General features: G+C 44.2%; 5 protein-coding genes across 5 annotated transcripts; all 5 read left to right on the top strand.

Moving 5' to 3' along the window:
* Positions 1-10,409: 10,409 nt before the first annotated feature.
* Positions 10,410-17,465, top strand: slc1a3b (solute carrier family 1 member 3b; the record flags this gene model as incomplete). Its single annotated transcript, XM_080527941.1, has 9 exons — positions 10,410-10,590; positions 10,739-10,876; positions 13,212-13,416; positions 13,610-13,652; positions 14,919-15,190; positions 15,591-15,824; positions 16,009-16,203; positions 16,408-16,542; positions 17,255-17,465. The coding sequence occupies 9 exons, from the start codon at positions 10,410-10,412 to the stop codon at positions 17,463-17,465; spliced, it is 1,614 nt and encodes a 537-aa protein (XP_080384067.1).
* An 8,069-nt stretch (positions 17,466-25,534) lies between these two features.
* Positions 25,535-55,600, top strand: nipblb (NIPBL cohesin loading factor b). Its single transcript, XM_080528750.1, has 47 exons — positions 25,535-25,672; positions 28,716-28,863; positions 30,800-30,965; positions 31,467-31,567; positions 35,111-35,222; positions 35,363-35,514; positions 36,116-36,267; positions 36,368-36,458; positions 36,569-37,096; positions 37,459-38,751; positions 39,359-39,484; positions 40,366-40,554; positions 43,342-43,413; positions 43,521-43,610; positions 43,800-43,900; positions 44,012-44,098; positions 44,255-44,486; positions 44,809-44,960; positions 45,107-45,187; positions 45,337-45,437; positions 45,620-45,746; positions 45,835-45,917; positions 46,092-46,224; positions 46,395-46,538; positions 46,668-46,754; positions 46,920-47,140; positions 47,285-47,387; positions 47,489-47,587; positions 47,889-48,035; positions 48,606-48,740; positions 48,851-48,949; positions 49,076-49,129; positions 49,265-49,373; positions 49,499-49,635; positions 49,943-50,083; positions 50,234-50,327; positions 50,438-50,586; positions 50,718-50,808; positions 50,987-51,160; positions 51,365-51,555; positions 52,085-52,192; positions 52,310-52,534; positions 52,699-52,845; positions 53,343-53,680; positions 53,842-54,016; positions 54,186-54,368; positions 54,591-55,600. Exons 2-47 carry the CDS (start codon positions 28,800-28,802, stop codon positions 54,945-54,947), a joined length of 7,941 nt encoding a protein of 2,646 aa, XP_080384876.1. The 5' UTR covers positions 25,535-25,672; positions 28,716-28,799; the 3' UTR covers positions 54,948-55,600.
* A 966-nt stretch (positions 55,601-56,566) lies between these two features.
* nup155 (nucleoporin 155) lies at positions 56,567-70,266 on the top strand. The gene is made up of 35 exons (XM_080528243.1): positions 56,567-56,692; positions 57,337-57,503; positions 57,677-57,814; positions 57,959-58,055; positions 58,177-58,247; positions 58,359-58,451; positions 58,649-58,912; positions 59,002-59,075; positions 59,213-59,304; positions 59,474-59,571; positions 59,703-59,870; positions 59,994-60,094; positions 60,290-60,460; positions 61,307-61,417; positions 61,500-61,594; positions 61,749-61,834; positions 62,165-62,230; positions 62,344-62,494; positions 62,643-62,709; positions 62,848-62,963; positions 63,128-63,231; positions 63,466-63,599; positions 64,569-64,760; positions 64,873-65,011; positions 65,142-65,277; positions 65,689-65,842; positions 65,989-66,093; positions 66,197-66,351; positions 66,476-66,605; positions 66,755-66,868; positions 67,000-67,120; positions 67,259-67,369; positions 68,090-68,226; positions 68,498-68,604; positions 68,875-70,266. Exons 2-35 carry the CDS (start codon positions 57,362-57,364, stop codon positions 69,011-69,013), a joined length of 4,179 nt encoding a protein of 1,392 aa, XP_080384369.1. The 5' UTR covers positions 56,567-56,692; positions 57,337-57,361; the 3' UTR covers positions 69,014-70,266.
* Positions 70,267-72,540: 2,274 nt separating this feature from the next.
* zdhhc8a (zDHHC palmitoyltransferase 8a) lies at positions 72,541-84,154 on the top strand (the record flags this gene model as incomplete). Its single annotated transcript, XM_080529498.1, has 10 exons — positions 72,541-72,644; positions 79,629-79,750; positions 80,249-80,406; positions 80,943-81,115; positions 81,455-81,557; positions 81,732-81,823; positions 81,917-82,052; positions 82,263-82,377; positions 82,723-82,838; positions 82,973-84,154. The coding sequence occupies 10 exons, from the start codon at positions 72,541-72,543 to the stop codon at positions 84,152-84,154; spliced, it is 2,301 nt and encodes a 766-aa protein (XP_080385624.1).
* Positions 84,155-89,641: 5,487 nt separating this feature from the next.
* LOC308156141 (splicing regulator ARVCF-like) lies at positions 89,642-103,891 on the top strand (the record flags this gene model as incomplete). The annotated part of the gene is made up of 16 exons (XM_080529497.1): positions 89,642-89,662; positions 92,376-92,552; positions 93,739-94,340; positions 95,387-95,865; positions 96,019-96,202; positions 96,739-96,856; positions 97,187-97,355; positions 97,727-97,744; positions 97,956-98,027; positions 101,550-101,677; positions 101,973-102,123; positions 102,522-102,714; positions 102,962-103,073; positions 103,219-103,306; positions 103,471-103,547; positions 103,799-103,891. 16 exons carry the CDS (start codon positions 89,642-89,644, stop codon positions 103,889-103,891), a joined length of 2,682 nt encoding a protein of 893 aa, XP_080385623.1.
* Between the last annotated feature and the right edge of the window lie 24,502 nt (positions 103,892-128,393).

The following is a 128,393-nucleotide window of genomic DNA, read 5'->3' as shown; positions in this document are numbered from 1 at the left end:
CAGACAAAGGGCAATTTGACAGTCCAATTAGAGTCAAGTATGGTTGACTGGTTATATTCAGCTCTCACAAGTTTTGTGTGGCAGTTATGAGATTCTCCTGTTTTAGTCAAATGCTGTAGCGTCATAGTCTACTTGTGAAAATACTTTCGTTCAATTGTTACTGGATTCATGCCCTAAATCACGAGAGGGAAACAGGATGTGTGTGTGTGTGTGTGTGTGTGTGTGTGTGTGTGTGTGTGTGTGTGTGTGTGTGTGTGTGTGTGTGTGTGGGGTGAAGCCTTTGCCAATTGCGAGCAAAGGGTGTTGGACACCTCACTGAGTTGTGCAACTTTATCCTCTTCTCTTCCTACCTTCACTGCTTCATTGATAACACTATAGAACATTGATTCTTATGTTACAGTTGATTGGACATTTTCCCCCATCCTCTATTGCAGTGTTCTGCTTTTCTCTTGGTCCTAACTTGTTCTTGTCCTGTCATTGCAGAGTTTACCCAGTGACTGCAGTAAATCTGGACCAGGGCCTCCAGCTATTATTAACATGGAGGGAGATGACTCATTCTCACGTTCGGAGTGCGTGCTGCCTGCTGGCTCTATACTCTATTTTATTAACCAATATCAGCTATGAATCAGGGTGGGACAAAACATAGCTGTGTGTGTTTTTTTTTCCATTTTAAAATGTGATATTTATCAACAGTTTTATGAATAGCTGAACAAAGAAACAAACTTTCCTAAGGCTACTACCCATGCAGCCATGGATTACTGTGAATTGATACAGTGTGTATCAAATGCCAAGCAAGCAGCATTAGTACACAAAGAAGTCCCATACTGATAACCGGTCCCTTGAGTTCCCCCCAGCTGGTCATTGTGATGCATGACGATGCAGGGCCAGGCTCAGAGTGAAGGGTGCAGGACTGGAACAGGCTGGTTTTCTGCGCATGCTCAGTCAGAGCGGGAGGAATTTTCCACTGTGTCCACGGAGGGGGCCAAGGCTCTCGGCTCTGAGAGGTTGTGTGTGTGCATGTTACCAGGCTCAGGACCCACAGAGCCTATCCACGTTGAGTGTGCGTGCATGTGTGTGTGTACATGTAGAATAGAATAGAATAGAATAGACTTTATTGTCGTTGTACAGTTGCCTATACAAATACATTGTAGTGGCTCTTCCGAAGGTGCAAAAAACAGAAAGCATATGCCATATTCACATATTCACAAACATATACACATATAACATATCACAGATATTACACACTAGACAATTAAAAAGCGAAAATGCTATAAAACAAGCTAAGAGACAATGAGGTCTGTGGTGTCAAGTGCAAATAAAGACAACAATCTTAAGAAAATAAAAACAACTTTTTTATTTATATTTTTTACATGTGAGTGTGTATGTGCAAGTATGTGTGTACGTGTGAGAGTATGTGTGCGCAAAGTATTGCTCAGTATCTGCTATTATTGGTAGCCGCTCAATATGGAGAAGGCGGTGCTTCTTGTACCCATGAGCTGGATACTTTTACAGTATTGATACTGTATCTGTCAATCCACTGTTACCATTTGGTGTGAATAACACCACTATGTGTAGGCATAACTGGTTGTTGGCTCAGCACTACTGTAACTGACTGTTTTTATAATGTCAAATGCACTGATAGTATTTATGTCCTTTAGATATTGTACATTTATGTGGACATAAATAAAGCATTTAAAATGTGTGTGTTTGTTTGCGAGTGTTTCAGTAAGGGCTTCATGTGTGTTTTAATGTGTCATTATTATTTTGGATGTGGAAATGTGAATTTATGTATTTAAACAATCCTATTAGTACATGACTTTCGCCTCACATGAGGGGTTTATGTCATGCATGAGGATTTGTGTCTGTTTATTTTGTGGTTGTCTATATTATTTTGTGAATGTGCCTGCCCTTGCTGTGAACAATTCACAAACAAGGTTTGTTTTTAACTCTCAGGCTTCCCCTCCACTGCTTCTGGGCCAGAGGGTATGCCCACATTCTATTACACAATCCTATGCCCATGGTTATTCTCAGCTGATATGAGCCATGTAGCAGCCAGCTCTCTCTCACTCGCTCTGACCATGGCTTTATAGAGCCTGGAATACCCTGCTAGTGCATGCATCCGACTAAGGTCATTTCCAAAAGATAAGATGCCACCCAAAGGAAAGTTAAACATAAGTAAATATACGAAATATATACAGCAAGGATGTCATTGTAAAGATATATATGAATTTGCATGTCAATGAATCATAGTTGGAAGTTGGTTTCCCCTGAAGATCATTTTTCATTTTATCAGTGCTCAGGTAGTAGTAATAAAAAATGTCACTTAGTGACAACATTACATTTGGAATAAAGTTTTGTTGAATAGGTCCCTCAATACTCAGCAGCTATGGTCATTGTAGCAGTAGAATATATATTCCGAAATCATTCTATTACTCTTCTAGAACAACATCTGGGGTAATACACTGCCATCTATTGGTAGAAGTTACCTAGTGTTCTTGTCGTTTGATATATTTTCACCCTTTTTATTGTAATATCATGCATTTTTCAATTACACAACAATCATACATTTTCTTATGTAATTAAATGCTAACAATTACGCACATACTCAATTCCTACAGATGGAGGCTTTGTGTCCTAACCTTGTCTGGCAGAGAATTCTGGAGAATTTTTTGCAGAGATGCATGTCTGTGACAAACCAGAGGCATTTGTAGTTCACTGCCAAACTATCCATGGCCAAACCTGAAGAGCCAAGCTGGGAGATGGCTGAAATAAAGAGTAGAGACGAAAGACAGGAGTTTAAAGCAGTAGAAAATAAATTAGGATGTTAAGATGAACCAAAATAACCTTCCAGAAAACAAAACAGATAACTACATCTGTTATGACTGACATCATCTCTCTATCAAGAAGGAATCAAAACAGTGCTTTTTTAAAGTCATTTCTTCTGAGAGGGGCAGTACCACTCATATTTTTCATTTTAATGGACAGACACAGTGAAGACAGACAGGAAAGTAGGGAGAGAGGGCATGCTAGCAGGGCATGGGCCAGATTCAAACCCATGCCGACATGGGCATATGTCTGCATTGTAGACCACGGTGCTAGACCACTGGACCACCCCAGGCCACCCAAAACAGTGCTTTTACCAAATATCATCAAGTCTGTTTGAGCTAGCCCACAATGTTCAACACCTATATTCTTCTTGCTCATATTTTAATCTTCACCCAGTTTGCAAAGGTTCATGATAACTGATGTGACTGTGGGAATCTTGTGAGATGACTATGGTTTCATTTATAGATTCAAATTGTGTAACTCCCCCCTCTTACCACATGGTAGCACTGACGTCTTGTTTCAGAATCCAGGCCTACCCAGAGGCCTACAAAACACCCGCTTGCCATTATTTAGGTCATAAGTAGTAGGTAGATAGATAACATCTAAATGTGATTTTTTTTTCATGTTTCCAAAGACACTTGAAACAACAGAGGGATAAGCCCTGGTACAAACTCTAGCCACAAACATGTAAAGACTGGGCTAGGGTTACCCTACCATTGCTGTTGTTCTTGTATTACAGGTATCAACATGCATATCTCCATACAATCCCCTATGTATCTACTTCAACAAGACTCCAGGGAGAGGTCACTGCCCTGGACTACAGGTGTGGCCAGTAGATGAGGTTATCTTAGACAAAGGTCAGTTTCATTCACACTAAAGAGGGTAAACCAGGTCATGGAAAACCACCATGTTGGTGGGATTTTTCGTTCAGCCCTCAGCCAACTACTGATTAAGACCTGAGAAACAAGGAATGACTTTGCTCTAACTTGAACTAAATCACTGTCCTTTTTACCATTTCTTAAGTCTACAGGTGTTAAGACCTCATGAATGTGTTACCAAAAACACAATGCCAGCTATGTTATTTTGTTTAAGAACAGGTAAATTGATTAAATGATAGTTACAAAATGTCTTTCCAAGGGGCAACAGACAGCTCCGGAAGCACCCGTTCTGAACAGACAAGTTCTATCCATGTGAGAGTGAAATACGGGACAGCACCGTCCGAACTCTGGACCCCTGCCATTTATTCTTGGGATGGTGGGGATTTGATAAAACCCTTTCATCCAGCCTGGTGTATTAACTCGTGCTTGATTTGTTATTTCATGCATCAAGTGCCATCATGCACTTCAGAGGTAGGGGAGATGGAGGAATATTCAGTGAGGTGCTCCCCCTAAATGGACAGTATGCGAATCAGTGGAATACATCTCCCAATCATCTTTTTACTCTGTGATAAATGGAATGCATATGTTAACTACGTACGATCACTATAACCCATAATGCATTACCCCCTATGTGAATTGTGTAGTGCCAGTGGCATTGTGGCCACACCTGGCCCCTGACACACACATACACACTGAATCACCACAGGGGCAAGTGTTGAGAATGTTAGATCTTCTAACATGGAAATAGAGCATCACAAAGAGGATAATCCGTAGTGACTGGACTCCTGGACAGTGCTGACCTGCCCAGTTTGGAATCTCCTGCTAAGATGTCAAGAGTGACTAGCATACTAATGGTGCCACTCTTAATCCTTTGGCAGCACTAATTAGCATTTTTAACAACACAAGCATTCTGATCTGGACTTGAATTTGTCTGGATCTGAACAATAAATGGTAAAAGAAAGGCTCGCTCACCCACAGACAAACAGCACAGATTCACTAATAATTGGGGGGGGGGGGGGGGGGGGGGCCTTGAAGATTGGAGTGTGCCCCTTGAAATGTGCCCTCAAAAAATGTCGACTCATTCAGGAGTGGCCCCAGACATTGATGTTCATGTTGTGCAGTCCCCTAGACACATTTCGGAGTGACTACAGTGTCATAATTATCAGTCAGGAATCCATATTATTTTACATATTAATTTATATTTATAACCTATTAATAACATGTTTGTTTATTTGGTATTCATTGAACTAAGCACCACACATCATCACCACTTTGTTGTAAGGTAACACCACTGTAAGTGTAGATAAAGTTAATTATTTTAACAATTGATTATCTCTAGAAAAAGCTGGTGTCCTAGAATCCTCCTGGTCTAATTAAATACAGCCTCCAGCTGTGATTATCAATAGTATGTTGTGACTTTTAGATCACACGAGCTTCTGGAGATTCCTTCAATTAGGTCAAGGGTTTCTGGATCATTCTTATAGAATGACAAGACAATGATGGTGGTATGTTTTAGATAACACATGGATGGTTCCTGGTTTATATTTAGTTTGATCTGTGACTGTTTCAGACAATCATCTGATACACAACATACAGTTCAGCATTGTACAAAACAAATTTTAGAAATTTCACAGCTATTAGTCAGCTGGACAAGTTGTGACACCCCCCTAGAGTGACATTGTCCAACCACTGGACTTATTTGGATCGCTAGAAAAACATAACTCCCCATTGGAAGACATAATTCATTCATTAATCAGAGAGTTTGCTGCAAGTTTTATTTGTAAGAGGATACGTGGCCTGATTTCAGGGGTATTCTACTCTAATTATATTCTACTTCACAGGGGAATACATCTCCCATACAGTGAGGTCGCTCGTTACAGTACTAGTTATACTTTTCAATCAAATATAATTGACTTTCTTGTGTGTCACTTACCCTGTGGAATTACTTGAATCTATAATAGGTACACCAATGAACTGAACATCCACACATATAGACCACCTAATGTCTTTATACATACCTGTATCAGGGGTCTATTTGTTGTTGGTGTGTGTGTGCGTGTGTGTGTGTGTGTGTGTGTGTGTGCGTGCGTGTGCGTGCGTGTGTGCGTGTGCGTGTGTGTGTGTGTGTGTGTGTGTGTGTGTGCGTATGCGTGTGCGTGGGTGTGTGTGTATATGTGCGTGGGTGTGTGTCTCTTCAATACTGTCTTAATTCAGATGAGGGTGTCCCTGCAGGGAGTGGGGAATGGTTGTTCTCTGCTAATATGTTGAATAGTTGCTGGGGGACACAGCACTGACGCAGTAAGACCCACATCATTTACTTCATTGGGTTGCCACGTCTCCATTCAGGGGCCCCTAAAGTCCTCCCTGAATTAAGGAGCCCCAATGACCCTCACTGCATCCTCAGGGTAAGTCATGGCCAAAGAGAAAGAGACATTATCAAGATCTAATTTCTAATTTGATCTAATTTGCCATCCCAAAAGCCCACATTGTTTTCGGCCGCAACTCCTTCAGTTTTGCGGCAGCAAACGATTGGACCTCCTTACAGAACACATTCAAACTCACAGCACTCACATCACTTACCATTTTCAAAAATAAACTTCAGCAGGTCATAGTTGACTGTTGTTCCTGCTGATTGCCCCCCCCCCCCCCACATACATACACACACACACACACACACACACACACACTCCGCTCTCTTTTCACACACAGGTTAGTTGGCTTTGTTTCTATTTGTTTTTATTTATTTATCTTCACTGTATTTGCCGTTCTCATGTATTGTATGTATTGTTTTATGTTGACCCTTTCTGTTTATATGTTTCTTTTATTCTTGCTGGGGGCTCTTGGCCAGATCATCATTGAAAATGAGAATTAGTTCTCAACGGATTTTTTCTGGTTAAATAAAGGTCAAATAAATAAAACATTTCTTTAGGCAGGGATTTGCACAAACCAATTGTGACTGACAATTCTAATAGAACGTTTTACTTGACTGATGACTGTGATGTACAGTATAGTTGGTCCACTTACTTTAGACAAATGTAACTGTAACTTGTAAGTTATTCTGGATAGAGCATCTGCTAAATTACTCAAATAAATATATTATACCTGATGGTATATCCTAGGTTTGACTGGGCACAAACAAAAGAGGAGGCCAGGGAAGAGACCCTTGCCAAGAACACATCTAAGATGATTCACTGCTGCCGCAAATCATACTTCTTTCTGAAAAAAACACCACAGCCCAGTTGAGGGACTCTCTAGCTAGCCAACATCATTGCAGGTAGCGACGAAAGCTCCTGTTTGTCACAACTGTGGGAGAGGTTACATTGAAGCAGAGGGAGAGAACCCTGCCACCTAGGGTTAAAGCAAAACTTGCCGAGCGGGCTACACAACTCATCTGATGCAGTCCAGACAGGGATGAATAGATGGGCCAAGGCAGGGATGTGTGTGGGGAGAGGAGAGAGGGGAAAAAAAGAAAAAGAGGAGATCGTTAAAGAGAGGGGGAGGAAGAAGAGAAGCAGTGAAAGGTGAGTTGGGAGGAAGGACATGAGTCCTCAAAAAGTTTTCATGAGTAAGAAAAGAGGACGTTCTACAATAGTTGCTCAGTTCCTCTCTATTGCTCATCATTCTTTCATCTTCCTCACTCATTAGTTATGGTGCCCTGTGTAAGTAATGGGACATTGAAAAATGTTTTCTTCTTTTGGCTCTACACTCAAAGTTTGGATTACAAATCAAACAATTACAAATTCAAGTAAAGATTATCAGCTTGTGATCATTTTTATTTGATGGTATTTGTGTACATATTGGTTTCACCATTCAGAAATTACACTTTTTATGCATAGTCCCGCTGTTTCAGGGTAGTCAAAAGTGATGGGACAGATGTATCAAATGTCCAAATTAAGCACTCATGTTTAGTATTTGGTTGACAATCCTTTAAATGCAATAACTGCCTGAAGTCTGCAACCCATTGACCCCACCCGACGCTGGGAGTCTTCTCTGGTGACGCTCTGCCAGGCCTGCCACCTTCAGTTGGTAAAATGTTATCGTCAGGAAATTAAATGAATTCTGAAGATTGATTTGGCCAGTCAAGAACTTTACACATTTTGGCCCTTAGTTTCTATGACAGTATGTTTTGGGTCATTTTCTTATGAAGCGCAATGAATTTGGAAGCATTTGCTTGTACTTAAGCAGACAAGATGTATCTGTACACTTCAAAATACATTCTGCTGCTGCCATCAGCAGTTACATCATCAATTAAGACAAGTTAGCCAGTTCTAGTAGCAGCTATACATGCCCTAACATTAACAAGCCCTCCACCATGTTTCACAGATGAGGTGGTATGCTGCAAACTTGGGCAGATCCTTTTTTCTCCAAAATGTCGACTTGCAATCGCTCTGGTACATATATGACACATATCATATCATTGTATCTGTCTACAAGACCTTTTCCCAGACATCTGCAGGCTTTTTAGGTACTTCCTCTGTAGTTCGGTTGATGACGTATTCTGCGGATGGTGGTCTCTGACACATTCACACTTACCTCCTGGAGGGTGTTCCTGATTAGTGGGACAGTTGTTTTGTGGGTTTTCTTAATTACAGTATGGTGAGCATTCTCCAGTCATCCACTATAGAAGTCTGCGTTGGCCTTCCAGCCCATTTGGGATTGCAGATTTTTTTTTGCTTTCTTTTTAATGATGTTCCAAACTGTTGATTGTAGTAAGCCTAAGGTTTTAGCAATGTTTCTGATAAGTGTTTTCAGATTTTTCAGCCTAATAAAGATTTTCATTGACACTACACTTTGGTCCTCATGTTAACAGACACCAATAGCAGGCTCCAAAGGCAAAACGCAAAGCCTAGAATCAATATTCGACATTGACAGCTCGCTTACTCCTGCACAAATGATGTGATGGAACACACCTGACTTACCAGAAACACCTTTCAAGCCAATTGTCCCTTTACTTTTGGGTAATCACAGTAGGACTATGCATAAAAAGAGTTGTAATTTCTTAATTGTAAAACCACACATATCATCAAATAAAAGCTGAGCATCTCTACTTTAACCTCACAGTAATTGTTTGATTTTCCAAAATAAGAAAAATTGCATGTAATTTCCCATTACTTATGGACACTATATGTATCACCTATCATATCGTATTGACTCACTTTGCATAACTGAATTATATATTTCAACCTAAACAGTGTCAGAATATAATTGAGAACAAATCTCTCCACCATAAGAAGCCCCTGTTCTCTTCCTCCTCCACTCACTCTCTCTCTCTCTTCTAAAAGTCTCCACCCTCTTCTGAGAGGGAGTATGAGGGATTACCTCAATAGTCTTCACACACTTACCATACTCTGTATGCCTTGCTCTATCTGCTCCATCCTCCTGTCTCTCTCTCCTCCTCCTCTCTCTCTCCTACTGGATCCACTGCCAGACTCCACCACTGCCTGCCTGCCTGCCTGACCTGTCCTCAATCTGAGGAGAACTCTGAGCATCAACAAGAACAGGAGTTTGTGTAAAGTAGGAACATCTCCACTGGTGAAAGGTCAGTAATTTACAACTTGTGTATGGATTCCAATTTGATGTTGTGTAAGGAAATGCTGAACGTTTCATCTGTATGTCATGGATTCATACTATTGATGTGACATGCACGCATGAAAGGTCTAATCTTTTCCTTGCAATTTTCATTCCACACAGAAAAACATGTTTTACATTCATTGGATAGCTTGTATGAAATCAAAAAACTTTGTGAGTAAATCGCTGTTCTAAATTGTGTTCTGCAGCGTGTTGCTGAATTGGTATTTTCAATAAATGTTGACCTTCTGATAATATGATGCAGGGGGTGTTAGTGCTTATATACAGTATATGCGTATGCAGTGCAAAACGCTCCTCAACGGATAAGGGCAGTAACACATTTTCTTTTTCTGGGATAATCAAAGTAGAAATTAATTAATACATTCATTAGTGTGCCAAATGTTTGCTAATGAAAGTAGAATTGATTGTTTTTCTGCTCCATTATTCAGCTTTGAATGACGCTTTCAAAACAAGGGTTCCTATGAATTCACATTATGTCCGATTGATGAATAAAGTATTTTCTAGTCTAGGGTGATGACTGTCCAGGCAGGGAGTCAGGTGTGCACCTGTGGCATTGCATGTTTCATTTGTGTTCATGAGATTCCATGCCCATGGCAAAATGCATTTTTTTGTGTTTGACTGTTCGAAGTTACTAGCTGTCTATTCATTTGTTTATGATTGTGAGATGTATTATGTTATCACGAAAAGCTTAATGTTTGTCATTTAGCCTACATCTCTATTATTTTTGATGCATTGTAAGAGAAAGAAAGATGTATTGTGCACAATATGTGGTAATGAAAAATACAGTATATTCTTGAAATAATCATGCATAATAATATTTCGCAATACTCTATATTATATATATACTGTATATATATAGTATATATATACTCTATACTATATATATTGTGCACAATATAGCTATCCTTCTTTCTCTTATATCACTTACTTGCATTGCAATGTCAATGTGTACGGCTCTGGAGATCAACCTGCATGTCCTGTATCATGTCTTCTCCAGTAGCTATCACCAGAGTAAGGCTGACAGACACCGGTCTGACCCCGATCTGTGTCAACCCAGTGGTTCACATTCTCTGCTTGTCTAAGAGGTGCACAGCACCCCTAGTCCCATCTGCAACCATGACCAAAAGTAACGGGGATACCCCGGGTTCCCAAAGCAGGATGCAGCGGATCAGGGAGGGTATCCACATACGCACCATGAAGGCCAAGAGGAAGGTGGAGGACATCTCTAAAGAAGATATTCAAGCCTTCCTGAAGAAGAATGCCTTTGTGCTCTTTACTGTAGGTGCGGTCATCATAGGTGAGTATCCTACCTCATATCTCTTGGTAATAAATGTTGGTTATCGTAACTCAGGATTATGTATACACACACACACACACACATACAGAGTTTTCGCCTATGTTTTATGTTTCATGTTCAACACTAATCATCTTGTGTCTTTCTCCAGGTATAATACTAGGCTTTGCTATGCGTCCCTATAAGATGACATACAGAGAGATGAAATACTTCTCCTTCCCTGGAGAGCTGCTGATGAGAATGCTACAGATGTTAGTGCTGCCCCTGCTGGTCTCCAGTCTCATCACAGGTACGAGCTGCTAGATTACATTCAACTAATGACCTGCCCTAAAGCTCGTTTGGATATTTTGACACTTTGGCACACTTTGGGAAGACAACCGGGACCTGTCACATATTGTATCTGTGCCCTCACAAGATGACTTAATTTCTGCAGGATCACACATCAAGATATCAGAATGTTGGTAACTTTGGGTTAGAGTGATAGAACATGTGGATGGAAACATGTACACCCTCTAACCACACAGAAGTAGGATGGATTTAATACTGTTCGAGACAGGATGAGACTTTGGGGATACAGAGTTAAAAGGAATTTGTGGCTTGAAAGACAACTGAAAAGATAATGTAACTTGTGCTGTGTGAAATTTCTTGGCATTATTTTTCTCTGTTGTCCATCTCGTCTCTAGTTTCTGACATGAAGACAATAATTTAATTGGGGTCCTTTGGGGTTAAGTGCCTTACTCAAGGGCACACTAGTGGTAGTGTTCCCAGGTGGGATTTGCATTGAAGGAAGCATCACTACCCTCAATACCATAAGTGGTTGGAAGGATGGGATAAGGGGTCACAGACCAGAAAAGAGGCCCAAAGCCTGAGTACAAACGTCCAGCTAGAGTCCTCCAGCCCCCCCCCCACATCCATATGACCCAGCTTGGTATACTCTGTGTGAGTGTGTGTGTGTGTGTGTGTGTGTGTGTGTGTGTGTGTGTGTGTGTGTATGCCAAGTGGGATTTACTCTGACCTTGAAACTTGACCTGAAGCAAGATCCAGTTAATTCTGAGGAATTAAGTTGATTTTAATCAATTTTTTATTTTAAACTTGACCTAGCCTATTGTATCTCTATCCATACTTTTTGTCCAAGCTCACTGATTTCACCCCTAATAACCCAAACAATTAGAAGTGTGGAGAAAAAGGCAAAAACCGAGAAGTTGTGTGTAGGGTACAGTTTTGTTTCATCTTTCTAGTAATCCCCCACAAAGAACTCAAGTGAGCCATTTCTTTAGTCCTATGAAAATGGTCACACTGGCTTGTTTGCAGTTTCCATGGCGGTGTGGAGATCAACATCAACATCATTTTGGGCGCATGACAGATGGACAAGTTTCCCAGGCCTCTTGGAAGACAGAGAGAGAGCTAGAGAGAGGAGAGTGTAGAGAGAAGGAGAGAAAGAGAGAGGGGGGGTTACAGGGTGACTAGAAAAGGGGTGTAGTGGAGTGTGAGAGCTGCACAAAGTGAAAGGGAGGGTGAAAGGTGGTTGTCTAATGGCAGTGCCCCCAACATGATTAAAGAAGCACATAAGTCTCACTTACACAACTCTTTCACTCTTCCAACTCTATTAACCCACTGAATGGGGATAACGCATAAAGGGCATAACCTCGTAAAATGCTAAAGTAATTTTAGTAGCAGATGTGCCTGAGTGTTGTAGCTCATTAAGGCACATGCCACGTAATCGCAGGGTCCCTGGTTCGATTCCGGCCATCGACCTATCCTGCATGTCATCGCTCGTCTTTCTCACCATCCTTCCTGTCAATCCCTACTGTCTCTATGTCTATAAAGCAGAAATGCCCTAAAAAAAACTTCATGGCAATGCTCAGACAGGATGTGAACTTTTCTGAGGGAAAGTTCTTTTCCATGGCTTTTTGTATAACTGTCTCTGATTATTTTCTCTCTCTCTCTCTCTCTCTCTCTCTCTCTCTCTCTCTCTCTCTCTCTCTCTCCCTCTCTCTCTCTCTCTCTCTCTCTTATCAGTTGACTGCTAGACAGTTATGTTGATGCAAACATTTCATTTTACAATTACAGAGCAATAACATTGATCATTCATTATCCACCGGGATATTTTGTTTTCACGCCTGGTTTGAAATCGGAGTATGACTTCTGGTAATGACTGAACACCCACTGAGTCTGTGGTGTGCTGTATTCTCCAGCAGGTCAGCTAGTCTCTGGACTGACTCTAGACTCTAGAGGTATGGGAGATGATGAATATGGCTCCCTCCCTTACTGCTGAGGGAGAGGAGATCTCTAAGGATAAGACTGCCAGGACAGTAGACATGCAGGTTCAGACTGAGGTCATCTAACACAAATTCGCTCGTCTCTCATGGCTGCTCCTTAAAGTCCCTGTTCACTGAGTTCAAATTCACCTTCAGCCATTGACTGACGAGAAAGCTGAGAGTCCCACTGTTCCAATAACAGCCAACAATTGTCTAAGTCTCAGCAGGTGCTTCATCTGTACACTTGTGTGGCCCCTCATGTGGACAGTTCTCACAGGTTCTCTGTCTCTTTATAGATTATACACGGAAAACCATTATGGTGTTGCATAGTGTGATAACAGCATCTTCCCTGTGTCTCTCCACCAGGCATGGCAGCACTGGACAGTAAGGCTTCAGGAAATATGGGTTTTCGAGCAGTGGTGTATTACATGACCACCACCATCCTTGCGGTTTTCATTGGTATCGTCTGCGTCCTCATCATCCACCCCGGAAAAGGATCGAGGGATGAGTTCACCAAGCGCCAGAAGATAGAGCAAGTCAGTCCTGCCGATGCCTTCCTGGACCTCATCAGGTAGCCACTACCCGGCATACTGGGAGAAGGATCATGGTAGCTGGTGTTTGGTGGGGTTAAGAAGGTTCATCGGTGAAAGACTGTTGTAATATGCTATAATTTACTGTACATGGATGGATACAGTAAGTCAACAAGTGCATCGACATGTGTTCCTAGGTCTATTGATAGTGATGGTGATTCTCTTTCATTTCAGAAACATGTTTCCACCAAACATTGTCCAAGCCTGCACACAGCAGGTAAAGTATTACATTATATTTTTCACATCATACTCTCTGTAACATCATCCCCAGGCTATTGCACATAGCACATATATAAGACTGGAACAACAAAGACTCAAACCTGGCCTGAGTAAAGTATTTGTTATTATTTGATTTCAGTGAATCACACAGCTGAGGCATAGCTCTGAATCAGAAATGTGTGGTGTTCAAGCACTGGGGCTCTGGGAGACGATTGATACAAAGTAAAGCCAAATTGAAGGATTCTGTTTTCAACATTCTTTCTATCAGCTTAATGAAGGCCAAGTTTGACGCATTGGCTAATCAAGCATAGCCTAACCAATCGTGAATTGCCGCCTGTTTGTACTTCATAAATCCTGTCACAAAACATGGATCTATTGAAATAATAAATAAATCAGCATAATGGTTTTGAAAAACAAGGCTGTCCGGCAAAAATACTTTAAAGACAAATTTTGGGCACAATAAGTTTGATTTTGCTATTTCTAAGCAGGAACTGTCTGATTGACTGAGAGCTTCCAGAGATGGCAAAAAGAGAAATCATCATCACCCTAAGAGACAATGAGAAAACATCAAAACTAAAACAGTTTTGAACCCAGGACTGAGGGGGGGGACATTGACTCACACTGCAGATAATACTCTATCCAATAGCAAATTACCAAAATCTGACCTCTGATCTCATGTGTAAATACTAAATGACATGGAAGAAAGGACAGATTTCCATTATTCATCTGGATGTTTGGAGTTGCTGTGGAATGGCTTGATGGTCGGGGGTCAGGGCTGCAACGGAGGAACCTCGGCAGGGAAGCAATAGTAGCATGGTGGGGGCGGGATGGAAGGAAGGGCCCGGAAACTGAGATGGAGAGAGACTGCTGGGGCAAGAAAATACCAACGCATGGAGGAGCATGTCCACAGGGGCTAAACGCTTTGTGCTCCGGACACTCTCCCCAGGGCCACCACAGAGCCAGCTGGACCTGACATTATACTCACTAACACAGAGACGCATTGTTTGGGTCATGAGATTGAGATGAGTGCAGCAGACTGTTTTAACTTCTTGCACTTTATCAAAAGGGCACAAGTCTGCATACCATCCCATGACACCTTATCTCTCAGCTTTTCTTTGAATGAGCTTTACTGAATAGATGTACATCAACATCAGGTCTGGAAAACTGGATAACTAGAAAGACTGACTTTAATATTCACATTGTTGTATCAAAGGTCACCTGCTATAATATTTCCTCACTTTTGTAACTGTCTCTCTCCCTCCAGTTCAAAACAAAGTATGGGCTGCGAAAGGTGTATGTGACAGTGACGATGAACGACACCATCTTCAACATGACCAATAGCACCCAGGAGATCATGCTGGAGGAGGTGATTCCCATACCTGGCGAGGTGAACGGGGTGAATGCCCTGGGTCTGGTGGTCTTCTCCATGTGCTTCGGCCTCATCATAGGCAACATGAAGGAGCAGGGTCAGCCCCTCAAGGACTTCTTTGACAGCCTCAATGAGGCCATCATGAGGCTAGTGGCCATCATCATGTGGTAAGTATTGGTGTTCCTCATTTTGATGACATGTGTTTGTGTAATTGACACATTCACCATGTATCTATGTTGTATAGGCTTCGACATCTACATCTACTATATATTGTAACATAGCTGCATTACCTCCCAAAAGCCCAGCCTGAAGGCATCTAACATCCTGTTGCTAAGTAGTTGCACATAATGGATAACATAAAGTTCACTTAATTCAATAAAAATCAATCTTAGTCAAATATCTTACAATTCACCGTTTAATAAATAAGGATGAAGTCTTTTTAGACCTATTTCTTAATCTCAGATGGTAACATCCTGGCAACTTTTTCCGAAAGACATTCAGACCGAAAACTATTAACTATTTGCCCATATTCTTCCAAATAAGCCTCTTTTGCCCCTCTCTCTCCAGGTATGCTCCTGTGGGTATCTTGTTCCTGATTTCAGGAAAGATTGTGGAGATGGATGACATCACACAGATGGGAGGCCAGCTGGCCATGTACACCATCACAGTGATTGTTGGCCTGACGATCCATGCTGTCGTGGTCCTTCCCGGCCTGTACTTTGCCATAACGCGTCAGAACCCCTTCCTTTTCATCGGCGGGCTCCTTCAGGCCCTCATTACTGCAGTAGGCACATCCTCCAGGTGGGTCTCCCCCCCCCACACACACTGCTCTGACTCCTGGTCACTGCTCTGACTCCTGGTCTGGCCTAGCCAGCTTTTTAAGCCACCAACTTATGAACTTGGATACTCACAAATCTATTCAACAACACATCAAGCTCAAATACTCAATACTATCTGTTACTCCCACTACCTCTCTCTCTCTCAGCTCAGCAACCCTGCCCATTACTTTCAAATGTCTGGAAGAGAACAACAAAGTGGATAAGCGTGTAACACGGTTTGTGTTGCCGGTGGGGGCCACCATTAACATGGATGGAACAGCACTGTACGAGGCTTTGGCGGCCCTCTTCATAGCCCAGGTGAACAACATGGAAATGAACTTTGGTCAGATCCTCACAATAAGGTAAGAATAAATGGAAGCAATAGCCCACTGTATTAGATATGACTACGGTTTACATTCATAGTGGGCATTCGTTGCTGGCAATGAACCAGTGTTTCTATATGTTCCAAAGGTTTTTATATAGTAGATACACAGCTAAAACACATGAATGAGTGGCTAAGCTAGACCACCGTTTTTAATCCCATCAACGTGTGTGTTATTACACAGCATCACAGCCACTGCTGCCAGTATTGGAGCTGCTGGGATCCCACAGGCCGGGCTGGTCACCATGGTGATTGTGCTGACCTCTGTCGGACTTCCCACCGATGACATCACCCTCATCATTGCAGTTGATTGGTTCCTGTGAGTTATTTCTTATTCTTAATAAAGCGAGATGAGAGAATAAATGACTCATGATATTGTAACGAACAATTTATTATTTGCCTTGTTACTTGAACTGAAATGCAAATAATCATATAGACATTTATCTCTCTCGTTTTAAAGGTGGAACTGCCTCTATATCAACTACCACCCTAGTGACACACTTGTCTACTATCCCCAGGGTCTTGCTCTACTTGTTCTATCGAATTGCATATTTTTTTGCAATGAGTTTTAACATAGAAACATAATTAGGTTGCCCAAATTAATCATTTCAATTAGAATCCCCTTCCCAGAAAGTAGACAGCTAATTGGGTAATAAGAAAAAATCCCACTCTTCTTGAACTAGGATGGACCATAGCTTCATTTAATGAAAACAGGGATGTTTCTCTCAGTGATTAGAATATGTGATAACCTATAGGGAGGTCTGGTCAGCTCCAATGCTCTTACTACTCCATAGCAGTAGGTGGGAAATGTCCCTGAGTGTTGTGGCCTACTTCCCATCCTCATGCTCTTGACTATGAGAACCTCCAGATAAAAGGTGTACCTTACATCCAGGGCAGAAAATAGGTGAATTGTTAGAGTTGTTGATCCATTGTTGACCGTTCCATTTGACATGACCCAAAGTCCCAGATGCCCAAGTCTTTTCTGTTCAGGTTGCCTAACCTTTGTGTTCTTGACATTTTCTGTGTTATAGTGACCGCCTGCGTACCATGACCAATGTTTTGGGTGACTCCATTGGAGCAGGCATTGTGGAGTTCCTGTCTCGGCATGAGTTGCAGTCCAAGGACGTGGAGATGGGCAACTCTGTACTGGAGGAGAAAGAGAGAAAGAAGCCTTACAGGCTCATCTCACAGGAGAACGACTACGAGAACGAAAAACGTAAAGACAGTGAAAGCAAGATGTAGTTCAACCCTTAATACCACCCACCACATATCCGAATATTATGATGCCCCCCCAACACACACTGACACACACAATGACACACACACACACACACACACACACACACACTGACACACACACACACACACACACACACACACACACACACACACACACACACACACACACTCAGTGTGTTCTAGTGACTTACCAGGTACTTCTATTGCTTATTTTATTTTATTTAATAGGGACTCTATGGGTCTATATTGTCATGTCCCCCTGATATGACCCATTCAAGTGTACATTTTGCTCTTATAAACAATACAGTACTGTAGGTATGGTCTCAAATGAGTGCATCCACGACTAGCCACTTATCCCCTTTTCCAATAAGATAATATTCAGAATATTTTGCTTGTTGAAAATTAGTGCAGTTGTGGGGTGAATCCCTTCATTATGGCTGAAAGTAAATGGTATAGGGGGGAAGTTGATCATGAAGATAGTGTCAGAAAGGAATTTGGTTAAAAAAAAAGAGTTTTTAAAAAGATGGAAGGAAAACAGTATGTTCAGATGACTAGGCAAGCAATATCCCTCACAAATGCAACAGAGAACACATTTGATTGGACCCAACTGATTCCACTTGCAGTCATCAGAAAGGTGTCTTATTCACTAGTATAGATCAGTTGAAGATCATCTTCATCTGTTGTATATGACAACTGCAGTTCTCTTTAGTTTCAACTTTATTTTGATACATATTACAAGTTGCTATTAAAAGTAGCCTATTGTTATGACCACAATAGTGATGACATTTCCATGAGATTTATCAAACAATCCCAAAGTTATCCCTTTAATACATATTATATATTCTGATAGCATAGGAGATTGGATTGTAGATGTAGCATGGTTGTACTGTATGTAGACATACTTGTGTAAATGAACTGTAGAGACATAATAACTGTTTACTTGAAAATGTCTTCTTCTTTTATTTCAACACAGAAATATTTTCATTGATATGGTTGAACAGCCACTCCCGAGTTTATGTTAATTACAATAAGTGGGATCTAACTCAATTGGAAACTGTGAATTTGTTTTTGTCTGCATTTCTTTTAATGGTTTCAGATATTACGGTTCACTTTCTGTAAAGGCAACATTTGTGGTGAAAATGGATAATAAATAGAGTGGTAGATCTTGTTTGTGAATAAAGTTTTGAATAAAATGGAAAAAGGTATCCGGATGTGATTTTGGGGATATTACACAAACAGACAGTTACAATGTTACTAGTTCTACTACTATGATACTAGTTCTCAGTTACTATTAATCCATGAAAAAAGTAACCTATTACCGTACCTTGAGTACTGACAATATTTTTGCACACAATGAAAGGTACTTAAGATATTCCTTCAACATTACAAAAAATGCCTCAATTTGTCAATTTCTTCAAATGTGACAAATGTGATGCCTGAGTAACTAAGTAATGGGTTTTTACTCAGATCAGGTTTAGATCAGGTTGAGAGAACTGTTGCAGAGTGGTGAAGACTATGAGCAGTGTCATAATTCATTAGTATTAGGGTTAGGGTGCACTGGTACAGTCAGGAATATAATTATTTTTTAATTCTCATTGAAAAAGTAATAGAGCAACAATCCACCACAATTACAGCGTCTAAAATCTGATTTTGTTAGAGAACATTAACACAGATCTGATAATATCTAGAAGTCAATTTGTTGAAAATAAATTAATGATTTAAAATACTGAATAAGATTAAATCATTGTTAATGTGTGTTAATTTGTGTAAACAAAGAGGATAATAAAATGTAGGTCTCCATTGAAAAATAGATAATCTCCCCCTCAGCCCGTTCTGCCTGGGGTCATTCATTGCACACGAGTCATCCGATTCGTAGGCCTTTGCTGCCATCTAGTGGTAACCTCAACAAGCTTTCAACAGGTATGTATTGTATTAATCCTGGCTTTTCTTGTCTTTCTGGTACGTAAACTTAAATTGGATAGGCCTCGGGCCACATGCTTAAAAAACCCGACATCAACAAACTAGGAACTCTGCATCAATTTGCTGTAGTGTGGTTAAAACATGGGGTTATTGGACCATTAGTTGAGCGTCATCACAAAACGTCCAACACACTTATTTTACTTAAGAACGCTAGTTTGTCAGGCCCTTACTCTAAATCCACCTCCTTAGTGATGAGTGCCAAGCAGAGAGTGGAGGGTCCAGTAGAGAGGCATCGGGTCCCATTTTTTTGTGTGTGTGACTAGGCCAGAGGGATTAATAACAATATTAATATTAATAACAAGATTAATTGAAATTACCGATCTCGGCACACACACACACACTCACACTCACACACACACACACACACACACACACACACACACACACACACACACACACACACACACACACACACACACACACACACACACACACACACACACACACACTCACTCACTCAAAAGTGTGTTAGTTTGAATGTTTAATCTCATATCTGTAATTAGCCTATTGTAGGTACATATACTATGCACATGTTGGTCAGGTAATGAATTCCCACCCATACAAAATCAATGGCCCTTCCCAGGTGTGTGTTGGGTGTTGGCCAACATTTATGAAAAACTCATTAATACTACGCGCGCTCGTCGCTCTGACTCTAACAGCCGTTAACTGAGGGTTTCGGTTGAGCTTGCTCCATAAACTGGATAAGGCAAGGATTCATTGTAATTGTAATTGTTAACTAAATAACAGCACAGACATAATTATATCATATTTGATAACAGCTACCAAATCCCAAGTATGTGCTACTATTTAAGTTGTACATTTTGATGAAAAGTTGTGATGAAATTGACCAGTTAACTTAAAGTAAAGTTAGCGCTAATGCTAACGGTCACACAGGATGCTAACTACCTAGTAGCTACGCTACTTCATTTTTTTTTTGGTCATACCTATTTGTCATACCTTTAGTTTTATTTTCATTTTAATTGCATTACAAGGACATTATACAGAACAATATACAGACAAAAGCCGGGAAAAAAGCTACACACCTGATACACTCCCACATCTTGATCTGGACATAGGAGAGGGTCGGGGGGAAAAGGTAAAACCGAGTTAATTGTCTCAGTTGTGGCTGCTGCAGGGACAATCCATGTGAGTTCATTAAAAACACATGTTGAAGCTGCACTGAGCTCATTAGGCATGCATCCATGTTTACGTTTCAATATACTAAATAGGTATCATTCGCATTTCGCAGGGATTACCACCAGTGGCGAAGCTACCACGGTGGCAAAGGGTGGCAGCTGCCACCCTTGAAAAAGGCCACCCTACTTGCCACCCCAGTTACACAGACCAACTGATATCCCTCTATGGCACCTTGTTGCCTCTAGGCAACATAGCCATTCTTGGCCTTTTACATTCACACAATGCATCCCCAGTTATGATGCAATACTTAGAAAAAGAGGCAGGGCCATAAGGAACCAAAGGCAGTGTTTGAATGTGTCACATGTCTCTCTGGAGGCCATGCTAAATCCCTTTTTGCAGGCTGTCCCACAAGGATCAGCTTAGCCATTTCTCTCCACAAACATCGTCTGAAAACATATTTTCCTGGCCTTTTTCAATCTGGAAAAAAATATATTCATAATAATAGCTGAGTAAAGCTTACCTTCTAATAGTTTAATTTACTTTATTTGCTAATTAAGTAATGGAAACTTGTTAAAATGCAAATGTTGCCTTGAGGCTACACCGTACCATGTTGCCTTGAGGCAACACTGTGCCACTATGGATTCACCATGACACTAAGTCAGATTACTGTGGTAATACTGTCATTCATAAATGGACAGCCTACATTAAGGCAAAGTATTCCTTATTCAAAATGCTTACGGTTGGCCTGGGCATTTCATTCGTTCCTAGAGCGTTTTCTTTTTAGAATAGAATAGAATAGAATAGATAGAATAGACTTTATTGTCCTTGTACAGTTGCCTATACAATGAAATTGTAGTGGTTCTTCTGAAGGTGCAAAAACAGAAAACATATTCACATATTCACAAACATATACACATAACATATCACAAATATTACACACTAGACCAGTGTGTGCACTTCTAAGTGCGACCCTTGGGATGACCCTTAACCCTTCACCATAACCCTAACCTCTTTAAATATCAAACTTCAGTTAGCATCCACCACTCTTAATCCAGAAACTAGGATTGGACGGCCACGCAAGCTCCAACTTACGTTGGTGATGATTCTGTGCAGGGAGTTGACCAGGACAAAGTGGAAGGTGGGAGGGGAGGATGACGCCAGGCAGACCTGGGGAGGAAGAGGAGGAGGGGAGAGAAAGAGAGAGAGAGAGAGAGATGTCAAGAGAGATGTCAAGATGATGTCAACAAGATGTCACTCAAGCCATACACAGGTACACTAAACACTTACCTACAACAACTAATCTCTCTCTCAAGCCATATGAGGGGATGATGAGGGGATGATGAGAAGATGAGACGTTGACTGACTGGCGTGTCTCTCAGTAGCGTGTTGTTGACTGACCGGCGTGTCTCCTGTCTTCAGTGTTCAACGACACCTGCGACCACAACGAGTTCCAGTGCCAGAACAGACAGTGCATCCCCAAGCACTTTGTCTGCGACCACGACAACGACTGCAGTGACGGCTCCGACGAGTCCCCGGAGTGTGGTGAGTGTGTGACCCCCTGACCCCTGACCCCCCACCCCCCACCCCACCGCACCCGCTTTGAACTTTGAACCCCCTTTTTTTTAGACAGGTTAGACAATTACTTTCACCATGACACTGGTCAGGCGCACCTGTCAGGGGGCAGGCGCGCCTCTCTTGGGGCACCTCTCGGGCGCCTCTCGGGGGCACTCTCCATGCCATTACTGACCATTACTTACATTTACGTACTTTAGCCACTTTACTCTATTATACTGAGCCAATTACCACTATTGCACTATTGCACTATTGTTTATTGTATTCCACCCCTGTACATTGTACCGCACATTTAAACTCTTTTATCTAGTATTTTTTGTATATTATAGTTATGTCTAATCTTGTCGTATTATACTGTTATTTATTGTTTTTGTTTACTATGCACCGTGCATGAGAGGGAAACGCAATTTCAGCCCTCTGTATGTCTGTACATATATTAGATTAACAATAAAGCTGACTTTGACTTTGACTTTGACTGACCATTATGGCACAGTGTTGCCTCAAGGCAGGGCTGGACTGGGACACAAATTAGGCCCTGCCATGTGGCTCAGACCGGCCCAACACAATCGGTCCGACACCGCCGATCAACATGCTGGGAGTCTGTTGAATATACCATTTGTAAACGGAGTAAGTGACATGGACAGGAAGTATACCAATGCAAGTGTGAACCAGTGTACTCACTCACTGTTGACGTACTCCACGGTGATGAGACATGGCTGCTGTATCTGTAGTAGGCCTAGCCCCCAGCATGTGATTGGGCCAGCCCATGTGTTAGTATAAACGGGGGCCGCCGCTTGATTCAGCGCTAGTTGATGCCGTGCTATTTTGGGCCGCGCTAGTTTGGGGTCGGCCGCGCTAGTTTTATATATATATATATTTATTTATTTTTAATTTAAAAACAATTTGGTGGGGGGGGGGGGGCAGCCCGACCGGCCCGACCGGCCCAAAACTAGCGCGGCCCACCTGCCAGTGGGCAGGTAGATTGTATGGCCAGTCCAGCGGTGCCTCAAGGCAACGCATCCCAAAAAGTACCCCCAAAAAAATATTTATTTAAAATTTCTTTAGATTATGTTTATTTGGTCTATTCTAAGACAAAAAAACACTCCAAACATTTTTTTCCCAACTGGATTCATAATGTGTGCCATAGAGGGATATCATTTGTTGTATTATTATTATTATTGGATCTTTATTTTTTTTATTATTTTTATTTATTTGTTTATTTCTCAAATTCTCAAGTTTGAAAAATAAACTCAGTGTTCCACCCCTCCGTCCCGAATGGTTGCACCCTGGGTCACGTGACAGATTTGAGTTTGCCCGCTGAGCTGTCAGTCTCGTGGAGCCTGTTCAGGTAATGTTAAATGTGGTTTTAACTCATTACGTTATTACGTTTAGAATTCATAACCTAATGGATATGTTTAGTAAATGAATGAATGTTTTGTTCATCAATGTGACGTTATTTGTCGAGTTATGAAGCGAAGACGTTTTTGCAGTTCAGCTGTTTACCACTTAACTAAGTTCGCTAGCTATTTAGCTAGCTAGCTATCGTTAGCTACACAGATACAGCGTTTACTTACTGTTTAGCTAACGTTAGAGTTAGTATAATTAACTTATGTCATTGTAACAAGATTTTAAATACAATAATCAAGTCTACTCTAAAAAAATGCATGGATGAATTCAAGGGCTTGCTTGGACATGAAACCTCTCATTCTTATTATGTTTGTTCTGACGATCAAGTTCAGCACACGTTTATTCATGTTCCTTGTTTATTGTCTCCGAATGAAAGAGATAATAAAATGTGGGTTAGGGTTAAACAAATAATAATCTCCTACAAACCTATGTCTTTGTAATAATTTACTGGATAAGAGAGAAACCTGTACACATACACACTGGTGTGCACACTAGTTCTATATGCAGAACAGGCAATAAGGGATGATAAATATACATAAATATTAATCACATATATTAAGATGGCCACAAATTATGGCCACGCTAAAATATCTGCTTGCCACCCCATGTATACATCTCTAGAATCGCCAATTTACCACTGAACAGCGAGAAATCTTACACAGCCTCAGGTGTCGGAGCTGGTTTACTTGCTCTTGACCAAAGCCACACTGTACAGTCAACAGCGTCAGTTCACTTTTCTCCACTAGATGGAGATCGAGAGCTGCCAGTGTGAACATCATCATACTGACTCAGTAATCGTACTGTATTTTGCGAACACAGCACTTCAGCCATTCAACTATGTCTGTGAAGTTTGTACTGGCATTCAATTCATTTAGGCACATGCATGGCTCAATTAAACAAAAGATTGTAAAGAAGGCCAGAAATTCCAAACAAATCCATACATTAGAACTTGATGAAACCTGCCCAGCATGGGGGACTACACTAATTGAAAGAGTAGCCGAGGCCTGTAATTGAATTGAATATGCATGTTTTCAATTGAAAGAAAGTGTATTTTTTCTGAATAGTCAGGAAGTCCTGGTTTTGTATTGTTGTCTTTCAAAATCAATACTGAAACTGTATCAATATTGTTGTTGCCAATTTTCCATTCAATTCAATTACTGTTCCCATCTGAACCCTGATAAACGGGAACTGGTTGCAATTATAAGCCATTAATGTAGCTTTGCTCATTGTTGTTGAGTTAAACTGCCTGATACAATTGTCAAAGGTGTGTTTGTCTGACACTGACATCTTTGTCTTTTCTTCCTGTGATGATGTGTGCAGCTGGATACATCACATTTAGGTAAGATTATATCTAGTTGTGTGCCTGATACAACATTCTCCAACGTGTGTGCTGGTTGATGGCTGTTGGTAACTGGACGATGGTGGCTTTTGATTTACTCTCACAGCACTGAGAAGTTGATGCGCCCGTGCACGACTTGTAACAAAGGTTTGGAGTAGTTAACTAGAGTAAACTAGATGGAAATACATTGGATCTGGTTGCATAGATGCATTGACGACGTGCTCGACTCATCCAAAACATCCAACACATTAGCCAGGCCACTGTAGTATATTATTGATAGTATATGGATGGAGTCTGTGTACGGTACACAGCGAGGCAGCGATGCTGAAAGCGGCGGAAGTAACCGGGTCGCTGCTAGTTGCTTTGGCGCCGGTGGAGGGAGTCATTCCTGCAGCACTTCTTCCGGTCGGCATTTTGTTCTGCGAGAAGGGGGAGAGTCTGAGTGGATCCCTTTTATCACCGCGTCAATAGGCTTTCTGTTTTTCCACATTTGATTGTTTTCCGAGACCAGTCGGATTCGGGAATTTACATCCATCCTCCGCTGGCGTCGGGAAGAAAGCGACGCAAGTCAAGGACCCGGTTATGGGAACGTTTGCCCCCTCCGAGCAGCATACATGTTTGCAGTGAGAAGGAAGAAGAACGAACCCTCCCGAGCAGGATTATTGTTGTTATATTATTCCTCGGAGGAGCTGTTAGGGCGATAGGACGGAGAGGGAGCTAGAGACACATCCAACCCCCCCCCTGCAACCATTTCTTTTTATCAACACATCCTGAGGTAAATATGATCATGCAAAGCAGAATTAAAAGCACCATATCTGAACAAGTCCGATCGACTACACGGTGTGGTTCGGCTGGATGTACATGCTATCGGCTAGTCGCTGTGGAATGCTCTGCTATCACTCCTCTCCTGCTGGCTGTCGCCTCGTATCCGCTCCAGAGGCGTCAGGTCGGGGTTACGTTTCCTCAAGCAAGTCCGAGGTCCAGTTCGCTAAGCTAATAGGCCGACGTAGGCCGACTGAAACTGGGAGAAAAACCCTTATCCACACGATCAATTCTGATCACAAAACAAACGATGGCGTTGCCGTGGCTAAATGTGTTATTCTGTGTGGGCGAGTCAAAGCAAACATTGGTTTGGTTGCAGTCTTGGGTAGCTAAGCTACGATAGCTAACTTGTCTAGTTAGGGGTTAGCTACTGGTTGGTTACCTGGCTAGAATAATAGTGGTGCGTAACATAGCTAGCTAAGTGGCTAATTTGGTAGCTAATTTAGTAAGACAAATAACTACAATATTAGCTAGCCTGGTAGCTGACAGTTTTGTAGTTGAGCCAAAATTAATGTGCTGGGGGAAAATAGCTAGTTAGCTGAACGTTTCAGTATCTTTCTCACTAGTTGGGTTTAGCCGTCAACTAAAGTAGTGTAACAAACAGTAATGATTAGCTATCAGTGGATGGTTGAATCGCTAACTATGCAAGTAGTCAGTGTGTCTAGCTCGCTCGATCATGTGACAAAATTGTTGACATTCAGCATCACTAAGTTAGCTAAGTGCATGTAACGATAGCAAGCTAGCTTTAGCTACCCAGTATATCACATCGATGATCACAACACGGCTTGTTATGATGGGACCATAACCTGAGATCACTGACTTTCGTGAGCCTACCCGCTTGGTCACTTCAAACATTGCTAACTTGAAACCTATATTTCCCTTACAATCTGCCATTTGTTTATATGGAAATCGGCTATCCATTTATGAATACTTTTTTTTTTTCTTCTTCTTATGTATCCTAGCCAGGCTAGCTGTGGACAGACTGACCTTGTGCTTCGCATAGCTAAATCAAGATTCAAGTTTATGAAAATGTTGGACATTAAATACTTGGGAAGTCAATTTATTTGAAAAGTTGATGAAACAATGTACCGTTAACAACCTGGATCTCAAACTAACAAGCCGTGTGTTGCACATTGTAGGACTGGATTATGGCGGTAGAATATTATTAGATATTTAGTAGGGATCTAACTAATCAGTACCAGGTCACGATCGACGTGAAGCAGAGCAGAGCCGTAATTATGTGCAGCGTTTATTGTCATCCAGGGGTAGCAGAGACCGTTTTCATGAAGCCGTTGATGTGAAACATTATCTCAAACAAACCAAACTTACCTCTCCAATCAGGATGGTCATCCCTTCATAGTTACACATGCTAACGTTGGCTATGTCAGTCAGTGTAGAGTTCTAGTGTTGGCTGGTTAAACAGATTGCTGGCTTGCGATGCTTAGGCCCTCTAGATAGCCTATGTCTTATCTCAGTTAGGCGATCTGTCTGGCTAACCTTAATTGTCATGATACCAGCTAGAGTAGCATGCTAAACATAATGTACTCTACCAGATAGCTCTGCAGCTAATTATCCCGTGCACACAACAGTTAAACAAACGGACTAATAAACGCCTATTATTAGTTTATGCACCCTGTGTTTATTTATTCGGTCGCACATTCAAATGATCGGAACGATCGCCACTGTGCCGCGACCGCCGACTATTATGAAGCGAGTTTTCCAGGGGAAAAGGACTTGCGAGCGAATAATGGCAACAACGTAATTAGCATCTAGCTTGACTAACGTTAGCCAGTGTTAATAGACAGATGTGTCCTGTTATCGCATGTAACGCAGAGTACACACCAACGTATGGGACATGCCTTGCAAATTACTGTTTCAATACCAGACATTCTATATACTGTAGATTAGTTTATCACAAAGTCTATTATATTCTGTATGCTGATTTTTTTTGGTACTGTATATGGCTCCAGTTTATAGCCTATGCTCTGCAAGTGATGGAGACATCTCGATCCGGGGCGTACTTGTGACTGCCTTGTACTCCTTTACTTGTAAATAAGAGCCCCAAGCTAAAGCTGCAGTTAGCGAGCATAGGTGTAAGTGTTCTCTCGAATCAGGAGTATCCTGCTGCGCTAAAGGAATTGCCTTTCTCCCCTCCGCCAGTGAAATGAATCCTTTGTGCCGCGCGCCCACCCACCCCTCTACCCGATCAGCCTGGCCTTTCGAGACCATGTGCATTCTGGGTTGCAATGGGGTGCCTGTTTTCATGTAAACACAACATTAGGTACTCGGATACCAGTACTCGGATATGCCGACGTGAGGCATGTGTGTATCTGGCTATATGCCGTTGCTGTTGCTGGGCTCTTCACTGTCTCCTGTGGACCATGCCAGAATGTTCACTGTGGTTGCAATAGAGTTTTTTCCCCCATACATTGATCTTCCACTACCCCCTGTTAGTGTAACCTTTATGGTTGGTATGGAGAAATATTTCGTGATGAGGTGTATTTCAAGGACTATTTCAACAATCCACATACTGCCATCCACATTTTAGATTTAAAGTTACAGATGAGGCAGCACCAGTCTGCCCCCCAACGGTATCCCTATCTGACTCTGCATAATGCCTAGTAGTGTGTGCTGCATATGACCACATTTCACTGACATGTATTTGCTGACTAGCCTGACTACTTAATTATTTAGGACTTGTTTTTTTTAATTCATCACACACCCTTGTGGAGCTGAGTGAACTTTGTAGCCCCTTTATGACCAGTTGAACCCGCTGTATTGCTACTGTATGCTGTTGCACTAGTACTCTCTAAACTGTGTCAATCCCCTCAATTGTATGAATTATAGCGCTTAATTTCCGTCAAACCACTTGTTCAGCTCTGTCTACTAATGATGATTCTTTCATCATTGAGGCTTTTGATGTGAAATCCCCAGACTGAAACGCGTATGACTATGACATTGTACTGTTCTAATGAAGCTCTTTCCCTCTTATGCAGAGTTTGGGAGATGTGAAGAACAGTTGGAAGGCCACGACATTGAGAACCTGTGCATAGCCACGACCCCCCACCCCCACCTTCAGCATGAATGGGGATATGCCTCATGTTCCCATCACTACTCTTGCTGGGATCGCTAGCCTCACAGACTGTAAGTACAATATATACAATAATAATAATACTTTCACTCAGCAGTAACAGGAAAAAAGATGTGTTGGAAGAGCCAGAGTAGTGTCTCCAAAAGATTGATTGTGCAAGATTTAAATCAATTCGTGGTCTATTTTGTTACTGTTATAGTGACATTTCAAATCAAATCACATTTTATTTGTCATCGCATACAGCCGTAATTGACATAGTGAAATGCATTGGGATCTTACTCCCCGCTTAACAACAACAGTCAGCAATGGTAAAGGAATAAAACATGTTTTTATCATAGCAGGCTTTGTTGTATTGAATCCACAATACTTTGCAAAAGTGACTGTGCCCTGATCCACTGATCTTATTGTGTTGCAATCGGGCCTGAAACTTCGATGATTTTTGTTGTCTAGATTTTCCTGATCTGTATACAATTTTCATTGAGTAAGAAAACTGTGATCTAAAGTGGCTGTCTATGCCAATAGACAATAGTGTTTAAGTTGTTTGTGTTGCTCAATGAAAAAGGGAAGGGAAATGGTCAGGCCTTTACTGCTAACCTTCTTGGATACAGTTTTGATTGCTCAATTGTTTCCTCCTGTCTGATAAAACATTTATGCTCCCTGCATGAATATTGCAGTTTTGATATTTAAAACATACCACCAACAACAACTGATTATCATTGTTGCAATTTAATTAACTTTTATAACCCTTTATAGCTTTCTATATGCATGTCTTGTGCAGTGTTGTGCCCAGTTATTTGGCTGACTAAAATGGTGAGCGCACAATTATCACCCATCCCTCACCTGGCATTCAGCTTAGTAGGTCCTGATTTTTTATTGTTGTATTGGCAATTGGAATCTGCTGCTTAATAAAGTGATTATAAAATGTGATTTACAACACCGTTTCAACCTTAGGCCATCTCTTCACAGTTATATATTGTCAGTGGATATGGCTTGATTGTAGTTTGGAGTAGGACAGACTAACCTTGGTTTGAATTTGCATCTTTGTTTTGAAAGAGGAGGAGAATAACGTGATATGGATGCAGTAAAACCTGTTGTTTTGTCTTGTAAAACCTGACCAACTAGTCCCGTGATGAGTTTCTTTTGTTAGATCACTTATTTTAGTTGTTTTTTGTTTGTTTATGTATTAGCTATTTTACCCAGTCAATTGTGTGCTGAAATTAATTTGCAGAACAATGCAGATGAATCATTTAGAAACCTCTGCCCTATGCTTCAGAATTTCATGTACTTCCAAAGCTTTTTAGGCTTTTAAGCAGTTTTTTCTATCTGGATGAAGTGTACATTTAACATGTAATGATTCGTTTTTGTTTTGTTTATACTAATGTCCTTTCATTCACTTTCCCAGTCATATGCGTTGCATATTCTGGGATTCATGACATTCCATTTAGGCTGTATGCTATTTATGAACAATAGGTATTTGGGACTATTAGTTTTTCTCTGTCCTTTATCTGGCTCCATCTTTCCAGTGGTCGAGTCACACAGAAACAGAAAAAAAAGTATGATGCATTGTGAACGCTCCACTTTGATTGGTGTCTCAGAAATGCATTTTTACAAAGGCCACTGTTCAAGAGTCTCAGTGTTTTAGCAATAACAACATTATGTTCCGACACCCCAGCGTAACACACATTTTAACCAGAGTATATGGTGATATTGAGAGAAACATGTTCCTGCATCCGCAACATGCGAATTGCTGCAAACTGAGGTGAAACGTTTGTCACACAAATTTACAATCACTTGATAAATGTCTGTTTTGTTTAGTTAGGACACAGGTGAAATCTAGCAACGCAGATATTTTTTTTTATTGTTTATTGTTTTGAAAATGCAGACCCTTGAAGGGTAATTCGACCCCTGCTTTCTCTTTCCTTTTTCTCCCACCTTCTGACTCACTCATTCATTCACTCACTCTAACCTGTCTCTTCCTCCTCTCTTCAGTGTTAAACCAACTGCCCCTGCCCTCCCCTCTCCCCGCCACCACCACTAAGAGTCTGCTGTACAATGGGAGGATTGCGGAGGAGGTCAACTGTCTGCTGGCCTGTCGGGATGAGAACCTGGTGTCCCAGCTGGCTCACAGCCTCAACCAGGTCTCCACCGAGCACATGTGGGTACCTTGCACCCCTAGTCCCCTACCCACGTCACTCTGGTGGTTATACCAGCTCAGGAGAGCGAAGCATCATCAACAGCGCCCTCTTATTGCAAGCCACAGTTGCCGTAGGCTTGTTATTAGGCAGTGTCAGGCCTTGGGCTTTTGTGATGTACTGTATTACTTCATTGTGAGAACATTACCTGAAGGTGAACTGGAAAAGGAAATTCTCCCTGGATGTAATAAACTAGGATATAATTATTCAAATAACTTTGCCTTGAGTTGAACTCATTTAGTTTTAAGAAATTCCATCAGTTTGACAAGTTCTCCCCTGGCAAAGGAGCATGTGCTTAAGTCAGAAAAATGAACATTCGTGGTGATTAGTTTTTTAGTCTGTGAATAGAAGGTCATAGCACATAATGGAGAGTACTTAGAGATTATTGATATGTTTAAGTGTGTACAGTATCAGTGTTACAGTGCTGACTTCTAACCTTTTGCTCCCCTCTCCTCCCACTGCAGAGAGCTGAAGGACAACCTGGGCAGCGATGACCCAGAGGGTGACGTGCCTGTGCTGCTGCAGACCGTACTGTCCAGGAACCCCAACATCTTCAGGGAGAAAAGTAAGCCCACCCGAGACAGGGTTCAGGTTGGGAAGGAGGAGACATGGAGACATTGCCTGCCGCAGCTAGGGATGGGACGATTGTCGTTTTTATCGTTAATCGTGATAAAAACACCCGCGATAACTTAATCGTGGAGAATTTTAATTATTTGAATAATCGTCATAATCGTATGTTATGAATAAACTGTGTTTAACAAATGTCTGGCGCTATTTTTCAGCCTAGGCTACATTACTTTTGCAGTCAAGTTAGCGACTGTTACTGTAATATAATTGCAATTCCTCACATGAGCCGCGCGCGAATATCCTCACAGAACTTGTCTCGCGCTATTGTTCAGCCTGCATGGGTAACGTTACTGTCAAGTCAGCCTTGTCAGTCAGTCACTAGGTAACGTATGCTAGCCTACTCACCATGGCTGGTGAAAAACTTTAGACGGGATACTGTCATTGGCCTTCCTTGTTATTACTCACACGCCTCCCGCCCAACCTGGATCCATACCAGTTCGCCTACAGAGCCCACAGGTCCACAGAGGACGCCATAGCGACGACTCTCCACGCCACTCTATCCCACCTGGAGAGGGGAAACAGCTACGCGAGACTGCTCTTCGTGGACTTCAGCTCCGCCTTTAACACCATCCTTCCAGACAGGCTAGTGACCAAACTACTAGACCTGGGTCTATCACACTCTATATGTGCGTGGATCAAGGACTTCCTGACCGACCGCCCCCAGAGGGTGCGGGTGGGCCCCCACACCTCCACAGCCCTCAGCCTCAGCACTGGGTCACCCCAGGGCTGCGTGCTAAGCCCCATCCTCTACAACCTCTACACCCACGACTTCACCCCCATCCACCCCAGCAACTACATCGTAAAGTTTGCAGACGACACCACCGTGGTGGGATGTATCTCGGGGGGGGACGAGGCGGCGTACAGGGATGAGGTAGAGCAATTGAGCAAGCTGTGCAAGGTAAACAACCTGCTGCTAAACAAGTCAAAGACCCAGGAATTCATCGTAGACTTCAGGAGGAAAAAGTCCGAGATCCTGCCCCTGCTCATCGACGGAGAGAGCGTGGAGATAGTCTCAAACCTCCGATTCCTGGGACACAACATGCGGGATGACCTGGCCTGGAAGGACAACACTAAAGGCACCATCAAGAGCACACAACAGCGGCTATACACCCTGAGATGCCTCAAGAAACAACACAGCAAGCAGGAGATGCTGGTGGCCTTCTACCACGGCGCAGTGGAGAGTATCCTCACCTTCGGCATCTCCAACTGGTACCACAGCTGCACGGCAGCGGAGAGAAGCGATCTACAGAGAGTCGTGAGAACAGCACAGAGGATCACCGGCGCCACCCTCCCCTCTCTGGAGGAGCTGTACAAAACACGCTGTCTCAGGAGGGCCTCCAAGATCTCCAAGGACCCGACCCACCCTGGGCACGAACACTTTGTCAAGCTGCCCTCGAACAGGAGGTACAGGACCCCGGCCGCTAAGACAAACAGACTGAAGGACAGCTTCTAACAGAAAAGGCCTAAGTTCTGGGCCCAGGACAGTCCGGACGGATTGTATGGCAGCTAGTGCTGAGGCACAAACATGTACATTTTCAAGCCTGCAAACTGTGACACTTTAAAAAAATGTGAAAAAATACTTTCTTGTGAAATATGACAACCCTAGTTGACTATCTGTGCAGTATAGTACAGTGGATTGTGTACATAGCCTCTATTGATGTAAACCAGCTCCTTACCTTCTTGTGATTTTATGCATCTATGCTTTTTCCAAAATGTGTTTCTTTTTCCTTTCCTAAACACCAGGGGAGCCTCCCCTCCTAAATTTCGTTGTTTGGTACCTGTACTGTAACAATGACAAATAAAGTCTATCTATCTATCTATCTATCTTATTACCAGGCAGTGACAGTCTATGGCTGCAAAAGGCACGGTCGCCCCTAAGCTTTAGCAAATATATTGTGGTTTACTTAATACTGTTCAGCACTTGAGGTTACATTCAATGCATGACTTGTGCTATAGGCTAAATACAATGATTAAAGCGGCAAGTAGCAAGTGTGCGCATCAAAGGCATTAGGCACGTAACATCCATGCTGTATAAACACATGACAACCGTCCGTTATTTCCCGAACTTTGCCCGAACCCCCTGCGAGGACCCGGGGAACAACGGTACGCTCCCCGCGGCTGCTATCAGACTGGCCGCGGGAGTGAGTGTTGAGGGAGAGAGGAGACGGCAACCCTCGCTCGCCATAGACTGTATCCCTACTCGTCTCTCCTGAGCTCGGTTGTAACGTGAACCGTGGAATACAGGATATGTTAGATGCTTTACAGTAATTCCCCAAATGACCAGAAAAGGAAGTTAGATTTGTCGCTGGTCGCTTTTGACTAATTAAGTCGCCAAGGGGCTCTGGAAGTTGGCAACACTGGGAGTGCGTTCTTTAAACTTCCTTGTGTACGTTAATGAAAGGTGCTGATTGGCCGAAAAGGAATTGCTCTTTCTTAAGGACCCGGATTATGGCCAGAGATATGTGCCACTAGAATCTGAATTTGAATTACTGACTTAAAATGTCCTAAAAATACAACAAAATCTAAGTTAAAGTGATTACAGTGTGTTTTATTGGCATATTTATCTTATTTTATTTTTTAATTCTCGCGATAATATCGTGGATCGCGATTATTTTGCCCACGATAATCGTGACATGACATTTTCTAATCGTCCCACCCCTAGCCGCAGCTCTGATCTGTACCACAGGTGCAGGTCCCATACTAGCGTGACTACACTCACTGAGGGGGCTAAAATAATATATAGTAGTGTATGAATGTATGACATGTATCACATAGTGTGTAAGAAATGTAAATCTTTACCTTTTATTTTGACTGTTTTCCCCTGCTTTTATATTCATTCTATGCTTGTATATGTTTTTATATTCACTTTATGTTCTTATTCCTGTTGTAAAGCACTTTGAGCTGCATTTCTTGTATGAAAGGTGCTATATAAATAAAGCTTTACTTACTTACTTACTTACTTACACTCTGATCAGGCAAGCCAAGGGTGTAATAACACAGACTTGGCATCTCCTGTACCATGTCAGCTGCCAGAATGACCCATCGTTTGCTTTTGTCTCACTCAATGACACTGTGCTCCTGCTGCTGTAATGTTGTATTCAACTATGAATCAAGAAATGTGTGGATTGTACCGTCTTGTTGGCTACATTTTGTGAAAATCTTTGAGTAGTTGTGTTTTTGGAGAAGAGAGTATTACCTTACAAAAAAGAACTGCAGTGAATGAACTTAATGCAGTTTAGTCCTTTATGCTTTCCTAAAGCAATAAAGGCTATTGTTGTGTATCATTTGATAGTAAATAGGAAATTGGTTGTCTGTGCCATCTTGCTGCTAGAGCAGTAGTTCTCCTAGAGGGGTCTTATCTTTCACTCCCCTTCTGTCTCAGGCCGGAGGTTGCCTTAGTGCTGGTGCTTTGCACGAGCCTCCTCTGCACCTCTTAATTTAGTTCTCCTCTTTAATCAGTGCCCTTCTCTTCATCTCAAAGGTATAATGCAGCAGCCAATGATGCCACAGTACAAGATGTCTCAGAATTCCATGCATGGAAGTCCGGCATCGACAAACTACCAGCAAACCACTATCTCACATAGCCCTTCTAGGTATGACATTCATAATTTTGTTTGTTTTAATGGCACAGTGAGTCTGTGAAACTAATGGTCAATATAAGACTTAAGTCAGTTGTGAGAGTTGCAAACCCCCTCCTAATTTTAAATGTTCTTTCTATCTTCTTTCATTACAGTCGTTTTGCCCCCCCACAGAGTGGGTCAGGTACACGGTTCATGCCCCAGCAGAACAGCCCGGTACCCAGTCCCTATGCCCCTCAAAGCCCTCAAAGTTACATGCAGTACCCTCACCCACCCAGCTATTCTCAGCACCAACAAATCCAGCAAGGTGAGGCTGCAGTTATGCTTCTGTACAGGAGAATGTGATGTGGTAACGGCTGTGCTAATACTCAAACATTCTCACCTATTCTCACCTATTCTCACATGCATGTCAGGCTGTCGATTTACACAAGTCCACAAGCTGTACAGTGCTTGTGATATAGTTGTCCATGCACACATTTTCCATCTCAAACACACACACACACACACACACACACACACACACACACACACACACACACACACACACACACACAGATGCCTGTGCAGCCCTGCCTCCAGCCCGAGGTCTCCCCCCAATAGATCCCCTCCAACCCAACTTCAGGTACAGGGGACACCAAGCACCACTTGCACACTTACTTCACAGAAATGTCTCTGTGGATTTGTTTGAAATCTATTTTTCTTTCTTTTGGTTTTGTTGTTTTGCATTTGTTTATTTGCATTGACTCTAGCTGGTAACCAAGAAGATTTACAGGTGAACCATATAAACAAGCATTTGTGTGGTTTAAAGTAGGTAGATGATATAGAAGATGTTGTGAATATGGCTTTCAATTGGTTCAGAACCATTGGACAGTATTTGTGATTGATTTATTTTGGTGTCTATGTTGCAGTCTCAGTTGCTAGTCCCATGGTCCCTGGCAGTATGAGGAACATCCATGACAACAAAGTCTCTGGGCAAATGTCAAGCAACTCAGCCAATCACAACGCCAGACACGGCTCAAACGAAGACTACATGTCCATAGTTCACAGACTAGGAAATGAGGTAACCGTGAGAAACATTTCATACCAAGCTAGAACGAGCTGGAATCACACGCCACAGAATTAATCTTTAACGATCTGTATGCAATGTATGCTTCCTTTAGGAGAGTGACCCTTCCATGAGAAATGCCTCCTTCCCGCTCAGATCGCCGCAATCTGTCTGTTCCCCTGCTGGGAGCGAAGGAACCCCAAAAGGTACACCAACTCAAGAGAACGCATGACAAATCAGAGGCAGTTGACACATTCTGTTTGTTGTATTTGCCCCTGTGTTCATGTGTGTGAATTACTGTTTTGTGTTTGATCAGGGTCACGACCTCCGCTCATCCTGCAGTCCCCTCCCCCTTATTCATCTCCACGTGATGGTGCTCCGGATCTCCTCCTCGACTCTCCCGACCGCAAAAAGAAGCAGAAGAAGCTGAGCAAAGAGGAGAAGGATCAGTCCATGTACGACATTGTCAGTTCGCCTTCTAAGGACTCTACCAAGCTGACGCTCAAACTGTCCCGGGTGAAGTCCTCCGAGATGGACCAATCGGAGGAGCTCCTCCCTGGCGCGGAGCACGGCTCAGACCAGGATGCCGAGCTGGCCTTTAACAGCTTGCCGTTCTCCCGGACCCCCCAGGACCCCTCTCACAGGTTAGGGGCTGGCCAGGGCCTCCCAGGGGAGCAGTCAGGCTACCAGCAGGTCCCCGTGCTCCAGAACACCAAGCAGGCCGGCGTGGTCAGCGGCACCGTGTACGACGAGGCGGAGATGGACGCACTAGCTGAGATCGAGAGGATAGAGCGTGAGTCGGCCATCGAGAGAGAACGCTGCTCTAAAGAAGTTCAGGACAAAGGTTGGTGTCCGTCATCCAGATTTGCCTATAAATATGCTTAGAATGGTGTGTGGTGGGTACTGAGCCTTAGGATAAAGATGTCGCTGACAAAACACATGATTGATCCTAGTTATGACAGTCTAACAGGGCCCCATTTTATTTTGGGCATTTTAAACCCCATGTGATCTTTTTTATTTTTGGGGGGATCCACTTAGATAGAGGTTTTCAAAATAATAATTTGGTCTGTAATTACTGTAAGTATTGGCTTTAGTTAATTTGTTGATTTAAGTTAATTTTAGTTTTCTTCCGAAAGGATGTAATGGAAATTGTCTACATTTTGTTAAATAACGTCCATCTTCTGTCCCCTTGTTTCCTCATTGCAGACAAGCCACTGAAGAAGCGGAAGCAGGACTCGTATCCCCAGGAGCCGGGGGCTGGAGGTACTGCAGGGGCCACAGGAGGGCCCACTGTTGGAGGGGGCAATGCCGGCAGCAAGTTGGCACCACAGGAAGCTAGTGCTGCCAGTAATGGTGCCAGCCGGCCAGCCCTGATGGTCAGCATTGACCTGCAACAAGCTGGCAGAGCTGATGGACAACCAGAAGTGGCCCTGGAGGCCCAACGCTGGCCTGAGGAACGCCTGGGTCCTGGGGATGGCCCAGACTCCACTGGAGTCCTCAGGCTAAAGTCCAAGACTGATGGAGAGACACTAAAGACTGCAGACGGCCGACCTGAGGTCATCAAACAGCGCGCTGACACGCCCAAGAAGCTGGGCCCAGACGGCCGGCCAGAGACTCCCAAACACAAGCACGAAAACAGACGTGACTCATCTAAGCACCGACACGATGGAAAACCTGACAATGGCAAGGGGAGGTCAGAAGGCAAGGGGCCTGATGCGCCACGGCAAAAGCATGAGGGACGCTCTGACTCTGGCCACAGGGAAGACCGTTACAGGGACAGTGACCCATCCCGTGTCCGCCGGCCAGAGACGCCCAAATCCTCCAGCAAAGGAGACAATGACTCCAGACACGGGCGGGACAAAGACAGAGATCGGGACCGAGACCGGGATAAGGACAGGGAGAGGAAACACAGGATTGAATCGGGAGAACCACGGGACAAACGTTCTCCCGAGCAGCGCTCCAGGCCGGACAGCCCTCGTGTGAAGCAGGAGGGCCGTGGCGGGGTGGACCCTAGTGGTCGCCAAAGGACTGACCGCCCTGGCCTCAAATCCCAGAGTGGGAAAGAGGAGAGGAGGAGTGGGGATGGGAGCAAGAGCCGCCAGGATGGAAACAAGCAGCAGACTTCAGAAAGCAAATCTGGGGAGTTCCCCACTTACCTGCTGGGGGGCAAGTCTGGGGCTTTTAAGAACTTTGTGATTCCCAAGTTGAAGCGCGATAAGGATGGGAATGTTTCTGCTGATGTGCGTAAGCCTGGATTGGGGCCAGGCGCAGGCGCAGGGGCAGGGGCAGGGGCAGTGGAGGTGCCCTGGAGTGAGCCCCGGGTCAAGCTGGAGCGTATGGGGCTTGTAGAGGACTTTAAGAAAGGAGCCAAACCTGTGGTGGTGCTCCAGAAACTCAACATTGACGAGGTGCAGAAGATCATCAGGGAGAGGGAGGATAAAAATGCACGCAGCTCCAAGTCCAGCAAGAGCCGACACTCCCATGGCAAATCAGGGAAAGGTAAGGGAGAGTACCCTGCTGTCTCTGCATTCTTGTCTGTGCCAGCTTATATTGTATTTGGACAGTTTAATTCCGTGCTAACCTGTTGACATTGTGTTCAAGTATCTGAATAATTAGTTTGAGTACATTGAAAGGGATTTTCCACTTTTAAAGTTTTTGTTGGCACTGACCATAGCTGTAGTTGATTAGGTCAGACAGTCAGTCTTGTGCTTTAGATACTGATATGGCCCCATTCATTCCCTTATCAAAGACACATTTTCAATAATGAAGTTGAGCATCCTGAAGTCCTAGATAATTGGTCTGTTGGTCCTTGAGAAGCACACACCTAACTCATTTTCCACAACTATGATATTGAATACATTTTAGAATACTGCATGTTACTTTCTTGGGAAGATTTATGTAGGGACTTAGTATTGGGTAGTTACCGTACACTAATAAATCCGAGAGACAAAATCACCACAGTTTGTTTGTGATCCACAGTAACTGTATGAGTGTGTGAAATGGTATTAAGCCAATGAAGCTGGTAGATGACTGGATGAACTCTTCTTAGGAGGTCTTGACGAGTCTGTGCTGAAAGAACTCCCTCCTCATCTACTCGCTGAGATAGAGTCCACCATGCCATTGTGTGAGAGGGTGAAGATGAACAAACGCAAGCGCAGCACCATCAACGACAAGCCCAAGTATGCAGAAGTCAATTCGGATGACGATAACGACAGTGACTCTATGACGGAATGTGAGTACTGCAGTGTTTCCTCTATATGCATTTATTGGTGGCGGGCCGCCACGAAAGAATTTCCTCCGCCACTAATTGATTCAGACAGTCCACTTTGATTCAGGCTGCGCAGAAAGGCAGCGAGTTATTATGACCGGAGAACAGAAAAAAAGCAGATTGAAGCTAGATTTAGGCCGCTTCCAGACCTACATTTCGTTACGATTTAGGGTGTAGTTATTTACAATATGTTACAATGTTGCAATTAACCTCGTCGTTTGTGTTCGCACTGCAATCGAGACTGAATCAGATAGCGAGGCAAAAACAGTTTTGTGATTGGTTCGAATGTGTGTGTGTGTGTGTAATGCGCGTTCCGCATGTTCCGCTGCAGCTGTAGGATATATTGGTATTTGATCACCTTGTAGGAGTGACGGCAATAACAGGACGATCTAGTCGTTTTGCCGGTAGAAAAACAATCATGTGCGCTTTATTCTCACTCTCTGCGTACTGACAACAACAACATTCATTAATCTCCGTCCCACTTATATCACGTCATATCACCCGCTAAGCAGCATGGGTGATGTAGTAAACATAAACATATAACAGTGCTTTATACAAGGCTGGAACGCCGTGAATTATGAATACTTTGCTCGCTAACGAGCGGTCACTACAACCTTCTATATAAAATCACCTGCTCGGCTTTAATGACTTAACCGCTATTTAAGAAATTATAATTGTTGCCACCCTGTAGTTTTTGGTGAAACTTACGCGCGACAGATAGCTGCTCCGCCACTAATGTGAAAAATCCTGGAGGAAACACTGTACTGCGTATCCATAACTGGTGCTGCTATTACAGTCTCGCTCCACTCTCTCTTCATGGCTTGATGCAAATTTTCTCACTCTAGCTGCACGGAAGCGCCACAAGAAGGAGCGTGACAAAGCGTGGGAGAGTGAGGAGCGCGAGAAGAGAGGCTCTGGGGAGCACCGGCGGAGCGGAGGGATCCAGGAGGGCCGCAGGGGGTCCGGCAGCCGCAACCGCGAACGCACCCCAGACAACTCAGACGAGGACTCCCCACCACCCAGCATGAGTGACAGTGAGTCTGTGTGTCTGTATGTGACTGCCCACTCAGTGTGACCAGTAATTAATGCATAATATGCACTCCTCCGTACACCCTGCGGCGCATACAGCATAAGGCAGCAGGGGATTCAGCTTCTTTGTATTAAGTGCAGGGTAAACGCTGAAGATGAGTACCGTATTTTCCGCCCTATAAGGCGCACCGGAGTATAAGGCGCACCTTCAATGAATGGCCTATTTTAGAAATGTTTTCATATACAAGGCGCACCGGCTTATAAGGCGCACCGGCGCATAGAATAGATACTGCAGTCAAACGTTTGACTGGGGTTGCGTTACGCCCAAGCTCCACCTACTGCGTTGCGTCACCTCTCCATCGGTGTTGTGTCAACTTCCCGTTGTCCAAGCTCCACCTGAGCGTTGTCACCGTCAACGTTCTACCTGCTCCACTGTCAAAAATATATATTTTTCCACCTCAAGTATCAGCCGTTCGTCATCCATTTTTGCAACAAGCGTCAAGGACCTGCGGTGATTCACAGCTGACTCGCGTGAATAGCAATTCGCAATAGCTGCAACCACGAGATATAGAGTAGTTAGCTACAAGCATTTTCAATCTGCTATTATCTCTATTAGTGGATTAACCGCTGTGGTGATTTAACAGCTGATAAAAATACATCAAGTAGACTACAAACAGAGCAAAACAACACCAGAAAACAACCAATAGGCTATACAATTATAACCAACAACCAATATGTGACAGCTCCTGGTGAAATGTGCAACGTACTTTTTCAGTTTTTACACATGCTTAAACTACAGATTGTAAGCTTTCAAATGATGTGTCATACATTCAAATCAGAGAAAGATTGAACACGACAGGCGTATTTGAATGTTGGTTCATCTCAAACACTGAATGGGAGAAAAGTGAATCTGACCAAACCACAACAAACGCTGCTAGCGGCTAACAGCTAACAAAACACATCGCTACGAAGGTCTAAACTGTATTTTAATAACATGACAACATACTGGGAGAACATCGACATGCTAAAAACACATAACTACACATAACTAGATGAACACACAGTTCTTGCTTTTGAACACGAGCTAAAACGAAAGTATGTTTACAAATCAACCCTCCCTTACCGGTAGCCTCCGGCAAACGAGAATAATGAATCCAATACACAAATGATAAGTGTTTAGTGATCGTTAAACTGTTGTTTATTATATCGAGTGGGTACTTTAAAACTTCAAGTTGAAAGCACCAAGAATCTCACTTTGTTCCCTCGGAAACTCTGTTTAGTCTTCTTTACTTGGGGTCTTGTGGTGTGGGACTGTGAGTAAGCACAACACCAGTGTTTACTGATTACCGTAATGCTGCAAGCGGTGTGAGTGTCCGAATTGAACAGTTGGGTGAGTACGGCATCCATTCAGAGCACATGATAGAATAACAATAGCATTCGCGGAGATTCCAAGATGGCGGCCGTCGTTTACTGATTACCGTAATGCTGCAAGCGGTGCGGCTTTGTAGTTTACCAGTCGTACTGAAACATTTTATTATTATAAAAAAAAAAATATTGGTCATGTAATTTTTACATTTTGATCCATATATAAGGCGCACCGGGTTATAAGGCGCACTGTCGTTTTTTTTTTTTTTTTGGGACTTAAGTGCGCCTTATAGGGCGGAAAATACGGTAGTCATTTTCTACCTGGAGCTAGACTAGTATGGCTGTACATCAGGGTTTCCGTTAGAAAAAAATTGTGCCGGTCAACGTGTCCGGGAAGATTTCAATTTACCGGACAAACGTGAGATATTCCGGTCATCATATTAAAATATAATATAGCTGTTTGTCGCGGTGATTACTGTTGTGTAGCCTATACAGTATATGCCGTTTAATGTCTATTTCTCATCCGATACGATTAGATGCGAGCTATATAATAAATATAATAGGCTTTCATGATTCGCATGCGCGCTATGCCATATGTCCAGCGCTGAACGCGCGCCACACTTTTATCAGATAAAATAAAATAGAATAAAACTCTTTGAAAATAAATAGGCTTTAAATGAACGTAACTGCTTTCAGTAGCTCAGTCAGTCCCACATACTGATTACATGCGATGCCATTTTTTGCCATGTGAAATGCAACTTGTAGCTGAGAGTGCAGCTTATTGTTAGCCGTTTCATTAGCCTGCTCACAGTGGCCTTTCATAGCGGTTTGCTGTTGCCTCAAACTGACCGCCGATATGTGGTCACTGCACCGACTGTGATCAGTGAGACATTCTCATATTTGTTGCTCCTCTCATGAATCCGTTATTCCTCCCCGATGTTTTGCACGGTGAGCAAAGCTTACTTTGTCTTGCCATGTTTACCTCTCGCTCGCTCGCTATGCACTTTGAGCTGCAACGTTTGCAGGTTAAAAGCAGGGTTGCCAGATGGGCCGGGTTATCGCCGAATGGGCTACTGGGTTTAGCGGTAATAGACTGGTTAGGCTGTAAAATCCCATCTGGCAACCCTGCCACCGCTGTTTCGCGGAGTCATCATCATGCCGGCGTCAAATCATATAATAATAAAAGAAATATATAGCCTATATATTCGTCTTTTTTCATATAGAAGGAATCAGAATGTGACAATTAAACTTTAGCGAATTGTATTCAAATTGTGCTTAGAGGGAATTATTTTCACCGGACATTATGACCGAAGAGATTTCAATTTGTCGGACTTCAATAGATTTTACCGGACAAAGACCGGTAATTACCGGTTAACGGAAACCCTGCTGTACATATCACTGTCATAACTGTTATCTTTACTGTCCAGTTGCCAGAAAGTTGAAGAAGAAGGAGAAACAGAAGAAGAGGAAGGCCTATGAACCTAAGCTTACATCAGAGGGTAATTTAACTTTGTCACTCTTGATTTAGTAATGGAGTTGCTATGGGCACGTGAAGCATGGTAAATGAGTTTGTGTGTGTGTGTGTGTGTGTGTGTGAACTTAACAGAACTGATGGATTCATCCACGTTCAAGAGGTTCTCTGCAAGTTTGGATAACGTTCTCGAGAGTTTGGAAGATGTTGACTTCACAGCCGAGGGTAAGTAGTCTTCAAACTTGACTTAGATGTTTGTAATGTTCAGGGGTTTGAATGACTGTATACAATACCATGGATGGGCAAGATATCTTATTGAATATTACATTCAAATTATATTAATGTAAGCCATAATAATGTTAGGACGTTGATGCCAGAAGTGTTTTATTGTGAGCCACTGTGATTTCCCGTTAGATGACGACGAAATCCCAGAGGAGCTTCTACTGGGGAAGCATCAGCTGAGTGAGCTGGGCAGCGAGTCTGCCAAGATCAAGGCTATGGGCATCACGTTCAAAGTAAGGAAGGGAAGGAACACACACAGTGATGTGGCTATGCAGGAGTTGTATTTTCTAATCCTTGGGGGTGTTGCATTGTTTGGCTCACTAATGGTCATCCCTCTTCCACAGCTTCCATCGGATAAGTTGGTGAAGGTATTGAACATCCTGGAGAAGAACATTCAGGATGGTTCAAGGCTCTCCACGCTGATGAACCATGTGAGTTCTCCTGGTGGCCAAGTTGAGACAGGATGTTTATTGGGAGTCTGTTCAATCATTGACAGACAGTTGTAGGTAAACATGCCCAGGCAGAATGATGTTCTGCAGTGAGTGGGGTTCCCACTTGTCTTGAACGTCTTCTTCTCCTCTCTCTAGGACAACGATGCAGAGGACGAGGAGAAGCTGTGGCGTGACCTCATCATGGAGCGCGTGACCAAGTCTGCTGACGCCTGTCTGACAGCACTCAACATCATGACGTCGGCACGCATGCCCAAGGCCGTGTACATCGAGGACGTGATCGAGAGAGTGCTGCAGTACACCAAGTTTCACCTACAGAACACCCTGTACCCTCAGTACGACCCAGTCTACAGAGTGGACCCACATGGAGGTCAGCACCCCACCGTCTTCTCTTAAAGCAGTTGGAACAAATCCCTTTCATATGTGGCAAGAGCTGGCCACAGAGGGATGTTGTTGGACTATAGTCACACTCATGATGCTCAATTAGTGAGTGCTCAACAAAATATTGATAATGTTGTGTGGTAAGAGCACAGTGTAGTCCACTCAGAACTCACGACCAATATTCTGTAAACTCCTGGCGTAGTGGTGGACTGAGGAAAGGGTTACAGATCTCTAGCTCTAGGCATCTTGTTTATTTCATAGTTTCACCTCTTTTCCTCTCTCCTCTCTATTCATCTCCCTTTCTCACCCAGGTGGCTTGCTGAGCTCGAAGTCCAGGAGAGCTAAATGCTCTACACACAAGCAGAGGGTTATAGTCATGCTGTACAACAAGGTGTGCGACATTGTGACCAACATCTCGGAGCTATTGGAGATCCAGCTGCTGACTGACACCACCATCCTGCAGGTAAGAGAATGTCCCTACAGCTATTCCCGGGGTTACAACTCCTCATGACATCTGACCTCTGGCCTGTTCCCTGTTCACTAACTAACTGACTTATCTCTCTCTCTCTCCCTCACTCTCTCTCTCCCTCCCTCTCTCGCCATCTGCAGGTATCCTCCATGGGCATCACTCCATTCTTTGTGGAGGGTGTCAGTGAGCTACAGCTGTGTGGCATCAAACTAGTGACTGCGGTAAGAATCCAAATCGAAAGAGGGATCCCATGAGATCCAAGATATATTATATTATATTATCCTTCTGGCCGTCATCTATTTTCTCTCCTGTAAATCCTCACCCTTTTTTTCTTCTGTTTGTGTCTGGTGTGGTGCCTTTTTTCCCTCAGGTGTTCTCTCGCTATGAGAAGCACAGGCAGCTCATCCTGGAGGAGATCTTCACCTCTCTGGCCAGACTCCCCACCAGCAAACGCAGCCTCAGGAACTTCAGGTAACTACACTTCCAGGAAGCGCCATGCACGTGGTAACACCACACAGACAGGCCCCCTGTGTCCATCCATAATGTGTTTCTGGAAAAACTCTACTGTGTTGATTAATGAAGTTGTTCTTACGTTGAGTCCATTGACTCATCTTCTTCAGTATGTTGAAGTGGTGCTTGTTGTGTTCTTCCAGGCTGAATAGCAGTGATAAGGATGGAGAGCCCATGTTCATCCAGATGGTCACTGCTCTGGTGCTTCAGCTCATCCAGTGTGTGGTGCACCTCCCCTCCGACAGGGACCATGATGAGTATGACAAGAAGGTGAGGAAAGCTAAGGAGTGTTTTTATAGAAATCTTGGCCAGAGGTGATGATTTCCAAGACGTTGACAAGCGATCACTCTTTTCCTAGGTGGATCAAGACCTCCTGATCACAAACTCTTACGAAACGGCAATGAGAGCGGCTCAGAACTTCCTCTCTGTCTTCCTCAAGAAGTAAGATCCACAAAAAAAAAAATCTCTGATTGAGTCAGTTGTTATCATACATGATTTTCAGGGCTCCAATGTGTCCTAGAATGTTCGCAATGTTCAGGAATATCACGGTGCAAGATCCCTTTGTGCTCGAGGTCTTTTACCAAACCGCTGTGTTCCTCTGCCCCTCTCTCTCAGGTGTGGTAGTAAGCAGGGGGAGGAGGATTACCGGCCACTGTTTGAGAACTTTGTCCAGGATCTGCTGTCTACAGTGAACAAGCCCGAGTGGCCAGCAGCTGAACTGCTACTCAGTCTACTGGGCCGTCTACTTGTGAGTCTCCATCTATTAATCAGTTCAATCACCGAGCAGCAGTAGAGCTATTGATAAAAGCATTGCAGAATTTGTTGAGTTGAGTTCCTGTTGTTATTGCGAGTGGGGGGTGGGGTGGGGGGGGGTCATTATACAGCCACTGACTGTCTTCTCTCCATCATCTGCCCCAGGTGCACCAGTTCAGTAACAAGCAGACAGAGATGGCCCTGAGGGTGGCATCGCTGGACTACCTTGGCACTGTCGCTGCCCGTCTACGCAAAGATGCTGTCCACAGCCAGATGGACCAGCGCTCCATCGACCGCATCCTCAAAGAGGTAGACCATCTGAACCATCTACGCTTAGCCACATCCTCAAAGTTATGTCTCATTCTAAATGTGTGCACTTTCTATAGCATATTACTGCACTGCTCACACAATGATTTTGCTTTACCGTTCTCAACCTAGGCCACAGGCAATGATGAGACCCAGCAGCTGCAGAAAGTCCTGTTGGACTACCTGGATGACAACGCAGAGACAGACCCATCTCTAGTCGTGAGTGTTTTCACTACATATGCCTATGCTCATCTGAAGAAAGCTTCTAGCATGTCCCATAGCATTGGGTCCATTGTAAGAGACTAGGTCCCTGCACGTTTTCTAAGCTTAGTAGATTATTCAATTGGTGAATTGTAACCATTTATTTCGGTTGTTGCCTCACAGTTTTCCAGGAAGTTCTACATTGCACAGTGGTTCAGGGACACGACGACCGAGACGGAGAAAGCTATGAAGTCTCAGAATCAGAGGGACGAGGATTCGTCTGAAGGCCAGCACCACGCCAAGGACATCGAAAGCGCTGGAGAGATTATGCAGAGAGCGGAATCGCGTAAAAAGTTCCTCCGCAACATTATCAAGACCGTGCCCTCACAGTTCAACACACTGAGGTAGGCATTAATCCTCACCGGCCCATTATGTTTGCAGCACTCTGCTGTCATACGTGATGTAAAGTGTGTCCTCCACTTGTTGGCAACGACAAGTTCTTTTTATGAAGATGAGTTGACACATCCTCGGTTTCTCTTCCCCCCCAGGAAGAACTCTGACACTGTGGACTACGATGACTCCTGCCTCATTGTCAGATATTTGGCCTCTATGAGGCCGTTTTCGCAGAGCTTCGATATTTATTTGACCCAGGTAAGACCAATATCACGATGAGGAGTGAGGGATGACTTTGTTCCCAAGTGGGCGGTGAAGGAATATAAAACCGGGGCTCTGTTCCCTCTCTCCTCCCACAGATCCTGAGAGTGTTGGGGGAGAGTGCCATCGCTGTCAGAACTAAAGCCATGAAGTGTCTGTCTGAGGTGGTGGCTGTAGACCCTAGTATTCTGTCCAGGGTGAGTCTTGTCTGCTCTTCCCAACACTTAACGGCAAGCTCCTCGAACCGCGGGACTGATCCACAGACATGCTTGTATGCATCCATGCATAGAATTGTACTAGTCTTCCTTCGATCGAATTTGAGATGTGTGTGTGTGTGCGTGCGTGCGTGTTCACAGTCTATATGCTAATGTTATCATTTTGAGGTGTTAACTCGTGTTTCTTTTCTTCACACTCAGCACGCCTACCCTCTGAGTTGTAAATAGACTGTGTTTGCGTGTGGATGTGTCTCCTCACACCTCGTCTCCCCTCTCTCCTCAGTTGGACATGCAGCGCGGGGTTCACGGTCGTCTGATGGACAACTCCACCAGCGTGCGGGAGGCTGCGGTGGAGCTGCTAGGCCGCTTTGTGCTGAGCAGACCCCAGCTCACGGAGCAGTACTATGACATGCTCATAGAGAGGATACTGGTAACATCATCACACATAACAACACACACCTATACAAGCTGACACATATATAACACATATTATACTCAACCAGTCACAGAAGCTAAGTACAGTTCAGAGTACTTAACTTATTGGCGGGGGGGGGGGGGTGTAATAGTTTTCATAGGCCTTTCTATGGACTTTATGAAAATGAACATCCATCAACTAACAGGGAGCTGTGAGAAATGGAACTGTGCCCACGACATTGGCCACCCCTAGCTGAGAGTTCATTCCAAGTGTAAAAGTTCACATAAGGTAAAATCCTCACGTGTAGCCACACTGCCACCTAGGGATCTACAGGAGTACTGTAGGCTTTTCAAAATGTAAACAAGAGTTTTGATCTGCCCCGCAGAAGTGACTCAGATTGTTATTTGATCTCAAGTCAGGTGATTGACTGGCTTTGTTTATGACCTGACACATCATCATATTTCATACATGGTGAAACATTTATTTTGGCTGCACAGTAATAAAAACATATAAAAATGCAGTGATTCATAACGAGCAGTGATGCGGCGTGACTGAAGTGGCCATGTGTCCTCTCTCTCTCCACAGGACACGGGTATCAGTGTGAGGAAGAGGGTGATCAAGATCCTGAGAGACATCTGCCTGGAGCAGCCCACCTTCAACAAGGTCACTGAGATGTGTGTGAAGATGATCCGCAGGGTCAACGATGAGGAGGGGATCAAGGTGTGTACATGTGTATAATAGTTGTGTGTGTGAATCAACGGATACCTATTAGGACTGAAACATGTTACCTGTATTCATGCCAAAATGTATTCATTCATGCGCTCTTGCAGAAACTGGTGAACGAGACTTTCCAGAAACTCTGGTTCACCCCGACACCCAACAACGATAAAGAGGCCATGACCCGGAAGATCCTCAACATCACTGACGTGGTGAGTACCAGGGGTTAACAAGTGAAAGAATTAACTGTCCAAATGACTATTCATGTACATCTGTCTGGCTATTTGAAGTCTTTTTTTTTTTTCCGTCTCTTGATCTGTGATTTTTTTTTTTCTCAGGTGTCTGCATGCAAAGACACAGGCTATGACTGGTTTGAGCAGCTGCTTCAAAATGTGAGTAGTTAATGTGTCTTTGAACGTATAAAGCCTGTGGCGTCCATGGGAAAAGTGAGCCTTACGTTTTAAATGTTAAGCTTTTCATGCAGTGGGCCTCCCTCCACTCACCTTCACCCCATCCTCTCTATGTAGCTGCTCAAGACAGAGAAGGATGCCGCCGACAAACCAGCCAGGAAGGCCTGCGTTCAGCTGGTGGACAATCTAGTGGAACACATCCTCAAATACGAGGAGTCTCTTGCTGGTATGACTCTCACTCACGGCTGCCTTTGATATTAAACCAATGCTTTTGTTTTGCAGTATCGTAACAAGGTGCACTCTTTCCGTTGTGGACTGAGATTAAGGTAGAGAGTTGTGTTTCTGTTTCAGACTGTGAGAATAAGGGGGTGAACTCCGATCGTCTGGTGTCATGCATCACCACACTCTTCCTGTTCAGCAAGATCAGAGCCCAGCTGATGGTCAAGCATGCCATGACCATGCAGCCCTACCTGACCACCAAATGCAACGTAAGAACAATGATGAACATGTTAATTTCAATTTGTAAAATGTTGAAATGGTTAATTTCACTGAATGTATGGTTATGTGTATCAGAAAATACTAGAGTGAATAATAGAGTGATGTGATGTGCAAAGAAGTGCCAAAAAGTATCAACTTTGTTATATGGAGCTCTAGGGCCATCTAGTGGTTGGTCATTGAAAGCACACCTTTTCCAACATAATGTCCAACAGCTTAGCTTTCAGCCTGTCTGATGGACGGCATGCATTTCTATGCCTGTGTATTGACATTGTCTGTGTTTGTAATGTGTTCTCACAGACCCAGAGTGACTTCATGGTGATCTGTAACGTGGCGAAGATCCTGGAGCTAGTGGTGCCTCTGATGGAGCATCCCAGTGAGACTTTCCTCACCACCATAGAGGAAGACCTGATGAAGCTCATCATCAAACACGGCATGACGGTCAGTCTCAAATAAAATATACTGCTTGTTGCCAGGAACGCTGTGAAAATAACAGTGAAGTAACAAATAAACGGTTAAGAAGTATTATATAATAATAATAATAATAATAATAATAATAATAATAATAATTTCACTTGATCTGTTTTTCAGGTTGTGCAGCACTGTGTGAGCTGTCTGGGAGCTGTTGTGAACAGTGTCACTCGAAACTATAAGTTTGTCTGGGCGTGTTTCAACCGATACTATGGTGAGCATAACTTGGATTAACAGAAGCATAGCTGCAACACTTGATTTAACACCCAATGGAAACTAAAATCCAGCATCTCTTGGTCTCTCATTGCCCTTGTGTGTCTGCAGGTGCTATCTCCAAGGTAAAGAGAGATGACCCAAACAACGCTAATCTGATTTCTAATAAACCGTCTCTTCTACGCTCACTATTCACTGTCGGGGCGCTCTGTCGCCACTTTGACTTTGACATGGAGGAATTAAAAGGCCCCTCCTGCAAGGTAGGGATAGGAGTCCCCCAAAATATTAATAATCAAATAAAATAAATATTTTTTTAATTAAAAACCCCCAAAATGTTTACATTCAATTTATTTTCAATAGCTGATGTTTTCTCCCCTCTTGTATCCTACAGCATGTCATCAAAGACAAAGTGATGGAGCTTCTGCTTTTCTTCACCAAGAATGAAGATGAGGAGGTTCAGACCAAGGCCATCATTGGTCTAGGTAAAACTCACTTCCGATCATGTTATTCTGCTTATGAAGACCTTCCTATGCGATTCACATTGTGTGATGGAGTCACATCTGTCATTCACCATCAACGACTCCTTTTCACTCTGGCCCATGGCACTTGTGTTAATATACCTCCCCTCTCTGTCCTCCTCGTTTCTTTCTCTTTCTCCAGGCTTCCTGTTCATCCAGTACCCAGACCTGATGTTTATGCACGATGTGAAGTGTTTGTACAACGGCATCCTGTCAGACAGCAAGTCCTCTGAAGCCCTGAAGATCCAGGTGCTGAAGAACCTGCAGACGTACCTCCAGGAGGAGGACACTCGCATGCTGGAGGCCGACCAACAATGTGCGTCCCACACAAGCCCCTCTCACCTCTGTGTCCATGTATTCACATCCTCACAGTCGGAGGAGCAACTCGTCATGTCACTAAAAATATATATATTGGGGCCTTTGGATCATGCCTCTAATGGTGTTAGTGCGGGCCACAGTCTAGGTAATTAATGGGAAACACTGGGTGTCATCTAATTGGTCCTTGTGTTTGCATCCTCAGGGAAGAAGCTGTCTAAGCAGGAGGACCTGAAGGAGATGGGCGACATCATGTCAGGCATGAGCAGCTCCATCATGCAGCTGTACCTGAAGCAGGTGCTGGAGGCCTTCTTCCACACACTGTCCACCGTACGCCACTTCGCCCTCAGTGTCATCGCCCTCACGCTCAATCAGGGCCTCATCCATCCTGTGCAGGTACGCTCTCACCGTACGGCGAAAACACACCGCAAGCGGCGTCCTCAGCAGCAAGTGTGTTTAATTTCGGCGCCCATGTTAACGGGTTCGAGCAGCCATACAGCGCGCTCCCAAGCGTGTCACGCTGGCTACCGTGGCACACCATCTAGAGATAAGGACTCTTGCCTGTTTTGTCCGCGTGCCGAGTGTGTTGCAGGCAAAACTCAAAGTAGAAAGATTGGGCTGGCAGTAGCAGCTCCACAGTTAGAACCACAGAAGACACGCAGCCAGTGTGGAAGCCGCAGCAGTGAGAGCCGCAACAGTGAGAGCCGCAACAGTGAGAGCCGCAACAGTGAGAGCCGCAGCAGTTCCGCCACGCACTCTGCTGAGATTGACGCTTGCGGTGTCTTTTCGCCGTTAGATACACTCACACAAGACTAGCACCTGTCTGATGCTTAGGAAAGACATATATGATGCCTGGCAATGTAAAAAAATTTTTTGAATTCTACAAAGACAGTTTTGGAACCTGTGTGCTTTTTTTCCTTCTCAGTGTGTGCCGTACTTGATTGCCATGGGAACAGACCCAGACCCCTTCATGAGGAACAAGGCTGACCAGCAGCTGGTGGAGATTGATAAGAAGTATACAGGCTTCATCCATGTGAGTGTTTAGAGGTTGGCCTATAGGCTTTGTGTGTGTGTGTGTGCGTGTGTGTGTGTGTGTGTGTGTGTGTGTGTGTGTCATGTAATCAATACATGACGATTTGTTTTTGTACAGATGAAGGCCGTGGCGGGGATGAAGATGTCCTACCAGGTGCAGCAGGCCATCTGGGCATCTCAGGGTACGGTGATCCGCGGTTACCGGCAGGACGACTCTGCTCCCACGTCACTCACGTCACGCCACTCAGCACTCTGCTCCCACGTCTTCGCTATGGTCAGAACGAACCGGCAGCACAGACGAGCCTTCCTCATCTCACTGCTCAACCTGTTCGACGACAGTTCTGTGAGTTCCTTCTTCCCCACAGAGAGGAAATCACTTTTTTTCTTTTTCTTAAAAATAAATAAATCCATATATGTTTTAAAATGTTGCTCACTTAGACATATCATTTGTATAGTGTGGACAAGTTAAAGAGTTTGATGAAGTAGTCATGACGTTTCCCCTTGCAGAAGACTGATGTGAACATGCTCCTCTACGTTGCGGACAACCTGGCCTGTTTTCCCTTCGTGAGCCAGGACGAGCCCCTCTTCATCATGCACCACATCGACATCACACTGTCCGTGTCTGGCAGCAATCTACTACAGTCCTTCAAAGAGGTGAGAAACACACAGCAACCTGCCATTGTAGTTTAAAGATGAAGCACACACGACATGCTTATGAAAACAGTTGAGCTGTTCGTGGCTCCGGTCGTGTTCCTATCTGATTTTAGAATCCCTACATTAGATTAGATTCAACCTTTTTGTCACTGCACAGTACAACGAAATTTATTTTTTGCTCTAGGCACAGGGTCAGCCGTAGTCAACGCCCCTGGAGCAATTAGGGATTAATTGCCTTGTTCAAGGGCACAACGGCAGTGGTAGGCACCTTAGATATGATGTCAGCAACCCTCCAGTCACCAGCTCACATGCAGCTCCCTCCTGAGGCTGGGATCGAACCAGCGACCTTCCGATTGCTAGCAGGCCTCTCTAACCTCTAGGCTACTGCCGCCCCACAAAGTAGGCTTTGCCTTGTTGTGACTGACTCCCTCCTGCTCTCTGCAGTCTCTCCTCAAAGAGGCTTTGTTGTGACTGACTCCCTTCTGCTCTCTCTGCAGTCTCTCCTCAAAGAGCCCAAACGGAAGGAGAAGAAGGTACGAGACAGGAAGTATTGTTCCGAGGAGGAAGATGAGGAGGAAGAAGAGAACGAGCGGCGGAGCAGCGGGTCTAACAGCAGTGACGACGAGGAGGTGGTCCGCAGACCCAAGAAGTCCAAACAGGCACCAGTGGAGTCGGACTCGGACTCTGACCTGGACCTGGAGGATGTGGATAAGGTGATGCAGCGGTTGCCTGATAACTCTGTGTCTCTGCTGGACTTTGCCAACGCCTCGCAGGGTATCCTGCTGCTGCTGGTGCTGAAGCAGCACCTGAAGAACTTCTACGGCTTCTCGGACAGGTAGGCCCCAGCTAGTAGGAGCACAACAAACAAAAAACTGGATGTGAGATTATATTTTGTGTCGCATACAGATCTTCTCAAAGCTACTTATTTTATTATCCTGTTGCAGTAGTCTGTGTTATGTGTAATACTGTTCACTAAAGCATCCTCTATGATTGTAGTAAAATCCAGAAGTACTCACCGACTGAATCAGCCAAGGTGTACGACAAGGCGGTGAACAGAAAGGGTACCGCGCACTTCACCCCGCGCCAGACACTAGATTTTCTGAGCAGTGACCTGGCCAACGTAGACCTCACCTATGACATCAAGAAGAGAATCGTCAAGCAGTACCTAGATGTAAGCATTCTGTCTCCCCACGGCCTCTTCTCTTTCTTATAAGTGAAAAAAAATTGTTTATTCTGATCCTAAGGCAGTAATGGAGTCTCTTTCAGAAGTTAATAAAAAAGCAGTGTAAACTAGAAAGGGAATGTCTGGACACACAGGTTGACACTCTTGTCTCTCTCAGTTCAAGTTACTGATGGAGCACTTGGACCCTGATGAAGAGGATGAGGAAGGTGAGGCGTCAACCAACGCCAGAAATAAAGCCATCTCTTCATTGCTCGGAGGGCCCAACCCCAAGAACCACCGGGCCCAACCCCAAGAAGACACAGAGGACGACGAGAGTGACGGAGACGAGAAAACCCCCGGGGTGAGCCATCTGAAGCACCTGGGTTATAGCTGTTAGACAGGGACTTCACAGTGTAATTGTCCTTAAGCAAAAGGTCATGTCAATGATGTCTCTCAAGACCTTCACTTGTGATAGATACTGAACCTTGTGTGATCTCTCTACTTATGGGTGCAGGTTGTTAGTAATGGGTTGTAGTTATGAACTGTTGTGTAAGTTGTAACACTCCACTGTTCCTGTTTTCAGTCATCACGGCGAAGGAGGGGTGGCGACGAGGCGTCAGGTCACATGAATGAAAATGTGGGGGCCAGGGACGTCATCGCCCTCTCCTGCCCCAAGTATAAAGACCGGCCACAGATCGCCCGTGTCATTCAGAAGACCAGCACGGGCTACAGTGTGCACTGGATGGCCGGCTCCTACTCTGGCATTTGGGCAGAGGCCAAGAAACGGGACGGACGCAAACTGGTGCCTTGGGTAGACACTATCAAGGAGTCGGACATAATTTACAAGAAAATCACCTTGACAAGTGCACACAAGCTTACGAACAGAGTAGTGCAGACTTTACGGTCACTGTACGCAGCCAAGGACGGGACTTCCAGCTAATCAACTACAGCTTCTCAGACAGGCACCCTTTGCAGCCAAACTCTATGAAGATCCAATGTTTTCTAAACCAATACAGAAAAGACAAATATTACACACAAAACAAGACATGTATGGACAAGATGCTGTGGAGGAGAGCGAGGGAGAGGGGCAGAGAAAGTACTTTTAATCTGGATCCAGGACATGTTTAAGTTAAACAGAAAAAACACACAAGAAGGAAATGTTTGGAAAACATTGTGTGGGAGCTCCTTCGCTGTTGTGCAGCAACTCGGTTGTTTGATTTTTACTCCCACTGTATAATAGTTTAACAAAAAAACGAAACAAAAATGTTTATATCTCTGACAAAATTCTGTTTAAAAAAATAAACAAAGTGAATGTTGGAAATGAGTCTGTTGATGTTCTTAATAAAGTGTTCTTGGAGTTTAACCTAGCACCGAATTGATTTCTTTAGCTTAGCTCAGTTTCCAGGGAAGCTCCTTTTAAACGTTTCCTTTTCTTTTATGTTTTATTCACTTTTATTTGTTTACCCATGCTGTACAATGGAGTCTCTTGGATATAATTTATTCTGTTGAAAGCGAAGCATGCAGTATCTGTGGCCTACATGCAGGGGGAGTTTTTTTTGTAAATGTAGATTTTGATGTATTAGGTCACCCGAGAGCGAGAAAAGGGATCCCCAGCACTTCTGGCGGAGCAAATACTGCAATAAATTTTTTACTTCTCTTTGTTACTGGTCTTGTTTGCATTTGACTTTGTTTTATTTTTTCATGGGTATTGTAAGACCCACTATGTATGTAGTATCAATCGTCAGCTTGTTATTTGTTGTCTGTCTTTTTATTTTTATTTTTTTATTTTATTGTTTTTAAGAAGAGATAGAGTCCACCCAGAGGGCAACAGTATTTGGATTCCCTAGAACTATAATGTATGACCCATTGATAATGATATGGCCCCATGTTTTCAATGATTGCTTTGGCTGGGGTTTAGTAGTCTATTTGATTAATACAGTGTTCTGAACTTTAAACACTTCATCATCTAGTAACAGAGGCAATACTGGCCATTCATTTGTCTGTATGCTGCTTGCCTGCTTCCAGTGTCTTGGAAATTTAACTGGTATAACAGTGTTTTAAGTGAACATATGAAAAGCTCAGGTAGAGAATATAACACTTACCAACAGTTTTTGCTTTGTGGCTTATAGTCATGATGACGGCCATACATTGGTATGGAAATGTATGGAAATATGCGTACATTATTTGGTTCAAAGAATACCGTGGCTTCTAGCAGGATAGGAATAGCAAAGGGGCATTTTCACCCGTGGACCACATTTCTATCTGCAATCAATAGCTAATCCTTTGGCATCCCTTAGTGGACAAACATGTTCATTACAGTACATTGAGTTAGGAAACAGCTAGGATATCTTATACAAGTCTTTGTAGTCTGAAGTCGACATGAGACGAGAGATAAGTGAAAGTGCAGCATTTAAGAGAGTAATGAAGCTGAACAAGTCGTACAGAAGACAGAAATCTAGCGGCTCAAAAGCACTAGTGCCATTGGACAGAACCAAAGAGTTTTGTTGTTGTCACCGGAAACACTTCTCTCACGACCCGTGACCTCTCACCCCCGTCAGTGGCATGAGGCTGGCGAGCGCCAACAGTTATCTGGCTATTTCTTCCATCCAAAGAAACAGCATATCTTGGGAACAAACTGTTAGCCGGCAGAGAATTCAGTACCACCGGACTGCTTTTTCCAGCAGGGTAAGATGACGTCCGTTTTGAGGTGTTTCACATCAAGCTTCTGGCTGAGTTAGCGAAGCACTTTAGCTAAGCTTGCCGGTAGCTAACGTTAGCCCGCGTTTTATGTTGCCAAGTAGCTAGCTCTGTTGTGGTAAGTTACATTGTAAAAACCACCCGATTCTACTCACGTCAGTCAGGAGACATATCTGTTACCAAAAAAACTACGTGTCTGTGCTGGTTAACTTATCACTTCTTTGCTCACAACTGGTCTGCAGATGATCAGTGCCTGAAACCAGAGATGTTTTCATGAAACGTTCGTTGGTCCGATTTGGCCATGGTCTGGTCTGGATGACATACCGTGACGTTAGAATTATAAGGTTCTATCTCCATTGTTGTCAAAATTGAGTTTTTTTTACATAATCTGATCCATTAGGTGTTTATTAATGCCTGTGTGGTGTTATTTTTAAAATGTTGACATTTTTGAGTTAGTAATTCATAAAATACTAAAGTTTCCATCTCACAAAACATAATGGAATGTAAAAACTTTGACGCTCAATATCTCTGAACTACCCTAAACGGAGATAGAACCTTATCATTCTAAGCTCACGATATGTGGCGGCACAGTGGTAGTGGGATAAGAGGATCTTGTTGTACTGTTTTCCCAGACACACATCGGTCCCAGCCTGAGCCATGCCGTCCGTCCTGGGACCCAGCAGTCCCGCCGCCGCCCTGGCCGAGGCGCTGGAGAACTCCGGCCGGCTGGTCGACCGACACCTCCAGGAGGACCGCTGCTTCCCAGACCTGTCAGAGCTCCTCAACGTGCCCTCACACAGTAAGTCAGAGTTGGTTTGGTGTCTGCATTTGGACACATTAATGCAGAACAGCAGCGCGGCGTACCTTATTCATTGTTGGCTCAGGGATATCTGGCAGGAGTTTGTCAAATCTATTCACTTCACACACACACACACACACACACTTTAAACGTCTCTCTTGACTGTCTTACAGACATGCCTTCTCTGTCTGGGGTATCGGACATGGACTACCCCCTGCAGGGACCTGGGCTGATCAGTGTGCCAAACCTGCCAGAGCTGAGTGCTGTCCGCAGAGTTCCCTTGCCCCCTGAGCTGGTGGAGCAGTTCAGCCGTATCCTCTGAGCAAATGGACAGGGAGCTGTTTTTTACCTTGTCTGTTATAGGGTGCTAAGAATGTCTCGTACAAGACAACAATGCAAATGTCATGTGTTCACGTTCGATTTACCACAGTGATCACCCTAACAAAATCAAACAGATATGCAGTGCAATTGCATGATGGGAGTTTTCCCTGAGATCTGTCGGGCATGGCTCACCATTGACAACGACATCTTTATGTGGAATTATGAGGATGGGTGAGTACCAACCAATCCTTGTTCGTATGAAGTCCATGCTCTGGCATTTGAGATCAGATTGGTGGTGCTGTTAACGTGGAATTGGCATGTAGCCTAATTATTTATTTTTCTTTTGCTGCAGTGGGGATGTGGCTTATTTTGACGGGCTCAGTGAAACCATCCTGTCAGTGGGGCTGGTGAAACCTAAACAAGGTAGAAATGCCCTATGGTGTATCTCTTATGGGACCTACGTTTAGTATCACAGTGTAGTGTGTTGCTTTTAGTTACGGTGGTTTATCAGCAGGATATCCTCATTTCCTTCAGGTATTTTCCAGCCACACATCCACTTCCTGTTGGTGCTGGCTACCCCTGTGGATGTGGTGATCCTGGGGCTCAGCTTCCCGAAGGCTCAGGCAGGTGAGTGCACACGGTCCTACACCTGCAGCACACACCAGCCAGAAAAATACACCTGATGTAGCTTTTGTTTTATAGATGCATTCTGTAAATTAACATGATGATGACATGATTATTAACATATGGGCTACATTACATTATATTTCTTGAACATAGCACTCTCTCTCTGTCTATCCCCCTCTCTCTGTCTCTCTTAGTAGGGTTGAATGACAGCATGTCTGGTGGGATGCAGCTGCTGCCAGACCCGTTATACTCCATCCCCACAGACAACACCTACCTCCTGGCCATCACCTCCACAGACCTGGGGCGCATCTTCCTGGCAGGCAAAGATGGCTGCCTGTATGAAATAGCCTACCAGGCCGAGGCTGGCTGGTTCAGCCAGCGCTGCAAAAAGATTAACCACTCCAAGAGCAGCCTGTCCTTCCTTGTCCCCTCTCTGCTCCAGTTCTCTTTCTCCGAGGACGGTAAGGATATTTGCTCCTTGCTGAATTGGAACTGTCGATGCTCTACTTTTCCAATTGAATTTAGACACGTGAGTCTTTGTGCTCCACAGACCCCGTTGTGCAGATTGCCATCGACAACTCCCGCAACACTCTCTTCACCCGCTCAGAGAAGGGGGTCCTGCAGGTAACCCCCCCCCGTTAGGATATAGACATACCACCACTATTCCCTTGATACATCCATTTATTTCCTGAAGCACAAAAAAAAGACTTATTTGAACATGTGTTAGAGCATTGCATGTAAACGATCACTGTGTTTCCCAGGTGTATGACCTGGGGGCAGATGGGCAGGGCATGAGTCGTGTGGCGGCCATGTCCCAGAGTTCCATCGTGGCTGCAGCTGGGAACATTGCCAGGTGTGTCTGTGTTTGCTGTACCTTTTAAGATGTAGTCCCTTCTTGTCCCTCTGTAAATACAGCTCAAGGTGTACCGGTCAAGCCACTCACTGCTACCGTTAGTCCTCACCTCTAACGTTGGCTTAGCCTTGATGGTAACCAAAGGCTATCATTCTCTCTCTCATTATAGGACCATTGATCGCTCTGTCTTCAAACCCATTGTCCAGATCTCTGTGATAGACAGGCCTGAGTCTTCAGACTGCCACCTGCTGGCTGTCACTCATGCAGGTGAGGAGACTGACACAAGAAGGAGAATTTTTTTAAATTGAAATTCAATACAGGATAAGTGTTTCCTGATCATTCATTCTCTCTCTCTCTCTCTCTCTCTCTCTCTCTCTCTCTCTCTCCCTCCCTCGCAGGAGTGCGCCTCTACTTTAGCACCACACCCTTCTCCCTGCCACACCAGAAGCACACAGCAGCGCGCCCTAGTCTGCTAGCCCTGGTCCACGTTCGTCTGCCCCCTGGCTTCTCTGCCTCATCCACCCTGCAGAAGCCGGCCAAGGTCCACAAGGCTCTACACAGCAAAGGTAACACTATCCCCAAATCTCCCTCTCATTTCTATCCTGTTGTGTTTTGGTCCACCCTGTTTGATCCCAGGGGAGTGTCTCACCCGTCTCTCCGGCGTGTGTCCCCCCCCCCCCCCTCCACAGGAGTGCTCCTGATGGCAGCGTCTGAGACAGAGGACAGTGACATCCTGTGGTGCATCAATCACGACACCTTCCCCTTTAAGAAACCGCTGATGGAGGCTCAGGTAAGAGCAGGGGGTCAGGGTTCAAAAACAGCACACCTAGAGAGGGTACGCCTCACACGCCTCCAAACCAATCTTAGTTTGAAACTTACTGTGATTCAATGAGTGCCGTTTTAGTTGAGTTGGTTGAATCAGTTCAAATGTTCAAAATTCTCTAAAACCTGTTGCTTAAGTTGTCTAGTCTGTGTTCTACTGCAGATGATGTCCAATGTAGATGGGCATTCCTGGGCATTGTGTGCCATCGACGAGGAGAAGGCACCCAGACTCTCCACACCCATGAATAAGGATCAGATTCCCCTCACTGACTCTCCTGTGGTGGTGCAGCAACACAATGTTCCCCCGCAGAAGTTTGTCCTCCTCTCTGCCAAGGTACAGTCTTGGTGTTAGGCCTATTATTACGCTCAATCAAAACAGACGCGTTTGCTACCATCGCATTGGTAGCTAGCCAGCAGCTAAGAAAAAACATCACTATGAACATCTAACTGCATGTTTAGCATTCACAACATAGCACATCTCAACATGCTGATAGACAGGATGCTGATAGACAGGATGCTGATAGACATCAACATACCGGTACTAAAAACACATAACTACACATAATTAGATGATCACACAGTTCTTGCTTTTGAAGACTTGCTTTTGATCACGTCCTAAAACGTACGTTTGTTTACAAGCCATGTATCACTAACCCAGTAGCCTGAAGCAGGACGGCAGACGATACTGTTAATCCAATTCCCAAATTACAAGTATTTAGTGATCCTAAAACTGTTGTTTGTTATATTGAGTGGGCTTTTTAACACTTAAGCTTCCGTAATATGGAAAACACTTTTTTGTTTAAACACATTTAAAAAAAGAAGCTTTTTGGTCATTTGTGTGACTTGAGAATTGCCGACATGCGTACCTTCTCACCAGACCGTGTCACATTATACAGAATTTAGCAGAGCAGAGTTTGCAGCCTGCTCTACTTTTGTCATCACTTATCCTAAAATATCTCCAAACTGCTGACATTGCTCCTCTGCCTACCTGCTATGAGAGGTTACGTTGCTGTAAAGTGGTATTGGGAGCAGATGTGTCGAAGTAGTTTTACGAGTACGTGAGCACTGTTTCAGGAACAAGTACTGGTATCAGTATCGGTGCATCCCAAATGATGTTAGTACCCTGCATCAAGTGTGGAAATGGTTGTATTCTTCTGATCATTGCTCCTCTGACCCACAGGGAAGTCACATCTTCCACAAGCTGCGGCCAGTGGACCAGCTGCGCCACCTGCTGGTGAGCTGTACCGGTGGAGAGAGTGAAGAAATTGAACGCTTCTTCAAACTGCACAGAGTAAGTGTCTTGTTACTTCTAGCATACACACACACACACACACACACACAAGTTTGACTTATACTCTCCTCTTCCCCTTCAGGAGGAGCAGGCCTGTGCCACTGCTCTGATTCTAGCTTGTTCCAATTCTGCCTCCGACAGAGAGGTGTCTCAGTGGTCCACCAGAGCCTTCTTCAGGTCATACCTCACCACACACACACACACACACACACACACACACACACACACACACACACACACACTCACACGTGTACTCACATAGTCACCTACCTAGGCCATTGTTCATTACTGCTGTGCTACCTCTGAGGTGATCTGTGTGTTCCTTCCATAGGTATGGAGGAGAGGCCCAGATGAGGTTCCCCTCTGCCCTCTCAGCCCCCAGCACCGTGGGGCCCATGTTTGGGTCTCCTGTACCAGGTCAGTGTTCATGGTCTCTTTGGGGCATATTATGACCTGAAATTCCCCTTAGGTATAACATGCCAATCAATGTCAATCAGGGCTTTTCTTTTACCTGGCTCAAAATAAGGCAGTGGTAGAAGTGGAGGTGAAGCCTTTTCAATGCAGGAAAAACCCTGTCAGTATTGTCATAGAAATTATCCCTTGTTCAAACTTACGTACAGACAGAGCATGTTGTTGTTGTTGTTGTTGTTGTTGTTAGACTTGAGTGAGAACTTGTCTGTCTGGATCACTTGTCTTACACCAAGCCTGCCTGTCTTGTTGTTGTTGTTGTTGTTGTTGATGTTTCAGGTTCCCCTATGCCTCTTGGTAGCAGCCCCTTCCCTAACGCTAGCTTCTTAGCCACACCCGGTCCAGGTACATACATGACCCTCCTGATGTTCTCTCCCTGCGTTCTGTATTTGTCTGATGACTGTTCAACCGTATTGAAACACACATTGACCTGCTGGTCTCTCCTCGTACTGTCCCAGGTATGGCGCCCCCCTGTGTGTCCACACCCTTCACACCAGCCATCCCTGTGATGTCAGGCTCTGCCCCCATCACAGCCATGTCCTCTGGGCCAGAGGTGGTCTTCTCAGGGAAACACAACGGGATCAGTGTCTACTTCACCCGCATACTGGGGTGAGTCACTAAGGACACACACACACTCAGTTAAAGTGTATGTTGGAGCGAGAGACATTCCGTCATGGTTAGAGTTACCTGACTATTTAGTGATCATTGTTCTAAAGTAGTTCCCCTCTGATCCTCTGTGTTATTTACTGATGATCAGAAACATCTGGGACGGGAGTCTTGCTGTTGAGACGACCATCAGTAAAGGAAACCAGTCTGCCAGTATTGTGAGTATCGCAATATAACTCCGTCCCCTTTTAAATATGTAATGTTGATGATGATGATGATAATTTGATGGTGCTGGTGATGAGCCTAATGGTGTCTGTTCTGCAGCGTGACCTGTGTGTCTCCTCTCTTTCCCCCAGTTGGAGAGCACAGCCAGCTCCTCTGATCTGGATTCGGTGCTCCTGGAGCTCCGGGGTCTGAAGGAATTCCTGGACAAAAACTCTCAGTTTAGCCCCTCATCTCTGGGTGCAGCCAGGTAGGAACCTCCCAATCCCCGGGCTCACTGCTTGACATCTCAGACAGGCTTAGACACAGTGCACCACAGCTCTGTGGCGTATCTTGCGAAAACGAATTCTGCTCGTGTGGCACATGACATATCAACCTCAGCCCTGGGTAACGACATCACGTTGTTCTCGTCAGTTTCAGCTCCCCTGCCAATCTGCAGCAAAGGCTGCTGGGCTTCATGCGTCCCGACGGAGCCAGTTCTCAGCAGGTGCAGCAGGAGCTCCAGAGGAAGTATCACAGTGAGTGTTTCTGTCTGAATGTGGGACTCCTGTTCCACTGTGGGAGGACTGTAGCCCAGAGGTTGATGATGTGCCCTGTAACCTGCTGTTTGAAGATTCAAGTAGAACGAACAAGGAAAAACACTGTTATTGAGTTGCAGGGGTCTCTGACTCCCTTTCTCTCTGCGGTCTAATGCCTCTCATTCTCAACCTGCCCCCTTCTCTCTCTCCTCCTCTCCTCTCCTCTCTCCCCAGCTGAGGCGCAGGCCTATGAGAAGATCTCCCTGCAGGGTATCCAGCAGCTGGTGCATCGTTCCTTTCAGACTCTGTCTCTCTGGAAGCTGCTGTGTGACCATCAGTTCAGCCTCATCATCTCTGAGCTGCCCAAGGTACAGTAACCCTCCATAACTTCACTGTTCACCTAGCGACAGTAACCCTCCACAACCTCACTGTTCACCTAGTGACAGTAACCCTCCACAACCTCACTGTTCACCTAGCGACAGTAACCCTCCACAACCTCACTGTTCACCTAGTGACAGTAACCCTCCACAACCTCACTGTTCACCTAGCGACAGTAACCGTCCACAACCTCACTGTTCACCTAGTGACAGTAACCCTCCACAACCTCACTGTTCACCTAGCGACAGTAACCCTCCACAACCTCACTGTTCACCTAGCGACAGTAACCCTCCACAACCTCACTGTTCACCTAGCGACAGTAACCCTCCACAACCTCACTGTTCACCTAGCGACAGTAACCCTCCACAACCTCACTGTTCACCTAGCGACAGTAACCCTCCGCAACCTCACTGTTCACCTAGTGACAGTAACCCTCCACAACCTCACTGTTCACCTAGCGACAGTAACCCTCCACAACCTCACTGTTCACCTAGCGACAGTAACCCTCCACAACCTCACTGTTCACCTAGCGACAGTAACCCTCCACAACCTCACTGTTCACCTAGCGACAGTAACCCTCCACAACCTCACTGTTCACCTAGCGACAGTAACCCTCCACAACCTCACTGTTCACCTAGCGACAGTAACCCTCCACAACCTCACTGTTCACCTAGCGACAGTAACCCTCCACAACCTCACTGTTCACCTAGCGACAGTAACCCTCCACAACCTCACTGCTCACCTAGCGACAGTAACCCTCCATAACCTCACTGCTCACCTAGGTGATGGACTGGTGGAATAACCATACACAGTGCAGTCTGTCACTGACGTAGCTTACAAAGCTATTCGATATCCATATCGTATGTTCTAGGAGTCATGGTGATTGACGGCGCTGCGCGGGCGTTCGTTGTCTTCGCTCGCGTTCTCTGAGTGTCGTTGTGACTGTTGTTGTTGTGCAGGACTTCCAGGAGCAGATGAAGGGCGTGAGTTTCAAGGACGTGGTGATCCGTGGCCGGGAGCTGACCGGAGCGCTGATCACGGCCCTCATCAACGTCTACATCAAAGACAGCGCCTCTGTGGACGCTGTCAGCAACCACCTCAGAGACATCTGCCCCCTACTGTACAGCAGCGATGACAGCGTCTGCTCCAAGGTAGACACACACACACACGCACGCACACACACACACACCGTTGCAATGAAACCATCCTCTGTGCAGTCTTTTTTTTGTTTCTAACTGAATCCTCTCTTCTCTTCTTCTTAAGGCGAATGAGTTGCTGCAGGGCTCCAGACAGATCCAGAACAAGGCTGACAAGGAGCGCACCCTGAGGGAGTCCCTACGGCTTTACCAGCAGATCAGCCACCACACAGACCTGCCGCTGGTCTGCTCCCAGTACAGACAGGGTAAGGCAGCTCTGTCTGTCTTTCAGTCAGACACACACACACACACACACATCCCTCTGTTCGTCGCTAGAGTTTGAAATGTAAGCCCCTATTGAGAGCGCTATACATGAAGGATGTGTCTCTCTCTCAGTGCGTTTCTACGAAGGCGTTCTGGAGCTGTGCCTCACCGCAGCGGATAAGAAGGATCCTCAGAGGCTGGGACCTCACTTCTACAAGAACGGAGAGCCAGAGGAGGACCAGGCTGGACAGCAGGCCTTCCAGGAGAGGTAACATTTAAAAAAAAAAAAAAAACGTAATTCTTCTAGCATTATGACAGCCAATGGTCCCTGGCCCTAGCATAGATAACTTTTTCTCTTCTATGACTGATGGATAGATGATTCACTTACTTAGACAAATGTATTTTGTTGTAATTCGCTGGATATAGTCGCTAGATAAAGGTGTCTGCTAAATGCCAGACATGTAAATGTAAGCACCTCTTCACATTAGTGTTCAACAGACCTTTAGTCTTGTGTCGCCGTACCTCCAAATGTCTACCTCGAACCTTCCCATGCTTGGCGAACAAAGGTGAGAAGGATGAGACGGAGCCACGGTTACAAGGACCTCTGGTTCCAATCTCTCAGACCTCCTGACCTATTTCCCCCTCCTGTATTGATGTCGCCTGTCCCCTCCTCCCTCAGGCTGTCGTGTTATAAGTGCATCACCGACACCATGCAGGAGCTGGTGAACCAGAGCAAGGCCGCTCCTCAGTCCCCCAGCGTTCCCAAGCAGCCAGGGCCCCCGGTCATGACCTCTGACCCCAACATGCTCAGCAACGAGGATGCGACTGCCCACGTGAGTGCTGAGAAGAGCGTAAAACTTGGAGCCTGGTGGTCCTCTAATGAAAAGATGACAAAAGACAACCAGGCATTCTGGCCTTACTTCACCAGTGCTGTGAGAATCTGTCCTGATTCTCCTCCCTCTCTTTCTTTCTGGTGTAGTTTGAGCAGATGATTGGTCTCGCCCAGAGGTCCCAGGATGAACTCTTCCACATAGCGCTCTACAACTGGCTGATACAGGCCGACCTCACTGACAAACTTCTGGAGGTAACAATCTGCTGTCTAGTCCCACTGTCAGACCCTGATATACAGGTCTGGATTTGATTGTGGATAACATTGGTGTGTGTGTGTGTGTGTGCGTGTTGTCCAGGTGAACTCTCCTTACCTGGAGGAGCACCTGATGCACATGATCAAACAGGACCAGAGTAAGGTGCGGAACATGGACCTGTTGTGGAGATACTATGAGAAGAGTCGCGGCTTTGGCAAGGCTGCTCATGTCCTAGCCCGGCTCGCTGACATGCACAGGTAATAGGTCTCATGTTTCCGCTCCCTGTGTGATGATGATGGAGAAGCTGACTGTTTTACCTCAAAGCCTGACACTTGCACAACATTTTAACGTATGTACGTCTGTACACGTGTGTGTGCGCAGCACTGAGATCTCACTGAAGCAGAGGCTGGAGTACATCTCTCGTGCCATCCTGTCTGCCAAGAGCTCCTCCTGCATCTCCGCCCAGGGAGCAGACGGAGAGTTCCTCCATGAGCTGGAGGAGAAGATGGAGGTATGCGGCAGACAGACCAGACTACACACACACACACCTAAACCTTTCACTGTGAAATGATCTGAGCGTAATGAAATGTGACCCTTTCAAATGAACGCTGTTTCCTCCTGTTGTCTCTGTGCCCCCTCCCTCCCTCCCTCCCTCCCCAGGTGGTGCGTATTCAGGTGCAGATCCAGGACACATTGAGCAGGCAGTATTCCCAGCATCCGTCTGTGCAGGGAGCCGTGTCACAGCTGGACTCAGAACTCATGGACATCACCAAGGTAACAGCACATTCAAAATCCCCCCCCCCAAAATAATCAAGTAATGAAAAACAGTTTGTAGATGGCGTGACAAAATATGTTTATGTCTGCATGGTTTGATTTAATCTGTGGTTCTTTGTTCTCCTATCCAGCTGTATGGGGAGTTTGCTGATCACTTCCGGTTGTCTGAATGTAAGCTGGCCATCATCCACTGTGCCGGACACTCGGACGCCATCCTCGTGCACTCTCTATGGCAGGAGATCATGGAGAAAGGTGTGTGTGTGCGCGTGCGCGTGTGCGTGCATGCATCCACCCGACCGACCAGTATTTTTGATTGAGATGGAACATCCATGCAAAGCCCTAGACTACATCACCTTATGCCCTGAAATGTACTGTCCCCTTGTGTTCCAGAGCTGGGTGACAGTGTGGCCATGAGTCCAGCTGACAGAATGAGGGCCCTGAATCTGAAACTGGTGTCTCTGGGAAAAATCTACGCTGGAACGCCCCGATACTTCCCATTAGGTAAAACCACACATCTGCTCCTCTACCAGTAGAGTCACACTTATACTATCCCCATGATTTCACAACCGATTTTCCTCTATGTAAAAAACAAATTTAAACTACCTCTCCAAGAATATCCACTTAGTGTAAGATCCACTTTGAGTAGATGAGCAGGTATGCTGTCTGTCACCACATATGTGTGGGTCTGTAGGGTCTGGATGTTAGATCTGTAATTGCTTAATTTTCCTCCCAACAATAGCCATGGTTTCCATTAAATGTCAAGCAAATTTTTTATAATAATAAGAAAGAAAATGCGAATTATGCTCTTTTCCATTAACTGCTTTGTGGCGAATAATTTAGGCTACGTTAAGCGTAATTTCGTCAGAGGCAAACTTTTTTGCGAATTAGAGGAAGTTTTTAGTCGTTTCCATAAAATGTCTAATGTGATATACTTCAAAATGCGCATAAAAATGCTTTATGGAAACACGGCTAGTGTGTCCCAGCTTGTCTATCCTGGGGGCTAGAGAGATTTGTTGCATGCATCACACACACACACACCGTGCATAGCAATCAATTCAATCTCTGAATTGTCAACGTAGCATAAAATTAACTGCGTTGGTTGTGAATATCAGAGTCACGGCACCGGATTCCATTTGAAAAAAAATCATGTATTGTTGAATCTAATTTATATTTAATTGACAGTACTGCTGATCTTTTTTTTTTTTTGTCTTGTCTGTCCAGAATTCCTAGTGAAGTTTTTGGAGCAGGAAGTGTGTCGTCTGGGCTGGGATGTTGGCTTTGTCACCTTCACCATGCAGGAGATAGGAGTACAACTGCCTCGTCTGCTGGAGGTCTACGACCAGCTCTTCAAGACCCGAGTACGTCTCTCTTATCATCTCAAAAGCACACATTTGACTGAAGCAGTACTTAATTTATAAGGAAATTGGGCATACACTTAAAGTAATGGTGTGTGCGTGTGTGCGTGTGTGCGTGTGTGCGTGCGTGCGGGCGTGTGGGCGGGCGGGCGTGTTTTACTGCAGCACTCCATACAGAGTAGTATTGACTCACTAATCTCTCCTGGTTCCTCTCCTCTGCCTCCTCATTGCTGCTCCCATCATTAACCCTTTACCCTACCTGCCTTGGTCCCAGGACCCGTGTTGGCAGCGTCTGAAAAAGCCTCTCCATCTGGTAGAGTGCATTCATGTGCTGCTGTCAGGCTACGTGGACGACCCCAGCAGAGTACCAACCTATGACAGGTAACTTACTCTGTTCTTGACCCAGTACTCTGTTTTTGATTGACGGTGTTCAGTGGTTGACAAATGTAGTGTTCATATAATATGAGAAAATGTATTTGATTATCTTATCTGGTGTCAAACTCTTTATTTCCTTGTCTGTAATATTTATGCGAGAGCATAAACAGTTGCATACACACAATGACAATTGGTCACTTCATAAAATCTCAGAAAATGTATTTCATTATTTGTTATTATGTGTCTTTCCCTAATGTTTCACTTCCTCTCTATTAGACGGCGGTTTACCAATGTGTGTCTGGATAACATCTGCGGTTACCTGGTGGAGCTGCAGTCACTCAGCCCCAACTCTGCTCTGCAGCAGACCATCGGCCACTTCAAGGCCCTGCAGGCCAAGCTGGAGAAGGTTCATTGAGGTCACAGAGGGCCGTTGTTGACTATATCATCAGAGGTCAAAGGGCAGGAGAAGCTAGAGCAACTTGCTACTGTTCCAATTCCTATTCAGAAGTCTCCTCAGGATTGACAGAGCTTTTGCATAGGATCAGGAGTTTGGCATAACATGATTTGAATGTCTGTCACAGGAATCCACGCCTCTTTGTGTTCCTTCTCTTCTAGCTGATAAGTGAATCTGTTGTCTGTTAGACAACAGTTCAGTCTAATAGAGACCTGAAGAACTGTATGTCATGAAGAGGTGTCAGTGACCAGCTCACTCTGTCCACCCCTGACTTTTTACATCCTATTTTTAACTTATTTTATACACATGCATTTCTTTTGTGAACAATAAGCGTAAAAGTTATGTTAAAGGTGGGAAAAACAAAACCAGATACAGGTGGCTGTCCGAGTGAATTGTTTCACTTATGCATGTTGGACACGCGTGGACTGTTATCGTACACAGATTGAGAGGAAAAAACAAGCATTTAAGGGGATGACCATGTTAAAGGGTAAACAGGGTGTTCACTTCAACCCACACCATGGAGTTGTTGTAGAATGGCCAAAAGATGGAATGTGTGTACTCTGTACACTTAAATGACTGTTCTCTGATTGGTTCCAACTTGAATCCACTCGTTGTGCATTATGCTGATTTAATCCCAAACAAAATATTTCACTAAACATACCATGATTCAGTAAGGCACACACTGTTTGCATTTACCCATGGGGACTATGGATGCTTTCTTGTTAATCTCATTCTGACCCTAGATTAAATTTCTCCCCCATGAGATGTGAAGGTTCTGCATATTATGTTTATTTCCTAAGTACCAGTCAACCTCTAGGCCTCCAATACAAAGTGGAATTTTGCACTCATATTACACTCAGACTGCCTTCTCTGCCAAAGGTTTATTGCAACATCTAAATCATACTTTCAGGTCTCTGTGTTTTATATTTTGTAAAACCTTGATCAGTGTATCTGTTTTGGTTGACAAGTTGTATATAGCATTTATTTGAAAGTATGAATGTGTATAATTATGTAGGTTGCCCTGCTGGCTTTAGGTAAATTGAGTCTCAGTCCATGCCCTGTATGAGCTCAGAGAAGGTGGGCCTCACGGCAATGAGCAATTTTATATTCTAAGCAGTTTTTACAGAAAATGACCCATTTAGATTTTTCATTGTTTTTTTGTTGATAAAGTTCAAGTTTGTATTGCATATTGTATTGATCAAAAAAAGGAAAGAATAAAATTTGTTCAGTAATATTTTTTATGGTGCTTTTTAGCAGAAATAAAACGTGTTGTGCACTGAAGTTGCATTATACATTTACAGTGAACATATAACCTGTCACTACATGAATCAACATCACAATGCTAGCCATTATTGACAGTTAACAGATATGCCTGTGTAGATTGTGTTCTCAAGAATTACTATTACAAAGTCCCTGCTGCTTTCGTTGACATAAATACCCTTAATGGAGGATAATTGTGCCTCATGGTTGGTTGATGTCACTAGCACAGTAATAATTGCTGAGACACTTTCCTCCAATTACTGAGACATAGAGGCAGAAAATGTCCTTGATTTGAATGTGCTGAAAACAAAACAATTAGACTAGCTTTGACTCCTGTGATGCAAAATTAATTTCCCTCATGTAAGCTGATTCATGGAGAACTTCAGTCAAACCTCTTGAAATGCTTGATGAAGTGCATTCAAAAGAATCATATTTCTTCAATTAACACCCTACTGGTTCAGTCAGCCTAATTAGCTGTCTGAAAGAGACACTCAGTTATAGAACCCCACAGCTATATCCACCCTGCTGTCTGACTCTAAACGACAATAACAGCAATTGCACTAATGATATCACAGTACAGTGTGAAAATCTATCTGATGTGTAGTCAGGCAAGCCAGATGTAAGAGCAGCACACTCTGGGGCCTGAGCTCCTACCCTCTGCGGGATCAATACATTTTTTTCCACTCCATACAGACAGATATGGGGGATGATGTAGCTGGCCACCTCCACCACCAAGGATGATGTGTGGATGCTACTGGGGGAGCACAACATTAAGTGGTCTAGCCAGCACACCAGGGACACAGTGGCTACAGCCACCATGCTCTTGGCTGCCCTCAGCTGAGTGCCTGAGCCTGGGCTGGGCTTAGCTGGAGGCTGGGCGGGCCTAGCTGGAGACTGAGTGGGCCTAGCTGGAGGCTGGGTGGGCCTCTAGAGGCCCAGTGGAGTGTTGACTTCCTTCCTGCTTTACCCAACAAGGGTGAGGAGAGGGATACAGGAGGAAAGTGCAACGAGAGGGGTATCAATACATCTCGTAATGAAGCGAATCCAGTGAGTTTTCCAGACACCGCTCTCTATTGTTTCCTAGGATCCCTATCAGGCAGTTCTCTGATAAAATATTCGATCCACTCGTCTTCATCCATCACACAGGAGGTACGTATTTAACCCTATTCTCTACACATGCAAAAGTTCCAGCACAGTTTCAGTGTATACTATACACTCTTTTTAAGCAGACCTTCAGCACAGTCCTAAACCTGCCTCACTGTGCCTCGAAACCGAAGCAGCTTTGATGGCCTAACATTTAGAGGATGTACTGAAGACCACTGAAGACAACTGTATTACTGCCATCAGTGCCATGTCATATTATGCACCTGGCAACACATGACTTCATCGCTTTTAGTAGCAAGGGCAGGTTCACAGTCGTAATACCAATATTAGCCACACAGTCACATGAAGGTAGGCATTCCCTTCTTGGATCTGATGTCTTATCTTTATTCAGCACTTATCTCTATTCAAGCTTATCTGAGCGCACCAGTGAGCAAAACTAATTCCCTCCGTAACCACAACCATCCAGAAGAAAAATGATAAAAATGATAGCAAATTGATAATACCCCAGGGAAAGCAGGCCTTATTAGTGGGGGGGGGGGGGGGGGGGGAATACTCATTACATATTATTTTATCACAATAGTTTATAGTGCAACGTTAGTGTCAATAAATATCCAGTCTTTCTCAAGGGGAAAAAAACGTGAAGGCCTAGAATAAAGCCTTGCTTGTAAAAGTCATAAGATGACAACGCCACACTGCAGAATGAGAATGGTTATCCTTATTCATGTGACCATTGCTAATTGTGAATATGAGGGAGAAATGTCTAAGAAAATAGATTGTAACAGTCACATCCATCATTTAGAAATACTTGCGAACGATTCAGGCGTCCACAGGACGGTCCACTATGTTGTAGTTCACGTCATTCATCCTTTTCACGGTAGCCCCACCTTTATTGTAGCCTATCAAAGCAGTGGCCCAGCAGCTAGTGCGCTCCGTCGGGTGGGATTCCCAAGACACTGACTGCGGCCACAGTTTATTGGACTTTCTTGATGATGTATTCGTTTGGCTTTGATCTCGGGGGGATGGAGTGGAGTCTGAATACATTATATAGTGAAGCACATATTGAATCTCGGAGTTGCCTATTGCTTTCGTTGGAATAAATTACTGATGAATGTGGAAGGAACAGAATGCCCACCAGCGGCGGTGAGAGATTTAAACCCAGCGCATTTATTCCGGTGTCCACCGCTGCCTGCCTCCTCGTCGGGTCAACCACTTTATTCTTCGTCTTTACGTAAGTTGAACTACCTGCCAAATCGGGGAAAAATGTTTAAAAAAATAATAAAAAATAAATAAAAAAAACACTGACATATATTCGAAACTACATAATTGAATTTATGAAGTGGATGCAAATGTATATCGGATCCGATTGACCTGCGATCATAATTTCAATATCCAGTAGCGCGGTTTAACCCATAGGCTATCTCCACGACAATCACGCACGGTCCGTGTACTACCATAAACATGAATTGAATTGAAAATCCCTGCGTAAAGATATGATGGAATGTGCACGGGCACACGCTACATTGCAATAAATAGCAGTATGTAACATATGCCTAAACTTTTGTTGTACCACTTCGCACAGGCTTAGGCTACATTAATTGGCACACATTTTAATCTTAAGATTTGAATGTGAAAATGCTTGAAAAAAAGGTCTCTGTTTGAAAGTCTGATGTTGTCGTCTACTATCTATAACTTCTGCTCTTTCACGTGTATAAGGCCTAGTCGCCTATCAGTGTGGTCAATATTATACAAATAAAACAGAACAGTGCAACACACTTCCTATACATATTTACCGTACACACATTACTGTACATATACACTTCATTAGTCTGTTCGTGAAGCCTGTTACTCTGTTCTCAATCACCCAAGCTAGGGATCTGAACCCCTCTAGCCATCAGGCAGCCTCCCTAACCTCCCCACTGCCCCATTCATTATTGGACTATTATTTAAATTAATTGTTGCTTTAGCTAATATCATGTACATCCTCCTAGTCTGAGCTACTTATGGATTGAAGGTTGGTACTGTAGGTTTGGGAGAGACCATTATGTCTGGACATTTGTTGAGGGAAACATCAATACATTAATATTCAGGTGATTGGGCCTAATGGTTGATATAATATAATTACCATTCTATTTCTAGCGGTTGATGCAGAATCATCTGGTTTTACCTAATTACCTAAAAAACAAAAACAACTTTCATTTCAGACACAAAACATCTCACCATCCACACCTCTCATTCAGAGCTGTAACCCACACTAGCATGCAGCTAATGCTCCAATTTATTTCTAAATCCCCTTATCTTCCAGGGGCTAAAGTCAATGATGCTTGAAGCTTAGTGAAGCATATTTCCGAGAAGTCAGACTGGGTCAGCTTATAGCAAAACAGGTTCAGTTGTATTTTCATTGCATTTGCTTATGAATCTATGACCTAAACCTCCAAAAAGCTAAGCAAGGGTAAGATAATGAAAACAAGTATTTTGTAATGTGAAGGGGATCACTTCCATGTAGGGAACATAGAAGCATTTGCTCAGGCCCAAGATTGCTAGACCCTGCATGAGTAGGCCAACCACTGACCTCTGACCCCTGCATGAGTAGGCCAACCACTGACCCCTGACCCCTGCACGAGTAGGCCAACCAGGGCAGACCCTGCATGAGTAGGCCAACCACTGACCCCTGACCCCTGCATGAGTAGGCCAACCACTGACCCCTGACCCCTGCATGAGTAGGCCAACCACTGACCTCTGACCCCTGCATGAGTAGGCCAACCAGGGCAGACCCTGCATGAGTATGCCAACCACTGACCTCTGACCCCTGCATGAGTATGCCAACCAGGGCAGACCCTGCATGAGTATGCCAACCAGGGCTGATGTACAGTATGTTAAGTCTACAGACCTCTGACCTCTGATACCATATCTGTCCTAGTTTCTTATCCAATTCTGTTCCCAGAAGTATTTCAACCTAACAGCTGGGAAGTTTGCCATTAGGATCATCTGATCATTGTTGATTTCACATCTGGGAAACTAGGGGTGAGATATATCTCTATGTCTAATATCAACTAAAATCTAAGTTTAGTGATAGGTGTGATTATTTGATGTGAAGAAAACACCCTGTGTGGGGTGATTGTACCGTACTACAGTACACTGTGGATTTACTTGAAGCCTAAAATTACCACCACGACTTGGTTTTATCCCATCTAAGGTGTCGGAAAATCTGGAAAGAATGATCTCACCCTGACAGCCCTCCTATTGTTTTGCTCTCTTACTCGCTGCTGTTCCAACACAAGTGTCATATGGACAAGAAGCTTAAGAGAGAAACATAATCCTCTGTGTATAAAATCTGAAATCCTAGAGTAGAGCATTTAATCTTTTTAGGTCCATTTCATATTTTGTCTGGGAACTGTGACATGGAGAAAGTTAAAACAGACCTCTTATCTCTGCAAGTGCATAGGTAATAGATATGATCATTGCCTATTCTGCCCACTTATATTCAGAAATCCTGGAGTTATTCATGGTAATTATGAAGTAATGACACTTCTGGTCGAACATTACTGTGTAAAGAAAGTACCGGTACAATTAAAATCATAGGCCTACTGTTTTATTTTTTATTTGTGGCTGCATTCCAGTAGTACAGCTTGCTGTATGCTAATCCAAAGATGTCTTAACATACTGTTGCTGCAAAATAATTGTAGTATATAGACAGGCTTGTTTATTATGTTAATCTTGGGGGTCTGCGGATGAACTGATTTAGGGGATGTTATTTATTTGGATTGTAGCCTACATACTGTGGTGGTGGTAATGTACGTGACCCAATGTATGTGACCCAATCAGGATGTCCAATGAAAGCTCATGATACGGTACAGACAAACTGGCAGGAGTCCTACTAGACAATCTGCATTTCTAAGAGAACTCACTCACACTATAGGGCACTTTTCCCCTCAGGACACCACTGCTTCATGTCAATTAGCTGTGCATTGCAGCTTTCTCAGGGATTCTGTGTCTGCAGCATCTATTCCATGGACAGCCATTCTGAACGTGATGAGGTCATATTTAACCAGAGCGGTCCACTGGGTCCAGCCCAATCGCACATGCTCTTTGTGTGCCCTTTCACTCAGGAAGTGTGGTGGGGGCCTGTTCTCATCCGTATGTAACAGGAAATTCCTTATTTTCCCTTGAAGATAGGAATGGACATAGCTCCAGTGCTGTGTTACTGCAACTACCCTTTGCTGTGAGTGATACTGTACCATTGTTAAAATCGAAAAGGAGTAATGTCCACTCAAACTTGTTATGCTGCTCAAATGACAGTGTTTTACTACATTGGATGTTTCCATCATATTAGTTTAACACAGTATGAGGCAAATGGTTGGTTTATGTCTCCAGTCTGCCTGCCTGCTCTGTCAGCAGCACCAGCTGCCTCTCTTTAAGAAGAGATGGATGAATGCCAGGTTGGGCCCATTCTGCTCAGGGTATCTCAAAGACATGCAACCTCACCTTGTACCAGCGCTAAGGGAAAGGGACCGTGGTTCGTCTCTTGTCATAAAATCAACCATGTGTTCTCCCTGGTTGTTGTGCTGTGTGGTGTCTGTCTGGAGGGTTTGACTTAGAGCATTGTTGGGTCCATTAAGACCCTGCAGAGCTGAATATGTCAAAAGAGAGTGCCTAAAGTGGACCCCCTGTCTGTTTGTATTGAGAGTGAGCTGAAGCGTATACAAATGTAGAAGTGTAGATGTGTATCAAATTCAATATATAATTGATCAATCACTGTTTACATGAAGTTACCCCGATACCTGTGTCACTGTGTCACTGTAATCACTATATTAACAACCTTGTATTAACATGCTGTGTGTAGTAATAGAGATGAACAGTTGGTGTTATTACATTAGTGGAATATGGACTGTATGGACTATGGACTAAATTATTATTCTACTAAATTCTATATAAATTCTACATAAACTGCAAAAATCCATATTCCCTGTAATTGCCTTATTACGTTTTTGTCTGTTTGCATGTGTGCGTGTGTGTATTTGTGTGTGTGTGTGTGTGTGTGTGTGTATTTTACTGTGATATGTGGTCAAGTTGGCAAAAGGCTATTTAAAGTAGAAGCCTTTGGTTGTCCTGATAAACCTCCCCATTACTGAGCTTAAGCAGAAACTTCCTCCTTTTGTTATCCTGTTCTTCACAGTCACTGAATGTTTGTGTTTCATTGTTCTCTCTCAAGTGTTATTACTGCAGATACTTCACATAAGCCATGCAAAAGGTCAAAGACCCGGGATATATGTAATGTCTTCTTGTTTGATGAAATGAAAATAGATTTAGACTCAGTGGAGATTCTGCACCAATTCAAATAATGGATGAAACTAAGAACAAGAAACTTTTACCAAAGATCAAAGACCATTACTATCACCTTCAATGATTTGTCTCATAAATAATCTTTAATGTCACTGTAATTGTAGTACTTGAGCGGTTGTTACATTCCTTGAAGAGAAGCAGAATTGACCTTTTACTTGCTTACTTGGGGTTAATTTTGGATCTAAGTGCGGAGGTCATATTTGATACCCAACCAATGGTGGGTCAGATATTTATAGAATGCTTCTCCCCACTCAAACAGTTTGTTTTTGGCTGATTTGCATAATGTGCATACTGTATACAGTATAGCACATACTGTAGGTAATATAGATATAGATACCATATACAGTAGATAATAGATTTTAGTGTTAAAATTTAAACTGTTTCTAAACCACTCAGTATTGTGTGTTTTGTGCGATTTATTAGGCTACTGTTTAAACCAAATAACTGTATGAACGACAAGGGCTACTTGATCACATTTCTAACAACACAGACATTTTCCCCTTCACGATGTTCAAGGAGCCTCAGCTTGACAGCCTGTTACAGGACAGGGATTGCTGATTGAGCGATGCAGCTTGACTTGCTGCTTGACGGATGCAGGGGTGGCAGTGCTGCTGACCCACTGGTAGGCTAAGGGCTCAGTGTGCAGATTGGAGAGCAGCTTACCCTTCTGGATGATTTAATGCTGCTCCGCCTCTGCTGTTTCATTAGGCGCAGGGGCCTGTCTGGCCAGGCTGCAGTGTAATGAACTCTCCCTATGGTCCAGATGGTCACAGAGTCCAATAACGGGCGGCCCATGCAAAGGCATCCATAGTAATCCCTCCTGTAAGAAGTCAAGCAGGCGACCTCCTATAGCTGCACCTCACCTTCTCTGTTCGTGTCCACACTCAGGCCAATTGAATTTGGATGAACACAAATCTGTTTGGAATAACATTTCGTAATCTCTTCCACATTTTGTGGTTTTGATTTAGATCCTTTGTATGTGTATGGTGATTGAGCCATGTCTTGACAGAGGGGTGAAACGGTTGGGGATTTGACTAGGGAGATAATGAATTTTGAAGGGGACAAGCAGCACCAAAGATACTTATTCCAATCTTGATCATCTCTTTGGCAATTCATTTTCTTCAGCACCCATTAGTCTTTCTAGTTGAAGGGTTGGTTGAAGCATTATGCATGCGTTAGAACTCACATCATGGAGACTGACAGAGTTTGGTCCATTTGATGGTTTGTTTTGATCAGCCGCTCCTGAATTTGACAACTTCTCAATCAACATGACCTTTGTGTTTGGATGGCCTGACATGATGAGGGACTATTGAGTCTGAGCTCGGTGTTGCAGAGAGGTATAGTTTATTTCATGTTTATTGCTTCGCTGTGGTACCATAATATAAGCGCATGTCAAACATGACAACATTTAGTGAAATTATGTTTCAGCGAGGAATTAAGATACAAATCCTTTCCTGTAGCTTTGAAGGGAACCTCACTCCCCCCCACCCCCCCAAGCCCCCGTAATCTTCTTCAGTGTGGTGATTCACTGCCACTTAAAGGTTATAATAATTTGATTGTATCAGAATTCAGTAATATCCTTCAAGGGTAACACATTCAGCCAGTTATTTAGTCTCACCAGAAAAGGAAATAACCAGTTATTTTATTAGCTCAATGGTTATAGGTCTGCTAGGCGAGGGTATCAAATCTACTGGAACAATCCTATGTACACGGATGTGTTGTATTCTGACTGCTGATTGCATGGTCTTTGCGTTTGGTGTCTGATGGAGGATTCCACCATAATGGGCTGGCAGAGTGGTCTATAATCCAGAGTCCGTAATCTGGGGATTATTGGGATTGCATCTGGCATGGCATCACCAAGCATTCCTCTAGAGGTAGCCCCTCCCCCACTCTCTCATCTTGATTTCTGAGTCGGGGGGGGGGGGGGTTGGGCCCCTGGGCCTGTGGCATCAGGGCAGGGGTTTGGCAAGGCTCATGACTCTAAAAATCAGTCTCAGTGTTTGCAGTCATGGCCTGAACTCAGTCTGAACTCTCTCCATTTGACTTGACACTTACGCCACTCTGGACCACACCTTGAACATTACAGCTGTGGCCAGACAGGTTCAGGCCATGTAGAGGGCAGCCAATATCCGTTTCACAGTTCACACTGATTATGGCCCTGGCTACGGTCACTGTTACAGTTATGGTCACTCACACATGCTTTTAGGTCATGAGAACATACAGAATAACTACAGTAAGACTTGGAAGATGGAGCCCCCGCAAGTGAATTATTTATGGTCATTCTTAACTTTGGACTCACCTCTACATTAAGTCTTAGAATTCCAATACTTGTACTACTGTATATATACACTGTATACAGTGCTACTGCATAGCATTTACATGTCACCATTTAATCAAACAGTCAATAAAATCCACTGTCAGATGAATAGAAAAGGCTCTTTTGTAGGCTAAAAGCCAGGCACACATTGTAGGCCATGATGATGTTTGACATCAGTTTTAACTTGCAGAATGTGTAGATCTTTGCAACCTTGGTAAATGTTGTTGGGGATTACACAAACATAATCCTTTGTTGAATTCTGTTGTTCAATTGAAGCAAAAAATAGTTGTTGATTGCTTCTAGGACTCCTAATCTAAAGCTTGAACTGTGTCAACTGTGCTTGATTGAGTGTGCATGTGTGTTTCTGTGTTTCTGTGTGAGATTACTGGTTAGTGTGACTGTGTGTGTGTGTGTGTGTGTGTGTGTGTGTGTGTGTGTGTGTGTGTGCGTGCGTGCGTGCGTGCGTGTGTGTGTGTGTGTGTGTGTGTGTGTGTGCGTGTGTGTGCTGTGAGTACACATCCTCAGTGGAAACACTCTTGCTTGTCTTTGTCCCAGGTGCCCGTGGCTGGCAGTGACCGTCCACCCTGTGGTGCCACCATGCTGTGCCACCCTCTTCCTGTTCGTGTTGGCCAACTTCACCATGGCAACGTTTATGGATGCAGGGGTGCTCCCAATAGGTTAGTTAGCATAACCTAGCATGGCGAGGGGTAACTAGATGGACATAGTTGTTTACCTATTTTGTATTTTGAATGATTGATGATGATGTCCAATAATACTGCAATTAGTAAGATGTGCCTTTGTGCATTCTCGTCCTTTCACAATGAGAATCAGAATCAAGTTTATGGTTACATCCCATTATACAAGTATAAGAGAGTAAAGTCCTTAGGCTTCAGTTCCTCAAAACTGCAGCAGCAAGAGAAAAGCAAAATGGCAATAATTATGAAAAGAAACAAATAAGACAAGAGACAATTGATAATAGAAATAATGCAAAATATTAGAAATAACGTAACCTTAACCATAACCCTTAACCTTAACCACCAACGTAACCATAACCTCAACCGTAATGAATTGAGTATGAGTATGTGTGATTAATTTGTAAAGAGAATGCCAGCATTGCCGTTTGAGAATGGGTTAGATACATTGTGCTGGACTAGAGCTGTGTTCTTGTGTTTCAGCTAATGAGGATGAGGACAAGGACGATGACTTCCGCGCTCCGCTCTACAAGAACGTGGACGTGAAGGGTGTCCAGGTCCGGATGAAGTGGTGTGCCTCCTGTCACTTCTACAGACCTCCACGTTGTTCCCACTGCAGCGTCTGTGACCACTGTGTGGAGGTTAGTGAAGCAGGGATGCAGGAATGGAGGGAGGGGGGAAGGAGGGAGCGCAGGAGGGAGGGAGAGAGGGAAGGAAGGAAGGGTTGGCTAGAGAGAGAAGGGAAGTGATGAGGGCTTATTGATGGGAAGGGGGGAGGAGTGTTAGAGGGGATGAGGAGCGAGGGAGGGGGAAATAGAGGGGGATAGCTGTAGAGTGGGGGAGAATGAGGGATAGAGGGATAGAGTGGGAGGGAGGGAGGGAGAGATCCCATTAATCAGGTTAATCCCCTCTCCATTTGTGGTCTCCGGAGAGATGAAATCTGAAAAGAGTTCTGATAATCTGTGTGCACTAAGGTATATTCACTGAATATTCCGAAAATTCTGTCAGGGAGTGGACTTTCACCCTCCAAACAATGCATATTATGGTTAGCCTTACCCTGAAGACCACCCTAGACCACTCTGTAGTATTCATGCACACAGTGAAGTGAAGGTGAGAGGCCTTTGTTGTCATTCCTGGAGAGATCCCATTTCTGGTCTTTATTGGTGACCTGCTGCAGGACTTCGACCACCACTGTCCCTGGGTGAACAATTGTATCGGGAGGCGGAACTACCGCTACTTCTTCCTGTTCCTGCTGTCACTCACGCTGCACATGGTGGGAGTGTTCTCCTGTGGCCTGCTCTACGTCCTTCACCACCAGGAGGACCTCTGGAAGCTACACTGTACTGTCACGTATCCTTATACACACACTCTCTGCCTATGTGTGTGTGTGTGTGTGTGTGTGTGTGTGTATGTGCATGTGCGTGCGTGCATGCATGTGTGTGCCCAACATACACTTTATGGACAAAAGTATCGGGACACCCGATACCATGGGCATTAATATGGACCCACCTTTGCTGCTATGTGTGTGTGTGTGTGGGTGTGTGTGTGTGTGTGTGTGTGTGTGTGTGGGTGGATGTGTTTGTGTCTGCCTGTGTTTGTGCGTGTTCATGCGTGCTACTATGTGCTTAATCATGGTCATTGATTCCTAATGCTAAAGAGCCACTGAGACTCCTTGACAGTGGTGTCCAGCCTGGTGGCGATGAGTGTGTCAGGCCTGTTCTTCCTCCCTATCCTCGGTCTGACAGGATTCCACCTCTTCCTGGTGTCCAGGGGCCGGACCACCAACGAACAGGTCAGACTATCACAGTATCCTACTGTTCTTGTTTGCATATTAGTACCTAGATTAGATTAGTTATCAGATTGCAGTGATTCATAATGAAAAAGATACAAAATTGGACGCAGACAGTTGCTATGCCGGTCCTTAGTAGCTTTGATGATGAAATCATTGCTTACTTTTCCTTATTAGGTTACTGGGAAGTTTCAAGGAGGAGTAAATCCTTTCACTCGAGGTTGCTGTGGCAACATGGAGTATCTCATATGTAGTCCTATCTCACCGAGGTAAGAAATTAAATATGCAAGCAACATGTACTATGCCAACTGCCCTTGCATTGCAACTGATGAACTCATTTATGTGTTTGTATCTCATACCAGGTACGCAGTGAGGTCCACTAAGAAAATAACAGTTGGTATTCAGGCTCCTTTCCTGAGGCCAGAGGCTGAGAGACAGATACCACTGAAGGTCAGGGACAATGGCGTCCAGAGTCATGATCGTGATCTCCAAAACAAAGTGAGTCTGTCCCCAATGCCCTCTGAAGGGAACAAGCCGCTGTCCACTGTACGTACTCATACACGCTCGCACGCACGCACGCACGCACGCACACACACACACACACACACACACACACACACACACACACACACACACACACACACACACACGCACACACACACAGACTTGATGTGTTTTTAACTGTATTTCCTACCCCTCCTCTGCCAGTGTCCATCCACTGTCAGCTTGGACGTGTCAGACATTAAGGGACGCCACACTCCACCACCCCTGCTCCCCAAACCGGACGCTAGTCTGCTCAAAAGCCACCTAGCAGCTCTAGAGGGTAGGACACATTTCTACTTCACTTCTTCACTTCTAACTTAACAGTTATAGTTTTTCCAAACCTTTATTCTCCCTATTTGCTGTCTAATCCATATGCATAATGTTCTGCCTTCCCCTAAAACAGCTGAAATCTAGAAAGCACAGTAGAGTGCTCACTACTGCCACCTGGCGGTCATGGTTATACTGTAGCTCCTATTGGAAAAAAAGTGTGTGTTCATTCACCTTATCCACGTTCACTGCTGTCTACTCTCTAAGGAATTCAAGACATCTCTATTTATGGTGTTATATAACATGTTTGGCATATGAATATATTGATGTATTAATGTCCTCTGTTTTTGCATTCCAGAGGGTGGGATCCATACCACCAAACATGTGATCCCTCCATCTGTCCAGACCATGCCACATCTCCGACCTACTCTGGAGCCCTCCTCTAAGGGCCCATCCTCCTCATCTGGTGAACAGGTGACTAGCAGCATTCAGACATGCAGTAGTTCTGTGTTGTGTTTTGAGCTGTTTATACAGACTGTGGTTTATGTGTTGGGTCACTGTATGAGTGCATCCTAATAGACTGGTGTTGTGGTTGTGTTGTGGTATAGATGGCCAAGGCAGCAGAGCAGCAGGGGAGTAGCAGAGGACATGACTTCACATCTGAGCCCAACCTGGGCAGACCAGACCAGCCTGGCTCTCTACCAGGCCGGCCAACCTTCCAGACCAACCCCAACCCCTGCTCCAACCTCATGTCCAGTCCGTTGCAGCTCAACTCTCTCACCCTCAACTCCCGCTCCCTCAGTCTCAAACACGCCTATCGCCACGGCAACAAATCGCAGCTGCCTGCCTTGCACCCGGAGAACCTGGTCTCCAACCCCTTCCCAGGAGTGTTCCCCCCTTCCAAAGTGCTGGCCAGCCGCAGCAGCAGCCTCTCCTACGACAGCCTCCTCAACCCTGGAGACCCCCAGTTTCTGGCCCAGCGAGGGGGGCCTCTGCTGGGGTACCAACCACACTTCATGACCCTGGGCCAAGATGGAGGGTTGCTGCAGCGGCCGCCATCGCACGCCTACAGCCCAGTGTTCATGGGGGTCACCAGACAGTCCCCTCAGCCCAGGGACCCCTCGCCCAGGGACCCCTCGCCCAGGGACCCCTCTCTCCTCAGAGACCTCACCCCACAGGGCCTCACCTCACGAGACCTCCTCCCCCAGAGTCACCTCCAGCGGGACCTGATCCACCGGGAGCCCTCTCCAGTGCGCTACGACAACCTGTCCAAGGCCATCATGGCCTCCTTTCAGGAGCGCAGGGAGCATGAAGAGAGGGACAGGATGTTGCGCATGCAGGCCAGATCCCAGGCCCTCTACGGCCCAGACACGGGTGTCTACGACACCCCCAGCAGACGCAGCCTACCGGCAGACAGCATGCGCGCCCCGGGCTCCCGTGGCCCCACCCCACCTGCGTACGGCTCACGGGAGTTCATGATGAGCACTGGTATCCTGGGGTATGGGGGTACGAGGTCTCCCCTCTCCAGCTCCTCCTCCTCCTCTCTGACTCGAGCCCCCAAGTCGTCCACCTCTCCCATGCAGAGCAGCAGCAGTCTACGGAGCAAAGGGCGCTCTCCCTCCCCTGCCTACTGCCCTCCAGACCGGCAGACACAGCCCTCGCCCTCGTCCTCCACCCTGCCCCGGACACCCTCCTCCTCATCCTCCTCCATGTACGCCCCGTCCAAACGCCCCTCACTCACCCACACCATGGAAGGGAAGGAGTCAGCTCCCATGGCTGCACTGAAATAGGAACCGTTGAGTCTTCCAGATGGTATGTGACACTAGCTGGTGAAACCGGGAACAAGTCGCCAACCAGTGCATTGCAATGTTTTGGCTTGACTAGCAAGTGTGTCATTGATTTTCAACAACATTGACATTTATTGATATTTTTCTGAATAAAAGACAGAACATTTGGTCGCTGCTGACTTGTTCGCGGTTTCACCAGCTGCTGTCACGTATATGCAACACCTCTATGCAGTGTTAGCCTGTTTATCCTCAACTTTCCAACACTGTGTTAAATGAGTGTCTGGGTTGTTAGTGTGTGAGAGAGTGCGATAGAACATCAATGTGCAGTTATGGGAATACCTTTTTGTATACATACAATACAATTTATTGCACATGTAGCTCTCTCTAGAAAAGGGTGTCTGTTGAAGAAAGAAGTGTCAACCAACACTAAATACATACAGATGATTCTCAGGACAGTTTGGCCAATATCAACAGACATTGGTGCCTCCTTGTGTGCTCAGAGAAATAAACAAACTCTGTTACAATAGGAGAAGTGTTAAGATGTATTGTTTGTTCATGTGTTTTGATATAATGTTGACATAATGTTATGTGACGACATCATTGAGTATTTTGTCTGTGTAGAAATCATGCTTTAGTAATATTTTGTAGTTCTTTGGATAAATAAAAGTGAATGTTTTGTTTCCTTTTCTGTTTTTGATTACTAGTACATGTTTTCATTGAACCTCTATTCATCCAGGTTCGTCTCATTGAGATAAACACTCTTTAACAAGAGATACCTTCTATGGACCCGTGGGGCTTCACTCACACTCACATTCACCTTCCTGAAACAGCTGCTATACGTGGCGTTTCATTTGTATTCCAATACACATAAATGCAAGATGTGGAGGGAATTTGTGTGGCTGGACTGGTAGCCTACAGTAGTTTGTACAGAGTTGAATTTGGAAATAGCACCCTCTAGTGGATACTTCTGAGAGGTGCCGTAAAAAGAATAACAAAGTAAACAATTTCACGGTCTGGGTGGGTAAGTACTGTAGGCCTATGAAAGATAATTGTTGTGTACTGGGCTAAGGTTTGGGGAAATATCATAAATAGATGCATCCTTTTTCGAATTGAAGTGAGAGGTTGTGTTGCAGTACAGTAACACCCTGATGTACAGTAGTTTCTGTTTCTCTGCCAGTGATTGTTGCCATAGCCACAGATCTGGAGGGTATTCCATCAACATCGCTAAAAGAAAATCCAGGTTTAGTCTGACAAGTCTCGCGAGAGTTCCTAAAAATATCCAGGCATATTCTGATAGGTCTCGCGAGAGTTATCAAAAATAAGCCAGGATTTTCCTTTAGCGACATTGATGGAATACCCTCCAGGCCAGTGAGTGGCAGTGAGGAATGAGAACATCTGCTGTAGTCTACACAGCCACTCAGGTGACATGTCCTCATGGTAAATACACAAGAGGAGCAGCCTTGGTTTACTACATTCCTCATGTATGATTCTGTTGCTGTGCAGATTCACAGACTCTATCTATGTTGTTATTGATATTAACCAGAAATGTTTGGACATCATAGGATGTGTTTAACCCTATTTATACCCTTTAACTCATCAGTTTTCATATAGATTTTTAAGCTCCTTAGTCGACAGACAATATTTCTTTTCATTTTATCCTACCAATCTGGAATGCCACCATTCCCTCTATATGGTACCATTTTTTGTATCTTCTTTCATCTTCTGATTGAACCCCCTTATTAGGAGATAGAATTCGCAAAAATATGTGACCCTTCGTGCCTCATCTAAATTCTGAATTGGGTCCTTTGATCTTCTAGCAAGCATGTAGAATCATGAGATGTCAACTCACTGACGTCTAGAAATGGAATCTCTTTAAAGGCCATTGATCAAATATTCATCTTGTTGTATGCCGATGGTACATGTGTGTTTTTAGCTTCAGCCCAGTTAAAAGTCGCTGTGCCGATGGTTTTGATGTTTCTCTTATACTCTGCGTCTCCCCCCTCGCCGTCTCTCTGTATGTCTATCACCCCCCTCTCTCTGTCTCTCTCTCTCCCTCTCTCTGTCTCTCTCTCTCCCTCTCTCTGTCTCTCTCTCTTCCTCTCTTTGTCTCTCTCTCTCTAACTAACTCTCTATCTCCCCCCCTCTCTCTCTTTCTCTCCTTCTCTCTGTCTCTCTCTCTCTCTCTCTCTCTCTCTCTCTCTCTCTCTCTCTCTCTCTCTAACTAACTCTATCTCTCTGCCCCCCCCACCCTCTCTCTCTGTCTCTCTCTCTCTTCCTCTCTTTCTCTCTCTCTCTCTCTCTCTCTCTCTCTCTCTCTTTCTCTCTCTCTCTCTCTCTCTCTCTCTCTCTCTCTCTCTCTCTCTCTCTCTCTCTAACTAACTCTATCTCTCTGCCCCCCCCCCACCCTCTCTCTCTCTGTCTAGCCTGGGGTAAAATGGTAATGAGGGAGGCTGCTGTGGAGAGAGGATGCTGTTGGATGAGTGTGAGGACTGAAGCACTAGGATGTGCAGATTTTCAGCACTCCATCTTACACTCCATCCAGCACTACACCACACTGTACTTCTGCTTCAGAGACTAGTGTTGATCATGGAATATCTGAGAGCAGAGTGTCATTGAATCAATGTCTATAAAACATTGCTGTTGTTACATTGTTACCTTTATTTGCATTGTCTGAATATTTGATTTAATTTGATTGAACTGTTATTATATGATACCAGGTTAAGTGTATTTTGCAGCAACAACCTGGGCAACACTGTTAACAGCGTTACAGGTGTTAGAGCTCAGCCTGATCTTATGTGCTTGTTGATCTCTTATGTCCGCAGTCAATGCACCTTTATTTGGAATGCAGTTCAGATACGAGGTTCTGCTAAACACATAAATGTTGCACCACCTACTTTATCAGCATGGCTTGTGCACATGCACACACACAAACGCACACACACGAATGCTCACACACACACGCGCACACACACACACACTCACACGCACACACATACACACACACACACACACACACACACACACACACACACACACACGCACACACACACACACACACACACAAACAATTGATATGCCTACTCATCAGGCCATTACTGTATGTCTGATTGCCAAGTGGTTCAGCTGCAGTGGTGCTAATGCGTTTCATTTCCTCCCTGGTGTGTATGATGAAGCCCCTCCTGTGGTGACACTTGACAGGAAGGGCTATATAAATCACACCATAGTAGCAGCTCTCTCAGGAGCGCTGTTTTACATCCATTATTTATCACAATTCAGACAGTTGTATTTCATGTAGTCCCTTTTATATAACTTTTTCTGTGGATTATCCTGATTGGCAGGGAATGCTCTTCTTCAAACTGTATAGGTAGTGAGTCTGCCACAGAATCAGGTGCTTTGTCATTCGTAGTCGGATGGGAATAACCAGCCTACTGGCCCTACTCTGGGGAACGCTGACTGTATATCCTGCTCTCATGTCCTAGATACAGTATTTCACCCTTGTTGGTTGTTAGTGCCAGGTCTGTGGACAAACAAGACTACAGTACATGTCCTGTGTGGTAACTCAAATATTGACATTGGTATTTAATGGAAGACTTAGTTCATTGGTCATGGTCTTGACATTTCTATTTATACCTTAAGACCGTGTGTGGGGGGCCGGGGGCACCTGGGTGGCGTAGCCCACTAAGGCTCGTGCCACGTAATTGCAGGGTCCCTGGTTCGATTCTGGCCATCGATCTATCCTGCATGTCATCCCTCCTCTCTCTCTCTCACCCATCCTTCCTGTCAATCTCTACTGTCTCTATCCCAATGAGGCAGAAATGCCCTAAAAACATACAGTATATAGAAAAAAAGACACGTCTGATACCTGTATCAGCAAGACCTGCCCATTCTGTTAAGTCATTCGAACCACTCAGTGGTTAATCTTAGCTGTCTTTACATGTGAGCTTCCCTCTTTAAATTAGCAGTGTTTTAAAGCCCTGGGGGACCTCTAATGTTAAATCTGCAAATAAATTAGCATGGGTCACATCCCAGCCTCACAGAAGTGGGCGGGGGTGGGACGGCGTGGGGATGAAAGGACTGCATTGACCGTGCCTGTGTGTGATGGAGGCTGTGGGAATCAGAGTGTGCGGAGGAATGTTTTGCTGAGCATGACAGAATGTGTGGCTGTTCGCTGTACTCTACAGTTCTGTGTGGGCTGGACATGTTTTTTTGGTGTATAGGCATGTTTATCATTATACAGTTACATTATACTATACAGTAATCATTGTTCTTTTCAGTTCTCTTTTTGAGATTCAAATGAGTGGCATACAGTATGAACAAATTAGTATGGAAATGGATCACTACAACCATCATTTAGGCCAGTGTTTTCTCTCTCATTCCTACCCTCTTTTTTTTAGATTTGCAATTCAGAGAGGTATTAGTAGCAGCAGTAGTCTTGGCTTCCAGTTGTACAATGTACACAGAGCACTTGGGTAGTTAAATAAATGTGTTCATTATTCTTCATTCGTTCATTGCTCTTTTGGTGATGGAAAAATACATATTTCATATGAACATTAACTATTGTTGGATTCATAGATGTGTGTGGCAAACAAGTGTGGTTTAACTTGAGGCTGTTATCTCAGTATGCTGGGTGCCCCCTCTATGCTCTGTGCCTGCTGCATTCACAGTGTCCTTTCTCTCCTCCCTCCCTCCACCTCTCCCTCCCTCCCTCCCTCCATCTCTGCATCCCATCGTCTCCCCCTCCCTCTGTCCTGCACGTGGATGACAGGGCTGTGCTAGTGGCTCCTCTCTGCTCCAGCTGCATCTGCTTGTCAACCCAGATTAACCTGTGTGTGTGTGTGTGTGTGTGTGTGTGTGTGTGTGTGTGTGTGTGTGTGTTTCTGTGTGTTTCTGCCTGTACAGAGAGGACTAGGGCGGTGGGAGACTGAGGAGAGAACACAGAGATTGCAGGGCTTTCTACTCACCAAAAAACAAAAACACCTTCTCTGTAAGGGGCTCAGCAGTTTTGGGAATAGTTTGATTTAAACACCATCTTGCGAATAACCCAGACCTCGGATGTGACCGTTTCTATGACAGCAGAGAGGGTGTGCTGTGATAAGGCTGCCTGGTTTTGTTGTTGATTCAGCATCTCTTTCACGAGGGAGAGTGCAGCATTCATCTGAGCTCACTGTGTGAATGTGTGAGAGTGCGTATGTGAGTGTGCCTGTGAGAGCGCGCGCGTGTGTGTATGTGTGTGTGTGTGTGTGTGACTGTGTGTGTGTGCGTGCGTGTGTGTGTATGTGTGTGTGTGTGTGTGAACGCGCGCGGACGTGTGTTAGTGAGAGCCGGGAGGAAGGCAGGATGGCTGCTTCTGTCTGAACTGCCTCCACGCTCGCAAGGAAAGTCAAGGCAGAAAGCAAAGGAGAGGCAGAGAAACAGCCGCAGTGTTCTCCCTCTCACAGGAGACGGATCCAGTCAGTCATCTGTGTGGAAGCTAATCAAAGGGATTTGGCAATGCCTGCGGAGGTGAAGGAGGTAAGTGATGTGATTTTGCATTGGCTTCTCTATGTTCTATCGTCCCTCTTTTCCCTCGGATGCTTTTCCTCCAGGAGTGCCTTCCACAGCTGTGCTGTATATGTACTCAAGCTGTACGGGAGGGGGGTGGATCTCCATATCTCCTCTCAGGGCTGTTCGATGTAGTCGCCTTGTGTGTGCAAGGACATGCTGCCAACATCTCTGTCTTGTATTGTGTGTGTGTGTGTGTGTGTGTGTGTGTGTGTGTGTGTGTGTGTGTGTGCGTGTGTGTGTGTGTGTGTGTGTGTGTGCGTGTGTGTGTGTGTGTGTGTGTGTGCGTGCGTGTGTGTGTGTGTGTGTGTGTGTGTGTACACTGCAGGCCTAGTAGAGAGGGTGTTAATCATCTGGTAGAAGCATTATGACAGAAGGCTCAGAGATACTACCCACAGGGGAATATGCTGCATACGCTTCCACAGCGCTCACATCGTTAGCCACTGTAAGTTAGAGAGATATTAAATAGGACCATGCAGTCCTTAACTGTTTGTTGACCAGGAGGGGAGGGGGGGGGAGGGGGGGGGGTGTGTGTGCTGTCCTCCTTCTCATTGGACAAGACATATGGACCGGCAGCAAATGACAGCCAGGTCCTGTTGTCATATTGTGCCCATAACGCCTGCAGTGTTGTGTCTGAGCTGCGGCCCCCCCCCCCAAAAAAGAAGGACAATTGCTCATGTGTAGTGAAGTCGTACGACGGATCCACCTATTCCTTGCCAGCACCCCGGCTGTCTTCAACAAAAACAAGACGACTTCCTGCTGTTATTATTCTGTAATAATAACGTAATAGAGGGCATGCGGTTGATGACCGACCCCTCTTTCCCCCCCATCTCCCCCCCCCCCCCCCCCCCCTCTTCCCTCTCCTGCATGATTCATCTATTATAATGAGCTTGTGACAAGTATTAAATGTGGCTTGCGTCTGTAGTGCCCTTGAGCTGGGCACTAAATCTGAACTCACGCAGCGGGGGGATCTGACTGTGGGGCTTTCCACCGTAATGTGGTGCAGTCAGCCTTGATAGAAGAGTTGACTGGAACAAGACACTAATCCTGTCATTGTGTCTCCTGCTTCACTGCCTCTCAAATATGATCTTATCTACGGCATCTGCATTGGTAAACAGCAGTGCGAGGCTGCAGTCATTTGGGGGTGAGGATATTGGGTTGGGGAGAATGGTTGTAACACAATGGTTGTGGGAACAGTGCTCAATGGACGGATAAGCGATGATGTGGAGTGATCCCCGGAGGGGAGGGTTATTCAAATGAGGAATGGTTCCTCGCTGGGCTTTGGGGGTTCTGATGAAAGCCCGTTCCAAACAGGGACAGCTGGGAGGGATTCTAACAGTGCCATACCTCCGCCTCCATCCTTCTATCAAACCCTATTATCACCTCTCAATCCCTCCATCAGGAGAACAGTAATACCATGCCAGCCGTTCATTTGGCACTGCTTTACAATACTCCCAATCATTCATCCCTCCACAGGTTTTTAAGACAGTATCATCTCTCTCTTCACCACCCCCCCCCCCCCCCGCCTCGCCTCTCTCTTGTTCTCTCTTTCTCTCTTTCTCTCTCTGTCTCTAAAGGGGGCTTTCATCTCCCCTTCTCTTTGACTCCCTCGATTTGCAAGGAGACAGGTGGCTCTCATGCCTGACATTGTGGTTGGGAGATGGAGGCTGGGAGTGTTAAGCTGGGAGTGTCCAGTTCCCCATCACAGTAATGACTTAGCCCCTCATTATATCCCCACACTCTGTGTGATATTCTACCTTATTCATCTGTTTCACTGGCCTCAGTGAGTTTCAATCCAGTTCTCTTGTCTCTACCTTTGTATCCTCAAGTACAGATGTTCTGATTGGCTGTACCAGTAGTATGTTCTGATTGGTTGACAGTCACAGTAGGACTGGGGACACTTTCATTTAGTTCAATGCTGCCTCATCAAGATTTTATAATTTGATGAGAGTTTATAGTAAAGACAAGGAATTATGTTCATATCGTAGTACTAGTCTTCAGACACATTTCATGTTGTTTATGCTGAATAATTTAAAGAGTCTGGTTTGGCGAGTGCATTCCTCTGAGGGACGAGTTTTGTTTTCGCTTTTTCTTGAAGTAAATGAACATGGACATTGTTAAATCTAAGTATGCATGCCAAACCCTTCCTCCTCATTAACTTAAATAATGGAGTCAGTCTGCACTCTTTTAACGCATCAAATCCCTCGATACCCACCCGCCTGGTTTTACATGCCATCCACTTTGCCGTTCCCCACACAATAAGAGCAGTCTGTTTGAAGGAAGCCTTTGCCTTACTCTGTACAGTTAAGGTGAATTTTGGAAAGAAAGCTTCAAATGAACAATTTCACGCAGTCAGCAGGGGGAGTGAAAGGTCAGCAGTTTGAACAGCGTGGCGAGAGACCCTCTCAGGAGGGATCAGACCAACGCTGCTTAATTAAACAGGTGGAGTTCCTTCACACATTTAGATAATACCCTATTCTGCTTTCACACTTCCTGTCATCTCAGTTAATGTCGCTCTCTCTCTCTCTCACTCTCTTTCTCTCTCTCTCTCTCACTCTCTCGCTCTAATGTCTCTCTCTCTCTCTTTTCTCTCTCTCTCACTCTTTTTCTCTCTCTCCTGTTTTTGTTGTGTAACAGTACTGCATATCTCTCACTCTCTCCTTTGTATGTACCTGATGTGTAGGAGCAGAGGTCTGAAGGGCCCTCCCCTCTGGTCCTGACACAGGAGCCCAAAGACCTGCTGGTGGAGACTCCGCCCGCTGACGATGACCTGGACACGCCCACTTCCAACACATCCATGGTCACCTCCACTAATGGCAGCAGCACGGAAACAGAAACACCACAACAAACGGACACAGAGGTTCAGTCTTTATGTGTTTGGTAATCTAGGGGTAAAGGGAGTCCAATAGTCAGCTGTTCTGAATTAATTCCTATCTTATTCAATCAGCAAGTGTGTGGAAATGGATGGAAACGTTGTCACACCTTGATTGGCCATTCTGTTGGCAGGCCACAGGTGTTGCTGCCGGCATATGCATGATTATAACGTCATGGTTTGTCTTCAGTCACAGCTATCAGTCAGTTTGAGTTGATCTCCATAGTACAAATCATCTTGTACTTTTCTGCAATGCTAGTGCCTTGAATGAATCTGTAAATCTCTTCCCTGCAGTCTGAATTTTATAGATGTGCATTATAATTCATGACAGAGCAAAGGGGAACAATCACAGTATTCGGCGGAATAGCTTTATCATGCCAGATCTGGTCAACCATGATGTGTTTTTAATCTGAACCATCCGCCAAGAGAGAAATTGCTATTCAACCGAATGCAAATCTAATGTCTAAGACAGCTTTTTGAACTGAGCTGATCGTGTGTGAGCCTGCCAGAAGTTTCTTTGGGGAATAACTACTAGTGTACATTGGGATGCAAAGACACCAAAGGTTTTACTGTAGAGGCAGGCAGGGCACTAAAGGACACCAAAGGTTTCACTGTAGAGGCAGGCAGGGCACTATTTCCATATACTGTATATCAATTTAAATAATATGAGTGCACATGTACATTACATTGACAGTGTTATGAGGAGAAACAACCAGTTATAAGTCATCATGGAAGATAACCTTGGGGGTGGTGAAAGAGTAACTGAAGCCCTTAACTGAATTTCAATCTAAACTAATTTTCAGCAGCAGGGGAGATTCATTATTCACTGGCAACCAAGAAGAATTAATTATTCACTGGTGGAACACAAAGCCAGAAATCTGATGGATCATTCCTAGGAGATATATTCTACTGTGACTTTTGTGGATTTAATGGCAGGTTAAATGTTAAGCAAACAGTGCCATTTTTTGCCTCTTTCTCTTGGTGAAAAATAGACTGAATGGTAACAGTAACAGCAGTTTTGGTGGTAGGACTGTAGGTGGTACAGGTAATATTGGTTGTGGTCAGCAGAGGCAGGGCAGTGAGAGAATGTAGTACTGTAGACATGGTTGGCATGGTGACTGTAGATCATATAGTGAGATAAAGATGGTCAACAACTGTATGTTCCTATTTTCAGGCCGTGGAGCAGGGGAGTGAGCAGGTGGACACTCCAGACACCCCTACCCCACAAGTTACCCAGGTGACACAGGTTCCCATGGTTCCAAATGACCCATATCTGCAGACTAGTACCATAACCAATGGCCAACTCCCCTCTGACCCCATTTCCACCATCCCCACAACCAACACCACCACCACCACCACCATCACCGCCACCCTACCCTGTCCCCAGACAAACACTAGCAGTGAGCCCCATCCTAAGACCCCTGAGGGACTGAACAGCGTCTACAGTCTCCCTGACAGCTTCTGTGGCCTTGGGGGGGACGTGTGTGCTGGGTACGGCAGCCTGTCTCGTGGTGTCCACCACAGCTCCCTCCACAACTACTGGCCCTCCAGAACCTACCATCCGGGGGTTCACTACACCCTGCCCCTCCCCAGGGACAACTATGGTCAGATGGGTCTGAGCAGCCAGCCAGAGGGTGAAGGACCAGGGGACAGGGGGCTGGAGAGCCAGGAGATGAAGGGTGACTACCCCACTGCCAGCTATCCCACCCTGGGGGGAATCCACCAGATCAGACCTGTCACCACCATGGAGCTCCTGAGGGAGCCCTCCAGAACCAGGTTAGGCTGTAATCTAGGCACAAGCTGGACTGTCGAGCTATCTAACAAAACATTGTACACAATAAGTCATATTGGGAAAACCCTTTGGTACATCATGTACAGTTATTGATGAAGAAATCAATTAACAGTTTTCCCACCTTCACAATCAATAGTTAGGGCTCGTTTCCACTGAGGTCTACCTGTGGGTTTGTTTTCACCAAGCTAATGAGACTGACGACCTTGCAAAGCTAGTGCTGTGGCAGCTTTAAAAGGCGATTTATTGATCCATACTGGAGTCTTTTATTCCCATTAAAGGAGTTCTTACTCTCACAGAATAGACAGTAATGAAAGGACATTCAATCTGTGCCACCCAAATATCAATAGCCTTTCTGTTAATGACTTTACCATTAACAAAGGCCGTGGCAGATCCAACACTTATTTCTGCTGTCTGTAGCTGGTAATCTGTGGACAAACAAGCAGACTTTGTACACAAAGCATTCACACATACAATAGTTGTTACTATCATCATCCTTATCCACAGCACAAACAGATTCAAATCCATACCGTGCCTCAGTGCAGTAGGCTTTACGTCGATGATCATACGGCAAATACTGAATTCCATTGCTGTGAGCCCCTATAGGAGAGGCTTGCTGGTCCCTGTGGTGTCAGCACGGTGAGTCAGACAGACAGATGAGCCCCAGGTTAGGAGCAGGTGGCATCAATCAGGGGAGGCAGTCTGCCACCAGTCGATAAATAAGGAGGTTTCACCTGTATTACTGACTGACAGCAGCACTTTCTCCAACTCATATACTGTGATAGAGCTGTTTACAGAGGATTCTGGCCACTCTCTCTATCTGTAACTCAGGCTGTCAAGTTCAAATAGAGTATTGCACGACAGAGAGCCTAACCAGTGCTTATCGGAAGGTTATAATTCAACAACAAAACCTGATTGTTTTTTACTGTCTGTCTCTACTGTCTGTCTCTCTGTCTCTGTCTTTGCCTGTCTCCAACCCATGTGTCTGTCTCCAACCCACCCACCCCCCCCCACTTCGTCTTTCTCTCTCCAGAGGTGGTTATGAGGACGGCATCATGCCCCAGGTGGATGAGGACCCTGGCTCTTTCCTCCAGGCCATGGCCAGGGCCCAGACATTACAGTTCCCCCACAAGCGCAGCAGCATGGTCAGCCTGGACAGCTTCCGTAAAGACCCCCGCTGGAGGGACCCCAACCTGCGGGAAGTCATCACCATGCTCAGTCACCCCATGGACCCGGTCAAGTCAAACGCAGCCGCCTACCTCCAGCACCTGTGCTACGAGAACGACCGCATCAAGCAAGACGTCAGGCAGCTGAAGGGGGTACCCGCGCTGGTGGGGCTGCTGGACCACCCCAAAGCAGAGGTCCATCGCAAAGCCTGCGGAGCCCTGCGTAACATCTCCTATGGGAAAGACCACCAGAACAAGGTGGCTATCAAGAACTGTGACGGCATCCCTGCCCTGGTCCGACTGCTGAGGAAGTCCAGTAACATGGAGGTCAGAGAGCTGGCAACAGGTACAGTCGGGCTATGACCCAAGTTCTGAACATCTCTGCAGTGAGAACGATTCAACTTGAACACACAGCCAGTTACTCTGCAGCCTTTATCAGTCAACCACCATAGAAGAGAGAAGTTCACCTGTATACCATACCTTGTATTCTTTTCCATAGGGACCCTGTGGAACCTCTCCTCTCATGAGCCCCTAAAGATGATGGTCATCAACCACGGGCTCCAGACACTGACTGATGAAGTCATCATCCCACACTCGGGCTGGAGGAGAGACATCACTGAACACTCCAGACCTAAGGAGACAGAATGGACCACTGTCTTCAAGAACACCTCCGGATGTCTGAGGTATGGAAGCCACATATAGGCAAGGCAAGGCAAGTTTATTTGTATAGCACTTCATACAACAGGGGCAATTCAATTCATTCTTTTAATTCATTAAAAGAAATACAGAAAAAGGATAAAAAAGGAGGATAGTAATAAAACATTTTAAAAATAAAGGTTGAACTACAAGATCTGGTAAGCTAAAAGAAATAAATAATATAACATAAATGTATAAGATAAGTAATATAGTAATATATAACATAAGTTTAATGGTGCAATCTCGGATTGGTAGATCTATTTCATGACTGATTCGATGACTTGATTCTTGAAGAATTTACTAACTTATAAATGCCTCGTGCACTTAGTTCAGCTGTCTTATCTTGCTATCTCGAGCTCTGTCTATGAATTTGAGATAAGATTTCTCAAGCTCCATGCCTCACCTGTTTACCAACAAAAAGTGTTGGGGAGACTGCTATGTTGTTGTTTGAATCCCAGATTGCCCCTCTATGTGTTTTCTAAGTAGCTACTGGTTGTTTGTTGACCAACCTCTGTTCCTCCAGGAATGTGAGCTCAGACGGGGCTGATGCCAGGCAGAGGCTGCGGGAGTGTGAAGGACTGGTGGACGCTCTCCTCCACGCATTACAGTCAGCCGTCGCCAACAAGGAGACTGACAATAAGGTAGAGGAATAATATAAATATTATGACAATGCAAACTGTAGCATGAAATTAATACAACATCCACAGCTAAAACACTTAAGCCACAGTGCAGATAATTACAGTAGATAGTAAACCAAAAGAATGAAGGAGGGAATACAAATGAGAGGTAGCATGGCAACAGCTGCTATGTGCAACTGTTGGCTGTCTTGCCAAGGACATTCATAGAGGTCAAAAGTCACCAAAGCACAGGCTATTGAAGAGGCAGATAGAGAAACAGAGCCTGTTTGTGCTCTGAGCCTTTGCTATCTACAGTATAATCGATGTATTGTTGTGTGTGCTCTTCTCTATCAGTCGGTAGAGAACTGTGTCTGCATCCTGAGGAACCTCTCTTACCACGTCCACAAAGAGGTGCCGGGGGCAGAGAGGTTTCAAGAACCACCGACCAATCAGGTGCCAAGATCAGGTGGGCACCAGAGGAAGAAGAATGAAGCAGACTGTTTTGGAGGGAAAAGGGCCAAAGGTTGGTGAATATGATGGATTTGACTTTGTGATGATGCTAGATTACAATTTAGCTGGTTTACAAGGTCATGTAATAGGCGAAAGATGTAGTGGGACAGAATAGTAGCTTTATCTCAGGACTACTCTGGAATGGGTATGTTTACATTTTGTTTTATGGTGACACTACAGCAAACATACACTTACATAATACAAACTATTGAACCATTTCACTTAAGCATTTAGCAAATTGTGCATGTCTTTATAACAGCATCCCATTATAGCACCATGATACTTAACATACATGATACTTAACATGATGCCACACTGTAATTGTTACAATTATAGTATTAATCACAACTTCTTCTTTTGTCCCATTACATCACCGTTCAAAAGAGGAGTGGTTCAATCAAAGTAAGTCTGTCTCTGTAGTTCCATTCTCAGTAAAGGACCTTGGGGTTTTCTATTCTATTGTCATGTCTTTGCACTTATTGTAGTACTGAAAACATTCTCAGCATGACCTTTAACATTCTCCACATTTCATATGACTGAATGTTGTGCAATCTTTAACAGTTTGTGTCTGTGTGTGTCTGTGTGTGTGTGTGTGTGTGTGTGTGTTGTCTAGGTTTGAAAAATGGACCGAGTGACAAAAAATATGGCACTCTGGATTTACCCAAACGCACCGAACCAATGAAAGGTATGAATCATTTTTAGAGGTAATCTGTTTAATCACTTGAACTTGATAAAACATTCCCACGGCTTACTAAGCTTGCGTTTGGCATGACATGAGGACACTCATGTTCTATTCATTCTACTCTTCCACTCCTTTTAAACTTTTGCAAAGTTCATCAAGTCTTTTCGTTTCATATTACATGTAGAGATATTCGAGTGTGAGGTTTAATGAGGAGAGTTGAGGAAGAGGAAGAGCTCAGGTGAGGACAAATACCAAGAAACAGAAGCAGGAGACAGAGAATGAACTGAATGCTTTATTATTTGTGTTAGTAGGTGTTCTACTGAATAAAAGGTATGGTATGTGGTTGCTTGTTGTCGTGGCAACGTGTGTGTGTGTGTGTGTGTGTGTGTGTGTGTGTGTGTGTGTGTATGTGTGTGTGTGTGTGTGTGTGTGTGTGTGTGTGTGTGTGTGCATGCGTGTGCCTGTGGGCGGGGGATTATTATATGAGTTACATAGAATGATGGAAAGCTATTATGAGTTGCATTCAGTGTGAAATGAGAGGATTACTGAAAGCATTTTTAATAATGGAAAGGTAAGGTAATAAGTCAGCATGGTTGATTCTCGATTTGAAATACAATCATGTGCTTTGATCATACATTTACATTCTCTGGGTGAAGCTCTAGGTGGCTGGTAGGGGTCTGCTCTATTGAAATGCAGCATTGCAAATGTGACACGGTCTGGTCATTTGGGCCGCAAGTCGGCAACCAATCAGACTTTTATTTTGAAACACGGAAATACATTTCAACAATGTTGAAAATCACAACACAAACTCGCTAGTCAAGCCAAAATACTGCAATGCAATGGATTCGGTGTGTAATCCCCACTGCTACCTAGTTAACTTTATACAACAGTTAGTTCCGACCAAGTAATTTGATTGGACAAGAGGCATTCCATGAGTGCTGATATACAGTATAACAGCACTGGGACTTTTAACTATAGGTATCACTCCGAAATGACCGTTAATACAAAGTAGCTAACCTGCAGATGTTTGTGTTCAGGTTACTAGGCAACAGTCCAGTTGCGGAACTATTTTTTCTTGACGGAGCCAAAATAGTATCTGACACTCGAGGTCGTGCTGTTATACTGGATATCAGCACGGCTGTGATTGTCTTCGGTACTTGGCCTGCGGCCTCGTACCTACGACCGAATCACAGCCATGCTGATATTCAGTATAACACACTCCCTCTTGTGTGATATTGCTTAAATAACACTACTTTACATTGTTAGCAGGCTCAAAAAAGCTGTGTTAGTTGATTAGCGAGTGTGTAATTGATTTTCAACAACTGTGCATTGTGTTTAAATTTTTCTAAAGAAAAATCTGAACCTTAAATCGGATGCCGACTTGCGGACCAATTGACCAGACCGTGTCACAAATTACTCAGTATATCTGAATTGACAACATCTTAGCAGCTCTGACTGAAAATCTGAACTGCCACTGTGGTTTGAATAGGATCAGATACTCGTATGCGTAGAACACAATGTGAGGTATGACATGTTTTCAGACAAATCAGAATGTGAAATTGACAGGCGAGGTTTTTGTCATGGTCCATCAGAGCCCATCTGAGACTGAGAAAGATCTGCAGATGTCATAAGCAAAGGGCTGGATAGAGATGTGTAGTGTCTACTAATAGATCATGTAATAATGCATACAGGTCCGTACTCTCCACAGACAAAACTGCACTACACAAAACTATGTGTGACTGCAGAGGCCTCCCACGCTCCTGCCAGAGGCGGCAATCGTTGTGATAAGTTAAGGTTACTGCCCTAGGTCAGGATTAGACAACACATTAAGTCGCCTAATGACCTCCGCTGCCTGAATTATGTAAATCTATGGAGGATAGTCTGTAACAGACTTCCTGAGTATTCTCATCCTCTGTACTCCAGCCTGTGGGGGAATACAGTGCTGTACATCGCCACATTTCGAAGCAGAGCAGAGCTAAGTTAAGTTCTGTTGGGTTAGAGCCCCTGTACTGGATCTGTCATGCCAAACGTTGCCACCTGCCAATATTAGTCCGGGCCATCAACTGCCCATCAAAATCTAATCGTTCGAATACTCGACGTGCATTCCGCACATCCCCGGACTAATCGGCCAAATACTGTCCGCCTGTGACGTCATTCTACCGCTGTGTGCTTACTACCACAGATGAATGTGTGTATCTTAAACTGGGAAGACAAATGTAATCTTCTTGCACTTGAATAGCATTAAGGCTGATGCAGGCTCACTAGTCAGCTATAGCTTTTATGTAGGTATGGACATTTTATATGAAAACACCTGCTAGCATGCTAATTTCACACGTAATTCCTAATGTAGTACGTAGTACGGAGTTGGCTAGTTAACCCACATCACATCACATCACAGTGATAAATATAATTCCTGCATACTGCATACTACTACTGCATACCACTACGGAGCAGAAAAATATATCCGACATATTTCAATCTCGCCGGTACCGGTGAAAATAAGTCCCTCTAGGCACAATTTGCATTGTATTAAAATGTGCTAAAATTAAATTCACATATCCTGATTACTTCTATTTATTTCTTTACTTATTTAGGCTATGATTTGAGGGATTTAGGATATGATTATTCGAGGTGCCACATGCCTTTGAAATTGCAGTATAATAGCTAGAGAGAGAGTAAATAATGACCCTATTGGAGATAGAGTAGGCTACCTTTTATCAGTGTGCGTAAAGTTCCACTTTTCCGAACACAGTCACCAAGGCACGCTGCAAGTGCTATGGTTATTACTAGATGTGAATGGAGCTGGACATAGCCTCATTGTCCAGCTGAAGCCCTGTAATATGGGATGGATCAATTTGATTTTGATGGGCCAGTGATAGCCCGGACTAATATTGGCACACGGACAAAATTTGGCATGACAGATCCATTAATAATGTGATAGAGATTCATGTTTAAAGAAGAAAGCATACCAGCATTGTAACAAGGGGGTGTCTGCAAATGGAATTTGAATTTGAATTTGGTTATTCGAATCCGTTTTTTCTTATCTGGACTTCTAATACCCAATACCCTACTTTTCTTTAATCTGTGTCTTGCTTGTGCTCTGTCCATGGGAATGGACCAATGGATGTAAATAAACGGCTGAGAATAAAGCACATACAGTAACGGTAATCACTACCCTCTCACTTTAGCCTCAAATCTCCAAGCTGCCTGGAGCAGTACCCGCTCTTTCATGAAACATAATGTAACATAATGTACAGCCCTCAGTCATACCACATGGGTGTTTCAATTGAAGGTTTGGTCTGTGATAGCTTTTCATGCTTCTGTCATGTCCTCTGGGTTTGTGTTTGTACTCTGTATCTGCTGGTTGCTGATTCCCCATCTACGTAGTCAATGGTGGTGTGAAGATCCTCTGTGTCTGACGGATGGTGTCAGTTCCAATTAGTCTGAGTTTTTTTGTTTTGTTTTGTTTTTTGTTTTCTGGTGCGTTGTAGATCTGTGGTTTCTCTCCCCCCTCTCTCTCTGAAGGTCTGGAGCTGCTGTACCAGCCAGAGGTGGTGAGGCTGTACCTCTCTCTCCTCACACGCAGTCAGAACCACAACACACTGGAGGCCGCGGCTGGAGCTCTGCAGAACCTCGCTGCAGGACACTGGGCTGTGAGTGGGGGGGGGGGCGACGGGAGATGAGATATCTAAAGCTAGGAGGGAACAGAGAGAGAGAGAGAGCGAGCGAGGAGAGAGAGATAGATGGAGAGTGTGTGTGTGTGTCTGGGCAGGGGGTTATAATTAATACAGAATTATGGCTATATATATTATGAGGTTCATTCATTGTGAAATGAGAGGATTACTGAAAGCAACATGTGCGTGTGTGTGAGAAAGAGAGGATGTAGGAAACATGAGTGTTTATCAGTCTCTCTCTTCTTCTGTCTCTCTTCTCTGCTTTTGCTCATAGTGGTCCAGTTACATCCGGGCTACAGTGCGGAAGGAGAAAGGTCTGCCTGTTCTAGTGGAGCTCCTGCGCTCAGATGCTGATAAAGTAGTCAGAGCTGTAGCTATTGCTCTCCGCAACCTGGCCATAGATCGGCGCAACAAAGACCTCATAGGTAGACCTCATTTCTATCCCACCCCCCCTTTCACTCTCTCGCATGCACACACGCCCACACACGCACACGCACACACACACACACGCACGCACACACACACACACACACACACACACACACACACACACATACACACACACAGAAACACACACACACACTCACACACGCCCACACACGCACACGCACACACACACACACACACACACACGCACACGCACACACACACACACACACACACACACACACACATACACACACACAGAAACACACACACACACACACACACACACACACACAGACGCATGCACGCACGCACACACACACACACACACACACACACACACACACATACATCACACACACACACAGATGTTTGATTGTGTTGTCCTGTTTCACAGGGAGCTATGCTATGAGGGATCTAGTCAGTAACCTGCCGTGTGGCCAGCAGCGGCCAGCAAAGAACCTGGAGGGGGACACAGTGGTGGCCATTTTGAACACCGTCCATGAGATCATCACAGACAGCCCTGAGAACGCCCGTGCCCTCACACAGGGTCACGCCATCCAGAAACTGGTAGCCATCAACAAGACGAGGTATATAAAATGTCCTAACTCCCCCTAATGTAGTATCTCTCACATAACATATGGAAATGCCAGTAGTTTAGAAACGCACAGGATCTGATGAAGTCTGGGCTAAGGAGGGCAAACATGGACTAGTGACTTGAGAGTGAGTTGAGAGAGTTGTTTTGGGGTTGAATTAGCTCAAGAGTAGACGTTCGGTCTACAATGTCCTCTCTTTCATGCTGCCACTGTTTTTTTTCTTCATTCATGTTGTGATCAGCCAATCTGTACGTGAGACCAAAGCTGCGTCCCATGTGCTGCAGACAGTGTGGGCCTACAAGGACCTGAGACCTAGTCTCTTCAAGGCAGGCTGGAACAAGAGCCACTTCAAGGTATGCCATGCTATTTTGTATTATTCTCCATGTATTACAATGTCCATAGGAGTTACCAAGTACATCTGGTATGGATTTGTATTATATCTGAGCACAGTATATCACAAGCTGGTCATAATGTTGTATCCCCTTTTCCATCTAAAAGCCAACAGCTACTGGAATGCCAAAGAAATCCAAGAATGGAAAGCCTGGCTATGATGACATCACACTGCCCCTGATGGAGAAAAACCAAGGTCAGCAAGAGGATAATATATTGTAGGAAACAAAGCACTGCTAAGCCGTTGTATAATGCACTGCTGCTTTATGAGTATGTGTGTGTTTTCAGTTTTGTCGGTGTGCGCCTCCTTACCTATCTGAGATTGTTGATGGCTTTATTCTCACTGAGGGCTTTCTGCAGATGGATACTCCCCTGTAGACCAGAGTGACAGAGTGGGTGATGGACCAGGCCTCATGATGGAGAGAGAGCCTCTCCAGGTAAACCTGACCATCCGATGGACTCTGTTCGGTCAACAGTTTAACTTAGACCGCTCACTTTCTTAAAGCTCATATCTGAGTCGGTTGAAATTGCACACAAGTGTCAAAAGTAACAAATAAAACACATCTGGTATATACTGGTGTACAAATAATATTGTAATGTAATATGTCTCATTAATTGCCGGTATACTTTAGTCAACTTTTCTAACACCTGTTGTCATGCCATGCACTTGCACACTTTTTTGTTGCAGACTATCCCAGAGAGGAAGCACTTTATCAGGGCTGGGAGGCCTGCAGTGGGTCTGGTGGACCGCAAACCTCCACCCCTAGACTCCTGGGTATGAAGAGGGCAGAAGGGGCCATAGTGCAGTAAGTCCAACTTTAAGTCCTTTTAAGATGGCATGACTCAATGCTTGGACACACATGGGTTTCTACTATTAGAGTATTTATGTACAGTAGTGAAATAGTCATAGATCTCTTACAAGTCCTTCCTTTGTTTGCAGGAGACATCATCAGTGTCACATGTAAAAGAGGATGACAAACATCTATATTTGTGGAGGTCATTTTGATGTGGTTTCCCTTAGACATCTATTCCCCCTGTTAAGATCGAGTGAATATTTGTCCCTATTTTAAAGTGTTATAGAATCTGTAATACATAGTTGATTGTACATAACCAGTAAATTACTTTTTGATTTTGTTTTTATACACACAGGCCAGTAGAAAGACTGGAACGATGCAGCTGAATATAAAATGGGAAAAAGAATTACATACTTAACTAGTGTAATTAGGATTTGTTGTCAAAACTCATTTTAAATCTATTTGGGATATAATTTCTTGACCCTTTCCCCGCTACTGTATTGTTTTGCTCCTGCTTCAAATTGTGCATTATTTATTTTTGTTAATTTGAGAGATTGGCAATGGGATTGTAAATGTGTAATAAAAGATTGTTAATATTCTAAATGAAGGCATTTATATTGTAATATTCATTGTAATATTCATGTATTAACAGTTGTGGATGTTATCTTGTAGCCAGCAAATGCGATAGATACATTAACATTATGATACTAAGTTATAGCGCTATTTTATCTGAACCTATCTGATCAATTTGCTTTATGCGTGTTCGTTCTTGCATTGCAATGTTGAATGGAAAATGCTGCTTAGCAAATAAAATCCATAATTTCTAGATTTTGTATGAGCTTTCTTAAGACAAATTTTTTTGCTGTATCAGGCGAGGATGGTATGAATTGTATTTCACTTGTACAGTATGGGAGGTTGCAACATGCAGTCTATTTCAGCACTGGACAGCTCCACACGTATGGAGCTATTTTAGTGCCATCAGAAATTGAATTGTATTTGACAGATTGAATTGAATATGACCACAAATTGAATTGTATTTCACAGATCTGAATTGTATTTGACAGATTGAATTGAATCTGAGCACAAACTGAATTGTATTCGACAGATTGAATTGTATTCAATTCAGTTTTCATTATTTTCATTCAGTTTTCAAATTCAGTTTCTCTAAATACAATTCGTTTTTTCTCAAAATACAATTCAGTTCTCTAAATACAATTCAGTTTTACTCAAAATACAATTCAGTTTTAGAGGCACTCATCCGGGGACTCTGGGCTAGGTAGAATAATAGAGCACCGATTCGAACTCCCATCCCTCCCATCCGACGTCGTTATGGAGAAAAGTTATGAAATAGATAGATAGATAGATATAGATAGATAGACTTTATTTGTCATTGCTACAGTACAGGTACCAAACAACGAAATTTAGGAGGGGAGGCTCCCCTGGTGTTTAGGAAAGGAAAAAGAAACACATTTTAGAAAAAGCATAGATGCATAAAATCACAAGAAGGTAAGGAGCTGGTTTACATCAATAAAGGCTATGTACACAATCCACTGTACTATACTGCACAGATAGTCAACTAGGGTTGTCATATTGCACAAGAAAGTATTTTTTCACATTATTTTAAAGTGTCACAGTTTGCAGGCTTGAAAATGTACATGTTTGTGCCTCAGCACTAGCTGCCATACAATCCGTCCGGACTGTCCTGGGCCCAGAACTTAGGCCTTTTCTGTGTTCAGGGCCTTGACGGCCCTGTGGTAGAAGCTGTTCTTCAGTCTGTTTGTCTTAGCGGCCGGGGTCCTGTACCTCCTGTTCGAGGGCAGCTTGACAAAGTGTTCGTGCCCAGGGCGGGTCGGGTCCTTGGAGATCTTGGAGGCCCTCCTGAGACAGCGTGTTTTGTACAGCTCCTCCAGAGAGGGGAGGGGGGCGCCGGTGATCTTCTGTGCTGTTCTCACGACTCTCTGTAGCTCGTTTCTCTCCGCTGTTGTGCAGCTGTGGAACCAGTTGGAGATGCCGAAGGTGAGGATGCTCTCCACTGCGCCATGGTAGAAGGCCACCAGTATCTCCTTCTTGTTGTGTTGTTTCCTGAGGCATCTCAGGGTGTATAGCCGCTGTTGTGCCCTCTTGATGGTGCCTTTAGTGTTGTCCTTCCAGGCCAGGTCATCCCGCATGTTGTGTCCCAGGAATCGGAGGGTTGAGACTATCTCCACGCTCTCTCCGTCGATGAGCAGGGGCAGGATCTCTGACTTTTTCCTCCTGAAGTCTACGATGAATTCCTGGGTCTTTGACTTGTTTAGCAGCAGGTTGTTAACCTTGCACAGCTTGCTCAATTGCTCTACCTCATCCCTGTACGCCGCCTCGTCCCCCCCCGAGATACATCCCACCACGGTGGTGTCGTCTGCAAACTTTACGATGTAGTTGCTGGGGTGGATGGGGGTGAAGTCGTGGGTGTAGAGGTTGTAGAGGATGGGGCTTAGCACGCAGCCCTGGGGTGACCCAGTGCTGAGGCTGAGGGCTGTGGAGGTGTGGGGGCCCACCCGCACCCTCTGGGGGCGGTCGGTCAGGAAGTCCTTGATCCACGCACATATAGAGTGTGATAGACCCAGGTCTAGTAGTTTGGTCACTAGCCTGTCTGGAAGGATGGTGTTAAAGGCGGAGCTGAAGTCCACGAAGAGCAGTCTCGCGTAGCTTTTTCCCCTCTCCAGGTGGGATAGAGTGGCGTGGAGAGTCGTCGCTATGGCGTCCTCTGTGGACCTGTGGGCTCTGTAGGCGAACTGGTATGGATCCAGGTTGGGCGGGAGGCGTGTGAGTATGTGGGCCCGGACTAGTTTCTCGAAGCACTTCATGATGATTGGTGTGAGTGCCACCGGGCGGTAGTCGTTTAGGCAGCTCACCGTGCTTTTCTTCGGGACTGGGATGATAGTTGAGGTTTTCAGGCAGGGTGGGACGGTGGCCTGGGACAGGGACTGGTTAAAGATGTTGGTGAAGACCCCGGCCAGCTGGTCGGCGCAGTCTCTCAGCACCCGTCCCAGGACGCCATCCGGCCCCGAGGCTTTCCTGGGGTCCACCGCCTTCAGTACGCGTCTCACCTCGTGCTCTGTGAGGGTGAGGCTGCTGAGAGCTGGAGAGAGTGGTGTCTGTGTTGTGGTTACCTCCGTTCGTCCCTCGTCGAACCGGGCGTAGAAGGTGTTCAGCTTTCCCGCCAGCAGGGGGTCGTCCTCTGCGGCTGTGAGCAAATAGGCAATGTGTGTCCTTTCAGTCTGCCTGAGGTGTTGTAGGGGGGTATTTAGTATAACAGGCTAATGGGTTTATTGTGAGTTTACTTTGATTGTTTGTTTATTGCCTTGATCACCATATTGAGAAGTCATTATGGGGGGTGATATTGCAAGGTAATTTAAGCACCTGCGCATCTTGCATGGCGGTAGTGGAGAGAGAGGGGAGCGATGTATTTTTGTTGACCGCATTATACTCATATTCTATACGCATTGTTTGTTATTTTTCTGGTTTTGATCGCTTATGGATTATTTTTGTACGTCGCCAAGTTTGATTGTTCTATTCAATAAATGATCTCGCTACAGGTGTCATATAACCCTAACCCATATCCTGTCATATAAAAGTACCTTATTGAATCTCCAGGTAATGTATTTCTGACATCCATCACTTTTGCTGTCGTTAAGATCAGGGATCTCAAGTCTCACGCATTGGGCGTAAGACACACACGCGGCGTGTGAGCGTGTGAACGGGTTGAAATGCATGTGAGACTTGAGAGCCCTGAGTTACAGTAAGATACTTTATTTTTCTGTTTGGTAGTCTGTCCAATGTGACACTTGCCCCCCTCCACCGGCCCTAGTTTTGGATCTAGCTTGCTGTTCATTATTTTCATGATAAAACGTCATAACATCTTCATATACACCATACAGGGTAAATACTGATTAACAGTAATCACCCTAACCCTACTTTGGCAAATGCCCATTGAACAGATGTATTAATTATCCTATCTTAAGAAAACTAATGTAACACTCTCATCTGGGGATTTACACGGCAAATCAAATGAAGAACTACAAATGCCTGATGACAGGGAGATGACATATGACTGCTCTGATGAATCAACCCCTATTTCATCAACTTTCTCTATATAACGACGCCGATTAGCCTCCAGGGATTAGAATCGGTGCTCTATTATTCTACCTAGCCCAGAGTCCCCGGATGAGTGCCTCTAAAACTGAACTCGTATTTTGAGAAAAACTGAATTGTATTTTGAGAACTGAATTGTATTTTGAGTAAAACTGAATTGTATTTAAAGAACTGAATTGTATTTAGAGAACTGAATTGTATTTTGAGAAAAAACGAATTGTACTTAGAGAGACTGAATTTGAAAACTGAATGAAAATAATGAAAACTGAATTGAATACAATTCAATCTGTCCAATACAATTCAGTTTGTGCTCAGATTAAATTCAATCTGTCAAATACAATTCAGATCTGTGAAATACAATTCAATTTGTGGTCATATTCAATTCAATCTGTCAAATACAATTCAATTTCTGTTGGCACTAAAATAGCTCCATACACACGTGCCTACGTTTCTATAGCACTGAAACAGCCAGAACGAACTCTGCCGTTGGAGAATCAGCTCGCGCTAGCATTTTTCAAAGAAGCAAGTTCTTGGAAGAAAACAACTTTACGGTCTCTCTTTCTTTAGCTAGCTCATCTCAGTTAAAATGAAACCAGAATATTCTCAGCCAAAGGGGAAACGGTGGGTCTGAACACAACAGTTCTGTTCATTACTTGTGTTCGCTACATGATAATATCAATAGCCACTCAAACTGGCCTCAAAGTCGCGTGATCACTGCAAGGTCATCTGGGCTAGCAGAAGTTCGTTACAACGCTGCTAAATCAAAACTAAAAATGTCTTAATCATGCATGCAATATACAATCATGTGAGAAGGGGAAGTTAGAAGAGTTTTTGTTGACATAATTATTATATTAGGCTATATTATTATATATCATAAGGCCTATTGCTAGAGAAGCGAAACAACTAGTTTGCTAGCTACATTTTGTTATTAGCGTAGTTCAACAATTAGCCTAAGTAGGCCTAATCTCACAATTGCTTTTCTAGGATCCAGAGGGAAGGCAATGTGAGGGAGAATGTACATTTAGCTGGTGAGGATCCTTTTTAATGCATCTATTTATCAGTCTGTCTGTAATTGGGATACTATGCTAGCCTATTTAAGTTGTCATAAGTTGTAGAAATTATCGTAATATTTACTGATTCATTTTGAGGCTTGGCTGCAGTAGCCTACATATAACAACGTGTGTTAAGCAAGAATGATGTTGGGAAAGGAAAGGAAAATCTTTCATACAGCTCTCCCTGAGAAAAACAGTTATTCAAATTTGATGATCAATACAGTTTTTTGTATGGATTGTCTGTTGCTAGCTATATCCGTTTACTACAGAGATTTGATTGTTCTGGTTAACATTTCTTTGTCCAGCTGTCCCATCATCCAGTGATGCAGGAGAGGGGATGTCTACTACCTCCATGCTGCCCAATCCTCTTCCTCATAATAAACAAGTGAGGTTCACCGTTCCGGAGGGAACCCAGCGTCAGAAGATCAACAGGCCCCTCACACCCAGACCACCCATATGCAAGCTGTCCCCCTCTGCACATCAGACCCCCTTAAACTCTATAAAGTCCCGTAGATCTTATACTACGGTGCAGGGTGCTGAGGCTGGAGATGAGAAAGGAGAAGGGGATGGTGGCTCCCTGTTCTGCTGTGTCAGGGCCATGCAGGTGGTCACGCCTGAGACGTCGCCCTCGCCTGTCTCGTCCCCGTCCCCCACTCGGCCCATAAACCGACGCGAGAGGATTATTCATTTGCATGTAAGCAACCCATTTCTTTTTTTCAAACCACAACTGAATTGAAAATCAATCTGAACAAACGTCTGCTCTCGTAGTAAGATATTGATCTTCTCTCATTCTTGTTTCCCTAGGAGACATCAAATAGGAATTTTGCTGAAAAAGGTAGGGACATTTGAGACATGAAGAATCATGGTCTTTTTTGTGCATTACCAACTGCCATTACCTCTTTTGCATATTACTTTTTTTTTGTAATGTCTCGCTGACATTTGGGATACTATGCTAGCCTATTTAAGTTGTCATAAGTTGTAGAAATTATCTTAATATTTACTGATTCATTTTGAGGCTTGGCTGCAGTAGCCTACATATAACAACGTGTGTTAAGCAAGAATGATGTTGGGAAAGGAAAGGAAAATCTTTCATACAGCTCTCCCTGAGAAAAACAGTTATTCAAATTTGATGATCAATACAGTTTTTTGTATGGATTGTCTGTTGCTAGCTATATCCGTTTACTACAGAGATTTGATTGTTCTGGTTAACATTTCTTTGTCCAGCTGTCCCATCATCCAGTGATGCAGGAAAGGGGATGTCTACTACCTCCATGCTGCCCAATCCTCTTCCTCCATCAGGCCTTAGCTCAAGAAGATCTACCCCTGTGCACCAGGGGCTCTTAGCTGATCTGCCAGCTAAGAAAAAGATTGCTATGCCAGTGTTGTCAAATTGGAAAGGAGAACCATATGACAAACCTTTGACCAAATACACTAAAGCCTGTCCTCTTCGTCGTAGATCTCGTCCAAAACAGCAGGTCATCCATAAGAAACATACCCCCTGCTCCAATAATAAACAAGTGAGGTTCACCGTTCCGGAGGGAACCCAGCGTCAGAAGATGAACAGGCCCCTCACACCCAGACCACCCATATGCAAGCTGTCCCCCTCTGCACATCAGACCCCCTTAAACTCTATAAACTCCCGTAGATCTTATACTACGGTGCAGGGTGCTGAGGCTGGAGATGAGAAAGGAGAAGGGGATGGTGGCTCCCTGTTCCGCTTTGTCAGGGCCATGCAGGTGGTCACGCCTGAGACGTCGCCCTCGCCTGTCTCGTCCCCGTCCCCCACTCGGCCCATAAACCGACGCGAGAGGATTATTCATTTGCATGTAAGCAACCCATTTCTTTTTTTCAAACCACAACTGAATTGAAAATCAATCTGAACAAACGTCTGCTCTCGTAGTAAGATATTGATCTTCTCTCATTCTTGTTTCCCTAGGAGACATCAAATAGGAATTTTGCTGAAAAAGGTAGGGACATTTGAGACATGAAGAATCATGGTCTTTTTTGTGCATTACCAACCTATCTGCCATTACCTCTTTTGCATATTAAACCATTTAGCAGATGCTTTTATCCAATGCAACGTACAATTAGAGATTACAGGGACAGTCTCCCTGGAGTAATGTTTTTTTTCTTCCCCTGGCACACTAGTGGTGGTGTTCCCAGATGGGATTTGAACTCATGACCTTCTGATCATCAGTCCAACTCACTATCCACCAGGAAAATGATAATCCTTATTTCCTTGCTTCCGATTTGATAGCAGGTTCTTCTGGTGGTCTGGCGAAACCCTCCGACGGTCCTTTGTGTGGTGGGAAGGTAAAGTCTGGCTGTAACCTCTACCAGGATAGGAAGAGGAAGAGGAAGAGGAAAAGGAGCCCACAGTCAGAGAAAGGCCCAATGCCGCCCAACCGAGGGGCGAGGAGTTTCAACCGCCGATCATGGCGTCGCCAGCTTGACAGTAGTAGTTCTGCCTCCCCAGAATCTGATGGCAGCATTCTCCTCCACAGCCCAAAACTTATCCAAATCCAACCTGATATTTCCTCAACTGCTCAATGTCGTTTGTCAGAATGTGAACCAACCCCATCCTTAATTACCTTCCTTGAGGAAGCAACACAGAGCAAAAAAAGGCATGTTCATAAAAGCAGTGAGAAGTCACTGTGTAAGACATGTACTCATTCAACTACCACACCACAGAAACTCAAGGCTTGCCAAGATGCTGGAACATTGAAAAAAAATCCTAAAACAAAGGTGTCTAATTTGATTCCATCAAAGATCCCTGTATCATCAGAGAAGCGCAAACACAAAACTGATTTTAAGAAACCACCCACACCACAGAGTGCTGTAAATACTGTAGTCTCACAAGATGCTCTATCCACCACAAGGCGGCCTAACAAGATGTCTTCCAGTGACACTCATTCTATCCCAGAAGGCTCTTCAAACACTGCTTGTGTAGCAAAGCTGAAGGAGGATACTGGGAGGAAAGTAAAATCCCCACTTCCTAGCTGTAGAGACAGAGAGCAGAAGCCTGCACCAGGCTCTAGAGGCCTTCATCAGGAGAAACCTGTGCTGACCAAACACTCAAACCCAATGTCCAAGGCTCATGCGGACACACATGTACTATCTAAGACCCCTTCCCACAAGAGTCCTGTGTGCCTATTCAAGCGGCCCACCCCAAGCACCGCTACCAACCTGGAGGGAAAACTCATGAAGGATTCAGATGGCAAGATGAGACAGTGTTACCATAAACCAGACACACCCAGACCAAAAAGCTGCCCTTCCAAGACCAAACCCATAGGGATCCCTCGGACCCACAGAAGTGCCCCTGTGAAGGGGAGAGAGGGGAATCAAACTTCAATCCCTGCCACAAAGAGCAAGACATCCCACCATGAGAGTACATCTCAGAGCAGGAGTGGCTCCTCTCTTGCCTCAGTGTGTCCAGGTGAGCTCTCTGCTCCAGTGAGGAACCTCACAGCAACACAGCCAAACATGGTACATCATGGTAAAGAGGGATATAGAAGCAGCAAGCAAAACGAGGCCACTAAAGGGCTGGTCGGGCTTAAAGCACACCAATCCACTACCTCTAAAACGATTATACCAAATGCATCCTCCTCCCAGGACACCCCATCGCTAAGAAATGGCCAAAACACCAAAGGCACCCCCTCTGTTCAGTCTAAATGTAAGTTCTGGTGCCTCATCTACTATCTGTATTCTGTCTGTGGATAACTTGTTTATTCATATTTTGTTTCCCTGCTCATTTTGTTTACTGTAGCGATACCAACCCTGAGCCACACCAACCCAACACTGACCCAACAGTCAGACCCAACTCAGAGGGTCTCTGATTCATTCTCAGACCCTCAGCTTCCTAACCTCACCGGACCGACCTCCAGACGGGAAGACATACAGTCATCCCACACAGGACAGGTGACAGAAAGCTTCTAGTAACCATACTAATGTAGTTTCTCTGACAGTTACTAATGATCATGCCAACACAACGTCATATTAAACAGACACTGTATAGCTTCAAAACATGGTTCAAACTGTAACTATTTTGATCACATCACATTTGATCGCATCCTTAGCTTTGTCTGAGTTTGAGAGTGGTTACATTTTTCCAGCCCCATCCCTCAGCACCACTGTGTTATTTGAATCTGAGGTTAAATAGAGGTTATAAGATAGGTATTTGGCCTCTTGAGGCACAATTTTGTTATTTTACAACTGTATAATCCATGTTAATTGAAATGATTCCTGACCCACACAGATAATAAACAACCGTTTACAAAAGGACGCCAAAAAGTAAGTGGTAAATTGCTCATTCATTGCCTGGAATGTGTTTCAGATTGGGATTTATCACTGTAATTCATGTCGCATTCATTCTTTCTCATATTATTTCCCTAAAACTTGCTGTGCACTCTAGTGTAGTGCATAGACAGAGCATACATTCTGTAAAGCCTGTACATTTAGTTTTCACACCTTCAAACTGTATTTTCTTTACATTCTGTAACGCCAGGTGAGAGAGTTTAGGATGGGAATATTGCAGTATTCTGCAGAACAGCAAGGAGTCAGGGAGTAGGCGCTGGAGAGCATGACTGGTGAAGGCAGAAGAAGTTGAGATCAACAGAATGAACATCTAGGCTCATGGATTCATGCTCTTTCTATTAGGTATATTTGTATAGAATTAACGTCTATTGAATACTCTCTGAAATTGTAGAAAATACAGGACATTAAACAATATGCATGAAAAAAAAGAAGATGAACTAGTTCTATTTAAAGATGGTAAAATATTTTATTTACATTCTTCAAGGTTTGTAGAGTAGCACTATATTGATACTTGAAGATTCATTTTGACAAGCAATGATCCTGCTTCATGTTTGATCTGAAACACACAAGCGAGGTATTACACATGTGACCACACGAGGGCAGTCTTGTACCAAGCAAATGCTAACATGATTCTTGGTAGTCAGAATTAGGCAGGAGAAATAAATCCAATGTACAATATGTTATTTTGGTATTCATCGTATGTAACCATTAATAAACGTGTATACTGAATTAATCAAATCTACAGTATATGGCCCCCTTTTTTATCAGGTACATTTCTTTGAGCAATACCATGTGTGTGTCTCTTTCTAGCTGGTGCAAAGGATTCTGGGGGTGAGAGTCTGAGGGGATTGGTTTTCATTCAGCCTTTATGTTTTACCTATTTCTGGAGAGATTTGTCACGACTGTTCTATAGAGAGAGAGAGAGAGAGAGAGAGAGAGAGAGAGAGAGAGAGAGAGAGAGAGAGAGAGAGAGAGAGAGAGAGAGAGAGAGAGAGAGAGAGAGAGAGAGAGAGAGAGAGAGAGAGAGAGAGAGAGAGAGAGAGAGAGAGAGAGAGAGAGAGAGAGAGAGAGAGAGAGAGAGAGAGTACTTTCTCCTTGCTGGATGTTCAATCAACCCAATCCACCTCAGATACAATTGAAGTGTATAATGGGTGCCTGCTGTTGTCCTACTGTCTTCTGTCCTGGCAGAGCCTCTCTCCCTCTCTTCTGCCTCACAGGCTTCACATTGTGCAGAACAATGCATGACCCTCAAAATGGACACGCACCAAGAAGCAGGTAGACCTACAGATGGCCAGAAACCCACAATTGTCTGAGGCATTCTATGGAGTTGGTCTGTTTTATTATAACTATGTCTATTTAGAGTGCTAAGTTTAGTATTAATCAGAGAGCAATTTAACTGAGGATACATGGAAATTAATGGATTCCTAAAGAAACAGACCAGTTGGGCTGCCTTAGGTTAGGATCACTACTTTATCTTAAGAATATGAAATGTCAGGATAATAGTAGAGAGAATGATTAAGTTCAGATTTTATTTCTGTCATCACATTCCCAGAGGATCAGAAATGTACATACGTACACTTAGTATTTGGTAGCATTGCCGTTAAATTGTAGCCTTCCACAAGCTTCCCACAATAAGTTGGTGGAATGTTGGCCCATTCCCCTTGACAGAACTGGTGTAACTGAGTCAGGTTTGTAGGCCTCCTTGCTCGCACACGCTTTTTCAGTTCTGCCCACACATCTTCTATAGGATTGAGGTCAGGGCTTTGTGATGGCCACTCCAATACCTATCTATCGATCTATCGATCTATCTATCTATCTATCTACTATATGTATCTATCTATCTATCTACCCATCTAAATGAGTTATGCATAAGCCTTTATAGGCTGGGCACTAGGTGGGGCTACGTGCCTGCAGGCTTCCTCAGCTTGTACAGGTGTGAGTGAAGAGGGTTTCTGAGGGTTTCAGTGAATAGGTATACAGAATGCGTGTCCCATTGTGAGGGTCTCCCTTATCTCCTTCAGAGAACCTGTGTTACATTTGTAACCTCTAGGTTTGCTGATTAGGGCAAAAGCTAGAGATGAAAACCAACAGATGACAGATAACACACAGATGACAACATGTTCAGGCCCTGTATCTTTGAAATGGGGGTTTTCCTTGATAGTCCATGAGACAGACCAGATATGGGTACCATCAGAGTGGGCAAAACCTTAACTATACTAAATTGTTTGTAGGGTCAATATAAGTAACTTAATGGGCCGGTTTCACAGACAAGGCTTAAGCCTAATCCTAGACTAAAAAACATCTTCAATGGAGATTTTACATTGAAAGTGTGATTTAGTCCAGGACTAGGCTTAAGCCTTGTCTCTGAAACCGGCCCAATATATGATAGCTGTTGTGTCTTGTTGTTCTCTCTGACTTACAAGATACACTTTATAATAATAATAACTCTGGTCTCTGGAGCAACGTTCAACGAGCGTCTTTATTCAGCATCCCAACAACAACTAGACCACACTAGTCAATCGATGATAACATTGCCAAGATGTAATGCTACGGAGGCAATAGCAATCAATCCCAGATCTATGCTAAACATAGCAATATACTACATCCCCCCCATTAAGCATTAAAAGTCAGTCAACTGAAAATTAGTCTCTGAAAAGATGAAACAGACAATAGGTGTCACTGGGCCTTATGGCTTCAGTCGATGGATTGATCTTCTTCTTTAAGAACTGTACTCACTGTACTCACTACTAATGTATATGATCTAAACAATAATAGTGCAGACCTGACTATAACTTGTCAAGTAACTTGTGAACTTTCACTTGGAGTAAAATCAAACTTGTAAACATACCACACTTTCTAAATGTGTCCAACTATCATCTAGTAACTAACTAAACTAAGGGTCAGAGGTCACCAGTACTTAACCCTGGTGGAGCACAACCTTCAGCGTTGGCCCATCTCAAAGTCTTGATACCTTGCCGGAAGCGCCACAGCTCTGCCACTTCTGGTGCGGCAGGTAGGAGTGGAGCTCTCGCCCTCACAGGAGGACGGGTGCTGAGCTGGATGATCCGGTGACTCTGGGGGTCCTCCCAGCGGGCTCACAGGTGCAGGCTGCTCCAGTGGCTCAGGATCTCTCTCTTGATGCAGACTTGGATGAATACGCCTGAGATGACGTCTGTTCCTTCTGAAGACAACACCAGACGGGCTTCTCACGTTGTATGACCGTGGCTCTTCTCGTTGGTTTAGGACTCTGGCTGGCATCCATCCACGTCTCGTTTCCATGTGAACCGTTGCACCAGGAGCAAACTCAGGTAAGGGCTGTGAGTTGCGGTTGTAGTAGTGCTCCTGTCTGGTTTGGAGATCTTTCAGCCTGGCATGAACTCCTCTCGGGGTAGCTGGCTGTAGAACAGCTGTAGAGCAGGGCAGCGTGCTTCGTAGTACTCTTCCCATAAGCACCTGAGCTGGGGAAACATCTGTGCCTGTTATTGGAGTGTTTCTCAATGCTAGCAGGGCTAGATGGGGGTCTATGTTGGTCTGCAAAGCTTTCTTGAGTGCATGTTTGACCGTCTTCACCATCCTCTCTGCCAGACCGTTGGATTGAGGATATGCAGGGCTGGAGTGAATGAGCTGTATTCCCCAGGATGCTGCAAACTCCCTCATCTCTGCACTTGCAAAAGGAACATGGTCGCTTACCAGCTCTTTTGGGATCCCGTGCCTCGCGTAGACTGCTTTCATCTTGCGAATGACTGTGTGGGCGGTCTTGTCAGGTAGATGGAGCACCTCTGGGTACTTGGACAGATAGTCCACCACGACAAGGTATGACTGGCCCTGGAGCTCAAAGATGTCAGCCCCGACCTTTAGCCATGGTAGCTCAGGGATATCATGTGACATGAGGGGCTCTCTCTGGTTCTGTGGTTGGAGTTGTTGACACGGAGAGCATCTCTCCACTGCGTTGTCGATGTCACGAGTCAGGGCAGGACTTGTCGGGCCTGTGCCTTTGACCTCTGGATACCTTGATGTGCGAGGTGTAGTCTCTCTAGTATCACCTGTCTGGCGGCTTGAGGAATCACAATTCTGTCGCCGGTCATCAGTAGTCCGTCCCTGATGTGGATAATGTGCCGCTGAGGCCAGTATTGGTAGAGACTGGCGGGCACACTGCGTCGTTTTTGGGGCCAGCCGCTGCGGTGTCTCTCAGCCACTGCCTGTAGTGTCTCGTCAGCTGCTGTGGCTTCTTTGAGCATCTTGAGCATGTCTGAGCTCATGGCAGCAGTAGCCTCCATCGTGTGGATCACTCTCTCCTCGAAGAGGTCCTCTTTTCCACAGAGCAGGAAATAATCAAACTGGTTTATTACATCCACCTACTGAATAAATAAAATACATTACTCTGTAAAAAAAAATGTGGATTTATTATACATTTACATACATTACTACACACTACTTAGCGTAAGAGTGCACTAGCCATAGCCTAGTGTAGCAGGTTGTCTGAAAAACTGCAGCCTACTAGCTTAAATCAGAATCAGTTTATTGCCATGGTAGTTTATACATACTCTGAATTCCTTTATCTCAATGGTGGAGAATCAAAGAGATTGTGACCAAGGTGAGGGGTCCCATGTAATGTGAATTAAACATGAACTACATTTCCCACACTACAACAGATGAAATTGCAATAAATAAGATTGCAAACAAAATATATTCAAGTAAATGCTGAGTTCAAATGAAAAACGATGTATGAATGCTTTTGTGGTGAGTAATAGTCAAATAAAAGTAATCTGGTGTGAGAGTACAGCTCGATGGACATTCTTAATATTACATGGTTTGCCCAGTGGGATGTGAACTTCATGATTACTTTCAAAGGCTTATTATTATTATTATTATTATTATTATTATTAATTATATTATTATTATTATTATTATTTCAAAGACTTATTGGGAATAAGAGTAGCCATTCTGCTCTGCTCTGCGAGAGATGGAGGAAGAAGAAGGCTCTCCCTTGGCTGCTGCTGATGATCTACAGCTCTGCTTGTGACTGTTCTTCACCTGAATCCAGCTGAAGGCCCTGCCTCTGCACCACATGACCTGCTATTGGGAGCTGTCAGACAAGCAGAGGAGAGAAGCATTGATGATGATTCCCTCCTCAGACTCTTATCTTCATGGAATAGACATTAGTGCTTTACAAATGTAAACATTGTGTATGCAATCATGTGAGAGTGTGTGTGTGTGTGTGTGTGTGTGTGTGTTTGCCTGTGTGTGTCCATGCCTTTCTCCATGTCTCACCTTTACACAGGACCTTCAGAGTCCACTTGCAGACAGGGTTAGGAGTCTAACCCCTATGATAGATGGGGCCTCAGACAGTGTAGTGAGGAGAGATTGGTGGTTGTCTGAAAATATAGACCACACAGAGGCAGACGTTAAGACATTAGAAGGTTCAGCTGGAATGTTATTGACTTGGCATATTGAGCCTACATAAGGTTAATACGGTTTCTAGCTATCATTGTTAATCATTGCGTCCAAGCCATGGTGCTTGTTAAAGCTAAATGAATCCACACCAAAACACCCAAAGTAACGTTAACACCTCTATTATGAATACATATAACACTATAGCGTATAATCTAACGCATTTATTCATAAGGAAGTAGTTTACATAGCAGAAATAAAGCTAAATTAATCCACACCAAAACACCCAAAGTAACGTTAACACCTCTATTATGAATACATATAACACTATAGCGTATAATCTAACGTATTTATTCATAAGGAAGTAGTTTACATAGCAGAAATAAAGCTAAATTAATCCACACCAAAACACCCAAAGTAACGTTAACACCTCTATTATGAATACATATAACACTATAGCGTATAATCTAACGTATTTATTCATAAGGAAGTAGTTTACATAGCAGAAATAAAGCTAAATTAATCCACACCAAAACACCCAAAGTAACGTTAACACCTCGAACAAACCCCCTCCTTGTCAACGCCCACCTACGTCACTGACAAGTCAATCCGTTTTCGTTTTCAAAAGGAAAATTGAAATGACAAAACATACACGTGATCATCTCTGTTCTTGTTTATGTTCTGGAAATAGAAAATCAACTGCTGTTATATTCACGCCGTCTTCGTTTTCAAAAGGAATATCGAGCTGATAAGTCAATCCGTTTTCGTTTTCAAAAACAATATTTACACACACATCCAAATATTTAAACCAACAAAATCGTATATCCAGTCCAGGTAGAATTGCAACAAAAATATGGATTTATTCTCCTTTAAATATAAACATAAAATTCACACTTTCAATGGCATCTTTAGAAAATAGAAAAATAACAAAATAAAAAATCCACAGAAGTTCACAGTATATATCTCAGTATATTTCTCCAATATAAATCACAGTATATTTCTCAATATAAATAACAGTATATTTCTCAATATAAATAACAGTATATTTCTCCTGGGTCAGGGTCCTCTTGAGTAGAAGGACCTTCAAGCAGACATATGAGATAATATATAATAACCAGAAAACCTTTACCTTAAACGGACATACTGTATATCTGCAATGTCACACAAATAATTGTGCTCCTACAAAACACAGTATAAAGTATGAAACATTACTCACCAGCAGCAGTAGTAGGATCTTCTGGAGGAGGTGGCTGGGTTGTCACATCAGCTGGAGGTGGGGGCCCACTCAGGAATTTCAACAAAGCTCCTACAGGAATACAGCCAAAGCATACCATTAATTAACTTAATCAAATGTAAGTGTAACGTTACATGATGTAGGCTATATTGAGAACATTTCAGAGGGATTTATTCTATTCAGATTTTTTTAAATTATATGTTGAATCGGTGGCGATGCTGCAATCTAAGCAAGCTAGTTCATAGTTACCATATTGACCCGAATATAAGACGACCCCCCCCCCCTTTTTGAAGACTCATTTTTGGAAAATGACTTTTTTGAAGACCAAATATTTTTATAAAGAAAATCATTTTATTTGTATTCACATTGAATAAAACAATGTAGGTTATTTTTTAGCATCTTGGGGTATGGGCATACATTCGTTACGTTTTTCAGTCACATATTCACACACCCTCCTGTCAATCTCCTGGAAGGGGAATCTTTTTGGTCTCACCATCTTCTAACATTACACTCTGTAATATCATATTTCTTGGCTGCTCGACAGTTGTTTGATGCCTCTGCTTCATTGATCACCATGGTCTTAAAAATTGGCATCGTAACTTGACTAACTTTAGAGCCACTTTGTCCAAGCTGGTCCTAGTGTGTCTCCATCCCTCAACTGGCTAAGCAGCAACATTAGCTAGCTAGCTAGTTAGTCAGCTAGAGTTAGCTACCATCCTCCTCCATGCAGCAGACATAAATATTAAATAATGAAATTCAAGGACAGGACATACATACATACCTCTACTTTTGGCTTGTTTTTCTTCATCTTCTCTTTTTCTTTTTCTTTTTTGGGCGCCAGAGTGATGATGTTTACCCGACATACTTGCACAGACAGGCTCTTGAGTGACGGAGTTGACCGTTGCCCACTCAGCCCCGCCCACTCACACCCCAGTGATCATTCAAAATACAAATAATAATAATAATAATAATAATAATAATAAACACAAGACTTGTTTGGCTCGATTGCAAGGTTTCACAATTCCCGACAAGTTATAATTGATTAATCAGCTGTGCACTGTGTGTTCCAACGATTTACCGCACAGCTGATTAATCAATTAAATGAATGAATGAATGAATGAATGAATGGTCTTTATTGTCATTGCTACAGTACAGGTACCAAACAACGACATTTAGGAGGGGTGGCTCCCCTGGTGTTAGGAAAGAAAAAAAAAAACGTAAAAAAAAAACACAAGAAGGGAAGGAGCTGGTTTACATAAATAAAGGCTATGTACACTATCCACTATACTATACTGTACAGATAGACGACTAGGGTTGTCATATTGCACAATAGTGTTATTAAACCAATAGAGTGAGACAGGATATGTTCATGCCAGGTGCCTTTCAGGAAGTAGTGAGATCGTGCACCTAGCCTCCCAGTGAGCAATAGACGTCTTTTCAACCTCGCGTCTACAATATAAACCAATATAGACCAGCTATATTACGGCTATATTTTCTACTTATCTTAAATGCATGAAAACCGTTATTAAACCCCTCTAAACTGTCAGAATACGTCCCAGACGTCATGTAGTATGAGATTCCATGTAGTCTAGCATAGTTATTCATGCGGAAGTGGTGGTTTAAATTGCGTCTATACGTCGCTGTCCTTTAACCCAGATAAATGCGGTCTGTGTCTAAACCTGTTTTAGTCTAGCAGCACTTTGAGTTTAAATTAATACCCTAAACGCCTGTAGATTGTCAAAATATGTACCAGACCGTCATATAGTCTGAGATTCCATGTAGTCTAGCATAGTTATTCATGCGGAAGTGGTGGTTTAAATTGCGTCTATACGTCGCTGTCCTTTAACCCAGATAAATGCTGTCTGTGTCTAAACATGTTTTAGTCTAGCAGCACTTTGAGTTTAAATTAATACCCTAAACGCCTGTAGATTGTCAAAATATGTACCAGACCGTCATTTAGTCTGAGATTCCATGTAGTCTAGCATAGTTATTCATGCGGAAGTGGTGGTTTAAATTGCGTCTATACGTCGCTGTCCTTTAACTCAGATAAATGCGGTCTGTGTCTAAACATATTTTCTACTTATCTCAAATGCATTAAAACCGTTATTAAACCCATTCTATTGTCCTTACGCTCTACTCTAAGACTATGAGGCTGGGAAGACAAATCGGCAACACACTACATGAACTGAATTGAGATTATATAGAAAAATAGTCATAGTACCAGGTGTTGATGACTGCAGAGGAGAGTCTATCATTGTAGAGTCATCAGTGGCTTTTCAAACAAAGATCAAAGCACATGAACAACTTTAAACAGGAACAAGTAGCACAGAATGAGAGGAAAGACCAGTTATATTTTAAAAATACAAACGCATTGCTTACAGGCATATTCTTCTTTGTCCTTTTCTTTTAATTCAAAGAGGTCCATAGAAACTGATCGTTAAAAGGAAATATCGTTAAAATGTGCTTTCTTAAATACAAAAAACGTCACATAATAATCGCATTACGTTTTGCTACATGTAACCGGTTGGTTATTATTTCCAGTTTGCGGTTAATGTAATTTTGGTTAACAAATGCTTTCTTTCGCTACGATTGGAGACGGGTTACCACGTGACCATGGGACGTATTGAATTTCCCGGTTGGAACAGTGAAAAGTAGTATTTTTGGGATGTTTTGTACATTGGCACTACATTATTATTGTTAAAACACTATTCCACTAATACCATTATTATTATATAGTGGAATGCCTATAGAAACTATTGTTGAGGTTAAACCGTGACCTACATTGACGTGCCAGAGAATGACTACCCTCCCTCGAAACCATCGCGGGTATCGCTTCTCGGCCTTTTGGCTAAGATCAAGTGTATCTGTTCTTATCAGTTTAATATCTGATACGTCCCCTACCCGGGGACGTTATATTAAATTGATTTTTGGAGCAGGGAGATGGAATCGGGGCTTGCTCCGTCCACACCACGCATCGACCTGGTATTGCAGTACCTCCAGGAACATAATATTTCAACGGCATTTCAAGGTCTAAATATACGCCAAATTGGAAATTGAAACAACGTCTATGTTTAGACGTTGAAATGCCGTTGAAACATAGACAGGGAAACAACGTATATGTTTCAACGGCATTTCAACGTCTAAACATAGACGTTGTTTCAATTTCCAATTTGGCATTTATTTAGCCTCGATTTCGCCTAGACGTCTACAGCCCATTTAGACGTTGTTTAGACGTCTAATCAACGTAAAATTGCTCACTGGGCTATTACCTACCGTTGCATTTCTTGCTGCAGTGTTAGCTCTAACAGGCTGGCCAACCCCCAGGGCACCACTTGCCCCAGCTAGAGCGCCCATGGGCTGACGTACTGTGGGAGAACTGTGTAAACCACTGCTAGTTTGTGTGGTTTTGTGGGCAGCTTTGTCTGACGCAGCTGAGGAGATCTGTTTCAATATCAGTTTTCTACCTGAAAAAGATAAATGTAGCCACTTGCATTACCATAGATTGCAAGTTTTCAGAAATTGACATATCATTAGCTAACATAAGCATAAAAGTATTTTTTGAAAAAACGCTGGTAGGGTTAGTTAAACAACAGTAGTTCTACGCTAGCTAAGTTAGCGCAATCACAATCAAACCACTATTACTATCAACAATCATAGCTAGCTATCTTACATGAAGGTCATGAGCTTCCACATGTATTTCGATGAAAGAAAAAAAACAAGCGAGGCACAATACTGATATGGTTTAGAGAGTTACATTTAAAAGAAACAATTTAAATAGCTAGCTAGAGCTACACTTACCTGAGGAGTGTGACTGAGCTTTCCGTCAAGCCTCGAATGTTCTGTGATTGGTCAATCACTGCAGTCAATCACTCAATGCCCACTCGAAAATGATCTCTTGTGATTGGTCAATCAATCATTGCATGCCCGCCCTTACCTGCGCTCTCACATCCAGCCACTGATGTGACGGACATCGCGCATAATGTACTATGACGTATTAGAGTGTTCCACTATGAAACCACGGTGCGTCTTGTCAGCGATCACAACTTGGTAGACCTTGGTAGATCTCACATGTAGATCTCACATGTCCCGTTGTTTTTATAGACAACTAGAAGATTGAGACCAGAAGAAGTCACATCAGATTTGTTTTAGGTGCTGTAAAGACATGGGAGAGCCAAATAAAACAAGGTTCGCGTCCCTTCAGTGTTTCTGGAAAGAGCAGGCAGAAAAATACCAGCAGAGGTAAGGAAGTCTTGATTTTTGCCAAGCACATGGTTTGAAAGCACCTTCTTGTGATGAGGTAGCCCTGTCTGAGACCTATAAACTGTGACTTTGAGGACGTCCTCTTGGCTTAATGGGAGAGATGCTTGAGTCTTTCACGTGGGAGACCAGGGTTCAAATTCTGCCAGTAACACACAGATCAAAGAATAAACTTCATCTTAGCTATGTTGAACTGTAGGACATCTTTGACTGTTTTGTGTCTGTGTCTGTGTCTGTGTCTTCAGGGTTGAGCAGTCTCAGGAGGAGCTGCAAACTAAGGCACGAAACAGAGAACTGCTGTCCAAAAGATACCGCCTGCGTATGGAACTGGAGACTAACAAGGTAGAACACACACACACACACACACACACACACACACACACACACACACACACACACACACACACACACACACACATCATGGCCATCACCAGAGGCCATATCAATAATAATATAATAATACCATATTTAATTGTCAATAATATAATACATCAATAATAATATTAAATCAATAATATAATAATAATACCATATTTAATTGCTAATAATATGTGAAAGTAGTAATAATAATACACATTTTCAATAATAATATAATAATACCATAAATGACTATTATTATGAAAAAATAATCTGTTTGTTGTGATATTGCAGGAGAAGTTTGAGGTCCAGCATTCGGAAGCGTTCAGGCAGATCTCCACACTAGAGGTGGACCTGGCTGAGACCACGGCGTTGGAGCAGTCCAACGATGACTTGGAAAGGGCAAAGAGGTCAGTCTGCTTTGACCTTCTCCTGACCTACATGAAGTTATTCAGTATTTTGTGAGCCTGTCTAAATAAGTAAAACAATTTAGGTTGTATGTTGAAGAGGGACTTCACACAAACTATTAGCAAACATTCTAGATGCTTTATCATATCTATAATATAATTCCCTCCAATGCCAGTCCACACCCATAGAGCACATGGATAGAATTCTAGCTACAATGGCTTAGATTATGCAGCTCAACGTGCTTTGACAGTTCAGCACAATCATGTCACAATAATGAATAGTTCAGCACAGCCATAATACAGTAATAAATAGAGCAACTTTAATAAAAGAAAGAATAATATATATTTAAATAAAAATATGAAAAATGAGTAGGAATATAATAAGAAAAAAAGTATTAATAATGATATGCCAGTTAAAAAATACTGGTTAAAAAGATTTGTTTTCAGCTGTCATTTAAAAATGTCTACTGAGTCCACCTCTCTGATACCCTTTGGCAGGGAGTTCCACAATTTTGGCACGTAATGGACAACGGCGGCTTTCCCAATGTAGGCAGTAATGAGCTAGTTTGTTGTGTATGGTGACTAATGATGACAATGATTTTATGTTTGATGTAACTGGTGATGCTAAAGACCAATTAAACAGTTTCTAATGTAATCATGTCTGTCTTGTCTCTCCCTCCCTGCCGTCTCCCAGGGCGAACATCATGTCCCTGGAGGACTTTGAGGGGCGGATGAACCATGTGATCGAGAGGAACGCCTTCCTGGAGGGCGAGCTGGACGAGAAGGAGAACCTGCTGGAGTCTGTGCAGAGGCTCAAGGACGAAGCCAGAGGTGAGCGCCGGGCCGAGAGCTCACCACAGGAGCGTCTAATGTTACAACAACAACTGTCTCTGTTTAGTTCTACACTCCAGCCAGCCTCTCTGTTAAAGGATGAGTAATCTGATGGTTGATTGACAATTGTCTGATTACCCTATTCGAGTACTTGAATGCACCCTTCCTTCCTTCCTTTCCTTCCATCCTTGAGGCAGTCACTGATCTAATGTGATTGGATTGGTCAAAGCAACATTTTCATTGCTTGTTTACCACCAATCAAGTCATGTCAGATCAGTGATTTATACATGGAAGGAAAGAAGGAAAGAAAGACAGACGGTTAACCGAGGTCCCGACTCCCGAATACCGTTAAAGATCCCGTGATCCCACTTATCGCAAGAGTAGGCGTTAACATGTCACCCTCTGCTACCAGTTGGTTTATTCATCCCCACCCCTCCCCCCTGCAACAGTTCCCCAGATTCTCGCTGCAAATGAGAATGTGTTCTCTCAGGCAACTTGCCTGGTCAAATAAGGGTGAAAGAAGAAGAAGGTCTCATACAACACTCGTCCAGGCCACGCTCGGTCTCTGACGGAAGGCTAGGAAGTTGCCGTAGCTTGACTAGTATTGAACGTCTTTTCCCCTTTTTCCTCCCCCTCCAGAGCGACGTGCAGCTGATGAAGCCCGGAGACAAGGTGGGCGCCAGCGAGGCCACGCTCCTCAACATGCTGAACATCTCGCCCTTCTCCTTCGGCCTGCAAATCCAGCAGGTGTACGACAACGGCAGTGTCTACAGCCCCGAGGTCCTCGACATCACCGAGGCTGCGCTGCACGCGTGCTTCGTCGAGGTGAGGACACAAACACACACACACACAAACGCAGCATATACACATCCATTATATTGAGATTATTGCTACTAGGAGATATATACCGTGTTAGATTCCTGACATCCTTCATACTGCTAGTTTGGATCAATGTTATCCATTATGGATGGCTGATATGCTGTGTCTGCTCTTCCTGTGTGTCGGGGCAGATCTGCGGCATGAGCTTGCCGTGCAACAGAAGACGGAGCGACACCTGTCCGGCAGCCTCAACAAGACGGAGACGGACCGGACCTGCAGAGATCTGAAGAGGAAGCTGAAGGAGTTGCATGAGAGATGCGTGCCGCTGCATGAGATGCATGAGGCTGAGCAGAGTGCATCGATGGCTGAGGCTAGAGACAGCATTAGCCAGACCCTGGTCGCCATTCAGGGTGACATGGTGGCACAGTCAGGGAAAATGGAGACCTCAGTGGAGCTACAGCAATGCCACAGTGCTGTAGGATCTCTGCTGGAGAATGTAGAGAGGGTGTGTAGTGAGGGTAGTCTCACATGTCAGCCTCCTGGGGGGGCCCTGGTAAACCAGGTCAACCAGGTGATGGCCCTCTCAATGGGATCCGACACCTCCACAGCCTCGGTCACACAGCCTCAGAGGGATGCTAGTGGGAAGAAGAAGAAAGGGAAATTCAGAAAATTCCTTTCAACGATGAAGCGCAAGCTCAAGGTAAAACAGAAAATATACAGTGAATTTATAAGAGGGCCACATTCCACATAATTTCACATTAAGGAAGTGTAATGTAAAGGTAAAGTCTTACCAGTTTATTATAAAACAGCAGACAAGCTATGCATTGTTGTTGTAGGAATAATGGGGTTTTAAGAGATATGTTCTGTCATTGATTCTTCTTCTGTAACAACTGATATAGTGCCAGAGGACCAACCAGTTTGGTGTCCAGCCTCCAGCCCCAGGACCGGAGGACATCAATGATGGTGTCCAGCCTCCAGCTCCAGGACAGGAGGGCATCGAGGTTGCCCACGACGATGGACACAGCAGATGTAAGTCAACATGTAGAACACATAGACCTAGGACATACTAACCAGACGCCTGATCCTGGATGTCCTATTATAAGGACGGTTATTCAGGAGGACTCAGTGCAGGAGCCAAATAGTACAGGCAACGCCCAACCCTATCTAGTTTCACCCCTCTATATAACGAAGAAGTTTGAACACACTGCACCAATCCTGAGATCTCTACACTGGCTACCAGTCTCTCATAGGGCTTTCACACCGGCAAAGAACCGTGCCGGTTCGCGTTCATACCAGTGTATCGTTCGCCGGACAGCGCCAACGTTCGGAGGTTTCCGAATGCGAACGCGAACCGGCACGGTTCTTTGCCGGTGTGAAAGCCCTATCAGAGAATTGAATTCAAAGTACTCCTAATTGTATACAAATCACAAAATGGTCTTGGTAGACTAATCAGCTAATCATTCCAAGAGTGAAAACAAAACACGGTGCAGCAGCTTTTAGTCACTCTGCCGCATGCTCCTGGAACTCCCTGAAGAAATCAAACAGGCCCCTAAAAATATTTAAATCTAAGCTAAAAAAAATATTTGCAACAGTAATGGTTAAACACTAACACTTCGATCTATGTCTTTTCATCCATTATCTATTATCTTATTAATTATCTTGTTAAATGTTTATCCATATATATCTATTCTTGTAA

The sequence above is a fragment of the Nansenia antarctica genome (genome assembly GCF_963989245.1).
Source record: "Nansenia antarctica genome assembly, chromosome: 4".
Classification (NCBI taxonomy): Eukaryota; Metazoa; Chordata; class Actinopteri; order Argentiniformes; family Microstomatidae; genus Nansenia; species Nansenia antarctica.
Note: the sequence above shows the minus strand (reverse complement) of the source record. Positions and strands in the feature narration are given on the sequence as shown.

What these genes read in the sequence shown, in the direction of transcription:
- nipblb (XM_080528750.1), top strand. Translation starts at nt 28,800, where the DNA reads ATGAATGGGGATATGCCTCATGTTCCCATCACTACTCTTGCTGGGATC. An exon ending in GTGTTTCAACCGATACTATG is followed by an intron (nt 50,328 to 50,437) that starts GTGAGCATAACT and finishes GTGTGTCTGCAG; the next exon opens with GTGCTATCTCCAAGGTAAAG. An exon ending in TTCTACGGCTTCTCGGACAG is followed by an intron (nt 53,681 to 53,841) that starts GTAGGCCCCAGC and finishes CTATGATTGTAG; the next exon opens with TAAAATCCAGAAGTACTCAC.
- nup155 (XM_080528243.1), top strand. Translation starts at nt 57,362, where the DNA reads ATGCCGTCCGTCCTGGGACCCAGCAGTCCCGCCGCCGCCCTGGCCGAG. An exon ending in CCTCAACGTGCCCTCACACA is followed by an intron (nt 57,504 to 57,676) that starts GTAAGTCAGAGT and finishes ACTGTCTTACAG; the next exon opens with ACATGCCTTCTCTGTCTGGG. An exon ending in TCACTGACAAACTTCTGGAG is followed by an intron (nt 66,094 to 66,196) that starts GTAACAATCTGC and finishes CGTGTTGTCCAG; the next exon opens with GTGAACTCTCCTTACCTGGA.